General features: G+C 37.5%; 8 protein-coding genes across 10 annotated transcripts; 4 read left to right on the top strand and 4 right to left on the bottom strand.

Moving 5' to 3' along the window:
• Nucleotides 1–10,028: 10,028 nt before the first annotated feature.
• LOC149021814 (proline-rich receptor-like protein kinase PERK1) lies at nt 10,029–13,146 on the top strand. Its single transcript, XM_089147191.1, has 7 exons — nt 10,029–10,515; nt 10,820–10,906; nt 11,019–11,089; nt 11,618–11,694; nt 11,972–12,119; nt 12,555–12,716; nt 12,803–13,146. Exons 1-7 carry the CDS (start codon nt 10,029–10,031, stop codon nt 12,977–12,979), a joined length of 1,209 nt encoding a protein of 402 aa, XP_089003317.1. The 3' UTR covers nt 12,980–13,146.
• Nucleotides 13,147–24,279: 11,133 nt separating this feature from the next.
• Nucleotides 24,280–37,115, bottom strand: LOC149021813 (autophagy-related protein 11-like). The gene is made up of 5 exons (XM_089149992.1): nt 35,365–37,115; nt 31,883–33,566; nt 30,811–31,031; nt 30,222–30,435; nt 24,280–25,189 (listed from the first exon to the last, which is right to left on the bottom strand). Exons 1-5 carry the CDS (start codon nt 36,315–36,317, stop codon nt 24,782–24,784), a joined length of 3,480 nt encoding a protein of 1,159 aa, XP_089006118.1. The 5' UTR covers nt 36,318–37,115; the 3' UTR covers nt 24,280–24,781.
• A 9,088-nt stretch (nt 37,116–46,203) lies between these two features.
• On the bottom strand, nt 46,204–47,790 carry LOC149021812 (UPF0481 protein At3g47200-like). The gene is made up of 2 exons (XM_089147190.1): nt 47,732–47,790; nt 46,204–47,611 (listed from the first exon to the last, which is right to left on the bottom strand). Exon 2 carries the CDS (start codon nt 47,589–47,591, stop codon nt 46,251–46,253), a length of 1,341 nt encoding a protein of 446 aa, XP_089003316.1. The 5' UTR covers nt 47,592–47,611; nt 47,732–47,790; the 3' UTR covers nt 46,204–46,250.
• A 3,202-nt stretch (nt 47,791–50,992) lies between these two features.
• On the bottom strand, nt 50,993–52,621 carry LOC149021811 (UPF0481 protein At3g47200-like). The gene is made up of 2 exons (XM_089147189.1): nt 52,571–52,621; nt 50,993–52,414 (listed from the first exon to the last, which is right to left on the bottom strand). Exon 2 carries the CDS (start codon nt 52,389–52,391, stop codon nt 51,072–51,074), a length of 1,320 nt encoding a protein of 439 aa, XP_089003315.1. The 5' UTR covers nt 52,392–52,414; nt 52,571–52,621; the 3' UTR covers nt 50,993–51,071.
• Nucleotides 52,622–55,339: 2,718 nt separating this feature from the next.
• LOC149021810 (protein MOS2-like) lies at nt 55,340–59,548 on the top strand. Its single transcript, XM_089149991.1, has 3 exons — nt 55,340–55,718; nt 55,820–56,139; nt 57,859–59,548. The coding sequence occupies exon 3, from the start codon at nt 57,889–57,891 to the stop codon at nt 59,206–59,208; it is 1,320 nt and encodes a 439-aa protein (XP_089006117.1). The 5' UTR covers nt 55,340–55,718; nt 55,820–56,139; nt 57,859–57,888; the 3' UTR covers nt 59,209–59,548.
• Nucleotides 59,549–61,540: 1,992 nt separating this feature from the next.
• Nucleotides 61,541–63,464, top strand: LOC149021809 (UPF0481 protein At3g47200-like). The gene is made up of 2 exons (XM_089147188.1): nt 61,541–61,605; nt 62,054–63,464. Exon 2 carries the CDS (start codon nt 62,094–62,096, stop codon nt 63,369–63,371), a length of 1,278 nt encoding a protein of 425 aa, XP_089003314.1. The 5' UTR covers nt 61,541–61,605; nt 62,054–62,093; the 3' UTR covers nt 63,372–63,464.
• A 3,257-nt stretch (nt 63,465–66,721) lies between these two features.
• SCPL29 (serine carboxypeptidase-like 29) lies at nt 66,722–75,884 on the top strand. Its single transcript, XM_089149990.1, has 10 exons — nt 66,722–67,549; nt 67,708–67,815; nt 68,336–68,431; nt 68,519–68,611; nt 68,689–68,774; nt 68,864–69,127; nt 69,298–69,434; nt 69,888–69,983; nt 72,625–72,733; nt 75,324–75,884. The coding sequence occupies exons 1-10, from the start codon at nt 67,303–67,305 to the stop codon at nt 75,483–75,485; spliced, it is 1,398 nt and encodes a 465-aa protein (XP_089006116.1). The 5' UTR covers nt 66,722–67,302; the 3' UTR covers nt 75,486–75,884.
• An 897-nt stretch (nt 75,885–76,781) lies between these two features.
• LOC149021807 (protein RRC1-like) lies at nt 76,782–100,047 on the bottom strand. 3 transcript variants are annotated; one of them, XM_089149987.1, is made up of 18 exons: nt 99,817–100,047; nt 99,325–99,429; nt 99,095–99,230; nt 98,876–98,921; nt 84,785–84,845; nt 84,212–84,358; nt 83,253–83,372; nt 82,975–83,140; nt 82,577–82,689; nt 82,271–82,342; nt 81,544–81,765; nt 81,402–81,460; nt 81,181–81,265; nt 80,918–81,055; nt 80,473–80,697; nt 79,500–80,332; nt 79,220–79,386; nt 76,782–78,033 (listed from the first exon to the last, which is right to left on the bottom strand). In XM_089149987.1, the coding sequence occupies exons 2-18, from the start codon at nt 99,397–99,399 to the stop codon at nt 77,744–77,746; spliced, it is 2,955 nt and encodes a 984-aa protein (XP_089006113.1). In that variant the 5' UTR covers nt 99,400–99,429; nt 99,817–100,047; the 3' UTR covers nt 76,782–77,743. The 3 variants fall into 3 exon arrangements, with proteins under 3 accessions (XP_089006113.1, XP_089006114.1, XP_089006115.1); XM_089149988.1 differs by having other exon boundaries at nt 99,325–99,421; XM_089149989.1 differs by lacking the exons at nt 98,876–98,921; nt 99,325–99,429; nt 99,817–100,047 and having other exon boundaries at nt 99,095–99,183.
• Between the last annotated feature and the right edge of the window lie 2,619 nt (nt 100,048–102,666).

Genomic DNA, 102,666 nt, shown 5'->3' with positions numbered 1-102,666 from the left:
AAAAAATTCAGTGCCAAAAACAATGCGTTCAACTGCAAGTCATAATGAAAACACTACAAGATCAAATTATCTTGATCACAAACTTGGAGAACCAAATTCAATGTGCAGTTAATCTCCACTAAGGACCAGCTGAGGCAGAAAAAGAGAAGGAGAAACGCATCTCCAGCTTGAAATTAATTCTTTCTCAACTATCTTCCTTTCTGTTCACCACAGAATATGCATTCCTGGTTCCCCAAATGTTTTTCTTTCATGGAATAACTCTGAAGTTCCAAGCAAGTCATATGGAAATGGTGGCCACATGACCTTGACGAATAAAGTAAATCCCGATCCAAAATACTCTGCCAACAGTATATACAACTTTTTTTCAAATCTGCCAAAATCTAACGTTAGAATCAACACCAGAAGAAATGAATGCAAATCTCTCAACGAATCACATAAAACCCTAATGTAAAAACCCAGATCTCAAGTATCACTTCAAAATAAAATGCAAATTACATATATAGATTTTAATTGAGTGAACGGGTCGATCCAGATATGTTAGTTATAAACTTAAGCATTACTGAAGAAGGAAATTCAAAGTAGGTGATTACCAATAGGTTGTCCACGAGGTCTGAGAAATGAGTAAGCTCTATCCTCATCTTCATGCCCTAGAAATAGGAAACGTTTCACTTCATTTGGACATAAGTGATCGGCAATGTTTTCAATAAACTTCAGTTCATCATTGGCTGCATCAGAGACATGAAAAGTTATATAAGATTGCTTGATTCATACATGGAAAATTTTTAACCAACCTAAAGAAGTTTGGCAACTACTGCGATCATATCGAATCCCATTTAAATTCCAGAAAGTACCAGCCATAGATCTCTCAGCTGCAGCTGCATGATCAGAAGTGCGTTCAACTGACTTTCCAGTGTAAGGTTTTGAGGACTCAGTAAATCTCTTCTTGTGATGAGAAGAATTGGCATTTGCTGCGGTCACGTTCGATGAGGATCCATGGTTTTGGATATTACTGATGTTCTTGCAGCTTCTTTCACCAGTAATCTTGTTCTGGGTACGACGGTTAATGATAAATTCACGTGTAGGTTCTCTTGCCGCTGAAGATGATTTTGTTGGGCTAGATTCATCCATGAAATCAACTCCATCTCGGCCTTCTTCCTTCCTAGATGCTTTTTCCATGTTATCTATACAACAATTGTCATCGTTAATCAGATTCACTACGAATTATTCGGAAAAATTAATAATGTTAAATCTACCATAAACATCATAAACATTTAATGGTTCTCGAAGCCTACAAGAAAAGAGTAAGAGTTCTTCTTAAATTCTAATATGATTCCCCTCTCTGCTAGTCTCCCTCTCTTTAGTTACTTCATGGAGAAGTAAAAAAAGAAAATAGTTAACCTCTAAGGAGATGAATGAATACTAGAAATCAAAAGCCACTAATCTCAAATTAGGGTTTTACACATTCGCAATGTGTGTTCACGTTCAGAGGTTGTGGCTTTGCGGTTTTCACAGAAAGAGAGGTTCCTGCCTCAATCACCCGAAATTGTTGAGTAAAACCCTAACCGAATTAACCAAATTAAAGCTTACCGATTCTCAGGTTCGATGGTATGAAACAGCGGTTTTCGATTGATCTGAATCAAAATCACGTCCCAACAATATCCAACTCGAAGAACTCACTGATCCGCACCCCGATTCTTTAAACCTAGAATTTGAGCATGAAAGGAAATAGATTTTATGAGGGAAGAAAGGAAAAGAATCATATGAACACAGAGAAGGAAGACGAAATTCTTAACGTAAAAAAGTTACCTGCATGTCACTTAGGTCTGGCCGTTTTCTTCTCTTTCTTGAAATCTTACTTCTTCTGCTTCTCAACTTATTGACGTCGATCGTCTGCTTCGTCTCTACTGGGTACTGATATGGAAAGACAACTGTTTCCTAAAATTATCCACCCAAGAATCTCTCGTCTGTCTTATTTATTCCTTTTTAGGTAAACATATAGAGTCACAAGACCGTTAAGCTACGTTCCTTTCTCTTTGAAGAAACCACGTCACCTAATTAAGATTTATGGGATCTTTCAGTCCTAAACAAATTCTACTTCTTAAGTTACACCCCAATATTAATTTCACCCCTTGAGTTATCTAGTTCGTCAATTAGACCCCTTGTTATTAATATCATTAATCATAATTAGTTTGTATTTATCTATTTCTAATATTATCCTTGCAAAAGAGAGGAAAACGAAAAATATATTCATAATAAATCATGAAAATGCAAGAATGGAAGAATGAAAGAGTGGTTGCAAACAGTAGAGGATGACAAAGATCAGTAAGTGTGGGTTTTTTGTTCAAGGGTATTCTTCTCTTTTTGAAAAGTTTAACTTACTTACATTAGCATTTAATATTGATTTTCTTATAGTAAGGGGTGTCACTGATATATTTTTCCTACGGTAGGAGATCTAACTGATAAATTGGATAATCTAGGAGGTGGCATTAATTTTAGGGAATTACTTAAGTGGTAACATTGAATTCTAACTCTATGGAAAAGAGAGAACCAAAACATTCAAGGTGAGTGGAGACTCTAGACTAATAGAGAGGTTGCTCGGACAATTGCATCAACCATATTAAATATGATTAAGCATCTAGTCAACATAAACGATTACATTGGACCGGTAAATGTGGAAGAAGATATAGTTCTCGACATTGGGATTCTATACGAATTGTACTCTCCTCAAATTCTTATTTCCACATATTTGAAATGGTGCCTATTTTTGGTTTAGTTCTCAACAATGACACTTACACGCTTAGATTCCTTGTTCAAGTATAATTCTTCCTCACAACCTATATTCTCGCCTTGTTCCAAAAAGAAAAGTATAATTCTTCCTAACAACCTATATTCTTGTCATTTTAATTTAAAACTAAATTCGCAATTATATGCCAAGATTCTTAAATAATTTTTGTTTGTAAGAAAACTTGTTAATAGTGAAAATTAAAATTTTAAAACCTTCTAAATCTTATTTATGCAATGTTTTGTTTATTTTGAGTTCTTAGAATTGGATGATTGGGTTTCAGGTTTTCCTTGGAGGTGATGTAGTGCATTATGACTTGACTGCGATGGAAAGTGAGGCAGGATTAGCTGGGGTATATAATTTTGAAGAAACCCACTTTAATACTCAAATAGGCAATGGCAAATAGGCAAGTATTCATATGAGATCGATGGATAGAGAAGCAAGCTCATAGCCATATGATGAGAAATTTTTTTGAGAGGGTGTGGGGTTACTAGAATAGGATTAGAATAATATCTTGTTGTAGAAGATGGAACTTCAATTTAAACTAACAATGATACTATAAAAAAGAAATATTATGATTGGTTCGAAAAGCGTCTTGAAATTCAGACGATTGCAGATGATATAGCTAGTAAATATGTTCTTTCCCGCGTTAAAATATTTTATTGCTTAGAAGATATTATGGTTACTTTTTTTTTTAGTACAAGTAGCTACAGGGTTTGCTATGAATTTTTACCATCGTCCAACCGTTATTGAGGCTTTTACCTCTGTCCAATACATAATGATTGAAGCTAACGTTGGTTGGTTTAATCTGATCAGTTCATCAATGTTCGGCAAGGATGATGGTTCTAATGATGATCCTTCACGTATTTCGTGTGTCATTGACTAGTAAATTTAAAAAAACCTCTTGAATTGACTTGAGTTACTGGTGTGGTTCTAGGCATATTGACTGCCTTTTTTTCCAATGCCAAGAAAAAACAACCAATCCAATGTCATTTAATATCCAAAAAACCACTAAATAAAATGCGTCCCAAGCTGAAATATCACAAGTACTGCCTCGTCCCGAACCATTGCAAGGAAAACTATAACCAAAAGCTTTTTTTATCTGAAATTAACTTAGAACCACGTGCAACTAAAGCATGATGAACCAAAAAGTCTCTAAGGCTTATTGTTAAGAATAATGAATTACTATTCTCATTTATAGCATTTAACTAGCCCGGCAATCATATGCTTCGACCCACATTGAATGTGAGGCCATTGGTTGAAGATAAAAGTACATCAAATCATATGAACTCTCACCATGAGCAGATTGTATCTACTGGGCAAATATGGGTTCAATTAAAATTCGTTTCTCCAGAGTACCAAAATCGAGCATGACATCATTATGAACATAAAGAGTCCCAAAGTATGGAACTCGAGACAGAGGCTAGCCCAACTTAAATGGGATTTGATAGCTAATTAAATCTCACTTTTCACATTCTTTTCAGATTCGTTATAGTACGAAAAGAAGGTCATGCTCCAAGTTGAGTTTCTCTACACTTTGCCTTAGGATTTGTTAGTTTTATTTCTCAATGGGGGCAAGGAAGAGATATAACTCAGGGTGGAGTGGTCACCCTCCTTCTTTCTTTCTTTTTTTATTTTTTTATTTAGGGTAAACAAAATCAAACGATTAAAATGGCTATAAGGTATAACGTAGGTCATGATTTGAGGCATCAAAGATATACCAGAACACTCTTGGCTAATATTGATCCTGATTTGCTGCATGAGATGGTAAGTACGCGATGCGTATATGTTGGACGTGCTACTAATAAGACTGCTGATTGGATGTCTAAATTTCTACTCGATTTGGAGTGTTCTTGGATATTATTTCAGGATGTTCCCCACGGGTTGGAGGAGATCCTTCAGGCGGATTGTGATGCTGCTTCCTTTTAGTTTCTCTTTGAGTCATTGACTCCGTTGTTCTATTAAAAAATATAAAAAAATAAAAAATAAAAAATAAAAAAAAAGAAAGAAAGAAAGAAGAAGAAAAAGAAAAAGAAAAGAAATTCGTCAACAAATGGTATCAAGCTTCGCATTTACAAAATATTATTGTAGATTTTAAAAAGATTAATGATAAATTGATAGATGGTAACCATTATACTTATATTAGAAAGTAAAGTAATAATATAAAGTATTTCTTTACCTAAAAAAAATACATGTAGATTGTAGTACTTATACAATGCAAGTAGATTTGATGAAAATACCAAGACTAATTTGGAAACAATTGAATGATTCAACTTAAAAAATTAGTCAACATGAAGAGCTTACAATGGCAAGAAAAACCTATGAATGTTAGAAGTGATGGTAGAGATTATGAAAGATTTCATGGAGAGTTTTGGAGATAAAAATGAGAAGAGGACCTTAGTCTGAGATTTTGGTTTTTCTGTTCACTCTTGTTTCAATCTCAGATTTTGTTATTAGCTATGACTTATCAATAACACATTTACCCAAAAAAAAGAAGAAGAGCTTCTTATCACCTTTTAAGAGCCGAAATTTTGTAGTAGTCAAATAACTTGCTTTTTAAGGTGCCAATAAGTTATAAAATTCAATCACGTGTAATATTCGAATTTAAAAGCTCAGATAAATCTAATGAATATTTTTATATTAAAATATTAATGTCGGTGAATCTTATAACTCATCAGGCACTCTGAGAGAGTCTCTCTAAAAAAAGTGTCCAAACTAATGACGAAGTAGAAAGATCTCATGCAGACAAATGAGTTTAAATGATTAATCCACGATAGTATTTTAACGGTAAGATTGGTTTGGTAATATTTTTTATTACATTAATACAAGTGTATTTAGTATGATTGACCTAGTTCCACTGACTGAACCAAAAAAAACAAGAAAAAAAAGGTCCAGTTCCATTGACTAGCTAATAGTGCTATGCTAATAGGCAGTTCTTTTCTCTGCAATGTGAACCTATAAAGTAATGAAAGATGCCACCAATTAAAATGTATGAAAAAATTTCATTGCAACAATCACCATGCCACCTTCAAATAATGTGACTCGATATTCTTTTAAAGTTGACTCTGTGGTGACTATTTCAATGATTTTTAGCGTAGATTTTTAAAATTTGAATAAGTAATGAAACATTTTCAATTAATTAAATAAATAAATCTTGTAAAGCTGAAGGGAAGAAAAATGTTATCCAGTCGTGTGTGGTCTCTGTGCATAATACGCAGAGCTTTTGTAATACATATCCACCTCTCAAGAAATAAAATCTAGATTTTGTCAATGTTAAACTTAAATTCTCATTGATTCATTCATATGATGCAAGAACCATGCATCATATAACAATCAATTTTCTAACTATTGAAAGGTTGTTCAGTTGCTAATGATCGAAATTTTTTAGTGAATAGGTCATACACGGGGCTTGATGCTCTCTATGGTGTATATAATAGTCTCCATCCCTAACTAATATAAATTAAAGCTACCCATTCCCCTACCCCTCCAAAAAAAATCTCTTACTTAAAAAATTACAAAAATAATCTGTCCATAATCTATAAGTAGGAATGGCATAAGAGCTTCTAGCAAAAATTGCTGTTTTTTCTAATTGTAAACAGGTTATTTTGGTCCTTCATGGGCTCGATCAATCTTTGGACTGGCCTAGTAGAGGACTTGTTAATGCCATTTTTGGCTTAGTTCCTTTTTTGTTTTTCATTGGTTTTGTTCTGTTTTGTTGATAGCTAAACAACTTACATGCTGTCAACGCAGAGCTGTTCTAGTGGTTGAAATCAACACTTCTTAGTGAAGAGGTCATGGGTTTGCCTCTCGCTGAGGCATATTAATATTCCCATTCCCCGACTTAATAAAATGCAAATCTAAGGAAGTTTATGCTCCCTAAAGTCAAGTGGCTGTTTCCAACACCAGTTCTTGTACATTCCTCTTGTAATACTTTCTAGTATTTCTCTAAAAAGTTTAATATAATTCAATTTTTACAGGAAAAAAAAAAAAAGAGTTGCCATAATTGACTTTTTTGTGAGAAGCTTGCCAAACTACTCTTCTAATTCGCATGCTTCATGTCTGTTTAGGTTAAGGAGGGCAAAATCATTTGTTTAGGGAAATGGAAAAAATGATATTTTTTTAACATCATCATCATCCTAAAATAGGAAAATTGCTCGGGTCATGACCGGTTATATCCGAAATCGCAATCGAAATTGAATCTCGACCGTTGAATTTCAATGGTCGAGATCAAAATTTCGACCAAAATTTCGATCTGATAGCCGGCTTGACGTAAATGCGCAGAACCCAAGCAATCAAAGTCCCTGAAATAGTCAATTCTTTCCAATATTTTTGAATTGGGATCCTCTATCCCGAATGTAAACGATACCCTATACTATACATACAAGAGAGGGGTCTAGTTCTGAGCAATGATAAGGTGGATCTTCTTGAATATCTAGTGATGAAATTCGGGATAGTGTTTCTCTTCAAGTCCGGATCCTCTATCCGTTTAGGTAAAGATTTTTATTTTCTTCATGCATCTCCACCACATATTAAGATGAGGCTTACGTGAGTGTCGATTGCGGTCTGGCTTCTAACTCATTTAGCAAACGACTCTAATGCATGGTAGAGAAGTGCAAGGGGAGCAAACCTGTATCCTTGTCTACCAAAACCGAACTTTGATACATCCAAGGTGGAAAATCACGTGCAGTAAATGAACCAATTTGAGTTTGCCATGTGGCAAAAAGAAGGAAAAAGAAGTGACAAATATTAAAGGCAATGTTTTAGAAGACATGCATGCCTCGTCCAGGTGAAGGACTCTAAGTTCTGAATCTTGAAATGTAGTTTTATCAATGGAAGCACGACCCATGAATTAAACTCTCTGAAAATCTCATCTTTCTTGTTCATTCGTTGGAGCTTTCTTGCCATTCGTCCATGTTACAGTTTCATCTCCAGTAGTGCATCCCTCCGGTTATCCTGTTGAAGCTTCTCAAGATTATACCGGGATAGAGCGATGGCGCCTGCTAAAAATGATAAAAAGGAGGAAGCTTCATCTCCTCTTTCTTCTCTACCTCAGAACTCTTTTTCTTCCCTGGCTAAGTCAGCTCCTTCGAGTTCTCCCCACTCCTCACCAAGTTCGTCGTCGTCAGATGATCATTCACCACCACCGTCACATATACAGACGGTTTCGACCACAGCAATTATCGTATTACTTGTTGTCATTGGGGTCGCCGTTATAATTGGGATAGTTGTACTGAGTATTCGTTTCAGGAAGTTTTTCAAACTCGGATTAACACCCACGCGAGTAGACAAGTGTGAGTTCTATCTTCTATTTAAAATTCAATACAGATCTTTCATTTTCTCTTTTTTTTTTTTTCTAAGATGTAGCAATTTCTATAATATCATCTATTCTCAGTATTCATTATTTCCGGTTTTCTAGTTTTTGAATTTTATCTTGTCATCGTGCATGAGGGTTCTTGGTTGATTTACCTAACCACAAATATCTTCAATCCTAACTTAATTGTGAATTCCTTAACTAATATTTTGTGGTACCAGTCCCAAGTTACCTGATAACTGACCAAGACAAACCAATACCCATAGTCTTGAGTTTAGAGGAGAAGACATCTGTAATAGGTTTTCTTTCTGATTTCTGTAAGAATCTTCTTTCTATTGGTTCTTCTTAACTATGGCGGTAAATACCGTATAAAATAGTTACATGGGGAGAAGTCTCAAATGTGGGAAAGGATTTGAACCCATTGTCTGAAGTTTTGAAGAACATAGGTGCCAATTCTGCCTTTCATAAACCTCAGGGGTCCTGGTAAACTTCTGAGATAGTAATTGGGTTGGTTGAATTTGGGTGCCCAGGAACATCATTGTCACTTTGGAAATAGCTAATTCATGGCAGATTTCATGAAACCCTAAGCCCTCTTCTGGTCAGCAATCAATGTCTCTTAACAGTAACCTGTTAATTGCTGGAATACGTTTTTGAACTCGTTCTGTTTCATGGGTTGAACGAGTTCTTTGTTAGTTCAGCAAAATCGGTGTTTTTCTTATGATGATTGGTGAGGTTATCATGGAGAACATAAAATATTGGCGACTCATGGATTCTATAGATTCATTCACGATTTTTACATCGGGTAACTTACTGGTGTTCATAATTTTCTAGTCCATTTTGTGCAGTTGGTTTTCTAATCCATTCGCAATCATACTATAGGATCCATGAAGCCATCCCCATTTAGTTGGGTCAAGGCTTGTGCTTCTTCTTCTTCTTCTTCTTGTTTGTACGGTTGGTTTTGTTTTGGATCTTTTTGGTGCTGTTTCTCATAATGGGTAATACATGACGAATATCACTTGAGAAAGTTCTTCTGGATCTCAGTATGTGGAGTGTTCGTGAGTTCGATCAAGATTGCCCTTTAGGAAGTGAATACCTGCACGACTGTTAGCAATTGGAATCTGTACGTGTCCATGGAGGGAGCTAGCATCCGACAAGCATGGAGGATAGAGATAGCAGGGTTGTAGCCACCAAATTGGTAAAATTGAAGTGAAAGATAACTGCCAAAATATAGATGATATGTTTTGTTACCCTTTCTTCAGTGGAATCATCTTCTGTGCTCATGTTCTTTACATATTGATGGCGGATATTGTACTTTATCTGTTGTGATCATTTCAAAGATCTGCCTTTCTTGGTGTATTCAATTTTAGATAAGTTCCAAATGTTCCTCTGGCAAGAAAAGAAGTTAGGTTCAAAATGAGCAAATTAATTGAACCAGAGGGCTGCCTTTCTACTTGTACAATGGAGACATGGTGCTATGATGCCACCTCTTTCTTGGCTTGGGGGACTCTGTTTGAACTTGGGCAGTCTACCGTGTCTTTCAATTTTTTTTCAAACTGAAATAGTGAGATATATGTTTCAGATTAGTAACTATCAGTTGTATCTGGATTATTTTTTTTGGATCTTTTTTCTATTTATTTCTTTGTTATGCTTGTGGTACTTACTGGCTACTGCTCGTTCTTCAGAAGATGAAGAACCAAACAGCCTCATATGACATGGTTAATTTTTATTTCTGTGTCATTATTTCATGGATGGTTCAGTGTAGCCTCATTTTTTATCTCAATGCTTCATATGGATAATCTTAAGATGGTGTTCGTATTATTCAGCATTGCTCAAGTTTTTGCAACCAACCTCTCTTTTAAACCTTCTCATGTAAAACTGCTAATTGATATGGTTACTAGTTCTGAAATATTTTAATTGATTTCCCAGTTGTATTCAATGTATTCAGATAATGGCGATTCTCAAGAGTCACAACAAAGTCCTCTACCATCAGAAAATCACATTGTCAAAATTCCACCAGATCGCTCTCCTGCATCAGGAGATGCATCAAAACAACCACGTCATTCAGAAAACAGTTATGCACCATTCTCACGACACTCTGTCTCCGACCTAAGTTTGGTCTTCATGTTCCCATATGAAGAATTAGCAGTGGCAACCAATGACTTCTCAGAAAATAACCTGCTAGGAGAAGGTGGTTTTGGCTTTGTACATAGAGGAGTCCTCCAAAATGGCAAAGAAGTTGCTGTTAAACAGCTTAAAAATGGAAGCTCACAAGGAGAGCGGGAGTTTCACGCAGAGGTTGAGATTATAAGTCGTATACATCACAGACATCTTGTTTCTTTGGTTGGATGTTGCATTGCTGGAGCTGAAAGAATGCTCGTTTATGAGTTTGTACCAAACAAGACATTAGAGTATCACTTGCATGGTAAGGCCAACCTCATGGTTATTTTCCCATTTTTATGTATTCTGTACTTTCACAATGTATAGCACAACAGTAGGGAGAACTCGTTATCTTTGTAACCAGAACAAGCACAAGGGCTCTCTGAGCTGCCTATTTATCCTACACATCCTTTCACAGAAGATAATTAAAAGAATATTTTCTGTATGGTTTTCACTTTGTCCATTACTGGAATTGTTTCCCCCCTAAAGTGCTATTCGTAGCTGCATTACTTGGTGTCTGCAAAGAATGCTGCTTATGATCTGGTTGTTTATTGCTTGCCTACTTTCAGGAGAGGGAAGACCAACCATGGGTTGGGCTACCAGGGTAAAAATTGCTTTGGGCTCTGCAAAGGGACTTGCATACTTACATGAGGACTGTAAGCATTTAAATATTTTGCCCTTTTTGTCATTTATAAGTAAAGATTTTGTTCATGCTATTGGGTGTTCTATTTTTATTTTTATTTTCTTACTGAGTACATTTATCTGCAGGCAATCCTAAGATCATTCATCGTGATATCAAAGCAGCTAATATCCTTCTTGACTTTAATTTTGAAGCAAAGGTAGTTGAAATGTAGACAAATTTAGTAGTCTTCCTTCTTTTTGTAGTCTAAGATATCACCAGCAGTGTGCTTCAAAATTTTAGGATCCTACTACAAAATTAGACTTATGCCTGTAATGACTGATGCCTCTCTGCTTTATGTGATTAATCTATTGTAGAAGCTACTGTTAATTTTCCACATGCTCCATGCTTCTTGTGACATCCTTGGAATGTGAGCTTTTCCTTCAATTATGGCTTTTTGATGGGAGGAAACTGAAGGTTTCTAATGAATTCTTGAGTCTTCTTGTGTTGGATAGTGGCTAGAATGGTAGGAGGCTCGTAATGAGTTTAAGTAAGCTATGTTATTTTAGTCATAGAATGAAAAGATATAGAAGGTTTCTACCCAAACAATAAGATTTTTGACTTTGTAATACGTTGTTTTAAAATCATAAATTTTCTCTCAAACTTGATCAGTTTGATGAATTCTTTATTCAAGTCTTTCAATATCAATTATGTTTATTTCAGTCATTCAGCTAAGATTTTCACTCAGGTTGCAGATTTTGGGCTTGCAAAGGTTATTTCTGATGTCAATACTCATGTTTGCACCCGAGTAATGGGAACATTTGGGTAAGATTCATTTCTTCTATATTTTTGTGCTGGTACTCTGAAACAGTATAAGAGTATCCAGATCTGGTTCTTTCTTTCAAGTTCATAATTTGTCAAATTCGATAAATTGTGTTTAAGCTAAGTTTTTCCAAATGCTGTCTCAGTAAGGATCACATCAATTTTATCTAGGTGCAAAGCAATCAAAGCCAACTGGCTTGTGATTGCTAAGTTAGTAAAGGTGGAATGGCTTGCATTAAACCTATTTCTTATTGTACACTAACATGCTAAAAACCAATAGGTATATGGCTCCAGAATATGCGTCAAGTGGGAAGCTTACAGATAAGTCTGACGTCTTTTCTTTTGGAGTAATGTTGCTAGAGTTGATTACAGGACAGCGACCTGTCATGTCTGTAAAATCCTTCATGGATGAAGGCTTGGTAGATTGGGTAAGTAGTATCTTGTTTATTTGTTTTACTGTGCCACAGAACTGGAGTATTGGTGCTTTGCTATAAACCAAGATCAAATACCTGTTACATTTGACGGCTTAGAACCCTGCTCTATGAAGTAGATGAGCTTTTTGAGTATCTTCTTGAACTTTTCCTTGTCTTTGTCCTGTGTGGTAGATTACAGTAGGACTTGCATTTGTGGTTAAATCTTAGCAAGTAGGATCTGTAACTGAATTCAGTACTTAGGTTGGGCTTGTTTTTTTTTGGGTTCTAGATCTTCCCAAGGTGAATCTGGTTATTGAAATTAATGCATGATAGGATTAGTTGATAGGATTAGCTGCTTCCAGTTGAGCTACCATTCCTTAACTGTGCCGATTTTTGGCTTAATATTCGTTGTTAAAAGATCAACCGAATTAAACTGTTCTGAAAATGTAGGCAAGACCGTTGCTCGCACGAGCTTTGGAAAGTGGCGACTATGACAGTCTTGTTGATCCAAAGTTGCAGAAGGATTATGATCCCATTGAGATGGGAAATATGATCGCCTGTGCTGCTGCTTGCGTGCGGTATTCCTCCCACCTTCGTCCATCCATGAGTCAGGTACTCGTTGTAATGGATCATGCCCTTTAAAGTTTGCACAGTTGAAGTAATATGTGCCCTATAATCATGATTTTTAACCCAAGCAGGTCGTCCATTCCTTGGAAAAGGAAAGTCATCTTGCTGGTGCAGAAACTGCTGGTTCAGAACACAAAATGGTAACTGGCTCACATGGAATCATAGAGTACAACACTATCCAGTACAAGCAGGACATGAAAATTTTCAGGAAACTAGCAATGGGGAGCATGCAGATTGGAGGTGATTAAAGTGGATCGAACCCAGGCTCTGTTCTGCACCCTAGACCATCAGCTAAGGCCAATCCAACTCATGATTCCCATTTGAGGCCAGCTTAATTCCATATATTGTTACCTTTGTACATTTGCTTGACTATGGAAGTGTAAATCAAAGTTTTGTGCATATTTCATTATTTTGTAAACGGCTTGGGGTCATCTATTGAAATTCATTCAATATATATGTTCTGCAATCTGATGTGTGCAAACTGAACAATTTGAAATCTTCTGAGAGATTTATAGAAGGGTGAACAAATGAATTCAATACAATGGTTCTTTAGTCTTGACAACGAACCCAGTTTGACCATGCATGATTGCATTTATCAGCACAGAAATCAACTTTATTGGGTCATATCAAGACATAGTTTGGTTGCTCTTATATGATAGAGAATTTCTCCTCCCTCTAAAGTGGATGAATGAAGTTATTATCAGAATAATGAAACAATATCCTTTCTGGCTATGAACAAGCAAAGAGATACAGATCGAAACAGAATATATTGAACCGGAACTGAAGACACAGCCATGTCAACTTGTTTTGAAGAGGATAAATAGATACATAGGAGAGTTAGGTAACTGAAGACAGGATAACCCTAGCTGCTTGTGACCTTTCAAACTCATGGTTAAACAACAAAAAAGCAAATAATAAGACGGATTAATCTAAGGAAGGGAACCAAAAAAGTTTCATAAATTGAATTGCAGCAAGTATATCAAATGTACAGTTGCTTGTAAGCTGCCATGAATTGTTGGTGCAGCAGGGTGATGGTGTAACCACTCACAGTGTATACAAGAAGAGGTGTTAAAAAAACAAACACCACAAAAATCACTTCTCTAATAAAAAAAAGCTTACAAACAAAATGCTACACCACTTTTCTCTCTTTCTATTTCTCTCTCCTCACCTTTAATGGCTGCCCTTTATGCTCTCTCTCTCCACTCTTCCTTTTTTGTTGCTCACGTATGATAAAGGTGTTTCAACACCTTTATCCACTTACTCTCCTTCTCTTCTCCCACTAACTTTCTTTCTTCTCTCTAACTACACACACACCGTACAACACAACATGACTAGGCTTCCTTTATATAGACATAAAGACCGCCATTGCTGTTTCTTCAAACTTCTACAATATTTCTGTTCATCTGGCCGACTCTTGAAACCGCCTCGATTTCTTTCTACCGCTTCGTGAGCTGCTACCCTTCTACAATCTTCTTCACGCCACCTCTATCTCTTTCTACAATCTTCTTGAAATTTCTGCGTGTTCTACCATCTTCATGAAGCTTCCTGAACCGACTTTGAGTTTGCCGACCTACAGTCGGTGTTTGAACTTCAACCTCCCCTCAACCCGCTTGTCATGCCGGTTGTGCTTTTAATCTCTTGAATACTTCGTCTTGGTGGCTTGGTTGTCTCATCGATCTTCGGTTTGCGATGCCAACTTCACTTGTTGTCTTTCACATCTGTCGTATGTGGTACTTCGTGTCATGTGCTTGTTCTGTTGTGGGCCCTGGATTCTTCGCGAGGGCCGACTTGTTGTCAATATATATGGTTGTAGGATCCTTTTGTGGATGATGCATCTCTTGCATAGATTTCTCAACCATTTGCTTGGCCGTCATAATCTTTCTTGCAATATATTCGCTTCCATGATGAGCGCCCGTTGTTGCTTCTTTGGCGACCATGACTGCGATCCAATAAGAATCGTCCCGGTCTTTTCTTGTATCTAGGTCTCCCCATAATCACTTCGGTGTAACCAACCAGTCTTGGATTATCTAGCCGGTATGACGACCTTGAGGTTGTACCTCTTATGTACCTTAGATCCTCTTTGCTGCGATGAGTGACTCGCTTTGGTTCTTCCATGTATCTGCTGCGCACCCTACTATATACATGATGTCGGTCTTGTGGTTAGTACCTTAAACTTCCAATCGGGCTTCGGTGGGTTGACCGGTTCTTCTTCCGAATCTGTCTCGCTTCACATTTGCATCTGCTGGTGTTTCTATTGCCTTGCACGATCCATCTTGAACTTCTTGAGTACTTGTTCGCATACTTCTTCGTGAAATGAAGATTCCTTCATCGCTTGCATTACCTCTATTCCAAGAAATATGACATCTTTCCAATTCTCATCAAATTCTTGTGTCATGGCCTTCTTAAATTCTTCGAACATACCGGATTATTGCTGTGAAAATCATGTCATCCACATAGAGGCGATGACTGATATCTCCATCTCCATTTATCTTTGTATATGGTGTGTTCATATGGACTCTTTATGAAGCCGTTCTCTGGAAATATGCATCAATCCTCTGTTCCGCCCTTGGTGCTTGCTTTGCCATCAATGCTTTCTTTAGCTTGTATACCTTATCTTCTTGGCCTTTCTTCACATATCCTTGGGGTTGCTCAATGTATACTTCTTCTTCCGGTATCCATTGAGAAAGCTGACTTACATCCATCGATAGATTCTCCACTTGTTCGGTGCTAGCAATCGAGTCGATGGTGTCAATCCTTGCACTGGTGCAATACTTCATCATAGTCAATACCTTGTTGTTGCTTGTGCCTTTTGCACGTCTTGCCTTGTATTTCTCAACTTTTCCTTCTTGATTCGTCTTCGTCTTGTCACCCACTTTACTCCAATTGTCTTGTGTCCTTTTGGCAAATCAATGGCTCCCACGTATCATTTTCTTGATTGCTTCTATTTCTTCATCCATGGCTTTTGCCATTTCTTTTCCGAGCCTTCTTCATATGTGATTGGATCACATTCGCTAAAAGGCAAAACATGTAAAATCATCTACCATTTGTATTGGTTCGGTGTGTTGTAGACATCACTAGCCTTCGTGTTCTTGTGGGCTTCGTGAGGAGCTGCTGCTGCTGAGTTTTGGGCCGGCTTGGTGGAGGAGTCCGTCTGGATCTTCATTCCTGTGTTGGTGCTTGTTCTTGAGAGCTTCTTCGTCTTTCAAATGTTCCTTTGACATTCTTTTCTTCTTCGTCCACTTCCAATGATCTGCTTCATCGAAATCAACATCTCTTGAGATTACAACTTTCTTGCTAATTGGATTGTGAGTCTGTGGCTTTTGTTCTTGCATCATGCCTATGAAATATGCTTTTCTCCTCTATCATCTAGCTTTCTCCTTTTTGCTCGGCACATGTGCATATGCAATGCATCCAAAGATTTTGAAATGACTAACACCGGGTTTGTACCGGTCCATGCTTCAAGGTGTCTTGAACTTGACACTTTTAGTTGGGCATCTATTGAGTAGATAGCGCATGCTCGCTTCAGCCCAAGACTTTAGGTAGATTCTTACCTTTCAAAATGCTTCTCACCATGTCGAGATTGTGCGATTCTTCCGTTCGCGATTCCATTTTGTTGTGGGTATGCGTGTGAGTTGATGCAAGATACCATTTTCTTTGCAAAGCTTTCAAATAATCTTGGTATACTCGCCTCCTCTATCCGTCTGGGTCTTGATATGATAGCCACTTTGTTTTTCACCGTGCTTTAAACTCTTTAAATTTGTCTAAAGCATCTGATTTTTCTTTAATGAAATATACCCAAATCTCGGCTAAAATCATCAATGAAAGTAATAGTACCGTGACCTCCAAGTGATGCAACCTCAGTGGTCCAACTATATCCCGTGAATCCTGCAATGGCTTTGTTGCTCTTCTTGACTTTCCAACTTCAAAGCTTTTTCTGGTGACTTTCCTCGATGCACCCTTCACAAATTTGATCTCGATGATTAATATTTGGTTCAGCTTTCCTGGCACTCATAGCTGAGATGACCATACCTCTTGCGTTATAGCATTGATATTGGGATCTTTCATTTCTTTGAGAATAAGAACCCGTCCTCTTGATCTCCAACCTTGACCTCTTATATTGGATCGTCCTCGATCATTTTTTTGTTCTCTCCATCCTCCACGTCCACCATAATTGCTATGTTGCTGCCTCGAATGTTTCTCGTCCACGTCGCTTCCTCCCGATTTCCTCGTCCTCGTCCTGACTTCGCTCTTGAACCTTCATCTTTCATGGATAATTTCTCAGGCTTGATCCGACTTTCACCGGACTTTTATTTCTATTTATCCTTTGCTCGTGAGCTTGGAGAGAACCCATAAGCTCATCAATAGAGATTGTGGATAGATCCTTAGATTCCTCAATAGCCACCACAATATGTTCAAATTTTGGAACAAGGGATCTAAGGATCTTTTCCATAATCCGGACATCATCTATATTTCTCCATTTCTCTTCATTTGATTACTAATAGTCCGACTCGACTAAGTAATCAGCATGACTCGTGTCTCATTCTAAGGTTTCAAATTCAGCTCTTAGAGCTTGGGCGTACCTTTTTGCTTTATCCACGCCTTGGTAGGTTTCCGAATATCCCATGCCTTTGTCGATATGGCATTCGAAATCTTCTCGAACACGATTCGTCAACTCCTTGATAGATGAGGAAGAGAGCTTTCTTATCTTTTTCTTGAATCCTTCACGCACTTTTCGGGCATCGGACAAGGCCACTTCGTAGCTGGTTCGGTGCCTTCATCAACAATCTCCCATAGATCTTGAGATCCGAGTAGTACCTTCATTTGAATGCTCCAATTATCATAATTGGACTTCGTCAATTTAGGAATCGAGGTGGATCATATTTGCCATCTCGTATCGTTGATGCTTCGATCAACTAGAATCGAACGGGGCTCGATACCACGTGTTGGTGCGCGGGGTGATGGTGTACCACTCACGGTGTATACAAGAAGAGGTGTTAAAAACAAACACCACAAAATCACTTCTCTAATAAAAAAGCTTACAAACAAATGCTACACCACTTTTCTCTCTTTCTATTTCTCTCTCCTCACCTTTAATGGCTGCCCTTTATGCTCTCTCTCTCCACTCTTCCTTTTTTTGTTGCTCACGTATGATAAAGGTGTTTCAACACCTTTATCCACTTACTCTCCTTCTCTTCTCCCACTAACTTTCTTTCTTCTCTCTAACTACACACACACCGTACAACACAACATGACTAGGCTTCCTTTATATAGACATAAAGACCGCCATTGCTGTTTCTTCAAACTTCTACAATATTTCTGTTCATACTGGACCGACTCTTGAAACCGCCTCTGATTTCTTTCTACCAGCTTCGTGAAGCTGCTACCAACTTCTACAATCTTCTTCAACGCCACCTCTATCTCTTTCTACAATCTTCTTGAAATTTCTGCAGTGTTCTACCATCTTCATGAAGCTTCGGAACTGAACCGACTTTGAGTTTGCCGACCTACAAGTCGGTGTTTGAACTTCAACATGAATTAGCTAGCTAGAGCTATATGTTATGTCACCAACAGGTGTAATTCATGAAGAAATATCCAAGTAAGGAATGAGAGAAGGAGGTGGTGGATGCAAATAGCCATGACTACTTCTGGGACGGCTTGGTGATCCACTTGGAGATGGAGGTGCTGGACGTGAGGGCCTTCCATAGATACATATCACCATGAACCCCTTACATGGCTTCTCTGCAGTTCAAGTGATCAAACACAATGCAAAGTTAGAACCCCTTTATAAGATATAAAGCAGCTGTTTATATATTTCGAAAAGAACAGAAAGCTAATTACCTTGGAGTGTTCTTGCATGGCCATGAATAAGAATTTCAGAAGATAAAAGCAAAATGAAGAGAGAGATGAGAGAGATACGCCTCATGGGATTCTGCATATTGTTGATTTGCAGTTTGATTGATTTGAAGGTCACCCAATCACTGCCATCAGATTTATAAGCGATTCCTAATAGACGAAATCAAAATGGGCAACCAATGGAACCTAAGTGTTGCTGCTTCCGGTTTTCACCCTTGTGTCGTGTTTGACTTGTGTCAAAACTAGTGTCTTCTGAGTTCGTCAACTTGCATCAAACAACTCATTTGTTTGAAACTTTGACCAGTGGACCAACATCCATGATTGCTGATTGCCATTTATGACAAAAAAAGGCGACCCCAGGAAGTCAGATTATATTACACAAAGCAGTATTTGTTTGATCAGGTAGGGATCAAGTAGCACACAGATTGAAGCTTTAAATAGAAACCAGAGAAACTACTTCGTAGAAAGCTCAGCCACTAATAAAAGGATAGAAAAACCAGATGGGTTGTTGTAGCATATCCCCACAGAACAATTGCTCTTCTGAATCTTTTGAACTACAGAGTAAGGGTTAGGTCCACCCACTAAAATTTTATTTCTATATATATTTTGAATATTTATAAATGGATTTCCTATTATTTGTGGTCCAAATGTGTTAGGAAAGCACATTATTCTTCCCTGACAAGGGCATGATCCAAACTCTCGAGAGTAACCTATCACAGAGTTAAAGAGGATAATTTCTGGTCAACACTGATGAACATTGCAGGGATCAGCAGCAGCTCAAGGAATGGCATTGGGCATTGATGATTGTAGTTAAAGGAAGATGTGTTAGATGAAGGGAAACCTAACTTTTTGTTGGTGTTTTAAGGCAGTTTTAGATGGTTTGATAAAAGGGTGGAAAACAGCTTCAGAATTAGAGATTGAGGTGCAGGAAGTCAGGTCTAATTGTGATGATCTTTTGTTTCTTGTTCCTAAATTTAGGGTGAGAACTTGGTGTTATGAGTTAATCCCAATTTTAGCTTTTGTGATTACAGGTCAAATGCGTATTTTGAAAGTATTCCTCAAGGTAGTTGTAGAATAATTAATAGTAGCATCCGGCTTTTGAACCATCCTCATGAAGGATCGTGTTAAAGCTTTGAACTCCCCACTTTATTGCCAAACTATTATCCAAAAACTAGTGAATTTCATACATTTGATTTCATCAAAAAAAATAAAAATTCATGGAGTTGCATCCCAAATGAAATGGTGAATTGGATCCCTAATTCTATGGATTATGCGTTCTAATGCAAATGCAGAATAAATGGTTTTTTTTCCCCTGTTTATTCAACATTACAAAAATCTCCCAAAGGACACATAAAGAATATACAAGGGGAAAAAAATGGGAAGAAGTGCTCAATTAGGGAGAACAATGTGCCCTCCTAACGGTTTTCAACTACATAATAGGGGTGGGTTCTACGAAGAACTCTCTAGGGTTTAAGGTCTTCATTATTTTTTAATATTTACATGTAGGCCCACGATGATCACATTGTTTTCCCCTAAACTCTCAATTAAGGGGCTAAAAAGAAGAGGAAAGACTTTCATGTAATAACAATATGGTTTTTCTTTTGGGGTAGCAGGTGAAGCCTAGAAAAGACGTCAAATTAGATGACATTTCAAATTGCATCTGAAGATTTGGAGTTGAAAGTCTATCTTCTAAGGTTGCTTTTCCACCAAAGATGTTGGACAGCAACACCAAAGCCCATCTTATCGAGTGGGTAACAAACATGGTAGTAAAAGTCATTGTTTCGGAAGTTGGCGATATGAAAACAACATATATCGAGACAAATTTTTACCAAATATCGGTTGGCAATTTATTGTTCTTTTTATCAAAGTCTCACGATTTTTGGCAATTTTTCACCAATTATAAAGGAAAGTTCGAATTCAATACGTCCTCTCTCCTTCTTTCTCCGCCATCTCGTCTCGGTTTGTTGCCACAAAGTTTGAAAAAAACAAAGGGGAGAATGTGTGATGTTAAAAATTTAAATGTGGCTCAATGTAGTTCATGTATTACACTTCTCTCAAGGCTTAACTTGTCATTCACATTACTCGTATTGTCCTTACTCTCTCACCTTGTCTTATTTACAATCATTTAAAATTCATCTTCTCTCACCTTATCTTATCTACAAGCATTTAAAATTCATCTTTTAACTTGTCTTGTTCTTATTCCCTCACATTGTCTTGTCTTCATTAATTTTTTATTTTTTAAAATGAACTAATAAAGTAAAAACTAGTTAACCATTAAGTATGAAATCCAACGAAACCTAAGTCAAATATCGCTAAAATTTCTGCAATACATTGAGGTTTCGGCAACTACTGGAACCCGACTTATCATCGACATTTCATACCCGAACAAATGGAGAAGATTGACAAGAGCAAGGCCAAATGGAGGAGGATAAGACTTTTCACTAATAAAGGGAATTGGAAATTGGGCAGGTTAAAAGAAAAAGAATGTGGTCAATTCCATTCAAGCAAGGGTGTAGTTAGGGCTAACATTGATGTGGCAATAGATAAAGAATGGCTCAATAGAAGACAAAGGTTAAGGGATCTCATCAATACAGGATTGGTAGAGTGGTAAGACCCTTACTTCTTAGTGGAGAGGTCATGGGTTCAACCTTACGAACGACAAATCTCCCTTTGAGGATGTAATCAAGGTGTACGCAAACTGGCCCGAATGAACCTTAAACACCAATAAAATAAATAAAAAAAAAAAAGGTTTAAGGGACCTCTAGAGGCTGAATGAATGAATTTTCGACCCTTTATGTTCTTATTTATCTGGTTTTCTGCGTGGCTTCATGGGCTAATAATTGATTGAATTGGGTTTCTTCAGTTTGAACCCAGAACAAAAGCTCCAAGCCATGTTGTACCACATTAGTCACTTGTAAAAAATCCAAAATAATAATATTTTTCTCTCCTGTAGATAGAAGTACATTTCATGTTGGTCATCCCTACTTGCTACATTCACTTAACATGTTAATTACTGAAACTTACAAGCTAGCTATCTCATTGTTATATTTCAACAACAGTTGTGAATGTTGATGAAGAAGAATCCAAGGGAAGAGTTGAATAAGGAGGTGGTGGAAGCTGGTAACCATCACTACTTCTGGGACGACTTGGCGATCCTTTTGGAGATGGAGGAGCTGAAGAGGACCTCCCATAGATACATATCAACCCCTTACATGGCTTCTCTGCAATTCAAATGGTCAAAAAGAACTTTTAGAACATCCACTATGTAAGATTTAATTAAAGCTGCTTCTAATAGTTGTTGTTTGTATCGTAATCATTAAATATACAGACAAAAAGCTTGGGAAAAAGAACTAGTAATAAATTACCATCAAGTGGCCTTGCTTGGCCATGGACAAGGATCTCAGAAGCTAAAAGCAAAATGAAGAGAGACATGAGAGAGATTCGTTTCATGAGATGCTGCATATTGATTTCCAGTTCAATTAGAAGAGAAGAATGAAGTTGAAGATACCTCAACCAGTTCATCAGATTTATATAGGATACCTAGTAGACTGAATCATAGATTCCCTCAATCAAAACCTCTCTCTTCTTACTTTTTCTGGGTTTCACACGTACCAGAAAATACTCGTCTTTGACCTCATCAAAATTTTTGATTTTTTTATCCTTCTGCAACTTGTTATGCAAAGCAGATCAACTGGGTTGAAGGTTTGACCGGTAAATTAGTTGCTTGTTTGGGATTTAAACCGTTAGACTGAATCAACAAATACGAGCCACCAATCAAACTCTCCCTTACCATTTCTCTGTTGACACGTAAAAAAAAAAAAGGTGAAAATCATATCAATGTTTTTGTTTTCTCACTTTGCAACTTGTAATGCATAGCTGATCATCTGGGTTCAAATTTTGACCAGTGACAAGGTTGTTGGTTTTGCATTTAAACCGTGAGATTTATTCCCACTTGTTATGTTCTTCGCTGACACTTGAACCTTGCAAGTCGTTTACCTGAAAAAAGAAAGATGAACAATGAAAAACTTGTGCACGTGCTGAGTGGGTTGGTGGGTTTAGGGCTTTTGAGTTCAACTCTTTGTCAATTGGTCAAGTTTGTCATTGTTTGATCTGGTCTAGTGACTCAAAAGAATAGAATGAGAGAAAAGTATGGAAAAAAAAACACATGAGGTTGGAATTAAGACCATTGAAGTAGAACTGTAGGACCAAAAAACAACATGGGAAAGGATGGAAACAATAAATAGAAAAGATTTGAATTCAGATCCTCTCCGTCCAGTGTTGCCTATTAGTCCAACCGCCAAATAGGTGACACGTGGATGGGTAAAATTTCAATCGTTAGATGGAAATATTCAAATGGAATTAGTCTGTCTAGAAATGGCTGAAACAGAATCAATCCGTTTTCAAAAAGTGTGATTTTTCTTCATTTAAGAGTTGTATTTTTATTAGTCTATGACTTATATCGCCCATTTGATCGGTTGATTTTTCTTCATTCAAGGTTAGATTATTTATGTTGATGATGAGACAATATCAGCGTGGTTTTAAGGAGGGTATATCTGATGGATCGTGCTTGGGAGCAGCGCTGCTCCTATCAGTACACGGTCCAAATTCAATTTGGAGTCCAGAGCAAATTTGAACCGTTGAGTGAAGTGTTCATCCAACTTTCTAGATTTGCTTTGAACTCCAAAAGGCATATGGGCCTTTGACTGCTGGGAGCAACAGTGCTCCCAAGCAAAATCAATATCTGATACGAAAACGTGATCGGAGGTTGCGTTTGTTTGCAAATGTGGGGTGTGAAAAAAATGTATATGGACCCCATGTGTAGTGGGGTGAGGGAGAAGAAAAGAAAATGAAAGGGTTTTGTGGAAAAAGTGATAGTGGTCGGTCCCCACTTTTTACTTTTTCAAACCTTTCCACAAAACCCCCCACCAAATGGTTTGGGATGGGAAAATTAGGCTGCCACATCACCAAACAAGTTTTCTTGATTCAAGGAAGCTTGTCTCTCACTTTCCCACCACAATCAATCAAACAATCTACAATTTTGAGATTTAAAGGAAAAATAAAAAATCTACACTTTTTTCAAGAATTTTCCCACCCTCCTTTTATTCCAGCAAACAAAGCCTAAGGGCATTGGACAGACATTGGCCTTAATATTCCTCAAAAAATGAATTTTTGGACTCTTACCTTTCACCTGACTAAGAGCAGATTATACATACACCCCTTGAATTTGGAGACAATTTCATTTACACCAATTTTATCACTTTCCAAAACCTTCATTTCCTTTCCTTCTCCCTCACCCCACTCACATGGGACCCCATGTTTATTTTCCCACCCCCCTTGCAACAAACGCGCCTAGGGTAGGCGCTGGCCTAATATTCCTCAAAATGAATTTTTCTACTCTACCTTTCTCTGATCAGACGATCTACCCCCTTGAATTTGGAGAGAATTCCATTTACACCCCTCAAAATTTTATTCAATTACGTTTATATTCTGTATGTTTTAACTCATATATCAAACATACCCTTATTTGATATAATAATGAGGTTGAGGGATAACTCAGCATCTATTTTATTTTCAAAATTTTCTAACTCTCTTCATTTACCCTCTTCAATTTTCAAAGAGAAAGAAAACTCAAAGAAGAAATAAAGAAGAGAGAAAGAAGAGACGAGAGTGTAAAGCTAAATCCCAGCATGCTTCCCACTCATTTTGCAGAACCCACCCTAGCTGCTAGCATCTGATATAACAACATTATTTGGAAAAATCTCACAGCATTATTTAGTATATACAGCTCAGTTCATATGTACAAGTATCATCACAGCATCATCAAGCATATACAGCTTAGTTCATATGTACAAGTACCACCAGTCCTCGTCGCATTTCATAAATCATCAAATATACAAATAAGGCACTGTCACATAGAACAGTTCTCAGCAAATGCTAGGCGACAGTATCAGCATAAAGTTGCAGGAAGGAGGAACAAATAGAACAATTAGTGATTAAAAGGCCGACCAATTATTCACAGTCTAATTACAAGAGGGGTAGATCAAAAAAAGGAGGGAAAGAGAAATTAATATATCAGTATTAGCTGTACAAAGTCGAAGCAAATTCAAACCATTCTAGGGAAGGTTCTATTTTTATCTCCATATTTTTAAAATATGTACACTTGTTTCTTCCATCATATCGGTCTGCCTGCAGATTGATCAGGAAGGAGGAGATGAATGAATTTTAGTGTCAGGTAGCATTGCCACGGTAACTATGAAATACTCGCAACCAACAGGGAGGCCATATGGGTTAGGTGGGGATGCTGATCCCAGGGACAAACGGTGGTGGATCCCTGTTTCAGAGCTGAGGTGATCAACTTGATCTATCCCGATCTCAGTTCGAACGGGTGCCGCCCTCACAGTTTTTCGTTCTATGTGCACTATCTGACCGATGATGTAAGTCGGTTTTTTTGGGAGGTGATCTGTAAATAATGCAACCGATTCTGCAGACAGAAAATAGTTAGAGCAGTTCCTGTTGATTGCCTCATAGTTCCCAGAAGTATTGATTACAAAGGCAGCAATCTCATGGAGTTCAAAACGGCCGAATGATATCTTCTCCTTGTTCACCTGTGGAGGAAAATCAACGGTCAGAAATCACATGTAAAATGCTTAGAAATGAGGAAAGAGTTGAAGATAGCGCACTCAGGTATTTTCAGCTACTGGTATGAACAAAATTGTGGGGATATAGATGATGCAATTCCCACCTTACCCTGAACCTGGGAGGGATGCACGACCTAACAACCAAAAAACCTACCAATGGACACCAAAGTAGGAATTGATGTGATGAGTTCTGTATTTGTCAACATCAATATTCAACTCTTCAAAATCAGAGGGCATGCCTAGCATAATTAAAGTACCACAATTTGGTGTCCCAAGCAAGCAACAAAACAAAGATGCTTTCAGCAAAGTAGTATGACTTCCGGAAGAGGTAGTCTTCTTTCCTCCTATTACAGAATCAGGGCATGATTCAACAAAGGTCCACCCTGCACTGAGAAGACACCCTAAGGACATTTTGTCACCATACTAATTAATTGAAATATCCATAGAGATCTTTTCCCTCCAATTCCATTTAAGACAGTTGGCAAGATGGTCTTTGGTGCTACAGTTCACCACCTTTGGTGGGACCGCAACCTTAGGAGACAAACTTCCAACTCCAGATCCTCGTATGCGATTTGGAACGCCATCTACTTTGATGTTTCAGTTAAGCCTCACTTGCTCCTCCACCACCCTGTAGCTGACACCCCAAGGAACAAGCTTATTGTTGTTACCTAGGGTCTTTCCAGCCTGCTAGTTAAAGCTTGTCACCCACCACCGCCCCCAAAAAGAGAATTAAAAAAAAAAACACCCTTATTTTCCCCTCTTTGTACATTGTTTCTCTGCCCTTTGGGGTTTTTGGTATTGATAGTTTATTCATCCCAAAAAAATCCAGAGAAATGCTGACATTTTCAATTCTCCCTGAATAAACAACTTGATAGAAGTTCTTAACCCTGCACATGGCTCAATCCATAAAAGTCACCTACGCAGGAGAACCTTTTCCCATTTCAACTAAGATTCACCCAATTACATTGGGAGGCTGAAGCACCTCTTCCACCAGTAAAAATATTAACTGTTGCAAATTCAGATCATTTCCTACCTTCTTCTCTAGGTGTAATCTGATGTTACCATTTCCAACATAATATTTATCAGAGACACATCCCTTGGTCTTTCGTTGCACATGGCTGAACAGTTCTCAAAAGACTTCCTTTAATTGTCACAATTACTAATCCTAGGTTTCTGGATTCATTTTGCTCATAACCACTAACAGTTGCACCAGGGCCCGTCCCTAATGGCTATATATTTCATACTGTATAAAAAAAGCATAAACTTTAATGAGGAACAAATTTTAATACAAACATAAAACGTAATTTGAAGTCAATAAAAATGGTTTTGGGATGACTGATCAAGTCAATATTGATATGGTGTGAATGGAATAGGATAACAATAAATGTTTCAAGTTAAAACAATTCTGACAGTTCAGGTTTCATGTTAAGTGTTGGACTTTAAAGTTTTGGAGGAGTTCGTCGGGGTGACCAAGAACCACAACTGCAGTGGTTGGATGGGGCTATAACTTGGATCACATCTAGTACTGGGTAATAGGATAAATGCAGTCCAAATCTTGGAAGGGTTCTCACTGTTAGACGCGCAGAATTCAGATTAGAAGTCGGTGCCTGTTAGCAAACTTCAAGATTCAAAAAGGCGCCAGATTTACCGACGATGTGACCCAGAGATAGAGGTGATGTGATGGTCAGAACAGACTGAGAAAAAATTCACAGAAAAGTTGTGTCTTCTAGAATACTATTGTAGAGTTGCAGTCTTTAATGGCAACAGCTTCTTTTAGTGTGAAACCTGAAGAAAAACCCTTGCTGGTGAAGGTGAATCTTTAACTTAGTCAAAAGGCAGCTTGGGTACCTTTAAGCTTCTCACCAACAGTAGCCAACTGATTCCACACTCCCAGCAGCAGCTTGGATGTTAAACACCAAAATCTAACAACAGCTTGGACTAGAAATACTAACAAGGAAGAATACTCGAACGCTCAAGAGAAGAAGGCAGCAGGAGCTCTCTTTCAGCCAAATTCGATTGATTAGTCAACTTTACTCTTCCCACAATGGAGGTATTGATAGGACCTTACTCAGCCAATTGCAAGTCCTAATTTATACAAAGGAAAAGCCAAAATGTAACACAGCCTCCAAACAGATTCAGAGGCTGTGTGAGTCCTAATTAAGTGCTAATTAAGTCATGCGACATTTTAAGTGAGCACCTGACTTAATAAAAAAATTAATTAAATCATTGAGCCACTGATTCGACTGGAAAATTGAGAGGACCAAAAAATAAAGAAAGGGAAGTTTTGTACTCAACTCAAATACCCATGTTTTAGGTTAAGTTGGCCAAACACAATGCAAACCCATGTAACAAACAGCTGAACGTATACAGATACATCGACTGTAGGTTGATTCCAAGGAAAAGTAGCCCCATTTGGTACTAGTCCTTGATAGGAACCTTCAATTCACTATGGAATTCAATAGCAAACAGAGGAAATTCACAAAATAGAGCTGGTTTTAATGGTGCCAGTCAAACCCAACACTTCATGGTGCCCTCAGCCAGAGGCTGCCCCTAATTCACTCACATAACCATTGATACCCTCTCCACTCAATTTCCCCCCTATTTATTACCCCTCAACTAACCCTAATACTCTCTCTCCTCCACATGGAGTCATCCTAGGGCCCTAACAGTCCTGCATCAACTCTCTCTTGAAATTGAATTTTATAGCGATGTTGCCTGAACAGACTTCTAGTCATTTGTTTCATTTGTTAACATGGGGACTGTACTCTTCTAGGCATGGAGTTCTTTCCTAAAAGAACCAAAATCACCTGATAAACTCTATATGCTCGACTTCAAAATCAGCAATCATGATTATGGGGTCTTCCTTGCTCAAGATCTCTGTAATGCTATCTTCAGCTTTGTCTGTTCTGATCCCTTCAACTTGGACTTCTTCAACAATCCGATTGAGGGATCATCAGATTAACCTTGTAAATGCTAATGTTATCATTTAGTGTGTTTTTACACACTTCATCAGCATGGGCAACATCTTGAATGTTGAAATTTTTCTATGGAGTGCTATCAACCACCACTTTGTCTTCCATGATTTCAGCTGTATTTTCCGTTGTTTGTTGAGGCTAATTAGGAAAGCATATTACTTTTCTGCAAGTTTGTTCCACCTCTCATCTGTCCTGTCTTATCTAGCCTTAAGCCAGGGTCTGCCACATTCATCTAACGCTCTAATACCACTTAAGGTAGTCTTAGTTTGATAGGAGATCAACAGGAGCCAATTGAACCAGCTTGAGCTCGAACTACGGCTGTTATGGGCAGGATTATCCCAGAAATCGATAAAAGTGTTTGGCTTGGGACTTTAATTGGTACACTGATTTTGGAGTTCAATGTTGATAGTGTGGGGCCATTGGATGAAACTAGTTATGCCTCACAATGTACATGTTAGTTCAATGAGATTTCATGATTCCTGTCGGGTTGAGATGGCTAGGGTTTTTATGGCATTATAATGGGGTAACACAAATAGGCATTGGGATGACTAATTAACCCATGATTGATGAGGTGTGGATGAAATAGGATAACAACGGATTGCTTCAGGTCTGAAACAATTTTGATGTTAGAAATAAGTCCCTTGAAGAATCGAGGGTTTAGGGTTTGGCGGGTGTTTGTGAGTTAACCAAGAACTAGGCTTTAGTGGTTGGACGGGTTTGTGAGTTGGATCATACCTAATATTGGATATAGGGTGTATCATGTATGTGATCCAAATCTTGGAAGGTCCAAACGCTTAGATGGGCAGAATTTAGAAATTAATGCTACTTAAAGAATTTGAAAATTCAAAAAAGGGGCTGGATCTAGGATATGAGATATCGGATGTGGTCAGTTTTGGATCAACACTAGGGCAATGGTGGTGATGATGTGGTCCAAAGATGGAGGTGATGCAATGGTCAGTTGGGCCAGGCAGAAGAATCATAAAAGACCACATTACTAGAAGATTCTGTCGTGGAGTTGCAGTTGTTAATGGCAGCAGATGTTTAAGTCAGAAACTTGAAGAAAATCTTGATGGTAAAAGTGGCTATTGAACCTAGTTGAAGAGGAGCTCGATGATAACCTTCTGGCTTCTCACCGACAAGGAATCAACTGATTCCACAGTCCAAAGAGCAGCTTGAAAAACCAAGGTTGCTACCAACAGCTAAGACTTGAAATACTACATAATGAAGAACATTCTCACGCAGGAGAGGAGCAAGCAGTAGCAGTAGCAGCAGCAGCAGCTTTGTTGTGCAAAATTCAACTAAACTAGTCTGGTTTAGTTTTTATAGGATGAGGGTATTGATGGGACTTTAAATTAGCCAATTACAAGTCCCACTTGGAAAGGAAAAGTCAAAATATAACACAGCCTTCTAACCAATATGTCAGAGCCTGTTGGAGTCCTCCTTAAGTGCTAATTAGTCATGTGACTTTTCAGTGAGCACATGACTTAAAATAAATCAAAGCCTACTTCACTTCAGTTGAACCAACACTAAATTGGTTCAACAAAAAATTAGGAGGACCGAAAATCACAAAAAGTTGAAAAATAAAGAATAAAAAGCATGGAAAATGTTCGTACTTGACTTAATTACCCATGATTTAGGTCCATTAAGTTGGCCAAATACAATGCAAATCAATGGAACGAAGGCCCACCACATATAAATACATCAACCCTAGGTTGATTCCAAGGAAAAGTAGCCCAATTTGGTGGTGGACCTGCATCACAAATGAAATGAAGACAAGATTGAAAAGCAAAATTATAAGGTAGTGAGTTTAGAAACATCCAGTTAGCAATGTGGCTCACCAATTGGAGGTCGCTGATAGACTCAGCCAGATCAATGAGATACTAGGATATATTATTTATTCATCCAAAAAAAATAAAAAAAGTAAAATAAACAGGGTAGCCCCTGGGGCATAAACTCAGGTCCTTCATTTAGTTTTTGCTACAATTGAAATTAAACTACTTCAAAAAAATTGGACAAGGTCTGACCTGCTTCTCAAGTCGATGCTTTGCATATAGGCTTTTGACCAATTCTTTCTTCTCTTCCAATTCCTTTGTAAGTTGTGCATGTGAAACTTCAGCCCTTGAGCAACTGTCCAACAGCTCTGCACGGTGTCGAGACAGAAAACCCACTTTGTCTGCAAGGACCCGGATACATGTTCGGAACTCCACAATGAAATCATCGTCATTGTCAACAGCAGAACTGAAGACATAACAAAGCCAAAAATTGATAATTTAATTAAATCCATCTCAAACATCTCAAGCATCTCAAGCCAAGAGATAAACAGAATACAACATGGCTCTTTCACAATTACAAGTCGAAACGAAGTCCAACAAAGTCCCAAAAAGAAAAAGAAAAACGTTTCCGCAAGTTTCAAATGATTAATCACGACAAGATAAAAGTCATATTTCTAAAACGTACAAGGCCATAACCACCATAGAAAGAATGCAGCAACAGAATACATCAAATCAGCAGAGATAAGAATTTCAGAAGCACGCGAACTTAAAACTGAGAAAATCTAGAGCCTCATAAACCTTAGTACCTAACTATGGGAAGTTTTCAAAGTCAATAACTTACTTGGCCAATGACAGAGCCAAAGTACGCAAAGAATCAGAAAAATTAGCAACTCCCCCCGTTGCAGTAATGCAGTTCCGAAGCCTTTCAAAAAGGCCCCGCATTTTCACAGCAGATGCACGCAGTGCACTGTACTCTGAGGCCCTTCTGTCAGCAGCACAAAGATGTGTATGGGCTTCCTCTCTTGCTTCATGTAGGCAATTTTCCAAGTGAGCACAATTCATCTGTTCACAGAATAAATATATCAATTTAAGTACCAATAACTACAGTATCTCAAACGACTTCCAGAAAAGTGTCCTCGTATTAATACTAACACAACTCATAGTTCTTCAAACACTTACCAACGAAACCCAACATTCAACAATATCAGCAAATGGAAACTAAAAACTCCTGAGTAGACTATTCAGAATCAAAATTAATTCAAGGAAACTCAGATTGACTCGAGAAAGAAAACCAACTCAATCTCCTAATTGACACCAACAAGTCCAATAAAATAGATTTCTAATTAATATAGATCAACCATAAGGATAAAATACCACAAACATCCTACCGACCCGAAGACCCAAATTGGACCTAGTTTATCTCTGTGCCATTGAGAATCAGTTCATACCCAAAAGTTACAAGGGAAGGTTGCATAACTCTTCTATATGAATATCGGGATCAACCCAAGAATCAATTGGCAAAAACTCCAGGGTCATAAGGGAATTATATTATCGGAAGGCCAAAATCTGTATGGAATTGGGATAAACTAGATAACAGAGAAATCAATTCACATACTGTGGTTACAAGTATAAAATCATCAGAATTTTAAGGTAACCAGGGTAATGATATGGTGGTGACAAGCAAATATATCCTAAATGTTTTTTTTCCCCTCCTAGGTTTATATCAAACATCAAGAAATATACCCAAAGAAAACTAGATGTGGAAAATAGAATCTAAGATCCACCTTCTGCAAATTTGTCAAAGTTTAATTTTTGGAGAAAGTCTCAACCTCAGAACCATAACTCATCCAGGTGAAATTTTTAATACCAACCAAATCAACCAGAAAATGGAAGCCCAGATCATCAAAAAGTACCTGAGATTCATCTAACAATTTACGGTTGATTTCCAGTTCTCTCTTCAGATTGTCTACCTCCTCTAAAGCAGCTTCAAGTTTGGTTTCAGTCTCACTGCACTGATTTGACTTTTCTGCAAGTGCATTCTGTAGTTCCAATACAAGATTAGCCCCTACATTAGATGCTGAATCTTGCTCAACTGCAGTTTGACCAGGCAACATGTTCAGGGGTTCCAATGTGGTCTCAGCAGTCGAGCTGTTTGATAATGGCACCAACTGCCCCACTGTCCTCTCATGTCCTGCTTTATCCCCTGCTTCCAGTTCATCCCGATGTGGCTCCAACATGGATGAATCCAATGCAGCGTTTTGCATTCCCAAAGAATCAGCCATATTTTCATCCACACCTTCACGTCCTCTGCTAGATTGTCGTTGAAGCTCCTCCGGTTTGGATTCCAATAAAGCCGATGTGCATGAGAGTTCTTCCATGGGTTCACTAGAGATGTAAGGCATCTGAGCTTCTCCATCACCTGATATCTCTGATTTGCAGTCATCAGCCTTCACAGATGAGTGGCCAAACTCAGAGGCATCCTTTCCACCTGAAAGCTTCTGCCCTTGCATATATTGATCAGATAATCTCTGCTCCAGCTCTTGAATGCGCTTCTCATAAGACAAACATTGCATCTGCTTCGTCTTTAGCATTGACTGAAGATGTTTGCCATACTCATCTTTCAGCTGCAAGGCTTCTTCTGTCTTCTCCACTGCATTCTTCAGTACGCTGTCCAACTTACTGTCATCAAGTGACACAAATTCCATTACAGGACTAAAAGAACAAATCTGGGCTATTGCAGAAGCAAGTTCAGCTTTCAGTCTTGCATTTTCAACTTCAATTTTGCTCGTTCCAGCAATTTCTACTGACTCACAGCCCTCAAGAAGGACATCAGAGTCCCATTTCTCAGATGACTCTATAGTATTTCCTTCTCCCTCAGCTAAGCTGGAAGCATCACTTGATGTTGCCATTGAACCCTTTTGTGTTTTATGCCTATCACCTTTGGAAGAATATCCAACCAAATATTCAGGAGCATAACGGTCAACATCAGGCATATCAATATCAAGCAAATCAATGTCAAAAGGAGCTATATTGACATCACACTGATTTGGAGTATCAAACAACCCCATGGATGCTAATATATCCCGAGGAATGAAGGCATTATGTGCTTTTAAAAACTCCTCTCGTCTTCTAACCTCAACCTCTCTCTTAGTTGCAAGCTTTTCTGCCAATTGTCCAGCCATGCCCATGTAAAGCTTCATCGAAGCTTTCCTCCGCACCACTTCTGCAAGACATGCCCTGTATGCTGGCCCAATTCCACGTAATAATTTTAGATCTTCAAAATGATCATCTTGTCGTGCCATTGCCTCTTTGAAAGCAGGAAATTGTAGACGGATATCTCTGATCATAAATTGAACATAAGCTATCTTTTGCATGCTATTATGCACAAAGAGGTTCATGTCATTCTTTTTATCCATGCAGAGATCAAGCAGCTTTGAGATCGAATGATCACATGCCCTCATTTTTGGTAAATGATGCTTGTCATGGACATCATACATTGGACCCAGAGCTGAAACAGCATCATGAGGACGGAGGGAAGCAGATAACTGGCAGCTCAGACAATCATCAACCAGTTTCTTCACAGTGTTGACATCCTTGCTGCAGGGAAGCAGATAAAATAAATTTCACATAGGGGGAAAAAATTGCAATATCATTCAAGAACCGCCGATGCATGTTGAGGCAGCAGTACCTAATATGGACAATGCAATGTATTACAATCCAAGTACTTAATCATATCAATAGCTTCCCCACCCCTCCTCTATTTCTTTTATTCCCGCTTTCTCCCATTTGTATTGCACAATGCATCACAAACCAACTACCTGAACACATGTAGCAGCCCCCTTCACCCCCCCCCCCACCCCAAAAAAATAAAAAAATAAAAATAGAACTCTTATCTCTACTTTAATCAGCAAGAAAGGAAATTTTATTATGGTTAAATAAATAAAATAAAACTCTTATCTCTACTTTAATCAGCAAGAAAGGATGGTAACAAAATGAAGTACAGTGAAATACAAAATGATACTTTTCAAAGAATATTTTAATCACTTAACAAGGTAGAATATTAGTGCAAAGAAAGGGAGCCAAGTGAAATGCAACATCCACACTTCAGAGGAAAGCATAACTGAATGAGGCAGCAACCACCCCATTCTTACAAAGCAGAATGCACAAAGAAGCATCTAGACAACAACCAAATCTGAGGAAAAATGAGTAAAACAGGGTTTACTGTGACCTGAAAATAATAGGACCAGTGCGTGGAGAGGTGTAGGAAGTACAATAACTTAACAGTATCCATAGCAGTGGTTAGCACGTCACAGAATCTCATTATATGTAATTTGAATTAATAGGATACAAATATCTATCCAAGAAATCCAAAATACCACCACCATGAAAAGAAATGAAAATGGTAAAGGCAAAGTAGCCATAGGGCACGAGAGAGACTACCATATAACAACCCTCAATGAACTTCTATTAGTTCTGTCTCATTAAATCTTCTTTAGTTTCTACTCTAGTGCACAGGAAGTTGCCTAAAAGATGAAGAGAAAGAAAGACCCATAACAGCCATGCGCATTCATCTACTGATTGGTGATATGAAACAGGGGATCCCCCTTGGAAAATTTTCCAAATTTAACTCTCAAGGCAATGAGATTACTGTTGATGTACAAAACCACTTCATAGTGATTTCTGCAATCCTCAAATAATCCCTTTAGAGCTAGATTTACACATTTAACTTTTGACGAACCCATATTATCCCTCACGAGTAAATCCTTCATAGGGGTACAAAAATAATTGACATGTGCACTGAAAATGGAGAGCAAAACTCCAGGATCAACATATATTAATATATTGGTGGCAGAATGATTGTGTAAAAATCCTCAGGGGTCAACAGAAAAACTTCTAGCCACCTCTTTTAATTCAGTAGCAGTTTGAAAACCATTTAGAAAAATATTTCAACCTAAGCAAATACTTAACCAAGAACACATTAAAAAAATATCCTTTATTTGTTTATTTATTTGGGAGGGTGGTAGGTGTGTTCTTGAAACAGCCTAAAATTTTGGACACCAAGAGAGAGGAGCAAATGTGAACTGCAAGATCAGTGAAGAACAATTTTCTGTGAATTCCTTCAAAACTACCCACTGTACAGCAGCTACAGGGATCTCAAGGGATAAAATTTTGCTATCACGGAAAAGAAGATGGCAGTAGATGCCCCAAAACCTAATATGTTTGTGGTTCCACCAACATACGGGAAGCTTGCAGTTTTAGGATTTAAGAACAAACAAAGCCTACCTCTAAAGATGCCACAAGTTTGGAATCAGCAAAGGCACAAAAATTTCAGCATGCCACCGCTATTAAAATTTATTAATTGAACAAGATACACGAATAGATTCGAGAAACCAACCTCAGAGACTGCCTTATACTCTCTTGCTCCTTGAGATACCGCTGATGGTCTTTTATCATCAACTCCAAATCCCTTATAGTAGTTGAAACCTTACTGGAATAGAGTTCCTCAACCCGCCGCTTCAGTTCATTGAACATCTGCTTTAATTGCATAACTTTGGCTTCAAATTGCTTGTGTGAATTGCTACAATTATCAGCCCACTTCCGTAAATTCTCCTCCTTCACAAAATCAAGCAAGCACTTCCTTGTTTGCGTCTGCAAAGCTGGATGGATTTTGCAAGACCTTAGTCTCTCTATATCTCTCCCCACATTTGCCAAGAGATCCGAATGGTAGCGATGCTGCTGCGCGTAACACTTCATGAAGTCCATGTACATCTGGTCGATCATTCGATAGAAATAGTCCATGTTAGCCTTGGCAGTCTCTAGAGCCCTCTCTTGCACCTTCTGCTCTACAAGAAGCCTCTCACAATCCTTGAACTTCAATAGGGTGCAAGAGAATATAGCATTCCCACGTTGATAATGATATCTAAACTGCCTATCATACGAAGGCAACGCCTTGAGAGCAGGGTCAGTAGCATCATCCAGAGGATGGGGGTCCTGATTAGAGGAAGGCAATGGAGGTTCCTTGATCTGGTGGATATCGATTTGTTCCCTTGGAGGTGGTGGCGAATCGCTAAGCATTCGAGCTCGGTTGAAGACGAAAACTTCGCGGCCATCGCTAGGGAGCTTGTACGCCGACAAGGGCCGTTGAGGTTCAAGCTTCGTATGCTTCATCTCCTGGCAGAAGAGAACTTGATCGCTTAATTGAATTCCTGATACTGACTCTAAGTATCGCTGAACTGTTTCAACAGCAGTAGATTCATCACAGTCAAGATCGAAATTCCGACCGTTCTCAACTATCCGAACAAGAAGCACCCTTCCAGGTACAAATTCCTCCATAACATTAGAACTCATCTTCAACCCGAATTGGGAAATCTATCTGCTACACCCACAAAAGCGGAAATGACCCAATTCACAGAAACAATCGAAACTCAAAAAAATTGCAAACTTTTTCTTTTATATCTGCACCCAAAACGAATTCCAACCTCCACCATCTCTGAAATTCTAATCAACGAGTACGGAAGAAGAAATTTTGTTCCTCAGCAGAGCACAACAGCCTTTAAATCTCCAATAACACCCTAACGGTCAAAAACCCAAGAGATGATTTCATTAAAACTCAACATCCGCAAACCCACCCTATCATAAATCAAACCCTAGCTCCACATTTTCCGTCTTTACTTGTACCACCGCATACAGACCAATTCCTTTACCCAAACCCACAAGATAGAGATATAACCAGAATATTTTTGTGAGAAATGTAAAACCTAGCAACAGAATCACGTAACCAAAGGGAACCCTGCGAAGATATCTCTCCCAAAACTTCTGTAAAATCCAAACCCCTAATTTTCTTTTAATTTTTTTCTGAAAATATCCACGAAACTTCCAACAGCCAACGAAGGAAATGATCCAAGTCTACGACAGTTGAAACCGATTACGTGTGGAATAAAATCACCGAAATAAGCCAGAAACCATCATCAAAAACCCTAATTGAAGTGATATTTTCACCCTAAATTCCCGGAAAGGATTTTTCTTTGATTTATCTTTTATATAATTAATCACAACGGAACCTTTTGCGGCAAGTAAACAAACCCGCAGAAGAAGAACTCTCCTTCCTTCACAGCAAACAAGGAGGAAAGAAGGAAAGAACGAAACACGGAGACGGAGATGAACGAGATGGAATCTTTGTTTCATTTATCCATTATATTATCTCTCTCCTCAGAACCAACCAATTAAAATAGCACACGTGTTTGTAAAAATATCGAGGTTGTTAATTTTGTTAGAGTCCACAATCCACTTAGATGGTTACGTGAGAAATAAGTTAAAAAAAAGAAGAAGAAGAAGAAGTTGGAGAAGTATAAGGAGACGATCACCTGTATTATACTCCATCGATCAGATGGTTGAAATGGTATAATTTTGATCACATCAGCAATACTGATTGTGGGCCCAAAATAACTTATTTCATCATCAAGAAAATATCTGAAGATCCCTAAAATTTTTGTCACATGAAAGTGCCCTTGCAAGTTGTCCTAGTTGTGAAGGTATGGGCTTGGTGGTACTAAAGGGTCAAGTTGGTACCATAAGTTTTACATCAAATAAAATAAAAATAAGAACAAAAAAAAATCAATTTACACTAGCAAACAAAAGGTCAAGTTGGCATTACTTACCCACCTAGGCCTTAAAAGGTCTATTCATATTAGAGGAAATTGATATGGATTCATATTTGTATAGTCAAAAACCTCGAGGTCTTGAAAAATTAGGAATCAAACATATTTTCCTTACTTCCAAACATTGTATGTGCATTGATAGGGAATTTGAATCGCAATCAATGCCTTATTTATGCATGTATACGATTTTATTGGAGGCATTTAAGATATTATTCACAATATATGTATATTATTTCATGAATCTAGAGATTTTCACAACTAAACGAATATAAATCTCACGTTCATGAATCCATAGATTTCAAATCTCTGAATTCATGTAACCAAACAGGCCCTATATATTTGGAGTTAGTGATTGGATTCTTTTGAACACGTTTCTAGATTGAACAACAGCATGGTTGCCCAGATCTTTAGAGTTATAACATGATTGCTCGATGATTATGAAAGCAATAGGGGGGTTAGAGGAACTGAAGTATGTCCGGGCCAGCTTATGTGCACATTGTCTACCGTTTCTAGCAATAGCTTAGTAATTATATAAATATACAACGAAGCTTCATCTCTGGTTCCAAGGAAATTTGAATTATTGACCTTATACTATAAGGATAATGGTTTGATGTGTATAAGACTGGTGATCCATTCAATCCATAGATTTTGGAACTTTGTACCTTAAATTTCATGCACCGGTCATGTATATAAAAGTAGACTTCTTTATACTTAAAGAAAAAATTATTTTATTTATTTTAATAAAGAGAAAAAAAATGTTAATTTTAAACACGTGTAACAATAGATAATGAAAGTGATATAGAGAATGATATTGGTAGAGAACGACAATAAAATGGTTTAAAATGAAATATAAGTTTAAACTGTATGTGATTTGAAATGTCTTTATATACTTAAAAATGGAGGATAAACAACTAGAACATATCTCTAATAAAATGAATCATACCCTATATATTCTTCAATGATATAAATATTAATTATTAAATTTCAATAAAAATGATCTGGATTTTACGAATATAAACAAAAAAGCTATACCGTGAAAGAAAATTTAAGAAAGTCAAAGGCAAACAATATGAATACAAAAAGTTTTGTACATGATCATATATGATGCACGACCATTTCAACCTTTAGATGAGTATAAAAACTTGTACATTATACACGTTCATACATTTATAATGGTTGAGACTTGAGAATACAATTATATATACGACAGTCAAACCGTGTATATGAACCTTCTTCTGATATAAATAATGATAACTTATTCGTACATCACAATTCTCAATGCTAAAAGAGACCTAACTACCTAAGGTTTTGTAATATATGATGCTTTCTCCAAGTTATCCCTTTCTCTTTTTACTTTTTTAATTATGTTAGAGCATTAGAAATCTAATTTAAAATTTTTCTTTAAGTCATAAGAAAAATTCTCTAGAAAAGAGGTGGATGAAGCCAAACACACTATAGATTTGTTCAAATATTTTCATCTCGATCATTAGAATTCGACAATCAATATTGAAATCTTAACCAAAATTTTGAATTGATAGATCAAAATCTCGCTTGACTGTAAATGTGCATGAATGAAGCAATTTCGATCGAGTTCTCGGGTTCTCGAGTTCAATTGTGAAGAGAAACAAAATCATTACTCATTGGCAAAAGTAGATGCCTTCTCTAACAACTAGATCAGCTGGTCCATATCTTTGAACTTTTCCTTTTCCTTTTCCTTTTTATCAAATCCATTTGAACACTGAAATCTTGACAATTACGTTTTACTTGATTTGATGGGGTTGATGAGACAGATGGAATAATAGTGAACCAACAATGGCCACAATGTGGCCAAACGAAGCTTCCAAAACGAAGGAGAACCGTTAAACATGAATAAAAAGTCAACTAAATGGCATCACCATGTCACAAAGCACCATATCTTCCTTAATCTATTGTTTAACAAAATTATCTTCTTAATCAAATCAATTATTATCCACCCAAAAAGTTTGTTATACCTTTTTTGATGTATGTTCATAGTTTAAAGGCGTGTTTGGAGCCAACGGGGTCGATCCAAGTGGTAAGCAGCTTGGTTTGCTTAAGCAAGATTTTGGTATCGAATCCTGTGGTGCAAAAATCCCTGGAAGACTCCCCCCACGCCGGTGTGCGCGTGGGTCAACCCCGGTTTATATTGGGTTGGCAAACCCAGCGTGTTTGGTTACATGAATCCAGAGATTTGATTCACAAATGGAAGATTTATAACCGTTTGATTGTGTTAATTGTGTAAATTTTTTGATTCATAAAATCTAGAGATTCACATTTTTACACTAAAAATATGAATCTATAAATTTATGGGTATGAGTGAAATCCAGAGATTTCATCATAATTATAAAAACATTAAACATTTGAAGATGACTCCATAAATATTTTTTTAAGGTGAATCTATAGATCTCATTTTAAACATACAGGCTAACCAAACAGTTAATTTTATGAACTATGACTCCATAGATTTGAACTAGATTTAAAATCTTCAAATTCAAGTTGTTAACACTAAAAATGGTCATTCCACATACTCCGGTCTAAACCGGTGACTGAACGGTTCGACCAGTCTCTATCTTTGTATAGTATGGTTATTCAACTAGTTGCCTTTGGTAGGATCGACCACTTACTCAAGAAAGCCCGATCATAGCAAACTTCTATCATCTATTAACTTCTTGGAAGGATAGGTCAAGTAAAGAACTCTTCGTAGAGTTACTTTCCTTGAACAACTCGTCTTAGAGTCATATTCCGAATATAACTCTATCATCTTATACTATATAAACACCTCAGGTAAACCTAAGAAGATAGGCATTCATATTTTATGTGAATTCTCTATTGAGTAGTGGTGATCATATCTTATTGGAATTAACTTGCTCATCATAGATGTACCTCGACCACCTAAGGTCAAGCACGTGTTTTGCAGGAAAGTGACAGGGAAGGACGAGCAAGATTCCGTATCAACACAAGTAATCAAATAGGCCTTAATATGATCTTCTTGTATAAGCAAGAGCTAGTATTTAACATGGAAGCTCGGATAATGGTGAATTGTACGTCTTGATTTATACAAGTTTGACAAAATTTTAACATTAACGTATTTTTATAAAATGTTTATAATAAATACTTTTATCGATCACCTATGAAGATATATGCACGTGCAAAACGTGCAAATATTAAAATTAAAAATCTAACATTATTTTTCAAATTGTGGTCCATTTTAACAAAGTTATTGGGGCATGAAACGTGTCTTTAGATTCATCACATTTATGATATTTTCAATTAAGAAGATAAGCATACATGATCGTTCTTAAAGGATTAGAAGACTTCTATGGAATATTTTTTTTCCCATTTAATTAGAATAAAAAAAGAGATAAAGTTGGAATGGAAAAGGATTGATAATTACCATGTCTACAGGTAGAGATGGACAACTAAGTTTTGATTTTGACAAGTCATCCAAAGTCAGGTTAGTAAAAACTGAAACCCTAAAAAGATTACCTAACAATAAAACAACATTAACAAGAGTCACGGCTACATTAGGGTTTCACTTTTCTTGTTTAGGTAGAAGCATTAGGGTTAGACTTGGGTTAGTCTTTTTAGAATCTTTAACTCTGATATCAATAGCGACATAAAGTCTAAGGAGGTCATGGGTTTGATCCTCTCTCTCAACCACCCCTTTCACATTCCCCTGAGTCCCTGACCCTCCCTTGGTCTGTGGGGTTGTGGGCCCCTAATTAATATGGCTGACACTTTGTACACGTCCGGCTATATATATGGGCAAAACTGAAAGTTTGAGAAATTCATATAAACTAATCTAAACATGCAAAAGAGAACACAAATATATTCTTTGCTAATTTGCACCAACCCCTTTGGATTACTCTAAACTTTGTTGAGTCTGTTTTCCTTAGACATGTTGAGTTAGTCGTAAACCATAAATTCGATATTCATTAGAATTTTGTTTGTAGCCATCAACTTAATCCATTTTTTAACCTACACTAATAAGAAAAAATAAAATAAAAATTATGTCCTTAGTTCCTCCTCATTCAAACTGTTTACCTGTTATTAGTGCTTTTCAAGGTTTCAAATCGTCTTTAGATTGGATGTGAAGCGATGTTCTTCTTTTCCTAGTTCGTTTTAGTTATATTCCTAAGATTGACAATGATTTTGCTGATTTTCTTACTAAGGGTGCTTGTAGATTATTTATAAATAGATCTTGGAAGGGTATACAACCGTTGTTTATTGTGAATTATTCTCGCTTTGTATAAATCTTTTGACCTAAACTTTTTCATTTAATATAGTTATTGTTCTTTTGTTTGAAGAACATGAGTTTTCAATTATTTTGATAAAATGACGGTGAATTAGTTAATAAGATTGATGTCACATTAATAAATAATAAGAATAATGTATGATATAATCCAAGAAGTCACTCCAATCAATCTAAACAAAATTTAAAGCCGAAAACTTAACATTATGAACTTGATTATATTAATAAGTCACATTAGTTTTTCCACAAAGCACCACCTTTCTTTAGGTTAACCTATGGCACAAGAAATACAAATTTTCTTGTAAACAAATAATAATTTGCTTTGCTGGAATAAAAATTGTTAAACAGAAACGCTGTCAAGAATCATTTTTATTCTAAATAATAAATGGTTGATAACCAAAGCAAAATGATGGAACCAAAGTCAAAAGCTAATGATGAATCCATATGAATTCTATTAAGGAATATATATGGTAACTTCGGATGAAATGTCCAAAGTCTTCTCAAGGGCTGCTACTTAATTTTATCAAGTCCATTTCATTATTAATCTCTTAATTCTATTCTTATCTCATAATAATTGGTCGATGGTGATGGAGAAAACATGATTCATGCTCTCAATAGTATAATTAAAATGTTAATCTTATAAAATAAAAAATTTCCAACTTCTCTAGGGGAATCTTCACAATCACATTATATCAAGGGGAATCTTCAGAGTCACATTGATCATATAAAGTGTGGTTGTCATATATAGCAATAATACAAGGATCACATTGAGAAGGAGAGTTCTGAGGCATATAATTGTCGGTAGAGGTATATGTTCTTTTCACATCTCTTCATCATACATTAGGGATGAGATCTATATCATTTTTTTTTTGGGTGTCAAGGATGAGATCTATCTCTAAGTGTTAAGTGTTGACAAAATGAACTAATGGCAAAGACCTAGAAAGATCCCTGACTCCAGGGGGAAAAGTCGATCGGTTTTAAGTGTCAAAGAGACTCAAAGAAGCTTTCTTTTTATCACGACGCGGATTTTCACCTCCCGTAGAGGCGGATCAAAAGTGAAGCGTCCAGTAGTTATGAATTTTTTTTCCAGTTTGTGGTGAAAAAGTATGAGGGAAACATTAGAATTTTACCTTGACGGGTAGAGGATTTGGACTGGAGAATTATACTTTGCTCATTCCCCTTCACCATATATTGAGGAGTGAATCATTTTTGAGTACTGAGCACTGACAAAATAGATTAGAGATGGATATTCTTCCTAAATGTGTGGTAGATGAAAGTGAAAAGAATACATCTAAGGTACAAAAAGTCGGCAATATATCGCCATGTCGATGGAACCCGACACAAAACCCATGTGCGACATGGAAAATTCCAAAAGTCACCGATATATTGCCAATATGTCACAAAATGTCTCTAATATGTCACCAATGTCGTTGATATTTAGTTGGATTTTGGTTGAATTTTTGACGATTTTAAACTTGATTTTTTCCTCCATTTTCTCTCTCTTCTTCAAGGTTTCCTATAGCTTCTCTCTCATGTTTCTTGCATTTTAACCTTATTTTTCTCCGATCTTTGACATCTACGAGTATATCTTGCTTCGTTATGGCTGGCTATTACATTGATTGTGTTGATCAAGTGAGATTTCACACAAATTTGAGAGTTTTTTCATACTTAATTTCAGTTTCGCCTGCACAGCCAAACATATGTCGATTAGGAACATTAGTTCATGTGATATTTTAGGCTAAAATAACGCTCACAATGTGTTTATTGACCTCAACTTAGGTTACACTACAAAATTCAGGTACAAATAACTCCAGATACCCTCCAAAATTGAAGATCAATTTTTCATCGACATCAATCCAAAAGTAGCTCGAAATGTCGCGATGTGTTGTTGTGTCAGTGGTGTCACCTACCAATGACATGATGACATAATGTGACTATTCAAACCTTGAGTAAATCATTGAGGTCCTCTTCCTGTGCATATCATATAATCCCTAACTATCTTTTTCTTCTTCAAAATGGCACTTCAAGGACACCAGTGTCATTAATTTTGACTTCATATCAGTATGATTATATATCAATTCATTGCATTTAACACAAGTCATGTACATGCACGGTGCATGAATTTGTCACACTCTAAATAATAATTACTTGGAAAACTGAGAAATTCTTCTTTTTCTTTTTGCTAAAAGACAACAAACAATAACTTCTTTGGTAGAAAAGAACAGGAAGCATTCAAAGATAACCTAACAACTTCAATATAGCTGACACTTACAAGACTTGGATATGTTCACAAGAGGCCAAATTTCTATGCATTAAATTAAAGAATTTCTGAGAAAAATTACTAAAAGTTTCCCATACATTAAGGAGACCCCAAAAAAATAAAAAATATTGAAAAGAGCTAAACTTCTTACCTCTTTGATATTAAATTACAAAAGTATGGACCACATATAATGCAAAAGATAAGATGAACTAGGGCCTGTTTGGTTACAGAACAGACAAACGGGACTGAGATTCACCTTTGTTAACTGATTTATGGGTAGGGTGACCGGAGATTTCAAAAAGCTTTACATTTACACATTTACAAAAACCGCGCAAATAATTTTATTTTTTTCCCCCCCCCACCCCTATTTTTTTTATTTTTTTTTTTTATTTTTAATTTTTTGTTTTTTAATTTTTTTTTTTTTGTAATCCCCCCCCCTTTTTAACCCCAACCGCCCTAAATTCTTGGTTAACTTTTAGAGTGTTTATTATTATATGGTAAATTTATTTATAATAAATTAGATGAACCCATGGTAGATGTTTATTAGTAGGATGGATTGATTGGATTGTAATTAGTGGAAATCTTAGGGTTAAGTAGGGGTATCAACAGTTCGGTCTGGGCCAGTTTTGGTTTGGCTTTTGTTTTTAGGCTAAAAGTACGCCTTAGCATGGAGGATTAGTAAAATTGTGGTTTCAGTTTGATACTGTTATGGTCATTACATATGAATCCATGAATCGGAATAAGCCACTTGAACCAAATCCAAGGTTCAAGCTTGGACCAAGATAACTCTGTTGACGCTTCTCAATCATGGGACTTCTCGAAAAAGATACCAGCTGAGAACCCAAGATTCATGCATCACAGTGACGCACAACTGTTATCATGTGGCTTCTCGATAGAAGCAGCGCTGGCAACGGATGTGACGTAACTTTTATTCAAACGTCAATCACAACATTCAAATCCGCATTAGATGCGCCAAGAGTCAATGAATGCTCAAGGATGACAAGGAAGCTTCTCCCTCATCCCAAGCTTGTCTCGAGCCTTGTTCCAGCACCTCTTTGTTCCCCCAACTGCTGGCTGGCGTCATGTCAATATCAATTCGAAACTGACTGCTTGACGCATCAACAAGATCTTCTACCAACGTAAAGATCGCACGGTTTGCTTTGTAGTACAAGCCTCTCCAAAAGTCATTTCCACCCTCTATTTAGGCCTTTGGGGATCTAAAGGTTGTTAGGCGTTCTTATCCACCAAAGGAATGGACCCGCTACATGCATACTCTTCATTGTGCCTGATCAAAGGTAAACCAAATAGACTTGAATATTCTAGCCATTACTTTCTTGCATTAACTCTTGAAGAACATTATTTTTCTCGTTCCCTTGAGCATTTATTCCTCAAGGAGAGTCTCTAGTTTTCCTAATTAAACTGATTTATTAATCATTGTAGGTGGCTTCATGTCCTTAGAGGCGGCCCACTCTCACCATTGTTTTGGTCTCAGAAATCAAACCCGAATCAGGAGTGAACCAAGGAGATAAGAACATATTTTCACAACAACAGATACAGTTTGGGTTTAGTCTAGATTAACGGTTTTAGATCGATTTTGGAACCATAATAGACCTATTATCAAATCATCATCAAATCAAATTTATAACGATCTTGAATCTTGAATATTGGACTTAAGGCCCAAACAAACATTTTTTTTTCTTTCTTTTTCATAAGAAGCCCAAACAACCCAACTTCTTCACTTATTGGGTTTGGGTACTTTATGGTTCGGTTTGATCCATTAGATTCGGGCTAATGACAACTATAATTGGATCGAACCAGCCCGAAAACAATCGGTTTTGTGTTCCCTGATTCTTTCCCGGTCTAAAGCCTCGGGTTAGGTTTAGTTCAGACTTAATAGCCAAATGTGGTTCGATCCCAAAATTGACACTTCTGCAATCAATTATTCATTCATTTCACATTGAATTTCAAATAAAAAATACAGAAGAAAATAATTATTTACAATAAAATAATAATAATAATTTATACAATAACTTTTAGAACCCTCGTGAACTCCTGACCAGAAGCTGGTGAATGGTTCTAACAATATTCATTCATCATCTACTAATATTTCTCCACTTATTTGCAAGAACCACAAAAACAATTATCACCAAAAGGTATGACCTCTTCAAGAATCCCCAGAAAGCACGACTGTTGAACAAAGCATAATTCCTCTTGCTTGCCTTGATCATCTCATAATATGTTTCCACTTCTTCACAAATCCCAGAGAAGTAAAAATTATCAAGAGGTAGTGTAACCCCTTCAACAAGTTCATTAAATAACTTACATACCTTCTCAGGTCGACCAATGAAGTTATCAATAATCTTGTTCTTCTGAAGCAACTCAACATCCTTAGAAGATACAGTAAGACCATCCATGAGTGCTGCATAAGCTGTGAAATGCTTGCTACAATCACTGTGACATTGCTCAAATGCAATCAGATTTCTCAGGAGTGATTCTGTCGACTCTCCAATTTTGATAGGTGGGATGCTTAAAACTTGCCTACTAAAACTTATTTCAAACAAGCAAGTTTGAGAACCCGAGTTGAAATTCACCTTGCTTTGATCATGAAGCTCTGTAGCACTATGAATAAAACCGAATCTCCCACGAGTTTCTACTGCTGCTGGTGGTGATGATGGAAGATGAAGACGTCTTACAAAATCAAGCAGATGCTGTGTTTCATCATTCTGATCACTAGATTCTTCTTCATTCTCTGGCAAGTCTTCGAAATCTATTAGATTTCTATCCCTTGCTGCTCTCAAAATACCTTCCAGAAATAATATTCCAAAGCTCTCACGTCGACGCAACATGATTTCACCAAAGAAGGTTCGACCAAGATATTCTAGTCGAGTAGCTCGAGCTTCAGAATTTCCTCGATTCAGAAGTGTTTTTAATCTGCAAAGAACAAAGAAAGGAATCTGGTTTTCAAGTAAGATGAGATCTCTCGTTATAGTACGAGACATCCATGTCTTAGTCAACAAGGGATCATCACTGTACTGTTCCCATCTATCTCTTCTGAGAAAAAGCTCAAGAATGAAGCATCCATCGATTAATAGCATCTTGATGAACTCATCACTTCTAAGATAGATGACTTCTGAATAGCATTTGCGAGCTCTTTCTTCCAGATCTGCAATTGCGTTTATATAATCAACTAAAGTCACCTGAGAATTTCTACGTAGAAATTCGTTAAGGTAGTGCCACTTATGTGATTCCATATGCTTCAAGAATGGTTTGTAACGATGGTATGGTCCAATGGTTACCAAGTGAGGCGTGTAATCTTCTGGTTTTACTCCCCGTAGCATCGCCGGAACTCGGTAGAGAGTGCAATTCGATGGCACTGGAGGTACATGTTCCAGATCTCTCTGTATTGATTCCGCAAACTTTTCAACTCCAAACATTTCTTTAGGTTGCAGAGACTCTACAAAGGAATCCAAAAAGAAAAGAGAAAAAAATGCTTACCGAGCAGTAATCTAAGATAGATTTTACAACAGCATCTATGAAATTTAAGAGGAGAAAAATCAAGAGGTGAGATGCTTACAGACAAATCACAAATCTTGTTGCACCAAATGCTGCTGGTTCTAGCAGATGATAAGTTTGCTTCCTGGGTGTGAGGTTTCTTGGGTTTGTATGTATAGGAAAGATAATTGCATGTTTGCTTGGATTGAAGGTAATCAAAGTCGTGGAAAGGGTGAGCAGATCAACCTGTACTAGAGAATCCATGAGAATTTCTAGACACAACAATGGTTTAAGCAATGTAAAGGAATGTCTTGAGAGGTGATCTATATACTTGGAATATATTCTTCCTAGATTCTTAGATTGAACTCAAAACTTCTGAAACGATGTTAGCTTCAAGACATTTGAAGTACTCATACATTGAGGAAAAATAAAGGGAGGAAAGACGAGGATGTGGAGCGGAGGAGCACTGAAGGTTTGGGAATTTGAGGATTCGGTTGGCCTTGTTTTTGTAAATTTGAAAACTTTTACCTTTAGATGTAAAAATATTTTAAAATACTTACATTATATACTCCCACACTTTCTTTTATAGGTGTTTGATTTAGTTTTTACTACGTGGTCAACCATTGATAGAAGTTTCCAAAACAAAGAAAAACCCTTAAAAGGAGGGCTGCAACTGGCCTGACTGGGCGGCTGGGTCGACTTTTGCAATCCCAAATCCAGCCCTATATATTTTAATCTGAGCTTATACCCACCCTAACCCTAATTCAAGGCCAATGATTATTGTGCTTGACCCTATGCCCTACAGAGCCAAGCCAAGCCCATTCCGGCCCTAATTGGGCCGAGTCGGGATGGGTTAGCCCTAATTAGCCCTGATTGACCCAGTCCTTGATCCTAATTGGCCTTGTCCCTGGCCCTAATTAGCTCTGTCCCTAGCCCTCACCCTGATTAGCCTTGTCCCTAGCCTTGATTGACCTTATCTTGGCCCTAGTCTTAATTGGTCATATTCTTGGACCTAAAATATAAAATGTAAATTCATAAAAAAATATATATATCACAAGTAAACTAAAAATAAAATTTATAGAAACATAAGATGATTCAAGCTCAAAGAAAATAATAAAATAGTCAATAAGTTGATAGTGTTGCTTTAAACATAAATAAATTCATACTCCAAAATTCTATATTGAGCTCTGAAAGTCTCCTATTGCTTTGATGATGGAAATTGAAAACATCTCCCATTGATATCTTTGTTAACAAGTAAATCAACGATAATTTAGTATTGATATTTTTTTTTGTAGTTAAAGAAAATGATATTTTAGTTACAAACATATCTATTTGTCCTTAATAAGTTTTTTTTTCCTCTTGAAATATCACATTGGAGGCAAAAGTAAGATGTCAATATTCATGATGAGAAGTTGGGGTGTAGATTTGTTAAATATTAATTCTCTATATACTAGCTTTTTTTTATTTATAATATATTATCTCGCCTTAGTCCAAAAAAAAAAAATAATGATTTTTGGAAACTAAAAATGACTTAGTTCAAAAAATAAAAATTATCTTAAAAATAATATAAAGAGTGAACTCATAGTTTAATATGATCAAAATGACTAAAGGTCAAAGTCAAGACTTATAGTTATATCAATGTTAATATTAAGATTAGGGTAAAAATCTAGTACATGATTAAGGTCAAATTAATGTTAAAACTAGAGCCAAAATCCGGGTCAAGATCAGGCCAAAATCAAATTGATGCTTACTACATTGATAATGAGGATATAATTTATTTTTATTAATTTTTTATAAAACGTGATCATGTTTTTAAAGTTTGGCACATGTCAATTATTCACCCATGTAATTCATCAAGCAAGTGAGGGGGGCAATGAATGAATTCAGCAAGGGGGCTCGTGGAGAAGGCAGCGAGTAGAGTGCATAAGCACTGAGCGAGGCCTTACCTCTATGCAAACGAGTGGATTAGAATTAATTCATCTCCATATGGGTGGAGGGTCTAGACTCAAATTACGGCCAAAATCAGGGTCAAAATCATGGGCCTAGATCAAAGCTAAGATTAGGGCCAATATCAGAGCCAGAATCAGGGCTAAGATTAGGGCCAATATCAGGGCCAGAATCAGGGCTAAGATTAGGGCCAATATCAAGGACAAAACTAGGGCCAAAATCAGGGCCAAGATCAAGGTCAAAATCACGGTCAAAATCACGGTCAAAATCAGGGCCAAAATCAAGGACGGACCGAGATGGGTTGGGCGGGCCAGAGAATAATCCCAGGCTCACCCTTGGCCCGAGTTCAGAGCCAAAATATTTTGGCCCAAACCTGCCTTTAGGGCCAAAATCTCTAGCCCAAGGGGTAAAGTATCACACCCCTTGTTTGGTAATATCTTTCATTTCTTCTAATTGTATTGTTATTCAATTCTAGTTTAGGTTAATTAATATTGGTAGAGAGTGCTCTTGCCCTATTTAAAACAAAGATTGTAAAGAGTGCTCTTGCTCTATTGAACATAGATTGTAAATGGTTTGATTTCTACCAATTGTATTAAAAAATAATCACTAATGGAATACTCTCTTGAGGCAAAGAGAGAAGTGGATGTAGACTTGCAAAGTCAAAACACTATAAAATACTTGTCTTATGGTTGATTGCATTACCCTAATATCATTGAAATCCACAATTTATCTTTTATTTGCAATTAAACCGAAAAATTAGGCAAATCCACTAGTTGCAACGTATTCACCCCCTCTAGGTTACCTTAGCACTCTCTTTACACCCCCTTCATCATCTATTGCAAAAAGGAAGCACTTTTGAGCACTGATAAAATGGACTAAATGAACATCTTCTTCCTAAATGTGTGGTGGATGAAGGTGAAAAGGGTACATCATTGAGGTACTCTTCATATCTAGATCATTATAATTCCTAACTATTTTTTTATTCTTCAAAATGGTAGATCAAGGGCACTAATGTCATTTTATCTTATTTGTGTGATTATATCAATTGTTGCATTTAACACAAGTAATGTACGTGCACGGCTGTACATGAATTTTTCATACTTTAAATAATAATTACTTGTGTAACTGAGAAATTCTTTGTTTTCTTTTTGTAAAAGATAACTAACAACTTTTTTGGTAGAAAAGACAAAAAGGGTGGCTGAGTTTACAACCCTGCTTCTTCTTCCTTTTTTTGTCATATACTTTCATTTCTTAGGGTGTTTTTTTCTGCTGGTAAGCATTTTTTTTTTTGAAACTGAGGTTCATCCGGGCTAGCTTTGCGCACACCACGATTGATTGCATTTAACTATAAATACAAAAGAAAATAATAATTTACAACAATCATTTTATTTTTTTTTTTTTTGAATTTGTACAATAACTTTTAGAACCCTCATCAACTCCTGAAGCTGGTGAATGGTTCTAACAAGAATCATTCATCATCTACTAATACTTCTCCAGTAATTTGCAAGAACCACAATTACAATTATCAACAAAAGGAGTGACCTCTTTGAGAATCCCAAGAAAGCACTACTGTTGAACAAAGCATAATTCCTCTTGCTTGCCTTGATCATCTCATAATATGTTTCCACTTCTTCACAGATCCCAGAGAAGTAAAAATTATCAAGAGGTAGTGTAGCTCCTTCAAGAAGTTCATTGAATAACTCACATACCTTCTCAGGTCGACCAATGAAGTTATCAATAATCTTGTTCTTCTGAAGCAGCTCAACATCTTTGGAAGATGCAGTAAGACCATCCATGAGTGCTGCATAAGCTGTGAAATGCTTGCTACAATCACTGTGACATTGCTCAAATGCAATCAGATTTCTCAGGAGTGATTCTGTACAGTCTCCAATTTTTATAGGTGGGATGCTTAAAACTTGCCTATGAAAAGTTATTTCAAACAAGCAAGTTTGAGAACCCGACTTGAAATTCACCTTGCTTTGATCATGAAGCTCTGTAGCACTATGAATAGAACTGAATCTGCCATGAGTTTCTAATGTTGCTGTCGATGATGGAAGATGAAGATTTCTTACAAAATCAAGCAGATGCTGTGTTTCGTCACTGTGACCACTTGATGCTTCTTCATTCTCTGGCAAGGTTTCGACATCTACTGGTTCTCCATCCCCTGAAGCTCTTAAAACACCAAAGCTATCACGTCTACGCAACATGATTTCAGCAAAGAAGGTTCGACCAAGATATTCGAGTCGAGTAGCTCGAGCTTCAGAATTTCCTCGATTCAGTAGGGTTTTTAATCTGCGAAGAACAAAAAGAGGAATTTGGTTTTCAAGTAAGATGAGATCTCTCGTTATAGCTCGAGACATCCATGTCTTATTCAATAGGGGATCAGCACGGTACTGTTCCCATCTATCTCTTCTGAGAAAAAGCTCAAGGATGAAGCACCCATCCAATAATAGCATCTTGATGAAGTTGTCTCTTCCAAGATAGATGGTTTCTGAATAGCATTTGCGAGCTTTTTCTTCCAGACCTGCAATTCCGTTTACATAATCAACTAAAGTCACCCGAGAATTTCTACGTAGAAATTCGTTGAGGTAGTGCAACTTATGTGATTCCATATTCTTCAAGGATTGTTTGCTACGATGGTAAGGTCCAATGGCTACCAAGTGAGGCGTGTAATCTTCTGGTTTTACTCCTCGAAGCATCGCCGGAACTCGGTAGAGAGTGCAATTGGATGGCAATGTAGGTACATGTTGCAGATCTCTCTGTACTGATTCCACCAACTTTCCAACTCCAAACATTTCTTTGGGTTGCAGAGACAGATCTACAAAAAAAGCACATATCTTAATTAGATTGAATTCAAACCAAACTAAACAAAACAAAACAAAAATGCTTACTGAGCAGTAATCTAAGATAAGTCTCACAACAGCAGATATGAAATTTAAAAGGAGAAAAATCAAGAGGTGCATGAGATGTTTACAGACAAATCTTGTGGCACCAAATGCTGCTGGTTCTAGGCTTCTAAGCAGATGATGAGTTCACTTCCTGGGGTGAGATTTTCTTGGGTCTGTATGTAAAGGAAAGGTGATTGCATGTTTGCTTGGATTGAAGGAAATGAAAGACGTGGAAAGGGTGAGAAGAACAATCCGTACTTGAGAATCCATGAGATTTTCTTGAAGAATGGTCTATGTTAATCAATGTAATCCGTACTTTGAGAATCCATGAGATTTCTTGACAGAGCAATGTTCTATGTTAAGCAATGTAAAAGGGATGTCTTGAGAGGTGATCTAAATATATACTTAGAATATATTCTTTCTAGATTCTTAGATTGAACTTAAACTTATGAAACGGTGAGAGCTACTAGGTTAATTTTTGAAGTACCCTTAATGTCTTACACAGTACATTAGTCACTTTTAGTTTACAATGGTGGGGTGAGAAGAAAAAAAAAATGTGAGCTTCATATGTAATGGAAGTGAAGCCCTGAAGGAGAAAGAAACCAAACAAAGTGATTTGTGAAAAAAATTAATGTTAAATGTGAGTCATACTTTGTTGTTTTTCATATTTTTTAGATTTTGCGTCAATTATTACGCAATACTGAACTACGTACCTACAGTCTAGATCTAAAGTGTCGATCTCGACCCCCCCTTTTTTTTTGGGGGGGGGGTTTTAGTAGTGTAATTCAAAAAGTAAAAGAAAACCAAAATTGATTTTCACCATTCACAGCACTGAAGGGGTCAAGGAAGCTTGTTTGCCAACTTTCTTATCCCATGAATCACACAAACCGCATTTTTGAGATTTCATGGAAAAACTTTTTCCCACACTTTTTTTTCCCACCCCACCTTTATTCCGGCAAATAAACGGTGCCTTAAGGAAAAATAGAGGAAAATAAGTGAGGTTCACCACCACAAAAAAGAGAGCAAATTCCTCTGACACCCAAAAATAGAAGCCTTAATACACTAACACCTCCATTTTATGTTTAATAAGCACTTAACACCCTAAAGTTGGGTTTATTTTGGACATATGATCTAATATGTTAATAATTTCTATTAAATTAAAGTTATATTTTATTTGATTCCTAAATTACCCAGAGACAATATAGTATCATCTTACTTCCCCCTCCTGAATTAAAATTTCAAAAACAAAAGAAACCCTAGATTTTTTGGAATAAAAGAAACCTTACGTTTGGTTGTTTAGCCCCATCTTTGTACCCAAAAAAAAAAAAACCTATACATCTTCTTCTTCTTTTTCACAATTCATCTTTGGAAAAAAGAGTAACACGAAATAGAGAAGACACTTGTTTGTCCTTCTCTTTCAATCTTCAGCCCTTGTTATTCGAGTTCTTTGTTAGTTCAATACCTGCAAAACACTAGATTTGAGGTTTGTTATTCATTGAGCATTGTTTAGGCCTCCAAGAGAGCTTTGAGAAGATGAACAAGCAACTGAAAGGTTATCGTGTCATTGAATTTGAAAATACTCTGACACTTCACACGAAAGCACCTGCAATGTACATTTGAAGACTTCCTAATTTAGTCTATAGCATTTAGGGATGCAAAGAAGAGGAGTGCTAGCAATTCAGGGGCTATCTCCATGAAGAGAATTTATGAATAATAAGTAGTATGAAGATCTGATTAATAAGTACAAAGAAATTCAGAGATTTTGTAATATTCTCCATTACATCAATGTTATTTTTCCATTCAAAAAAAGAAAGGTATAATTTATATCATTACAAAAATGTGGGTATAATAGTCTTTACACCTTAAATACTAACCATTCTATGAGAATTGGAGTTGTGTGCTTATTAAACATAAAATGGGGTGTCAGTGCATTGAAGCCCTTGTTTTGGGGTGTTAGCTCAATTTGCTCCAAAAATAAAAATAAAAATGGGTGAAAGAGCCAATCTGTCTTGACGCCTATTCATTTGCTGCTTTGAACCATTCGTTCTTTCATTTCATTTTATTCCTTGGTTTGGTCCACTTTCAACAAGCGCCAATTTGTTTTTTGAACCAGCGTTTATAATGTATTGTCTCTGCTTCATTCATTTGGGGCTATTGAGTTGTAATTTGGGGGTTAGTACTCGCGATTCATGAGCTTAGAGGGTTCTCTTCTCTTCCTCTGTTTTCTCTATTGATTGTGTTTCAATGGTTTTCCATGGCTGTCTAGGATAGTTCTTCATGGTTTTGAGGTCTTTTCTATGAGATCTAGACTTGATCACTGCATGGACAAATATCTTGTAATGTTAAAAGTTTTTTTTTCATAATTGATTGTGCTTCATCTGAGTTCTGGAGATGTAGGTTCATTTCATATCGAATTTCATTAACAAATCTTTTATCTCTTTTCTCTCTTTTCTCATGTATATTTTCACTCAATCTTGCATTGGAATGCTTGCTAAAATTGAACTTTATGAACCAATTGCCACTTGTTTACCAAACAATCAAGTTTCTTCTTGAAATTAAAAATTTTCCCCTAAGGAGTTAAGGGGTATTTGTGTAATTTTTCTTTTTGTTAGGGGGGGTTGTCTGAGGAGATCAAAGTCCCCTTTGTCGATCTAGAGTAACCTCAAGGTCCTCAACGTCTCGTCCCATATTGTTATACCACCATTGCGAGGACGCAAGGTTTAGCCCCTGGTCCACTCGGGTTCTTTCAGTCGAAGATCATGAACCCGGTTGAACCACCGAGTCCAAATCGAGTCAGAAATTGTATGACATATACAAAATAAAAAATGAAAATCGTAAAATGACCAGAAGGAAAATCGCAAAACACAAAACAGTCGCCCTGTTCTTCTCTTCTGCGGGATTTCTTCTCCTCGCCCTTCGCTCTGATCTTCTTCACTTCTAAACATCATCTCCGCCGCCGCCGCCGCCGCCGCCTCCTTGATCTTCTTCTCTTCAAGACATCTTTTCCTACCCACCGCCCTAATCTTCTTCTCTTCGAGACTTTCTTTCCAAGCTACTTCCCCTGGCAGCAGTGATTACAACGGTGGGATCGTAAGAACAATCTGAAGCACCTTTCTGGTGACCAGCTTGATTGCGTAAGACTCAATAAGCTGGGGAGGACAGATACAAGGTAAAGACTGAGGATTATGGGTACTAAGTAAGTGCAGCACAAAGCTCGTGAAATTAATGAAATCGGTATGTTGGCTTTGTCTTTGATCTGTACTTGGGAAAAATAATGTCTTTCTGAGTTTTTTTTCGTGTGCTAACTGTTGCTTCTTGGGATCTTTTCTTGCCAGTAAACAGTTTCAGTTTGAAAAAAATTAAAAACCCTCGACTTCCCCAATTGCGGACCAAAATTTCTCAGTTCCTGGTTTTGGAACCCTAGTTACTGCCTACTTTCTCTTCGCTATCGGCGATCTTAAGTAATTACAGCGGCAGCAGCACACTATTCCTGGTTGATAACGGCAGAGAAATATTGGGTTCCTCTTCTTCTCTTCGGTCTCCGTTAAGCTAGAGGGAAAGAACCGAGCTGAAGCTATTGACCTTGCCTTCTTCTTCTTATCCGACTGTATTTGGTCAGCTGGACGAGGGATTTTTCTCTACTCTGTCTCCATTTGTAAGTATTTTCTCAAACACATCAATTGTTTATTGTCATTCACCTTAGGTTACGCATATAGAATTGGATATATACTGTACTGATGGAAGTCTGCAGTCGCTTAACTTTAGTCAATTGTAATTATGGTAGAAATTTTGATTTTTTTGTTTGTCCAAACCCTTAGGTTCATGCGAGTGATGAGGAATATTCTTTTGTGCTTGTTGATTTCTCAATAAATGATTTATCCGAAAGGACTGATTTACTTCTGAAACTTTTCGTTTTCTTCTCCTGGATATAAACGGCGCATTCAACAGGGGATCCCCTATTCAATGCCCTGTTTCCTGAATTTTGCATTGGAGATGGGTTGTATTACCATGACTGCACTGAAATGCTTGAGTCACATCATTCATTGGTGAGAAGACAGCTGCGTTCAGAGCATATGAGACACTGTGCGAAATATCCATAGAAAGCTGTCTTCTTCTGTAGACTCATAGTATAGACTACCATATCCACAGTCAAGGATTTGGCTGTTTCCTCACACAACACATTGCACAAGTCAATATAATGATGGCAACACCCATTTAGTTATATTCAAAAATGAAAACATAGAGAAGTACAGGATGTGTGTGTGGAAAAGCAGTTCTATTAGCCTAGAATTACTACTATGCACACTAGTAAGGGTTTTGTCTCTTGTTTGCAGTTTGAGCATGTTTGATATTTATGCACCAACTCGAGTGGGAGTGTTGTAAAATGGGACTAGGGTATCTTTGTGTTTGTATCTATTCTGGATTGTTCTCTTCTTATTTTTACAAATAGAGTTGGCTGTTTATCATAATGACACAAGCTAGTGCTCTCATTTCTCCACAAAACCAAGTTTTATTAAGCTGCTATCTGTATGCACATCATGTAGCTCCTGATGACTTGATTAGATCAAGGTTCAGTATGAAACTCAGTGTGTGAGGGGCTGGTCAAAACTGGTTGCAACTACCAGAACTTGTCAAAACTACTGAAATAAGGTTGGTTGAAATTGGTCAAAATTGGTCATTACTTGGTATTTGTTGGTCAAAAAAAAAGAAGGGATTTTATAGAGTGCAAAGCTAAGATGTTTTCAAAATTTTGACTGAGATGGTTTAGAGGCGCTTTTGTTGGCTGTCACAAAGTAGTTTTAGGCATTACTGGTACTATCAGATTTGAACAATTTGATATTCTTTTCCTTACTGACATGAAATCATATTTTGTGGATTTCATGGGTTTTGAAGAAAGATGATATGTTTTATAGCCTTATAGGTAAAATGTTTTGAAATTTTCATGGTTATTTAACTCATTGTAATTATTTTGATAAAAGCATAGTATAACAGCTGAAGACTTTTATCTCCTATTTGATGAAATTATTGCCTTTATTAGGTAATTTATGTGTTTGTTGCATGGTGAATATGTTCCTGTCATTGTTCCTGCATTTTTACAACCCTGATAAACTCATTAAACACATCATACTATTGCGGTACACATTTTAGGAAATAATAATTATTGCCATGTGGTTCATTAAACACCCACACATATTTGTACCCACATTTTGGCCCCCAAAAAGAATAGGTATTTGTACCCACGTTTTTGTACTTGACCTTACTATGCTTGGGACTAAATCTTCTTATCTGCTTCTGAAAGAAAACTATATATGCAAGATTTTGATTGGGATAAATATGTAGTATGTGAATCTAATTTTCTTGTCTTTCTTTGTAGTTTGTTCTCGAAGGAGAGGTAGTAAGAAAGATGAAACTGTCGTTCTCTCTCGCATCCAAAACATCTTCCAAGTCAATTCAACGTAAGCCTGCTGAGAGTTTCAAAGAGAACTCCAAAGAAGATGGAGAAATCAAGCATGAATATGTGACAGAGTTTGACCCCTCTAAAAGCTTGGAGCATTCAGAAAAGCTTGTAATTCCACCTATGTCTAATGAATGGAGACCCCTTAAGAAAATGAAGAACATTGATCTCCCTGTTCGTTCTTCTGCTGATGACCTTGATGTTGGCTTTGAGCCTGAAGCTCCCTTGACTGCTGGAATACCTGATTCAAACATGTCCTTTGGTTTGAATCTTAGGCAAGATAAGGAAGTCAATACTAGCCAGGATGACAAAGATAAGAAGGACGTGGATGCTCCCACCCGACCTGGACCTAGTGAGGATTCTGCATTGCAGAAATTTAAGGATGACATGAAGAATCTGCCTGATGATCGAGGATTTGATGAGTTTGTCGATGTTCCTGTCGAGAGTTTTGCTGCAGCATTGCTTTCTGGGTATGGATGGCGGGAAGGGATGGGCATTGGACGAAATACAAAGGAGGATGTGAAGGTTGTTGAGTATACAAGGAGAACTGGGATGACGGGTTTAGGCTTCGTGGATACACCAGGAGCAAAGAACCTTCAAGGTGTTTCGAATGGACAAAATGTTACACAGAAAGGGTCTAATGAAAAGATTGAGCGCTTTAAAGATCAAGTTGATGATATGGCTGCCCCACCAAAGCCTAGAGCTCAGGAGTTGAACGGAGACCAGAATCGAGAAGAGAAAAAGGATCATAGGCATGAGAGAGGGGACAAATCCAGAGGCAAGGACCACAGAAGAAAAGATGAAGTGAGAAGAAAAGAAGAAGAAAGAAGAGACAGAGGACTGAGGCACAGCGATGCATCTCATTCTGATAACCGTAAGGAAGAAGAGAGGAGAACAACAATTTCTTGGCTTACACGTCATATTCGAGTTAGAGTTATTAGTAAAGATTTCAGAGGGGGGAAGCTTTACTTGAAGAAGGGTGAGGTTCTGGATGTAGTAGGTCCAACTACTTGTGACATATCCATGGATGAGAACAGGGAGCTAATCCAAGGTGTTGATCAAAAATTTCTTGAGACAGCACTTCCAAGGCGTGGTGGCCCTGTTCTTGTTCTCTGTGGGAAGCACAAGGATGTGTTTGGCAGCCTTGTGGAAAAGAACGTTGAGGAAGAAACTGGTGTAATCCGAGATGCAGATACGCATGCCTTGCTCAATGTGCGCCTTGAACAAATTGCAGAGTATGTTGGTGACCCAAGTTATCTGGGATATTGATCCTCATAGGCTATTGCATTACTGCAATTGAAAGTGAACTAATTACTCTGTCCGTGTAGCCTCTTCGACTAACAGCTTGTTGGGATTCCTCCCTGAACAAAAAAAAAAAGAAAGAAAAATCTTTTCAGGTCCTGTTACATTGAGAAGAATTTGCTAAGCCTTTGGATTGGGTTCACTGTAATTCCTGTATTGCAATTTCATAACTGAATTCTCTTCTGAACCATTGAAGGTATTGGTCTTTGTGATGCTATTGCTTGGGAATTAGAGGGTATTATTGATTGAATGAGTATTTTAGGATTTCATCTCCCATCTATCAGGAGATCCCAGATGTGTCATGTCGTCTTATCCATCCATTTTCCCCCTTTCCTTTTTTCCATCCAAACTTCATTTAGCAAAAGAACAGGACCAACATGAGGCCTAAGAATTACAAAGATTCGAGAGCCCAGGAGTAGAATGTGACCAGTCAATCCTGCCTGCTGAGGTGACTGCTCCTGGGTGAGAAATGAGCTTAAGAAGTCACATTCCCTAGGACTAAGAAGAAAACAGCAACAAACAAAAACAGAGGTGGACAATGTCTTCTACCACACTTTGGACCTCTGTAGATACACAAGACTTCGACAGGAGCATATTAGTCAGCATTTAACAATCACTTTCAACAATCAGCCTATCCAGTCCTTCACTTACTGGAAGTGGTAATGCTTGCCTCATACTTAATTCTTCTCCTTCAAGGGGGGAGCAGAAAGTGTAAGGCAAAGAGGTTGCTGTGACAAGTGCACCACCTGCTCCTGGAATTGAAAGACCCAGTCCACCTTTATCTCCTTTTACTGCTGCGTCCAAATTTGTCTTGAAAGTCCCTCTGGGTGGAGAGCTCCACTTGACCAACCTATTAACCTGGGCAGTAGGGGCAGTGGAGTTAGTTTTAGACACCACAGTAGCCTTTGTGAAGTAGAATGTCTGTAGGAGAAGACACCGAACCAGCAAATCATAAGTTATTTCTAGCCTTCCATAAACCGCAACAGATGAAGGTAGCCAGACTAGAAATCTGGTCCCAAAGGTGCGTCTCCCTGTCACTGTCCTCCATGCTTCAACAAAATCAGAGAGAGAAAGGTTAGATGAGGAAACCAATACAGCTCTAGCAATAGGACAATCCAACAATGTATGTTCAGCAACCTTCCCTTCCTTTCCACACCTAAGACATTGTGAATTCACCTGAATATTTCTCTGCCTAAGGGCAGCAGAAGTGGCCAGCCCACCCGATAAGGCTCTGCATAAGAAATGCTGTAGTTTGAGGGGAGTTTTAAGAGCCTAGATAGCCTTCCATACAGTCTTGGGTATAAGGGACTGTTGGAGAGCAGCCCCTCCTATCTGCTTGGTCACACAGGTAGTGATATGCTGTTTTGACCAAATACATACCATTCCTAGCACGTCCCCAAATCTGAACACCATCTCTGGAATAGAGCCAGCCTAATCTTCAAGATAGCCTTCACATCCTCCTCATGAAACAGCACTCTTTGGAAAGTAAAGATTATAGCATAATCAGATGAGACAGCTGCAGCTGTAAACTTATTTGATTCTTTCTTAGCCCTTGAACTCAAGTTAATTAAAAGACCTTCATAGATGAATTTAACCATCTGTCAAAACATGAGTCTTTCTTTTTAAATCCAATTTCGTGAAAGAGGCTGTCTTTTAGTTCAAATTATTGAACCCACCAAGTGTTTTTGTTTCGAAAAGTGTCAAAAAAGTTAAAAGATTGTAGTAGGGTTTGGCCCAAAAACGTCAAAACTGTTTGCTGAAGCAGAAATTTTTCATAAAAATCTAATTTATGTTTTAGGGACAACCTGGAACAAAATAGCTCTGTTATATGGTTTTAGTTCTCAAAGCAAGAAACACCATTAACTGTTTTTCCACAGTCCACACATTGTCAAACGGGTCCTAAGTTGTAGCAAAGCAACTTTACCATTACGTGAATTCACCCTCTTTTCTACTTAATCTTCCTTAATGTAAATATCCATTTGGGCTCTTAAATGATGGAAATTAATGAATGAAAATGCAAATCTGTGCGACTCTTTAAAAGGTTTGAGTTCAACCCTACAAAATGTGTAAAAAGAATCATCCCTTACTCACAATGCCACCAATTTGCAATTGCCCAAAGTTTTCTGAGATTCCAGGTGCTTTTGAAGAAGCTTTAATCCATACTTGAGCTCCCATTTCACTTCTTACGGCATCCTTTTCCATTGCTTCACACCAACTCTGTTTACCCTTCTCTGAACTTCTCCTCTGCAACTCTTATTCCCATAATAGTTATATATAGGAAGAGGCCATCCAAACAAAAGCCATTTCACCAAGGAAGCTCATCCACGAGAACCAGCAATCCTCAGCCAGCCATAAAGTGCACTTGTAAGCATACTACCATTCATCTTCTCTAAAATTTTCATTTCTTGATGTGTAGTTTCTTGTTTTTTAATCTTCTCTTTACTTGCCCACTTGGTATTTTAGGTAACAAGATATATATTATGTGGTGTTGTGTAATAGATTCAGACTTCATTGTTTTAGTTTTCAACCTACTTTTTTTTCCCCCTGCTTGCTTTCCCATTCCTTATTGTTTTTGTGTGTATATAACAAACACGGAATTTTTTTTATCTTCTCTCTACTTGCCCATTTGGTACTTTAGGTAACAAGATATATATATTATGTGGTGTTGTGTAATAGATTCATACTTTCATTGTTTTAGTTTTTCAACCTACTTTTTTGTTCCCCTGCTTGGTTTCCTATTCCTTATTGTTTGTGTGTGTATAACAAACACAGAATATATTAAGTTGGGTTTTCTTTTCTTTCTCTTATGTAGATTGATCCTGCTTCTCCAAACTTTTGAAGGAAGAACCAAGATGGCTACCAACCCATTAGTGGAAATAATAAAGAGAGATCTGAAACAGGTGCCAACACTGCCATCAAATTGTTCTATATACCGGGTTCCTGAGATGCTGCGCAAAGTAAAGTCAGAAGCTTACACACCTCGCTTGGTCTCCATTGGCCCTTTCCATTATCAAACAGATCACTTGAAGCCCATGGAAGCTCACAAACTCCAGTACCTCAATGATTTCCTTGGCCGAACCTCGCAGGTAACATTGGTTGATTATGTCAATGCAATGACAGAATTGGAAGAAAGAGTTCGAAAATGTTACTCAGATATCATAAACCTCAAAAAAGATGAGTTGGTTAAGATGCTTGTATATGATGGTTGCTTCATTCTTGAGCTTTTCCTTAGAAGATACAAATGGGAACAGTTTCGTGATGATCCCATATTGAGTAAGACATGGATGTCTCGCACCATAATGCGAGATCTCATTTTGCTTGAAAACCAACTTCCATTTTTTGTTCTTCAGAAGCTAAAAGTTGTTCTCAATCGAGGTAACAGTGAAGTTCGTGGCACCACCCTCACTGAACTTGCTGAGCTTTTCTTTCGTGGAATCATGTTACATAAACCAGGAAGCCTAGGAACCATTTGTCTGGAAGGAATTTTGAAGCATCAGAATCAACTAGATATTGAAGAATTGGCAAAGAATGAAGAATTTGAAGATCACTCCATGGCTAAAAAGCATTTGCTTGATCTTGTTAGACGTGTTCACCTGCCATCATCACCAACAACATCAGAAACTCATGGAAAATTTAAACGTATCCGCAGTGCAACCGAACTCCATGAAGCCAATGTCAAGTTTGAGTTGGGCTCACGGACATGTTTGTTTGACATCACTTTCATCCCCTCTGAAAGTTTGAAAATCCCACCTATAAGAGTTGGAGACTGGACAGAATCTCTCCTTCGGAATCTCATAGCCTTTGAGCAGTGTCACACTGATTGTACCAAACATGTTACAGCTTATGCTGCTTTCATGGATGGTCTCATTGCCTCTCCAAAGGATGTAGAGTTGCTTGAGAAGTATGAAATCATTGAAAACTTCATCGGTCGTCCTGAAAAGGTATTTGAATTATTCAACAAACTTGTTGAAGGGGTTACCATACCTTGGAATGATTATTACTTCTCGGGGATTAGTGAAGAAGTGGAGAATTGTTATGAGATGAATGCAAATTCAACACGTTCTAACACCTTATGGGGATTCATTCACTCCTTGCTGAAGCTTTTCTCCTTTATTCATATCAGTCACTGACAAGCATCTGAAGAGTGAGTGGTGTGTAATTCCTGACCTCCAGAAATTGTATAAGTATTTTCTCTACATTATTTATGATACGTAAATGATATGTTGTCTCAATTAAGCAATACAGCAAGTTTATACTGGATTCACAGTAGTTGTTGTCCATTTAAGTATGGTTTGATGTGATTTTTATTTACGAAATTGTTTGGTTTGATTCTTTCCGCCTAAGTTATTTCAGAGTGCAAAAATAAATCATAATTAATAAAAGTTCTGAAATAAGAAGCTACTTCAAGCTAAAATTGAAAATTGTTCCACTGGAGTCATTCATGTTGAAAACAAAAACACCAAACATCTTATCCTATTATCTTAGCACCACTGACACCACCATACTTTCTCCCATTAGCTGATCCCCTCAAGCTATGCTTCAGAGCCAAAACACTATGGAATGAACAGGATTCTGGTTAGGCAACCAAAGTGGTTGGTGGTTTACATTTTTGTGAATATGGGTTGGATGAATGAATTCTCCATGAGTTCATTCCTAAACAAACTGCACTCATAAAAAAACTTCTATAGATGGAAAAGACTTGTTGCTTGACCAACTCATAAGTTGTGACGGTGAATGGAATCCTCATGGTGAAAATATTAACTATTTAGAATAAACACCAAGAAGGCACAAACAGAAATGAAAAAGAGCATGATGACACAGAGGCTTAACATGGTTGTAACATCTACGGGCAAAACTGAAAACGATTCACTGTTATCTGGAAGAAAGTTATAATGGTTATCTCTCAAGACTAGAGGCCACTTTCTGTTGCCAGTGCTTCCCCTACAAAAATGTTGTCAATAAAGGAATGTATGGCTAATTGTGCTAGTCCGATCGTAGATTCGTTTGTTGCAATTCACCAATTTACAAGTCACCCTTTCTTTCCATCTGGAGCAGAACAAAGTACAATCCATGCATAATCTTTTTAAGTTGCCAGCCAGTTTTACATCTGAAGCTTTGATCAACCAGGATATATTCTTCAACTGCCTAGTTCATCCTTTATGGCATTCCTTCAAATTGATTACATTAACCATTGGCATCTTGATAAGTTCTTAGGAATTCTTCCATAATCCTGAACACCCTTCTTAGAGATCTACTTCACTGCTAAGTGGCTCATAAGTAGAAAAGAGGCGATCCAAATTGAACTCTACTCACCAAGTGAGCTAATCTGCAAAAAGTTGCAGTCAAAAGGTGCTTTGTAAGCATTCCCAACTCTTGATGTTCTTTCTTTTCAGGAGTCCCCCCCCCCCCTTTCTCTCTTTCCTCAACAAACTAGTGATCTAATCTCCTAATTAGTTTTTGGCATTAGGTTATCAGTTTCTTGGTTTATGATAATGGTGTGGTTTTTTATGTAACTAATTTGTTTGAGATTGCTGCTTTATCAGGACTACTTTATTGTTTTGGTTTCAAGTTATTTCTTGCTTCCCCTGCTTTCTTTTCTTACTCACCCTGTATTTTGTTGCTTTGTCAGGACTTCTTTATTATTTGGGTTTCAACTTATTCTTGCTTCATCTGGTTTCTTTCTTCCTCTCCCAGTATTTTGTTGCCTAACATTTGATTCCATTCATTCCATTCATGCTTGTTTTTCCTTATCAAATCTTGCAAGTGTTTGAATTATTTTACTCAAATCCAATCAAACGTGGAAGCAATCTACCATTAAAAAGGACAAGAAGCACCTATTTTGTGGACAGCCTAATCAGAACCCAAGGTCACCCCATTGATATATCAAGTTTCAGCTCCAACAACTTAGTAAACCTGGATCATGTTCAAGTTAAACCCAGATCATGTTCAAGTTAAACCCTATAACACATTGAGTCAAATCCTTTAATCTATCTCATACTAAGCTGGCCTAATCTATCCCCTATACATCATATGAATAGTCCCTCTTGGATGAAAAACTAAAAATAACCCTGCAGTCCCACTTTTAGTTGCACCCACATAAAGACAATCAAGATATGAGAAAGAGACGAAATTACGAGAAAAAGAAAAGGTTTTGGACCCACATAAATGGTTGATGTTATTTCTGGCCTGGAATTCTTTCACTAATCACCACAACTTCTAATAAGGTGGTCCATTATCTTATCACCATAGCATGGGACTTCCTGACTTACAACAGAAGGGATGATGAATTCCTTGATTTTCTTTGCCAAGAATTGAAGAAATTTTTATGATCCAAGAGATTTCAACTATCATGTGGATAGAGATCTAAGCCTGCAAGTGTGTGGACTATTTATCATGGAAGATCCGAATTCATCCTCATGTGTATCCATAGGGATAGAAAATCATAATCCCATAAAATATCAAAGATTTCAAAATTATCCTAAATATTGGAATTTTAACTTTCTCCAAGGTTAGAAGACTACTAGGTAGAATCTTTTTTCCTTATAAAGTCTAATGTCTGATGAGCTTTGTGTGGCTGACACCTAATTTTTGTTCAGTTCTGGTTTCTTACCCCATTGTAATTTTTTTATTTTATATTCAAATTAGGTCTTACCATCTATGTATACATTTTAATTATAAATAATATGAACTCCATCTATAGGTAGGCTTGAATATAAAGCATGGTCCATTAAAAAAAAAGGAAACTTTAGTATCTCTTTTTAAGAAAACTTGACATGATGAATATTTAATTGCTTAGATTCATAAAGAAGAATATTCATCAAAGTGTCTAAAATTTGCTTCTGACTTGAATATGCTTTATGTCTCACTTAGAATTAGCTTTTTTCCCATAACAATGAAAAAACATTAAATAAGTCGTTCTTCCCTTTATCTTATATTTTATTGTCAATCTTTATCAATCCAGGCAAGAAGCCTATATTCTCTTTATACTTTTCTATCACACATTAAAAGGGAAGAAACCTGAATCACTTCCCTGTCAGAGATTTGGAAAAAGATATATGTTCTGCCAATATTTCACTATACAATAGGGTGTAGCCTACCTCTGATTGATTTTTATCAGTGTTTAGAGGTGGACATTATCCTTATTGTATAGTAAAATAATATTAGGAAAATACATATGTTTATCTTTATCTTGACAAGGAGATGATCTAAACTTGGAGGTAAATCCTTGTTAGAATTCAAAGATGGGCCCTTTTTTAATGGGAGAGACAATAGTGGATCCGAGTCTTTTTCCCTGGTTTCAGGCTATTAGAATATTTAAGGAGACTTACAATTAATCGATCTACAAAATAAATCAAAGACGAATTCTCAGAAAAAAATTCAGAGATAAAGATTGTCAGACATGATTGATCTATTTCGGTACTATATCAGTTATGCAATGACCGATATCTAATTGGGTAATATTCATCCTCACAACTATTAAGGGTTTAATAGCCTGCAAGGCTGGACTGGTTCTCCAAAAAAATTCGATCGCTTGGTTGTTAGCCTTCTCATCAGTTCAGATTGTCAGAAAAACTGTTAGGTAGAAAGTCATTGTAAAATCATCTCAAATTCGTCAGTTGCTCCCAGGTGTCGTGAGCTTTGAGTGCCCCATACACAATGCCTGAGTGCTGATCCATGCCTATAAGCATCTATCCTTTTCTGGGTTATTGGGTTCTTTCAGCTTCTTTCTTCTTTTTCTTTTCTCATTTTCTCATTTTTCAGGGTCTTATTCATGATTTGAGTCCTTGTTAAACCCTAGTAGGTTCCTTTGATGTGTTTGTAGTTAGAACTTGGAAAGCGACCGTCCTTTTTCTTGTATAGTTGATTAGTTGTATACTTGTATGTGCGTGTGAAAGAGAGAATAAGTAATAAACAATTGTTGTTTTTGCCAAGGCGACACAAATGATTTGACCATGAGCGTCATTACTTGAGCTCACGTTGATCTCGCTCTCTCTATAAATCATTTAATCCTATATCCAGAAGAAGACCAGCATCTTTTGAGAACCTCTCTGCTTTAGACAGATGGAGAGTGGTAAATGGGTTTTCCTTCTTCACCTCTTCTTCTTCTTTGTTCAGTTCCAAAGGGGCAGCTCTACAACCCAACAAGAGCTAGATAAGATTGTTGAGCTTCCAGGGCAGAACTTCAATGTTAACTTTTCTCAATTTTCTGGGTATGTCACATCCAGTCCTGGAAGGAATCTGTTCTACTGGCTCGTTGAAGCTGTTAAAGAACCTTCCACAAAACCTCTGGTTCTCTGGCTCAATGGAGGTCTCTCTCATAAAACCTCGTCTTTGATCATTTATATTGATTTAGTGTTTGACTTTTATCATTTTATTCTTCTCCTTCAACCAAATTTGTTTTCTCCTCCATTTTTCCTGTTCAGCTTTGGGTGTTATTTGTTTCTGACCCAAAAGTTGTTTCTTTAGGACCTGGATGTTCTTCAATTGCTTACGGTGAAGCAGAGGAAATTGGTCCATTTCATATTAAGCCAGATGGGAAGACCCTTTATCTGAACCCTTATTCTTGGAACCAAGGTATGAACTCCTTTGACTTTTTGAATTTTGATCGACATTAAATGCACAAAGCTGAAAACTACTTATGCTTTTAATTGATGGATCACAGAATTAAGAGAAGGGCATCAAGTCAAACCCTTCGTTCAAACCAAGGGACGAATCAAAAATTTGTCCCCCAGCAGACAGTTTATATGGAGGATTTTCTTCCTTCCTGCTATATGAGTATGACCATTACTTCTATAACGAAACCATCCTGGTCGCTCGATTCAGGAATACTGCAACTTGTAGTTATTCATACGTAAATCCTTTCTCTGTAGATCCAAGGATAATTCAAATACTTAATCATTTTTCAAACCATTCGAGGTCCTCAATCTTTCTGAAACTTGGACTTACACTGACTAAACTCCAGAACTAGTATATGTCCTTGAATCAGTATTCATGCCTGGAATAGATTATTTACAGAACTTGTCACTGGCAAATCGCATCATTCATCTTAGTCCTGCTGAAGCAACTGTGTTTAGTTATTTGTATCATTTTGCAGTGGCAAACATCATCTTTCTCGACTCCCCAGTTGGTGTTGGCTTTTCCTACTCAGAGAATCCTGGGGATATTCTGACCAATGGAGATAATCGGACTGGTATAACTTTGGAGTTTTGATGTCTTGCTTTCTTCCAAGTGCATCTGGCAATCCGTTTATTAAATTTACTTCATTCTACTGTTGCAGCTGAGGACTCATTAGCCTTTCTACTTAAGTGGTTTGAGCAGTTTCCACAATATATTGGAAGGGACTTCTATATCACTGGAGAGAGCTATGGAGGTAGTCAATAGCTTCTTAATCTACTAATGTATTATCCATTATTTCAGACTAATTCCCAACTCTGAATTTTCTTGTAGGACATTATGTTCCTCAGCTTGCCCAAGCCATCGTAAGGCATCAGCTTGCAACTGGGGTAAAAACAATTAATCTTAAAGGATATATGGTAGGGAAATTCTTCTTGGAGACTTCTTTTCTCTGGCCATTGTGCATTATTGGCACTGACAAAACAATTACATGGTATGTGTAATGCAGGTAGGAAATGCTCTGACCAATGATTTCACAGATCACATGGGGGTTTTCCAGTTTATGTGGTCTGCCGGAATGATTTCTGACCAAACCTACAAGCTTCTGAACCTCTATTGTGACTTCGAATCGTTTATCCACACCTCAAACCAGTGTAATAAGATTTTGGATATTGCAAGTGAAGAACTTGGAAACATTGATCCATATAGCGTCTACACTCCTGCTTGCACTGGCAATTTTACCTCATCCTCTAGGCTGCTGAAGCGATTATTTGTAAGTAACAGCACTGTTTCCAGTGTCTCGAATATCTATTTCATGTTCTGGCAAATGGGCATGAATTGAAAGATTTCTCTTCTCTATTAATAGATAGAACTAGGACTTCAGATGGAGTGTTTGAATTATTTGCATCAGGTCATTTATGTTTGATGGTTTTAATTTGATAGAAAAATGTTGGACGCCTTGGTGAAAAGTATGATCCATGCACTGAGGCACATTCAACTGTATATTTCAATTTACCTGAGGTCCAGAAGGCACTTCATGTTAAGCCAGAAGCTGCACCGTCTAAATGGGAGACTTGCAGGTATTGTAATGCTTAAATTGAAACTTGAAAAAAATCTTTAATGGATGAAGAAAGCTGTACAAAGTGTTTACTTTCTCAGCTTTGACGTTTACAGTCCATTGTCTATTTGCAACTTGTATGTGATGCTAGTATACATCCCATCAATGACATTTTGTGTAGTTGAGCTGAAAGACAGACGTTCAATAATTGATTGATCCATGATCCAAATAATTAGATCGAATCATGCTATTAAGAATTGAAGACCTTCCAGGTTTAACAAAAATTTAGAATTACCTACATTTAATAGTATTTGACTCTGTTCAGTGTTTGTTGATCGTGCAAGGAGTCCGATGGGTTTAACATCTGCAAATATCTTGAAGAACTTTGCTTGATTTTACTATTGACAAACTTAACTGTAGTGGCAGAAAGAAATTCGTCTGGTTATATTTTGCAACTTGTCTTTCTCTTTTGCAGTGATGTGATTAACAGTAACTGGCAGGACACTCCTCTGTCAGTGTTGGACATTTATCGCGAACTTATGCCTTTGGGGCTTCGTATTTGGATATTCAGGTGCCTCTTTTACTTTCATTGGATATTTTCTTCACTAGTTTACTGTATTGTAAGCCTAGTAAATGTTATAGTGCCAATTCTGTTCATCCATGTTATGTCAACCATTTCTATTCACCCCACATATTGAAATGTGTCTAGGCAAGTAGTAGAAAACCTGAAACCCAAAACCCAGCGACATGATGTTTGTGATCCAAGGTATAATGTGATGTATCAGAACCAGCAAAGCCATAAAGCATGGGTCAAAGTTCGAGCATAAATTTTAGGATTAATCTTCTTTTTTCTTGGGGATATCAAAGAGAAAAAATCTGAAAATTAATTGCATAGAACCTAATGATGTATATATTAATTGGTGCTTCAAAAGGTCAAAAACCCAATAACTTGGGCCTTGTATCATATACATTTAGTTGTGATAAGGCTATAAACTCATCCTAGTCTTATGACTCTTATCCAAATCTATGCCATGTGATGAATATCTGCTCCCTGAACCTGTGTGTTGATTTGTTGAGCAATAATGCACTTGGATTATTCTTCCCCTATTTTCTAAGTAGATGTTTATATCTTGGAGCAATTATATATCTTCAATCTTCTTGTGCTATCAAGTTCCTATATGCTCCATGATTATATCTTAAAATTTATCGAGAAACTTTTGTCCCTTCATGTGGCAGTGGCACAACTGTTAGAAAATCTGTACCTTCGGTCATAGCTAGTGGATATCTATAAAGTCTTCTCTTCCCTTCAAAATGATTTTTAATATGTAACATTTCCAATTTCTGGAAGTGATCTACCATCATTTGGTTGTCCCTAATTTTTTGCTACAACATGCTTCTCAAAATCTACAAGCAGCGATCTTTATCTACTCCCCATAAAAGAAGACCTGGGAAGTTGTTACAATCTCTCATTTTGTCCAGTAGCTTGGGGAGAATCCATCACTAAAGAAAACCACTGATCAAAATGCTAAAACCATTGTCAAAATTCATCAGTGTGTCAATACTTGAGAGTAAAATAAAACCTTCGGAGTTGCTAAATATCCTCATGTGCTCCAGTCCCTATTGGGTGTTTCTCTCATCTTCATCATTAAAAGAAACCACCATCAAAACCTTACCTGTTATCATCCTGTCAAACCTAATCTCTGTCTTGATAATTGAGTAGTTATAGTTGCAAAAGCCTCATTAGCTGCCACGAAGATAAATAGAGCTTTCTGTTGAAAAGTTAGAGAGTGGAAGATAAGGGTTTGGGTAACCATTGCTTAGATATCTGTCTCAAACGCGTGGATGGAAACAAAAAGGACAAGATGGACCCAGATGGAACAAGGTGGAGCTAACCTGCTCTGCTTCCATTTTAATATCCATCTCAAAACACCAATCTTACGAGTGGAGAGTGCTCACAGTTATTTTAGAAAGTGGATTTCTTACTCACAACTGAAGTGGGATTAACACAATGAAGCTCACTTGAGAAATTGGGCATGGTTTAGAATTCTATTAAAGTGAACTCTCGATTCAACTGGATGCTTGTTAAATGGTCATTATAGTTGTTTTGACAGAATGGATAGATAGACAGACCATGAAAACCATCAACTTACAGAAAGCCTAATTAGAAAACAATTACCGAATCATGGGTAGAATAGTTTAAAGAAAATCTTTAGTTAATACCAGAGGTTGTTTCGACAATGTTTGTGACTAGCAACCTCTTATTGGGTAAACAGAATTACTACTGGCTTGTTAATGTGTTTGTTATCTGCTGAGACATGATAATCACCTTTCTTGTTCCTTTTACTACTTGTGTAAGAGACTTCAAACCGGAAGGATCTCTGAAGTCTGGACTGTTACAGATATCAGCCAAAATGTCTGATCCACATTTGATATTACAAACTAGGATCGTAGTAAGAATTTGAATGAGTTAGTCTTCTACATTTTCATATGCTATGGTGTTATATGTAGAGCATAAGATTCCTTGCCGTATGATCGCGGCCACATACAAGCCCCTTTAACATTCCCTCAAATTTGTGTAATTTGTTCGTTAGTTAGAAAAGATTCAGGATAAGAAACTGGAAAATCTTTTTTGATAGGGAAGGACACTCGAAATTTTAAAACATCTGCCTCTGCTTGGCTGTTGATGGACAACTTATTCTTGAAGGAGATTTCGGTTGAAGATAATGAATTGTCTTAGTGGACTATCTCTAACATGAAATCTTAGGATAACATGGTCACATCTTCGATCTACTCGATTTTCTTGCTTCTAATTCTTCCCTTGACTATCTAGTTAGTTACTTAATATCTCCTTCGGAATTCCTAAAAGAAATGGATATGGAAAAAAGATTATGAATTCTTCTTTAATGTAATCATTATCTCTCTTCTAATGTCTTCATATCATTTTCTTTATTCTTTGAAATGATCCATATTTCTCTTCTAGTATCTTGTCAGAGTTACAAAATTCAAGTGCAACTCTATTCCAAAATAACAAAAATTATCTCATTAATTTCCATCGCCAATTTTAAACCAATCCCCAACAATCCATAAAGATGAATCAAAAGCTTTTTTCTTTTGCATATGTTGGACCTTCTCCTTTCTTGTGTACTTATTTCCAAGATTGCTGATTCTAGAAGTGATTATTTACTGTTCCTCAATTTTCTTTGTTATTGCAGCGGAGATACAGATGCTGTTATTCCAGTTACATCCACCCGCCTCACCATAGATACTCTTAAGCTGCCGACTGTGGGTCCTTGGCGTGCTTGGTATGGTGATGATGGACAGGTATAGTTCCATTTAGAACAATGACTTTTCTGTATATGAGTATTTCATTGATTTACTTTTGCGACATTTGTGGTTCACTGTGTACACAAAATAATGATTTTTCTTTTGCTTGGGGGGGAATTTATGCTGCTTACATTAACTTAAAAAAAAAATTGGCAACAAAAAATTGTAACAATGACATATTAGGTATTTTCTTATGAAATGAACTCATTTGAGCTGTATTCCATTTAAATGGGGTTTGATCATTCTCTTAAATGGTCAAAAAGTCAGATTTTAAGGATTTCCTGTTAGAGTTTTGACTATGGTTCTTTGCTGCTAAACTAACATACCACTTCTGTGAGGTTAGTGTATTGAACCAATCTTTTTAAAACTGGGACTGTATGTTAACCATCATGGCGTGTCAATAGTGGAATTATCTGAACAATCTGATCAAAGCTGCAGATGCTATTTTGTATATAGAGAATTACGATGTAACACAGAAACATTGTGCCCTTAAGTTGATATCTTAAGATCTAAGAGATATACTGGCATTGCCGACAGGAACAGATCTTTTGGGGAAGATGGTATATTGGCTAATCAGCATTTCTCAAATGACCTCTGGCTTAAAATTAAACTGATTGTGTTTGTGGTTTGAGATCTCGGTATTTTGAGATAGCGAATCGAGATCTCATGCGAGATCTCCTTTGTAGTAAATCTCGACCAAGATCTCGGTCCACTCAGCCATTTTAAATGCCATCTCTCGGGCAAGACAAGTCAAGATCTCAACCTATATCACTCTCTCTTACCACCCAACTCCCTGAGGCCTTCCAAACCTCCATTTTTGCCTGGTTTTTTTGTCGAATTGATGCCAGATCTTAACCCGCTATAAGGTTTAGCACATCAACATCAAGAGTTGAAGCATGAGCAATACCCAACACTTCTATTATGAACTTATGATTTATATTGAACTTATGATGGATGTATTATCGTACTCTCAAGAGTCTCAGTATCATACTCATATGGATGGAATTCTATTGCTATTTTAAGTTATTTGATGTATCTTATCACTTGCTTTTCATTTATATGTCCTAATAGTTTTATATTTCATGTTTTGTAACCTTACATGTTCATCCCTGTAGTATTTTGGTTTCAAACTTAGGGTCGAGTTAGAACTCGTACTTAGGGTTGTCTTCTCACAAATCTAAAGCCGCCAATGTGTTTAAAAATCCTAAAATAGGCTAAATACCAACTTTGAGTCTAACCTGACCATTGAACCCCCCCCCCCCAAAATGGGCCCTTGAGTTCACTTGAGTTGGCCAGGAAAAGATACTAGATCTCGAGCGAGATCTCTCTTTTTTGAGGGGGTGAGATGGATGTCAAGAGTGAGATCTTGAACCATCATTGTGTTAGCCTAGTGGTCAACAGTCTGAAAAGACCTACAATCAATTCAATTATTGATGAAAACATTCTAGTACTCTATAAACTGTCTCCAGCACCAAAACATATTTCAGATTTAATCAGAAACAGTGACGGTCACCAAGGTTTTTACTTTGGTCTCCTGTTCGGAGATTCATAGTTGAGTTATTGGAAGAAACAGTCTCATCCTCAGGTTCTGCTATTCCTTATGCTTGTTTTCATAAGAAACTAAATAGGGCAGAGAACATGACTTGGATATATGAGTAGGAGCTTAAAGTATCTAGAGAAACTGTCTCAAACCCTTGAACCTGCCTTCAACAGCAAAAGAAAATTCAGATTCACTCAGAACAGGATGGGCACGGTTTTTACTTTGGTCTCTTATTCAGAGGTTCACAGTTGAGTTATTTGAAGAAACAATCTCATCCTCAGATTGTGGTATTCCTTATGCTTGTTTCCATGAGAAACTAAATAGTGCAGAGTACATGGCATGGATATAATAAAGTCAGCTTAATATATCTGGAGAAACTTACAAGCAAATTTCCAATCTAATCAGAAACAGGATGGACATCCATGATCTTGAGTTTTGCCACCTATTCTGATATTCATAGTGAATTGTTGGAATCAGTCTCGTCCTCAGGTTGTGGCACTGCCTCTGCTTGTTTTCATGAGAAACTAAACAGTGCAGCCTGCAGACATGGATATATTAGTAGCTTAAAATATCTAGAGCCCCGGGAAAGACAACTGGGATTTACCTCAACAATACAATGCTGGTTATAATGTAATTTCCTTAGAGTTTTGGTCTTACTTCGAACACAACCCTGCCATGACGGGATCCAATTGCACGATCAGCTTTCTTTGATGAACATGAAGACTAATGGTGATTCCAAAAGGCAAATCAACATGAGGTTTACTCACTTTATTGTCTAATTGAAGTTATTGCTGACTTATTCAAACATTTTGTCCATGTTGGAACAGTTTTGATGAATGATAGCGAAATTGAGGCTCACTTCTAAAGTTCTTATGAATGCTCTATAGGTGTCTTGACAGATAGATACATGTTGTTGAACTTTGATTTGTTGCAGAGTAGCTCATACAGTCATACCTTCATCCTTTTCTTGAAAGCGAGATGCACTAGGATCTAGAATGGAAAATCTATCAACTGCTGCAAACTCATAATTATATTTTTGCATTGCAGGTTGGAGGATGGACCCAGCAGTACGAGGGTCTCACGTTTGTATCAGTGAGAGGAGCAGGTCATGAGGTCCCTCTGCATAGACCCAATCTAGCTCTTACTCTTATCAAGTCTTTCTTGGCGGGAAGTCAAATGCCAACCCTATCTGGGCATGCTGATTTATGAATTGTGCTGCAAAATCCTTAATGATACTGCATCATGCTTATAATTCCAATCAACATTAATTTTTTTCTTCAATCATATGGCATGTGATTGGTGTTCCATCATGTTCTAAAGCACACTTCTAACTGTTTTTGAATAAATAGTAGTTGAATTGGGAGTTTCCTGGCAATCTTTGATGGCCAAACAAACTCTGAGGAGAAGAAAGTGGTACTCTATTTTGCCAGGGATTGCTTTTGAACTGGTTTGGTTGCCACCTCTCGTCGCAGTGCTCTGGCTGTCTTTTGATACTGCTGACATTAATCTGTCAACACACTCGGAAGATGCATTGCAAGGCATTTATGCGACTTAGCTATAAATAAAAAGTAGATCCCTTTGTGTGTGAATGGGATAGTTGAACTCTACAAGGGTGAACCCATAGGATTCTACTCAGTGATCCTTATAAGTTGAACCAGAATGTCTAGAAACACCCCATTTTTGGAACTTCCTCGTGATTCTCTCCTGCCAATGCAATTCAAGTTGCACTGATCTATATATGAACTGCATATATTTCTCATGGACTGGAAATTGAGAATTTTGGTGTTGCTTCCCTTTCGATTATAAGCTATAACAAGCATTATACATCTCAATCTGACTTAAGATCAGAAAATATAGCAGTCAGCTGTCAAAAGTCCAAGATTTTGACTTCTACACAACACTTCCATTTAAGTACTTTCTGTTTTGGTAACAAGTGATTTTATATATTCATGATGGAGGTATTACCTAATAAAAGGTGGGGCTTTACCCTTAGTCCTGAGAGGCTTAAAACTCTGACCTCCTTCTTGGATTGTACCGAACCACCCTTTTAAGTGCCATTCCAAAAACTGACCATGGAACTAAGTTAAAATACCATCGGATCCTGTTCAGCATCAATCGATATTCAAATTTGCTGAAATCATATCTGCAGGAGAGCTGCTATTATAGACTTCTCAAGAGACTGACAATTTGCGTATGTCCTGATTTTATTGATCATTTATGTTGCATGGCAAGATTAAAAAAAAACTCATCAGATCAACCGCCACATCATTATTTTATTGAATGATGTGGTTAATGGAGATCATTATTATCTATTTAATCACAATAAAAATATTACTTGTTGCCAACACTCGCTTATTTGGTTGATAAGACCAACATCTCTTAGTGAAGAAAGGTTATGAATTCAATCTTTTGACGACATATAATATCCCAGTCCCCTATACATGAAAAGCTTCCGTACAAAAAAAAACATTACTTCTCAAGACCAAACATCCGTCCTCCCCTCCCCTTCGTTCCGTCTGAAGAAAGCAAAATATCCATCTTCAACTAAAAATCCCTCTTTATTGATCAATGTGTGATATAATCCTCCTTGCCAATGGAATCAAAAGGAGAACCAAATATAAACCACCACCTCCGCTTGGCAGCGATTGAAATGAAGATATAGTGAGTTTGCATACCTAAATAACACAATCTTATAATCACTGAAGTCATTACCTAACCTCGACGTGATTGAATAAACAGCTTTAGATCATTGTCAGAAATTGTTCTATAAATACACCTTTCATTGAGATCCATAGCTCTGTAATAACAATTTCAGCTTAAAACGTCAGTGAACATGGCAAAATTCAAGTTATTTATATACACACGTTAAGAAATTATTATCGAAATTTTTTTTCTTTAAAAGGTCGATCTCCTTCCTTGCCCTTGCAAGCATATGGAACCAACAAGAATTGAACCTTAGGATATAACATGAATAACAGAACCTATCAAGCACCGACCTCCACCTGAGATCTCCCACAAACAAATTTGAAAAAAAAAAAAAAAAGGGTAGAGAAGATGCGACTACAATAAACCCAACCCCAAAAACCAAAAAAAAAAAGGAGAAGCGGGGTGCAAAACTGGGGTCTCTGTTGACTGTTCCCCCACCAAAAGGGAAAAGAAATAACTCTGCAACACTGACTGATGAAAATAAAACCTCAAGCTAGTCAAACTATAGGATCCCCTCTGTGAACTGACGTTAGATTTATCTGTACCTAAAACCTCAGATATTTCACTTCAGCAAATCGCCTAAACATGAACATCCGAAAATTAAGACCAAGCAAAAATACAGTAAATTGCTTCAAGCAGCCATTTCTTTTAAGAATTCAAGGAGAAAATTCAACCCCACAGAACTCGCTATCCTTGACTCCAGATAACCATACATTTCAGTCACTGGCATAATTTGATCTTTGAGAAAAATGCCTCCCATTTCACTTCCCCCTTCTCCTTCGATCCCTGTCTCTTTCTCTACCTTTATCATGATCATCCCTCTCCCTGCTTCCACTCTTCTCCCGATCCCTTCCCCTTTCATTTTCCAGCTCATGTGATCTACCTCTGTCACGGTGCCTGTCCCAATCTTTATCAACGTCATTTTCCCTTTCCCTATCTCTAGACTTACGCTGCGGGCTTCTGCTCTGGCTTCGGCTCTGACTGCGACGTCGCTTTCGTGAAGACTCACGGGAATCATCTCGCCTGTCCTTCCTCTCAAGTGATGGCCTTTCTGCAATTTCAAGACATTAAAATTCTTTCAACCAAGCATTATCAACCCTAAATAGGAAAACCAGGAAGGAAAAAAAAAAGGGAGGAGAACAGAAAGAGGGGGGGGGGGTATGAGAGCAGAGAGTCGATGTGTTTCTATTATAAAAAATTGGGGAATCGAGGAAAACTAGCAAAACATGAGTGAAGACACAAATGCAGGTATGGCAGGACCACTAAGAACAACTACTTTTTATCTACGATGATCTGGAGCTCTCAAATCAGGTATTGACTTCTGTTCAATAATCAATCTCCCACTAGCTCACTAAAACAAAATTATCAGTGGAAAATCATTACACAAACACAAAAGGTAGGGTAGGTGCCCTGCCCACCTAAGCTTGACACGGTTGCCTATTTCTGCCACGTTAGAGGACTGCGTGGCAATTTAGGCCATGGGATGAGAATGGTATGGGTTAACCACAGGTCAAATCTCAACCGGAAATTCAGTCATTTACCCTTGTCTTGGAAAGTGGACATATAATTCCAGTTGGATCTTGACATGTGCACAGAGGGCCTTGGGTCATCGGCTCACCAAATTTCAGTCCCACATAAGATGCCATAGAGTAGACATAGGTGAGCCACCAAGCCATTACACAGTTTTTGGAGTAAAGTAACCAGTGGAACTGCATATTGTTATTGTTAGACCTAACTTGATTTAACTGAAGATATTCTATTTCAGAATTGTCTAAAATTAATGAATGAAGTAATAAAATTCCTCTATCCACCAAATCCCCTCACCCTCTCATCCCCCCCCCCCAACCAAAAAAAAAAAAAGTTGCCTCTTCACAAAGCAATGGTACGAACAGAATGGAATAATGCCTAGAAAAATACCCTTATAACAACTACCAAAAAAATTATATTATGCTTGGAAGGAACACTAGAATCTATGCATCAAGGTTCACAATCTAGAAGCAGTCCAGATCATAAAAGCACATAGCCCATCCTAGGTTGGAAATTCTTGGGAGGGTTGATCCTCACTAAACCATCTAAACTAATGAGCATTGACCTACCCCAAACTAATGATATACTTGAATCACCATTGTGTAAAAGCAATGGAACACCCATCATTGCGTACATAATGCTAAGATGCTTCACATGTTAAAGAAACGCAAACCCTTTTGCATGTCAATAAACATGAGAAGATTGCTTACTGTTTCCTGGAACATCTTCATTTGTATCTGATAATCCAAAGTCTGACTGTAATCGTCTCCGGTGTATTGCCACTTTTTTCTCAATTTCCTCTGAGTTTTTGACACCCCGCTCTTCAAGTGATACGCGATATTCCATAACAGCAACTTCCAGACGCCTCATCTTTTGTCTGCAGAGCAACACAGCAGTCAAGCTCTATTTCAACCAATACAGAACGGCTGAATTAGAATTAAGCAAAGGTATTCTGCCAAAACATTTTTAGAACCAAAAGAAAAATATAACCTCTGTTCTTCATTCATGCCACTGTCAGGGAGTGAAGGAATGCTTGTATCAGTTGCAGTTTCTACGTCCTCAGCCTTGCTGGGGCCAAGACCTGCATTTTCACTCCCAGAAGATGAGTAGCTCAACCCCAGACCCCGAGCATCTTTTTTATCTTCATCATCACTGGCATCATCTTCTAGAGCCCATTTAGAAACTGGCAAAATGGGATCTGATTTGCCCTTCTTTGCAAAGGGCTTCAGTTCTGCCTCTGGAATAGGAAAGGATGTAGCCAAAGGTGCAGAGGAACCTTTGCCTTGTGATCGCAGCCTATCGTCCTCAAAATGTTCCCATGAAGACCCTACTGTCTCTGTTCCAGTATTAATTTCTCTAGAACCAACATTATCTGCATTAAAGCCAGTGTCATCTTTTGAATATTTATGTGTATTTGAGTGACTTGATCCATATCTGATGTCGTCATCTCGTTCATAGCCCCTTTGTTTCTCTGCATCTTCAAGACTAAGCAACCGTGCAACCATCATTTCCCTACCACCAACTAGTGATAGCCCATTATGTCTGCAACGCCTTTCAAGTTCACCAATAGGAAGACTAAATAACTCCTCCATTGCAGCTCCTTTCCCCATTGCCAATGCAGCATCTTGGCTAATCTTACCCCCCTCAGCTGTATCTTCAGCACCCCTTTTGTTTTCAATTTCCGGTGCATCCCCACATATAGAATGAAAAGCTAGCACACCTGAGTTCCCAGGTCGAAGAAAAGTAGCTCGCAGCCCATTAACATATGCATCTGAAAAGAGAAACCAATCAGACCATACTTGGAGAACCTTCAACACTCGTTCCTGCAGAATCCAAGTGAAAATAACGTTAAAATTAAAAATACAATAACTAAGCAGACCAAGTAACTCCAGGGGTAGCCAACCCCCCCCCCCCCAACAAAAAAAAACCCCTGATTGGCACAAATATAAGTCCCATGGTGTACCTTAAGGGCCTCGGCAGTGATCCTTCCTGTGATACCACGGTACAAATCATTAAAGCTCTCCATTATGTCAGGTAGGGTAGCTTCAAATTTCGTGCGGTAGGCAGATGCATTCTTTACAGGAGCACTGCTGTTATGAAGGATATCTGAAACAAGCATGAGTCTTGCAACCTTAGTTGGGATAGGGGTTTCTTTAAGTGTCAAAGATTCGGTAAGAACCTCAACAACCTGCAGGTGCAACAGTAAAGTATGTAAGAATACATAGTTATATTTAAAAAATGATGCAGCTTGGACTACTACTGACAAACAGAACAAGACTTAAGTCAACGTATCCATGTGAAATTAAAATGCCATTGAAAAATGACAAATTTAAAAGCAAGCTAAATCAAGTGAAAATACATCTCTACTAGGAATCAAATAAGCACAACAAATTCCAGGCATTAAATACCTCTCCAGCTGCATCAGCATTATCTAGAGAGAATCCCATTGCTTCTTTTATCTGGCTCCTTTCTAATGTCAAAGCCCTAAGCATATCCTCAAACTCATCTCTCTGTGAATCTGTCAATGTCCGTTCCAGTTCTACACGCTGCAGAAGTTATAATTGAAAACGAAACAAGTGAATCAATGCCAGTTTTTTGGAATGAGCCATAGATTCACAGATATTGAAATTTCTCAAGAAGCAGAAAAGCTACAGCAAATCAAAACACCTACCCTGCTTCTTCCTGCAGCAAATGTGGCACCAGACTCTTTCTCATGTTCTGGGCTCTTTGAAGCAGGTAGAGGGGGTGGCATCCACCTGAATCACACAATTGGGGGAAAAATGAACATGAAATCTTGCTATTAATAGGAAAATCATTCAACTTTCCATTTCTGGCTTCCCAAAGAAGCAGAAGATTCAACTGCTATGAAAAAAACTTATGCACACAAATTACCTCCCACTCCCAGTTATCATGATGAAAGGCTCTGTTCTCCACCTCTGAAGAGTATCACCCTAAATTTGCAAAATCACAAGAAATTGATCACTTAGCATTTGCAAGATAGAATGCAGCCAATCAGGAAGACAAGATGGAGTACCTGAGCAAAGGAGTACAGCCTCCAAACATAGTATGTATGTTCCTTCGATCCTAGCTCAAATAAAAAGTTAAAAAGTGGATTTCCACGACCTCTTTCCATTATAGCTTGCTCAAAAGCACATCCTCCATCAAGAACATGCAAAGCCATTGTATCAATTACATGGTGGAGATGATCATCCTCAGGCGGAACAACCATTATATCAGGGACATTAGGAGTGAGAACCTATGCAACAAAACCAAGCCATTAAGAAAACAGACATAGCAAGAATGACAAATCAGCTCCATATATATGATGATCTGTCAAAGAGATGTAAAAGTTGCAGTTAAGATCAATCCACATTAACATAAGAACAAGTGAACACAAGGACACTTGTAGGGGTTGTTTTCTTCACAAGTATCATTCGCAGCTTCAAAATAAGCAAAGGAAACAAGGATAGGAAATTGGAAGTCCCAATTTCTGATTAATAGCCACATTCACATCTAGATACCCTAGCTTAAGACTGAATTGTTTGAAGTGATCAGCCACAATTGAGGCAGTACAGTAGCGGAACATCTTATGAGGCATTATGCAGCCAACATTCATATGTGAACACCAGGCACAGACTCGTGCAATCCATGCAACACGTGACCATAAATTTACAAATGAAATATCTTTATGTTAATAGAAATAAATCCAGTTCACTAAACAGAATCTAGAGGGAAAGTGAACAAAAAGTTAGTTAACCTACCAGCTCAGAGCTCTGATTAGGTACAGATGTTACTGGAGGGCCAGAAGGACCGGACAGGATCACAGTAGCTCCCTGTCAAACAATATTTTGTAAGCCACAATATCATGAGCAATGATTAGAAAGGATACATGATGACTACGAACTTCATTCACCAAGACAATAAAGAAAACTCCAGATGAAGCTACATTTGGAGGGGAAGGAACAAAAGAGAACCATCTCTATCCATTTCAGAGACCCAAGGCAGAAACAAATGGTGAAGTGGTATTCGAGAGTCCGAGACTTCATATAAGATGAATAGCTATTTACCTCCTTGCTCCTGATGGCCATCTGCCCTGGTGGGGGAGCAGGAAGGGCCTGTGCTGGAAGAGAGACCGACTTACCCCAGCCAATCTTCAACTCGTACTCATAAACAACCACCCCTGAAACATCACAAAATGCTTGAATAATCCCAGTATTTGTTCCATGCATTGCTCAAATGACAAAATAACACGCATTTCAATCAGTCATATACAAGACTAATGTCATATAATAAGACAAAATAAGATTATTCAAGAGACCGCTTCCGGTTTTCTGAGTTCCAGCAGTCAACCCTTCAGCCTAATTGCAGGGTCATCTCAGAAGGCATACAATTTTATTTATATTTTAGCCTGTCAAAACAATAATACACTGGTATCTCATATGCTAAAATCCGCAAAGATTCAGACCTTGCATTTCATCCTTCGCAGCCTGACCATCAGCTCTATTCATGAAAGCAACAAAACCACAGTTTCTTTGTCGTCTCTTCTCCTCTTCGGTCCGAGGCCACATTATCTTCACACTAGCAATGGGCCCAAATCTTCCAAAAGTCCTCAAAAGAAAATTCTCATCAACCTAAGAAGATCCAGCACCATGTAATGAGAGCAAATCGTTATTCTTATGGTCGAATGTGACAGAATTATGAGATTTGACGTAGTTACAATAATAAAGCATAATAATATATCACCTGAGGTGAGAGGTTTCCAACATAAAGATTTGTTGTTTGTGGGTCCCCATCATCAAATGATCCAGGAAGCCTCCCACTTGGATCAAAATCATCTGGTAGCTCATCAAATCGGCTAGGTAGCTGCAAGAATGGTAGTAGTTAATCTAAGATGCCTGGCACAGTGGCACGTTCACCATATCAAGTAAGCAACTAAGGACAAGTGAATTTTCCCATGGGGCAATATATGAAGCTTCAAAAATTGGCTGAAACATCAACTTTTAACATTTTTAGTCTGTGGTTGGAAATACAAGAGAAGTTCAAACATTATCAACCATAAGGTGGAAACAGACCCAAACTTGATATGAGGAAGCCAGAGAATGTTATCATCTATTTAATGGTCAGTTTGACCAGATAAGCACCTCCACCTGCCAGCTTGCTTGGCAGCCAAATGGGTGCGTAGGCACTATATATCCACTTCTACCCACCAGCCAGATTTCATGCCAGAGAGAGTTTTCCAAATCTCCAAACAAAGGTTCAAAAAATAGTTGGACAGTCAATCTTAAGGAAATACAATGGCTAAGGAAAAGGAGTGGGGATTCAATTTGGTTAATCCAGACGCTGAAATTTTACACGAACAATCCAAGTAGCATCTTATCAATCAAATCAATCAGGTTGAACATGCCATCCTTCCAGATGGCACAATAGGCTCCCTGGAATATTTAGCCTTCTTTCATCCAAACTATCATCCTTTAGACAAAAACAAATGGTAATCAAGAAGCAAAAAGCAGTGCATCAGAGGCAACTAGCAACGTCAAAGACAGTGCAACTGAGGCAATTAGCAACATCAAAACGTAATAATTTTACTGGGAAGCATACAAGCTAATGTCACAGAAAAGTGCAGGTGCTACATATATTAATTAATAATTTATTATATGCCTCCTCTTATACTGCAAATCAAGTTGTTATGAAAACCAACTTACAGCGGAACTCTCACTCTGGCGACCGTCACGCCAATGTTCACGCTCTTGATTACGCTTTTCTCGCATCTCCTGTTCTAGCTTTAGCTCCTCCATAAAGTGATCTATGTTCCGTGACTTTCCTTTTTCCTTTGGCTTCTCCTCCTCTTTCTACAAATGAGGATGCATGCAAAAGATTAGAAGGGCACAAGCTGATTTGTGTACAGGAACGATTTTAGAAATAAAAGAAACATAGCAAAGACCTAGAATTCACATCCGAGGCAATGGATCCCCAACTAGACACCATTTCTAGGAAATAAAAAATTCTACTTCAAAGTATATAGAACTGGAAACTGATAGTTTGTACCACATACATCAACTGAAATGCCTCCATACAGAGCAGCTTATGTCCTGCCAGGAGGTCCCAGAATATGATCCCTATACCAATAACTAAAGAATCTAGAGTATTTTTCTGTTCACCGTTCATGGTCTTGGGTGTGGACCCTAGTTCTATTCGCATCCCCAAACAAAACACTCTACCAATGCAACCAATACTAGCAAAATTTGTGGGGGGGGGGGGGGGGGGGGCATACTGACCTTTTTATCAGCTTCTTTCCCTTTAGTTGCCAAAGGAGGTGGTATGAAAGATGGGACGTATCTGTAGGAAGAAATGTCAGACCCCTAGGTACTAAACTTACTTTTGAAATAATATGGCTAGATAATAAAGCAGCACATACTTCTAACTTCCAGACAACCTTTGCAACTGAAATATGACTCCTAGATAATATTAAGATAGTAATAAAATGTGAAAATTACGGACAGTGCCACCATTTGAGAAAATAAAGATAAAAAAAAAAAGGCCTTCAAGACTATCAGTTCAAAGCATCATCTCCATATTGTATTAAAACTATGGACAGTGTCCCATACAAGAAAAACAAAGTTAAAAATAAAATAAATATAACATATACAAGACTATTTGAAGGTGCATCTACATCATATTGAAACTAAATGCAACAAGTTTATCTCATACAAGAAAAAGACTTCCTGAAGACACTAGCGCAAAAATACACATTCCAAATCAAATTCAAACCTAATCAACTTAAAAGCAATACGAAGTGCAAAGATTTGGACTCATATCCAAACAACCCCGCTGGAATTTTATAGATGTGAAAATTAAAACAAATTTAATGTTGACCATGTGGTTCAAACAAGAAAACAGAAAAGGAAATCAACAGAAAGCCATAAGTCTGGTTTAGATGCATGGAAAGTGACAATTAAGACAGAACAGAATAATAGAAAACAAGATGATGTTGATTTCCTAATAACAGAGGGGAACATTAAATAAACTGCCATCATTGAAAACCAGACAGCAGGAAGACCTGTCGATGCTTGTGGAAGGTGGACACATTTACACAAGAGAAGAGTTATAGAATATTGAAGAGAGAAAGAAGAGAAGGAATAAAGGATCGTCAAAGCAACAGACTGGCCACGCAGCTGTACAAGATGTCATTTAATATGAATAAAATAGAAGATTAAACATAAAGCCCTGCAGAAACAAAGAATTACATTTAGACCCCTGAGAAAAATAAGAATTATAGGAAATCCTACTGCCTACCTACATGGCTCCGGTAAGATCAAATCAGCTAACATTGGGCAGGTCAGATTGGTAACGTCACTGCTCAGGTCTTGGTTCTAGACTCATAGCCCGATTGGGCAATCCAATTAGCATACACTAGAAAACGCACAACTGGGATGTCAATGACAGTTACCAGGTATGATTTCAGCTTCCAATAGCCTCAGATCTGCAAGAAAAATTACTTCTCTTGTCATCTTGACTAGGAAACCACGGGTAAGATTTTATCATATTGTTGGCTGGACTTAGCACTCAAGAAGCTCCTTCACCAAACATCTCCCCCAACTTCCAATTTTGACTTTTCAAGGTTTTCACAAACGTGGTTGACTTTTTCCCCGAGTAATGGCCCCCATGCAAAATAAAAGAATCTCTAACCAGACATCACCTTCACTAGTTACTGCTTCTGAGCAGTTAAACCTCTGTCCTAAGTTGATAAAAAGCATTTGAGACTAATGTGTGTGTTCATAGTTTGGAGGTTGCGCTCAGCATAAGTGCTCACTTGCTGAATGCTTGGTCTGTTGGTCATGCATTCCAATCATGGAAACCATGGTTATCAAAGCGTCCGCCTAGGCGGCAAAGTGGTTTTTGAACTGCTTAACGGGCTGATTTCTTGCCGCTTTTTTGCTTAGGCACTACAGCTTTGCCGCCTTTTGTGCCATATTGCCGCCTAGATGCTAAAGTAGCCACTTTTTTTACATTTTGTAATTTGTGCATATTATTTTTTTTTAATCATAATTTATCCTACAATGCCGTATATGAATTTAAATATGTGAGCCATTTCGGAATCGAGGCCCAAAGTGCTTGTCGGCAACAGAATATGAAGCATGAGCCATATTCAATGATTACTGACATAGTACATACTACTTTTCTTTTATTTTCATTTTTCTCATTGATTACTGATATAGTACATACTACATAATTATTGTTATGAATCTTATGATGCTTGATGAGATGAAGTTATGTTTTTATTCTTTTTTTGAATAATTTTTCATAATTGTGATTCTTGAATTATTTTTTTTTATTTTTATGAATGTTGAATGTTTGTTTAGTACTTTAGTTTATTATAAAAAATATTTTTATTAAAAAATAGTTCAAAAGTAGTTATATTAAAAATATTGACTAAACCGCTTTGGTCGTTTTATTGCCGCCTAAGCGCCGCTTAGTCGCCCAATCGCCAAGACGGAGCCCCCAATCGCTTTGGACGCTTTGCCGCTTTAATAACCATGATGGAAACAGATGTAAGGCTAGTATAATTTCATCTCTCACAAACCCTGCTAAACATGGGAGCTTCGTACATTGGGTATAGCCCTTCTATGTATATGAGTGGAAAACGCTCATAGTTTACCACTTCAAGCAAGCTCTTGATAGAGTTTTTCACTTTTGATCCAATCACTAACTTGGTAATGGCTAAGCTTCTGCTTTATTTGTAAAGTGGGTGTGCTCATAGTTTACCACTTCAAGCAAGCTCTTGATAGAGTTTTTCACTTTTGATCCAATCACTAACTTGGTAATGGCTAAGCTTTTGCTTTATTTGTAAATTGTAACTTCTAATTTATCCTTGGGTTTAAAAATTTATATTTTATATGTCATTTGGTCAATCCTGGCTAGTACATGAACCAATCCAATAAAAAATGATTTTTGGATTTTTTTTGGCTTACCCATATAGTTTTATACTGATCCGAGAAGTTATCCACCTTGATTGATCCCAAATCCAATACCAGCATTTTGAGCCTTGCCAAACCACACATGGATGGCCAAAAATTATTCTCACCAAGCCATTAACCTACATCAATTCCAGACCCCAGCAGGCAGCCAAAGGACTTGACCAGCACCAAATTCAAACAAGGACCAAATATGCCGTCCAATTCAACTTGTTCCAAGGAAAAATCATATTGTTGTCCTCTCGAGCATAATGAGTGGGAGGTCCCTGGAAAGAAGAAGCTTCAATAATACCCCTCCATTCATAAAACATCAAATATTCTCATGTCTCATACCCATCGTATTGCCCCTTCTTTTCAGACAGCCATTGCAGCCCTCAAAGAGCAATAATCACCCTAGAAGAAAGTGAATCATTCAAAGATAGCAAGCCAATAGCATGATATCCACTAATCGACCAATAAAATAAGCGAATAAACACCTGTCATGAAGTTTGACATTGGTATTTTTCACCCAAGCAACCTTGAGGGTTAGAATGTAGATCTGTCTTCAGACCCTTGTTCGTACAGGAGCATAAGGCCCGTGACGTCACAGCCCCCCAAATGACATTATGTAGCAACTCCCACTGCCAATAACGTTTCTTATCTTATCCATCCAACCCCCCCGCTGTCAATCATTGCAACTCACCCAATCTTTAGAAAATACTGTTATGGTGCCAATCCATCCTCTGTCTAGATCTCGTGTGCAGCTAAAAGAGTACATAGCATGTAACAAGGTTACCTTTGACAAACAAAGCCACTGCCTCCTATTCCTTCACCAGTCTCACACAATTTCCCAGTAAATAATCTCTGTTTATCATTTGTTTTCCAAGACAACGGCTTTGCTATGAATATACCCTTATTAGCAAAGCCTATATGATTAATACAATGAGGAGAACAAGACACATCCTTCAAACAAGAAGAATTGTGTTCCAGCCCTTAACCTCAATGTAGATCTGATGTAAACCAGAATCTGGGGTTTGACTGATTAAAGTAAAGCCCTAGATCTAGGTCCACCCACAGGTTCCTCTTTAAGAGAAACAACAGTCTTCCAGGGTTTGTAATACCCTACATTCGAAGGTAATTGGCTGGTTTATGGGTGCTGGGGTTTATAGGGTTAGGTTCAGCTAGGGTTTATAATTTCAAGCTTGAAACTTTGCTGACCTGTTAACTTCAGATCTAAATCTTCAAGTATAGGGTTCAGATTTTAGATCTTTAGGGGAATGAGGGTTTCTAAGGGCTCAGATTAAAAGGGTTAGGTTTCACCACTAACTTGGATAACAGGGATGCTAAACCTAAAAGAGCTAAGGTTTGGATGAAGGATTAGGAAGATCTAGGGTTTTTTAAATTCTGGGGTTTAGCTTTTCCTGCAGACGATAAGTTGCAGCAATTCATGGGTTTAGATGTAGGCAAGGGATGAGGGTTGGAGTCAAGTGTGAGTGAGGGGATGAGGAAGGTAATCCTAAAAGGGTGAGGGAATTGGAGATTGGATTTAGACAATATAGGTGATCTAAGTTTTACAGGGTCGCGAATAATTTTGGTTTGATGTTTTCTGGGTTTCCTATAAGGCTGCAGGTAAGAAGGATGAAGAAAAAAAAGAGAAGGTTAGAAGAGAGGGGCTAGAAGGTTGTACTAGAGTAGGGGAATGGAGGGGTTAAAAAAAAGAGGATGGGGGAGATATAGGGCTGCTGCAGCAGCGTCTGCAAGAGGTGGGAGATAACCTACAATGGGAAGAGAGGGTTAAGAGAGGGCTGTGGGTGAGAGAGAAGATGAGAGAGGGGGCTGGGATTGGGGTGGGGGCTAGGTACTTACTTGGAGATGTAAAGTTGAAGCTGGAAATTGAAAATTCTACAGAAAATCACTCTTCTAAACTTCCACAAGTCCCCTCTAGGGAACCCACGACTCCAGTTGCTCCTTCAAATTCATCTCAATTTTATTAATCATCAACTGGTTACAATATCATGAGACTTATTTGTAGCCTTTAGAAAGAACACTAGGACTCTAACTTAGAAGACAATTCAAACTGAAACTCCTATTCAACAAAAGACTCTTACGCATACAAGGATCCTTCATATCTCACTCTAGAAGAGTCCAAATTGATTTTAAAGGATAATATGGAATCCTTGCAAGAACTAAAACAAAACTAGAGGACTCCTTGATACCATAGGAATCCTAACCTAACAAGTAACAAGGACTCTGCAATAACTTAACAAATGGACTCAAATTCAAAAACAAAAGTAGATATGGGGTCCCACGAACATACTGCACCCAATTAAACCCTAACTAGACTCAACCAAGAAGTACAAAATTACCAAAATACCCCTGGGCCGGCCAAAATTCCCTGGGTGTTTGGTAGGGCCACAGGGTACTGGTAAACTCCCTAAGCCCTCTTTGGGTGGTCCTGGATCTGGTTCACATCAACATCCTTCAAAACCATGCACTCTTTATTCCACTCAAAAGTCAGATGTAGTGACTAACTAATTTAAGCTTGCCATGTGCTCCTCTGCTCTCTAAACTGAAGGTCCATTTGCTACTTGTAAACTACTAAACTGTAAGCCTCTTTCAACACAATCCATGTACTAATCAATCAAATATCTCAAGTGATGCAGTGGCCATGGTCTGGCTGGACCGACATGACCCACTTTGGAAACCTAGACCAAGAATTGGGCCTAAATCCGCTTTCTGGTATGGGGAGGGATGGAGTTAGTAATATTAATAATATTAGTATTACTTCATTTTAAGTATTATAATTGCTTGGGTAGATTGCCTAGGAATGTCTTATTAGCTTTCTCCTTATCTCAGCATTAGCTTAGTATGGTAGTTTCCTATTTCAGGTAGCTTCTATTTCAGAGAGGCTTATTTTTTGAGAAAGGCTGGTTTCCTATTTATTATGTAACCGTATGAGGAACTCTTGGGTTTTGAATTGAATTCGATTAATGAAGAGTCTTAGCAGAGAAGCTCCAATATGAGTTGTGAATGTGATTTTCCCCTTCCCCTACACCCTATTCTACCAATTCTCTCTCATTGCAGACCATCTCAGCAGGCCTTCTCAGGTCTTGCATTATTTTGGTATCAGAGCCAAAAGATCCCCACCCTTTAACCCTTTTCTTCCTCTATGTCTCCTCCTCCACTAATTCTCCTCTAAGATACAGTTGGTCCCCAAAAGAATCCAGAACCCCACCCAGTCCCTGTAGCTTCCCGCCCGAAAAGAGATGCAGCAATGTTGAAAAGACAGCAACCTCACTTGCAAGCATATTCGGGTGGAATCCAATGTATGACGGGGTTGACCGATAAAAGAACCGTCTTTTCTGTATACTTTATACTTTCCCCGGTGATAGATCTTCCAAAGAACAAGGCTTTTTTCAAATAAGCCAATTCATTTGGGACCCTGCAGATCCATTCTTTTTTCTATTCAAAGATCCATTCTTCATGTCGAGAATTCTTTGCAGATGAAGAGATGTCGAAGCGGCTTCTTACTTCCCAAACAAAACCTCAACAGAAACCTTAAGAGGAAAAAGAAAAAGAAAACGAGGAAACAGGAAACAGAAGCAATACCGGGTGATTTTGAGATAGAACAGGGGACGAAGAGGGAGAAAAAAAGAAGACATGAAGAGCAGAGATTGACAGACCAAAATTAAAAAAAAAATCAAAAAAAAGGAAGACTTCAGAAGCAAGAAAAGCATTCCAACTATGAAAGAGAGAACAAGAGCTGCAGCAAAAAACATCATGCTTGGTTGTTTCACCAACGAGTCCCAGCTGCTGAAGGCTTCGAAGAAACATCCTCCTTTCAACCTTCCACCATTCTCCTCTGGTTCGAAGGGAAACTCCTCTGATCTTCTATTCATTTTATTTCCTTATATTTCTCTTTCCCCACACTGCCCCATGATCACCTTACACAGTTTCTAGTTATTTTCCTTACTACACTACCCTTTCCATTATAGCTAATTCCTTTTCACCTAATTCTTTTATTGAATTCCAAAGTTTACACCTGCCCATTCATTGCTTTGTCTCTAGTTCTTAACTTTCATAAATTACATTGCTGCTATCTCATTAAATAATTTGACCTATATACCATTCTGCCATTCACTTTAAAGTTTACATTAATTACAAATTTGCATTGTTCTTAAAAGCTCGGTTAACTCACTCTTTTGCCATTTATTCCTTCTATTTTGGGTATACTATTGTTTTCCCTTCCCCTAGCCAATAGTGAAATTTTCAGCAATTAAACTCCTATAAGGCTGAAACGAATGGAAAATTTTAAGACCTATAAAGCTGAAATAGATAGCTAATTGGACACTCTTACTACAGTTTACTACAGTTATCACTTCCCTTTAGACAATGATGGGACCTACGCAAACCTCAAATGATCATTTTAGAGGCTTCAAATAGAAGAAAGCGTCCATGTACTCTAGGGATTCTTCTAACTCCACCCTACAACCACCATATGGTCAATATGATGCAGGAATAGAGACAGCCTTAAGGTTTGAAGTCATTGATTTTTATTTTATTTTTTCATTTGATTTTTATGAAGATCACAACCTGGAAGAATTCCTAGACTGGGGTTCACAGCTTGGAGAGTTTCTTCATGTGGCATAACCTTCCTGAACCTTTGCATAAGGCAAACTAAAAGGAACCATTCATGGTTGGTAGATCAAATACGAACAATAGACCGTACACATGGTCTTCGCCAAGTTACTACATGGGCTGAGATGCAAACTGCAATGGAACAAAGATTCCAACCAAATGATCACAAGCAACATAAGCAGCTAAAATTCGTACAGTTGAGACAAGAAAGTTCTAGTGGCACAGTTTCACAATGGCTTGCATCCACAGATTAGTACCACAAAAGTAGACTATTTACTACAGAGGAAGCAGGCCTTGGTGGCATATCAGGATGAGGAAAGTTAGGGAAAACCATATAATTGGAGAAATTTTTAGAAAGCACATTCTAGGGGTGATAATTTTCTCCCACAACAACCTCCTACACCAGAAGTCAATTTCAGTTGGCAAACCACAAGCTAGCTGTTCCTCTGTTGCATCTTCAAGACCTAACCCACCCATCATCTCCACCTCACTGTGATTTTGCTATGTCCTTAGGCATAACAGACCACATTCCCCACCTCGATGAGGTTCCAACCGGCTTTCACATTCTGTGACATTCACTGCCACCGTTAAGTATTTTACATGTAAGGACTACGGATATACCAGTGCTTAACGTCCCCCAGTTGGTAGCTTATGTTGATAAGGATGTTTCCACTCCTTATTTTCCGGAAGAGCATCTTGTTTTTGAGAAAATTTATCTACCATCAGAGCAACCAATGAATGAATGTACTATCAACAATGATAATGATGAGACCCATATGCTTGTTATGTCCTTCCTCTGGTTTTGGTCACTCACAAAGGTATTGAACATGAAGATTGGTGCCATAGCTGCATTTTCCAGACTCGTGATAGCAGAAATTGCACTAATATTGTCTCTAAAGAAGCTGTTCATGAGCCCCCACCATGAAAAAAGCTGTTCCCATTAAACCTCACCCAAAACAAGCCCCCACTCCCTCCCTCCCCCCCCCCACCCAAAAAAGGGGGGGCCTTCCCCAACATTCCAGGCCCTTTCCCGAAATTTCAACCTCCCAAAAAACCCTAACATTCTAACTAAATGAAGACCCAATTCCCCAAGATTTACAGCACATACACCCTACACCTAACCCCTCATTCAACCCAACTAAAAGTACCATCCACCCAATGGAACCCTGTTTCTTGATAACTCAAAACTCTTACCCAACCCTAATTTTTCAAGAAACCTATGTCCAACCGTTAGAATTCTTCCAAACTTGAACAGGTCACTAATAATACACACCCTCCTAATCTTGACCAAATCTTTCATCCTCAAACCCTAACTGAAATACCTATCTCCAAACCTTAAAAGATCTCATTCCATCAAGAATTTTGAAATCCCATCCAATAACCCCACATTGCAAAAAATCATATAATTCCATGCACTAAAGCTCTAGGCTGTAAGAGCCTTATCAAACAATTTTGAAGATTATTAGATGGAGGTTTGCCTCGGGTTCTCCTATTCTATCGTCCATTTTGAGTGATAATAAGGGCTAGGGCCTAGCAGTGAGCTCACACGTAAGATTCAGGAGTTATGTTGAGAAAGTTGCAGCATCTTTATCCTTTATTTTTTCTATTTACCTTCCCACTGTTCTCTTGGTTGAATTCTAGTGGAGCTGAGTTTGCGTTGCTGCTGTTGATTGAAGGAGGTCATCAGGTTGAGATCACCTCCTACCACGAAGCTGCTGTGTTGAACTACTGCGGGTGCTCCATTCAAACAGGCGGCTTGACTGAAAAATTCTCTATTTATGTCTTCTTCTCCCTCCTGCACCTCAAAAAGCGTGACGGTTACTAGCCTTATGTTCCATATATCTCTCCTTCACCAGATGCATATTTTCATCCCTTCCATCACTCACTCAGTCACTTCCTATATAAACATAGACTTTTCTAATTTCAGTTCATCCCCAATACTGAAGCTTCAACCATCGAAATTATTTCAATCCGAATTTGGGCTCATTGTTCTTGGTATTTTGACCTACAGCTACCTAATTACTATTTTGGTGATTTGGATCAGAATTGGCTGTAAATGTTCACAATGCTTCACTGTCATCCTACCATTGTCCGGTGCAAGTTTGTTTGGAATCCCAAATTTCTTTCTGTACTAATTTTCTAATTTGGTTTATTGTGGGCTTCGGGGCTAAGTTACTCTTAATTTTAGTTCCATGGTACACTGTCATAGTTCAACACTTTTAAGTCTTTAACAGACCAAAATTAGCTGAATGCAAAAACAGTACTTTTATTTTGATTTTGCTTGCCATTTTTGGAAGCAAATTAGCCAAACTAGCAAAGCTTCCAACTGAAATTTCGACAAAACGATCTACGATGTAGACAAGACTGAAATTTCAAAAATGAATTTGTACTTATTCCATTTTACATCCTGTTTTATCTGAAGGCTTTTGAAATTAGCAAAATTCAAACTATCCCTTTTGTCCTTCAGCTACAGTTTACATCTCAAAAAATAGCTGCACCCTGAAACATCTTACTTGAACCTGTCATAGAAGTTCATTCAGCACACCCAGATCAGGAACAGAGTCTGAATATAGATTTTATTTCCTGTTGATTTTATTATTTATTTTATTGGGTTAACCAAGTAGGCAGACTTTTAATTTGGATTGGATACATGGACATGGTTTTAGCAAGTTTTGAATTGTTAAAGAGTTCTAGCATATGATTGTTTACCTATTGAAGCTTGTTTCTTTTTTTTTTTTTTTTTTTTAATATCTTTGTGATCAACATATTGAGGGTGGATAGAATAAATTGAACTAAGGTTTGAATAGCCAGAGGGATTTGTGCATGCGCTCTTGCTTCCCTCCTACTCCCACTCCCCGGTCCACCACCACCCCAAAAAGACCCTCCTCCTCATGCAATTTTTTTCTCTCTCCCCAGGCAAACTGTTTCTTCTCAAGTTTCTCTTCTTCACCCCCTCCTCCCTCCGTCTTCTTTCCTTCTTCACATTTTCTGCCCCACCACACACCCCCCCCCCCAAAAAAAATAATAATAATAATACAATGGCCACCACACAGCATGTTACATACAGATTTCAACGCCCTGACCTTATCTTACAAAACTCAATCAAACTAGTGCCACTCAGCCCATATTTGCCACAGTTCTCATAAAAAGCAGCAAAAAGAAAGAAAATAATGACAAAGTGGCAGAGAGGATACATAAAATGACCAGTTGGCAGACTGAGGTGCAAGAAACATCTTGTCTTCTGTCACAAAATTAGAAAAGAAACATAAACGCTAAGGCCCAGGCTAGTTCAGGATTAATCAACTCCATATTAGAGATTAATCATTAAAGGCCATCTAGCCAAAATTTGCTTGGTGCCCAACATGAGGATGAATTAAATGGAGAGGAAACGGATACGAGTGAAGCGAAAAGCAAGCAGGAAGGAAGATCAGCTTAAGCGCAATACATGGTCTAAAATTTTGGTCGAAATGGCATCAATTTCATTAAAAGTACTGGTTTTGAAAAAGTTTGAAACAAAATGCAAGTTAACTCACTGCATACACAGGATTTCAACCAAAACTCAGAATTTTGGATCGATTTTGGGATTAGTGTATAGAAAAGTACCATATAGACGGAGGTATGTATTCATAGGCATGTTCTAACCTTGTCTGCACACTTAAACTTGACATGTAAAATTTATGCACTAGTAATATTTTGCCTCTTTATGCCATTAAATGGTTTTTCTTTGTTCCCAATGGATGTTTGATGAAGATCAAAACATGGAGAAGAGGCCAAAACACTGCTTCTGTAAACAGTGTCCCAACCCATATTTATCTTTGGTGAGCATCATGCTAGAAGATCTAGTGGGACTCAACGCCAGATTGCATGAAAACTCTGAACTGATTAGAAGACTCAATTTTGACTATGCACGGAGATATAGGAGTTTAATTAGTTTCTATCTTCATCAAGCAGGTAGTATCTATTTCTTGAGTTTCTGTTTACAAACCTTGCGAACTTTGTGCATAATCACTTTTATCGCTAATAATCCTAGTCTTAGCCTTATAAGGAATATTTTAATTTCAGATCCTATTTTGATGAAGGTGAGAGCTGAAACCCCTATCTCCTTCCTCTTCTTCTTCCTATCAACCCTTTCTACTAACATAGCTGTGAGTGTAAACCTGCTGCTGCTGCTGCCTTTGAGATGGACCGTATAAACCATCAATCTCTATCAAACATTGCTGCTGTTTACAGAACCAGTGAGAGACTGCTGTAGATGCAATCCAACTTCAGAAGATTCTCCTGCAACTTCAGAGCTCTTGAACACAGCAACTCCTGAACCTACTTAATTCACACTCCAAGCAATTTTGAAGCAAAACTGCCTAAATTTTTATCCTTCTTGGCTTCCCCTACTGCTAGCTTGATTGATTCCCTCACCAATCCTATATTTGGAGGCCAATTTCTATCCGTAAACCCCTGATAACTCAGCAATCAACCATCAAACTCAAGTTGAACTTGGAGCAGTTATCCACCCAATAACGGGCAGCCTTCAATCAGCCTTGGGGATGTTCTCAACACTGGTTTGCCTAGTATTTGCTACCTTCTATTTTGGTATCTACAGTCTACTTATGCTTTGCTTCTGCCATTGATATCTGCAGCAACTATAAATGAGCCAACCATAGGGCGGCTCATCTGACTACTATCACATTGTTTGGCATGAAAGCCACTATCCTTTAGGTTTTGATATCAATAACAGGAATGTGAACCTCCAGAATTTCCTTACTTTGCAAAGAGATCCAACTCCTATTTCTTGATTTGATAGATCTTCTAGAGGAACATTATGACTGACACGAGATGAAGCATGAGATGAGGACCAAGTTCCTTGTGAATGAATGCAAAGAAGCTCTCCAGCCAACAAAATTAGCCTCAAAATCCATTACAATTGATGAGAACTTGAAACATTTATTGCAAAAGTCTGAAGTCACATTTCCGCCATTCACTTACAACAGAGGTTTTGAAGATGGAAAAGCAACAGGGAAGGTAGACTCAAAATCACTGCCATTTAAATTGGAGCTGCCCTTGAAGGAGAAGAGCGTGAAGATACCTCAGATGATAACAAAGACACCCTAGGAAGTCGACTCTGAAGCTCTAACAATTTATGTCATCACAGAAAAGCTAATCTTTGATTTTTCAAATGTCGAGCCTTCATTTAAGAAGGCCAAGCAAGTGAAGAAAAGCCAAACAACAATGAAGAGCTGGTCACTACAACTAACAAATAGGTAAAGAAATCACTGGGAGTAAACTATAGTTACAAGGAAGCACTTAAAAAGATTGCGTTTGAAGCAGAGAAGGTCAATGTAGACAACCCCATAGTCCCCAGATGATGTCGAAGTGGACCAAGTGGAATTTCCACCAGAGTAATTTAAGGACAAATTCCACATCTTCTGGAATGCAATTTATATCTTTAAAGCATTACCTGGATTCTGCTATGAATTGAAAATAGATATAAAAAACAGAAATAAAAGCTCCATATTTATCAAAATTCAATATCAAATTTTCTCTATTTTCTCTATCAGGGGGAGGGGGGAGAGATGATATAAATCAAAACAAGAAGAAGAAGAAGAAAAAGACACTAAACCACTGTTTCATGTAGATACTTCACCAAATTGGTTTCTTTCTTGGGAATAAATCTCAGGTTGGGTATAAACAAGTTAAACCTTTGATCCCAATGGATTTCTGTCTAATGGGTCACTTTTAAAAGCCTAAAGTAGGGATAATTAGGTTGCACAAAGGATAGCTTTTCTACTTAGTTTATTTTCATGTTTTGGGTGATTGATAAAGTTTTTCCAGATTGATTTAGAGGTTCAATTAAATAATTTCAGAATATTGTCTATGAGTGAGTATTCCTTTTAGTTTACATCATTTTAAGTGCTTAATAAGGCTAGATTAGGGCCTTCTAAAGTTTATTCATTTTGTCATGCTTGTACATCTTGGACTGGTTGGCTTGTATTATTCATCTTGCCTCGACTTATTATTAGTATTATTATTGAAAATAAACTTTAGCTTTTATTCCTTGACATGAAACAACTAATGGCCCAACAGACATGCATACACCAACTCCCAACCCCACACATACAGAACAATGGAGAAACACCTTAATAAAAAATTACTTTTTCGAGTGTCGTGATATTTGAGTCCAAAAAAGAACTTAATTTCTAGAAATATGAAATTAACATAGACCAATAAATTATAAAGGACTTCACTTTCCACCAGCAATCCCAAAATACAAACAGAGATTGCAACACTGGGATGATCATCCAAGCAGGAAAGACAATCTATGACTCATTATTACGAAATATAATCAAATGAATTCTACAGGATAAAAATAATATTATAAATCCATTACTCTAGAAAAAATAAGTGAGCTCAAGACTACACAGGGAATTGTTAAAATTGAAGTGAAAAAAAAATCCCAGAATCAGAGAAATAAGAAACATCTATAAGAAATATTTTAGCCTATGTGCTTTTTATTATAGGTCAGAGACCAATTAGCACTTCAGTGTGAGCTTAGAATTGCAAAAGAACTTAATTTCATGTCATGTCTTCAAGGATGCATTTCATAGAACAATTCCAAATCTTTCTATAAATAACCTAAAGAGTAAAGCTTCATATGAAATATACAACTCCATCACAATCGTACACAAAAAAGGATGTTTTAATCAAAAACCACTGTAGCATCTCTAACACGGAACAAGTCTTACACCAACACTCTGCCTTTTAAGAATCAGGTACTTCATTTACCTACTTCCCTTCTTTGGAACAGATACCCCATCTTTGGAATTCCCACCTGCCATCGTCGAATGAATAAAAGGCCCATATGTTTATTAATGTGCCCTCACAAAAGAAAAGCACTCATATATCCACAAACCGAAACAAAATGAAAATAGAAAAAATATAATACTGGAACAAAAGAAAAGTAAATTGCTAGCAAATTAAATGCTCCTCAAAACAAACACTGACCTTCAGAATCAATCTTAGGTTTCTCATTGGGATTTATTACTCCTCCCCTAACAAATGCCTTCGACCCCGGCTTATCATCACCTTGAAAGGACTCCACGAATTCAGCATACAAGCGGGCAGTTTCATCCTCCGCTCTCTACAAAATCAATGACCAAGAAAGGCAACTCAGTCCCAGCGAGTAAGCATAAACAAATTACTAAAAGCGAGTACTGAGGAAGAAAAAAGCATGCCTTCTTCTTTGCCTCTTCCTCCTCTCTGTGCTTCTGAAAAGGAGTTTTCTTGCGTGTAACCGAGAACGAATTCATCTTCTCATTACGTGCTGCAAACCTAATAGACTTACCAGAGAACACAACTCAGTTCATAAAGTGCATCCCATAGTCAGAATCCGCAGAAACAAAAAACAGAAATTTGGGCAGCCATTATAAGCCATTGAGTATACATCAGCTCCAAAAAATAAAAACTGAAAACCCAACGATTGTAGCTCTACAATAAATCTTCCGCATTATGAGCCAAAATGCCGAAATAGGGTTTCTAGATTCCGACCAGACACGGCATAGCTTTAGAAAAATACGAAATTTTAAATACAGAGTAACAGAAATTGGCTGCAACCAGATTAATTCGGAAGTAAGAAAAGAAAAAAAAGTCAGAATAACAAGTTGGTGAGCATGAGTAGAGGAGAAACAAGGGGAAAATAAAGGTAATAAATCGACGCTAAAACGTACTGGTTCCTGAAGAATTGGTAGAGCAGCACCTACGGTTGCCAAGGTGATTCTGGGGCTTCTTGAGTTTCGAAAGCCTGGAAGAACAATGGTTTTCGCAAGGCCTAGAAGGAAATGATTCTGTATAGCTGAAGATCCGAAAAGATGAAAAAACTGTGAAAACTGGCTCAAGCAAGGCTAGTGATATCGAGGCGGCCAAGGTGTGGAAGGACCGTAACAGGGCTTCTTTTTTCCGATTTCGGTTAAGGGAATGTAACGGGGTTTCACTTTCACATGTTATTTGTGCTGGTGAGGGGTGGCCTTCATGGACGATTTTCCACCAAAAATGCAAAAAGAAAATTTGTCCATGGACGAATAAGATTGTCTCTGGTTATCTGATCAACGGCCATAATTATTCCATTGAACAAGATAGACGAGGTTTTTATTTTTATTTTTATAAAGGATCTTTAATTAGAAGAAAAAAAAAAAAAAGACAATAAAATGCCAAGACATCCTAATTACAAGCTTCAAAAAGCTAATGAACGGAATTAAACCAAACAATCCTGCTTGCCAAGGACAAGATCTTCCTGGCTAGATTATCAACTACAAAATTAACCCATCTAGAAACATAATGAACTGACCAAAAGTGTTCCACAGCAAGCAACTACCGAATGTCCTCCACCACTCGAAGAGCATCAATCTCCACAAGCAAAAAAGATAGACAATATTTATGATGGATTGATGGATAGTGGGAATGTGCGACCATAGGGATAAGGCAAGGACTTACATACATACATGAGTTTGAGTAGTTTTTTTTTTTTTTTTTTTCTTTTTTTTTGGGGGGGGGAACTGAGCTAGTGCAACTCTACATTTTTATGTTTCCAACGTTAATTAATTCCCAATGCTTTCAGAGTTAAAAAGGGATTTTCACAAGCTGCATCACCATGAATTTATCTTAAATTTGAATTTTCAATTTGCTTTTAACCGGTAAAGATAATTGAAAAAATATATTTCACCCAACAACTCTGAGTACTTCTGTTTTCTTTTTTTTTTTTGGGGGATGCTAGGCAATAAGAGCTATTGGAAATAACTCAAAAACAGGAGTCTCTTCGTGATAAGCACAGGGGAGAAAAAGTATCTTGCACGAGTATTCTTCCAATGCAGCTTGTAAGGTTTGCAGAGTGTCACATTGTAGTTAATGTTACTCTCTCTTTTAAAAAGTCATTGTTTTTTAAGAGTAACCATGACCACTTGGTTATGAAAAAAATAACATTGCTTGCACCAGCTTCTCCGTTCAAAATGAAGAACGGTACACCAAACCTAAATTAACAATGCCAACAAAAAGCTGCTCCTAGAGATGTGTTCAATTTTCATCATTCATAAGACTAGAGCTGAATAAGAGAACAAGCATAAGATAGGATTCATTCACCATAATAGGGGAATATCTCCACATTGACTTGCAACACATTGACTTGCAACGGTGAAATATTATTAAGAAAACATAAGACTAATTAGTGATTAGCTCAAATTATTATTATTCTATTAGCAAACTATGGTAATCATAAGAATATCATTTAACAATGACTAATATCTCTTAGTGAAGATCACTGGTTGGATTTTGTATATTGTCCCTCCCTTCCTATTGCAATCTTATATGTAAAAGCTTTTATAACAACAAATAAAATACAGTATTGTTTTGAATAAGAAATGTTGAACATAATAGCATCCCCAACATTACTCATCTTAAGACTGGAGTATTCCTTTACAAAATACATTGGGGATGGATTGTAATCCTCTCACATATCTTTACCATATATTTAATAAGGGGTCCCTCAGATCATGAAATCAATAAACATGTAAATGGAAAGCTAAAATCCGCCTCCGAATTCGCATTAATATTCGGTTTATTCCTGAAATTTTTTTACTGTAAAATATTTGTATCTATCCGCTAAGCAATTGGATTCGGATTTAGATAATTTATTATTGGATAAGATAATATCCGGATAAAATTTTGTCAGGATAGAGTAATACATTGAATTTTTTGTTCTCCAAAAATGGATGATAATTGGATTCGAAACCATATAATAAAAAATTATCCTATTAGAGTCAAGTATTAAACTTTATTTTTTTCTTTTCTAAAAAATGGTTGATAATCATATTCGAAAACCGGTAATTGATAACTGGAAATTGGAAAATCGGAAAAAGAAAAATGATAATCACCAATCAATAATCTTATAGTTTGTCAGATTGGACTATTATCGGATATCCGATAAAGTTTCAGATTCAAATTTGGATGCCTTTTCTAAATTTTTACCAGTCAAATTTGGTTAGCAGTTTTGCTAGTCAGATTTGGGATACTAGTGTATTCGAGCGGATTCGATCCTTTTACAAATGTATAAAGCATTCAAATATATTATAATATAATATAAGCTTCAAACAGAGTTTGTGTCTTGTGTTTTGTTTTCATTCCAAGGTCTTGCAACTTGATTTGCGGATTCATTGACTAAGATAGCCCTCTCGGTTGAGCTATTGACTATTTGGTATTGTTGTTGCAGAATTCGGTCTCCCCTAGTTGAACGCTCGAACCTGCAAAAATGTGCTCGACCGGTGTGGTCGAGTTTTGCCTCCGACGAACAAGTTAGTTCAAACGAACAAAAGAAACAAGCTCAATCTCTTAATGTATCTAATAACTCAATAGTGCATACCTGATAAGAGTCATCATACCTCTTTATATAGTTATTGTCTGTTCAAGTACTGAGAGGATTTCTTGTTGTAGAGTCATATTAGGAACCATCCGCTCCTTAGTTAGTTGAGTCTTGCTTAAAGAGTAATACTAAAGTCCAATACGGACTCAATCTTGAGTTAGTATTGACT

The sequence above is a fragment of the Hakea prostrata genome, chromosome 3, assembly GCF_041222555.1.
Source record: "Hakea prostrata isolate BN-2017 chromosome 3, UWA_Hpros_2, whole genome shotgun sequence".
In the NCBI taxonomy this organism is placed as follows: domain Eukaryota; kingdom Viridiplantae; phylum Streptophyta; class Magnoliopsida; order Proteales; family Proteaceae; genus Hakea; species Hakea prostrata.
Note: the sequence above shows the minus strand (reverse complement) of the source record. Positions and strands in the feature narration are given on the sequence as shown.

Excerpts from the sequence above, each read along its gene's own strand:
- LOC149021814 (XM_089147191.1), top strand. The coding sequence starts at position 10,029 with ATGTATTCAGATAATGGCGATTCTCAAGAGTCACAACAAAGTCCTCTA. Across the intron at positions 10,907-11,018 it reads TGCATACTTACATGAGGACT|GCAATCCTAAGATCATTCAT; the intron begins GTAAGCATTTAA and ends ATTTATCTGCAG. Across the intron at positions 12,120-12,554 it reads ATGAAGGCTTGGTAGATTGG|GCAAGACCGTTGCTCGCACG; the intron begins GTAAGTAGTATC and ends CTGAAAATGTAG.
- LOC149021813 (XM_089149992.1), bottom strand. The coding sequence starts at position 36,317 with ATGAGTTCTAATGTTATGGAGGAATTTGTACCTGGAAGGGTGCTTCTT. Across the intron at positions 33,567-35,364 it reads AGTATAAGGCAGTCTCTGAG|CAAGGATGTCAACACTGTGA; the intron begins GTTGGTTTCTCG and ends GCTTCCCTGCAG. Across the intron at positions 25,190-30,221 it reads AGCATCGACTTGAGAAGCAG|GTGAACAAGGAGAAGATATC; the intron begins GTCAGACCTTGT and ends TTTCCTCCACAG.
- LOC149021812 (XM_089147190.1), bottom strand. The coding sequence starts at position 47,591 with ATGTTTGGAGTTGAAAAGTTTGCGGAATCAATACAGAGAGATCTGGAA.
- LOC149021811 (XM_089147189.1), bottom strand. The coding sequence starts at position 52,391 with ATGTTTGGAGTTGGAAAGTTGGTGGAATCAGTACAGAGAGATCTGCAA.
- LOC149021810 (XM_089149991.1), top strand. The coding sequence starts at position 57,889 with ATGAAACTGTCGTTCTCTCTCGCATCCAAAACATCTTCCAAGTCAATT.
- LOC149021809 (XM_089147188.1), top strand. The coding sequence starts at position 62,094 with ATGGCTACCAACCCATTAGTGGAAATAATAAAGAGAGATCTGAAACAG.
- SCPL29 (XM_089149990.1), top strand. The coding sequence starts at position 67,303 with ATGGAGAGTGGTAAATGGGTTTTCCTTCTTCACCTCTTCTTCTTCTTT. Across the intron at positions 68,775-68,863 it reads TTAATCTTAAAGGATATATG|GTAGGAAATGCTCTGACCAA; the intron begins GTAGGGAAATTC and ends TGTGTAATGCAG. Across the intron at positions 69,435-69,887 it reads TCTAAATGGGAGACTTGCAG|TGATGTGATTAACAGTAACT; the intron begins GTATTGTAATGC and ends TCTCTTTTGCAG.
- LOC149021807 (XM_089149987.1), bottom strand. The coding sequence starts at position 99,399 with ATGAATTCGTTCTCGGTTACACGCAAGAAAACTCCTTTTCAGAAGCAC. Across the intron at positions 80,698-80,917 it reads ATGCTGATGCAGCTGGAGAG|GTTGTTGAGGTTCTTACCGA; the intron begins GTATTTAATGCC and ends TTGCACCTGCAG. Across the intron at positions 78,034-79,219 it reads TGAAGATGTTCCAGGAAACA|AAAGGCCATCACTTGAGAGG; the intron begins GTAAGCAATCTT and ends TTGAAATTGCAG.